The sequence below is a fragment of the Ranitomeya variabilis genome, chromosome 3 (genome assembly GCF_051348905.1).
Source record: "Ranitomeya variabilis isolate aRanVar5 chromosome 3, aRanVar5.hap1, whole genome shotgun sequence".
NCBI classification, from domain to species: domain Eukaryota; kingdom Metazoa; phylum Chordata; class Amphibia; order Anura; family Dendrobatidae; genus Ranitomeya; species Ranitomeya variabilis.
In genome coordinates, this window is record NC_135234.1 from 459,528,320 (window position 1) to 459,672,498 (window position 144,179).

Genomic DNA, 144,179 nt, shown 5'->3' on the forward strand with positions numbered 1-144,179 from the left:
TAGTTACTTGTGTCCAGTATTGTGGTTTATTACTAGCCAATGGCGTGGAGTCAATACCCTTCAGAGGTATAGGAACTTCCAGAGGCTCTAAATTAAACCCACAGCGTTTGGCAAAGGACCAATCCATAAGACTCAAAGCGGCGCCAGAGTCGACATAGGCGTCCGCGGTAATAGACGATAAAGAGCAAATCAGGGTCACAGATAGAATAAACTTGGACTGTAAAGTACCAATTGAAACAGACTTATCAACCTTCTTAGTACGTTTAGAGCATGCTGATATAACATGAGTTGAATCGCCACAATAGAAGCATAACCCATTTTTTCGCCTAAAATTCTGTCGTTCGCTTCTGGACAGAATTCTATCACATTGCATAATCTCTGGCGCCTTCTCAGTAGACACCGCCAAATGGTGCACAGGTTTGCGCTCCCGCAAACGCCGATCAATCTGAATAGCCATTGTCATGGACTCATTCAGACCTGCAGGCACAGGGAACCCCACCATAACATCTTTAATGGCATCAGAGAGACCCTCTCTGAAATTCGCCGCCAGGGCGCACTCATTCCACTGAGTAAGCACAGACCACTTACGAAATTTTTGGCAGTATATTTCAGCCTCATCTTGCCCTTGAGACAGGGCCATCAAGGCTTTTTCAGCCTGAATCTCTAAATGAGGTTCCTCATAAAGCAACCCCAAAGCCAGGAAAAACGCATCCACATTGAGCAACGCAGGATCCCCTGGTGCCAAAGCAAATGCCCAATCCTGAGGGTCGCCCCGGAGCAAGGATATTACAATCCTGACCTGCTGTGCAGGATCTCCAGCGGAGCGAGATCTCAGAGACAAAAATAATTTACAATTATGTTTGAAATTCTGGAAGCGAGATCTATCCCCGGAGAAAAATTCAGGCAAAGGTACTCTAGGTTCAGATATAGGTGCATGAATTACAAAATCCTGTAAACTTTGAACCTTCATAGCGAGATTGTTCAGACCTGTAGCTAAACCCTGAGGATCCATTTTCATCAGGTGAAGTCAGAACCATTCAAGGATTAGAAGGAGAGAGAGACGAAGGCTGCAGTAAGCAGAGAAGCTAGTGAATCAACTAATGAGCAAACTCAGAAAAAAAAAAAAAAAATTCTCTGCAGACTTCTTTTCTCTCCTTTCTTCTGCCAATAATTTTAACCCTTGGCCGGCCAAACTGTCATGGTTCTCAATGGCAAGAGAACGTAGTAAAGCATACAAAAAGGACTAGCTCTTGGAAGATGGGAACTCGAGCTGACTGTGAGCTAAACCTACCACACAAATAACAGTGGCCGGGTAGCGTGCCTACGTTTTATCCCTAGACGCCCAGCGCCAGCCGGAGAACTGACTGACCCTAGCAGAGGAAAATACAGACCTGGCTTACCTCTAGAGAAATTTTCCCCAAAAGGCAGACAGTAGCCCCCACTGTTATGGTTCTCAATGGCAAGAGAACATAGCCCAGCAAACATAAGAACTAGCTCTTGGAAGGATGGAAACTAAACTGACCATGAACTAAACCTGCCGCACAACTAACAGTAGCCGGGTAGCGTAGACTGCGTTTTATCCCTAGACGCCCAGCGCCGGCCGGAGGACTAACTAATCCTGGCAGAGGAAAATATAGTCCTGGCTCACCTCTAGAGAAATTTCCCCGAAAGGCAGACAGAGGCCCCCACAAATATTGGCGGTGATTTTAGATGAAATGACAAACGTAGTATGAAAATAGGTTTAGCAAAATTGAGGTCTGCTTACTGGATAGCAGGAAGACAGAAAGGGCACTTTCATGGTCAGCTGAAAACCCTATCAAAACACCATCCTGAAATTACTTTAAGACTCTAGTATTAACTCATAACATCAGAGTGGCAATTTCAGATCACAAGAGCTTTCCAGACACAGAAACGAAACTACAGCTGTGAACTGGAACAAAATGCAAAAACAAACAAGGACTAAAGTCCAACTTAGCTGGGAGTAGTCTAGCAGCAGGAACATGCACAGAAAGGCTTCTGATTACAATGTTGACCGGCATGGAAGTGACAGAGGAGCAAGGCTAAATAGCGACTCCCACATCCTGATGGAAACAGGTGAACAGAGAGGATGATGCACACCAGTTCAATTCCACCAGTGGCCACCGGGGGAGCCCAAAATCCAATTTCACAACAGTACCCCCCCCTCAAGGAGGGGGCACCGAACCCTCACCAGAACCACCAGGGCGATCAGGATGAGCCCTATGAAAGGCACGGACCAAATCGGAGGCATGAACATCAGAGGCAGTCACCCAAGAATTATCCTCCTGACCGTATCCCTTCCATTTGACCAGATACTGGAGTTTCCGTCTGGAAACACGGGAGTCCAAGATTTTTTCCACAACGTACTCCAACTCGCCCTCAACCAACACCGGAGCAGGAGGCTCAACGGAAGGCACAACCGGTACCTCATACCTGCGCAATAATGACCGATGAAAAACATTATGAATAGAAAAAGATGCAGGGAGGTCCAAACGGAAGGACACAGGGTTAAGAATCTCCAATATCTTGTACGGGCCGATGAACCGAGGCTTAAACTTGGGAGAAGAAACCCTCATAGGGACAAAACGAGAAGACAACCACACCAAGTCCCCAACACAAAGCCGAGGACCAACCCGACGCCGGCGGTTGGCAAAAAGCTGAGTCTTCTCCTGGGACAACTTCAAATTGTCCACTACCTGCCCCCAAATCTGATGCAACCTCTCCACCACAGCATCCACTCCAGGACAATCCGAAGATTCCACCTGACCAGAAGAAAATCGAGGATGAAACCCCGAATTACAGAAAAAGGGAGACACCAAGGTGGCAGAGCTGGCCCGATTATTGAGGGCAAACTCCGCTAAAGGCAAAAAAGCAACCCAATCATCCTGATCTGCAGACACAAAACACCTCAAATATGTCTCCAAGGTCTGATTCGTCCGCTCGGTCTGGCCATTAGTCTGAGGATGGAAAGCAGACGAGAAAGACAAATCTATGCCCATCCTAGCACAGAATGCTCGCCAAAATCTAGACATGAATTGGGTACCTCTGTCAGAAACGATATTCTCCGGAATACCATGCAAACGGGCCACATTTTGAAAAAACAGAGGAACCAACTCGGAAGAAGAAGGCAACTTAGGCAGGGGAACCAAATGGACCATCTTAGAGAAACGATCACACACCACCCAGATGACAGACATCTTCTGAGAAACAGGAAGATCCGAAATAAAATCCATCGAGATGTGCATCCAGGGTCTCTTCGGGATAGGCAAGGGCAACAACAATCCACTAGCCCGAGAACAACAAGGCTTGGCCCGAGCACAAACGTCACAAAACTGCACGAAGCCTCGCACATCTCGAGAGAGGGAAGGCCACCAGAAGGACCTTGCCACCAAATCCCTGGTACCAAAGATTCCAGGATGACCTGCCAACGCAGAAGAATGAACCTCAGAAATGACTTTACTGGTCCAATCATCAGGAACAAACAGTCTACCAGGTGGGCAACGATCAGGTCTATCCGCCTGAAACTCCTGCAAGGCCCGCCGCAGGTCTGGAGAAACGGCAGACAATATCACTCCATCCTTAAGGATACCTGTAGGTTCAGAATTACCAGGGGAGTCAGGCTCAAAACTCCTAGAAAGGGCATCCGCCTTAACATTCTTAGAACCCGGCAGGTAGGACACCACAAAATTAAACCGAGAGAAAAACAACGACCAGCGCGCCTGTCTAGGATTCAGGCGTCTGGCGGACTCAAGATAAATTAGATTTTTGTGGTCAGTCAATACCACCACCTGATGTCTAGCCCCCTCAAGCCAATGACGCCACTCCTCAAAAGCCCACTTCATGGCCAAAAGCTCCCGATTCCCAACATCATAATTCCGCTCGGCGGGCGAAAATTTACGCGAGAAAAAAGCACAAGGTCTCATCACGGAGCAATCGGAACTTCTCTGCGACAAAACCGCCCCAGCTCCGATTTCAGAAGCGTTGACCTCAACCTGAAAAGGAAGAGCAACATCAGGCTGACGCAACACAGGGGCGGAAGAAAAGCGGCGCTTAAGCTCCCGAAAGGCCTCCACAGCAGCAGGGGACCAATCAGCAACATCAGCACCCTTCTTAGTCAAATCAGTCAATGGTTTAACAACATCAGAAAAACCAGCAATAAATCGACGATAAAAGTTAGTAAAGCCCAAAAATTTCTGAAGACTCTTAAGAGAAGAGGGTTGCGTCCAATCACAAATAGCCTGAACCTTGACAGGATCCATCTCGATGGAAGAGGGGGAAAAAATATATCCCAAAAAGGAAATCTTTTGAACCCCAAAAACGCACTTAGAACCCTTCACACACAAGGAATTAGACCGCAAAACCTGAAAAACCCTCCTGACCTGCTGGACATGAGAGTCCCAGTCATCCGAAAAAATCAAAATATCATCCAGATACACAATCATAAATTTATCCAAATAATCACGGAAAATGTCATGCATAAAGGACTGAAAGACTGAAGGGGCATTTGAAAGACCAAAAGGCATCACCAAATACTCAAAGTGGCCCTCGGGCGTATTAAATGCGGTTTTCCACTCATCCCCCTGCTTAATTCGCACCAAATTATACGCCCCACGGAGATCTATCTTAGAGAACCACTTGGCCCCCTTTATGCGAGCAAACAAATCAGTCAGCAGTGGCAACGGATATTGATATTTAACCGTGATTTTATTCAAAAGCCGATAATCAATGCACGGCCTCAAAGAGCCATCTTTCTTAGCCACAAAGAAAAAACCGGCTCCTAAGGGAGATGACGAAGGACGAGTATGTCCCTTTTCCAAGGACTCCTTTATATATTCTCGCATAGCAGCATGTTCAGGCACAGACAGATTAAATAAACGACCCTTAGGGTATTTACTACCCGGAATCAAATCTATGGCACAATCGCACTCCCGGTGCGGAGGTAATGAACCAAGCTTAGGTTCTTCAAAAACGTCACGATATTCAGTCAAGAATTCAGGAATCTCAGAGGGAATAGATGATGAAATGGAAACCACAGGTACGTCCCCATGCGTCCCCTTACATCCCCAGCTTAACACAGACATAGCTTTCCAGTCAAGGACTGGGTTATGAGATTGCAGCCATGGCAATCCAAGCACCAACACATCATGTAGGTTATACAGCACAAGAAAGCGAATAATCTCCTGGTGATCCGGATTAATCCGCATAGTTACTTGTGTCCAGTATTGTGGTTTATTGCTAGCCAATGGGGTGGAGTCAATCCCCTTCAGGGGTATAGGAGTTTCAAGAGGCTCCAAATCATACCCACAGCGTTTGGCAAAGGACCAATCCATAAGACTCAAAGCGGCGCCAGAGTCGACATAGGCATCCGCGGTAATAGATGATAAAGAACAAATCAGGGTCACAGATAGAATAAACTTAGACTGTAAAATGCCAATTGAAACAGACTTATCAAGCTTCTTAGTACGCTTAGAGCATGCTGATATAACATGAGTTGAATCACCGCAATAGAAGCACAACCCATTTTTTCGTCTAAAATTCTGCCGTTCACTTCTGAACAGAATTCTATCACATTGCATATTCTCTGGCGTCTTCTCAGTAGACACTGCCAAATGGTGCACAGGTTTGCGCTCCCGCAGACGCCTATCGATCTGGATAGCCATTGTCATGGACTCATTCAGACCTGCAGGCACAGGGAACCCCACCATAACATCCTTAATGGCATCAGAGAGACCCTCTCTGAAATTCGCCGCCAGGGCGCACTCATTCCACTGAGTAAGCACAGCCCATTTACGGAATTTCTGGCAGTATATTTCAGCTTCGTCTTGCCCCTGAGATAGGGACATCAAGGCCTTTTCCGCCTGAAGTTCTAACTGAGGTTCCTCATAAAGCAACCCCAAGGCCAGAAAAAACGCATCCACATTGAGCAACGCAGGATCCCCTGGAGCCAATGCAAAAGCCCAATCCTGAGGGTCGCCCCGGAGCAAGGAAATCACAATCCTGACCTGCTGAGCAGGATCTCCAGCAGAGCGAGATTTCAGGGACAAAAACAACTTGCAATTATTTTTGAAATTTTGAAAGCAAGATCTATTCCCCGAGAAAAATTCAGGCAAAGGAATTCTAGGTTCAGATATAGGAACATGAACAACAAAATCTTGTAAATTTTGAACTTTCGTGGTGAGATTATTCAAACCTGCAGCTAAACTCTGAATATCCATTTTAAACAGGTGAACACAGAGCCATTCCAGGATTAGAAGGAGAGAGAGATAGAAAGGCTGCAATATAGGCAGACTTGCAAGAGATTCAATTACAAGCACACTCAGAACTGAAAAAAAAAAAAAAAATCTTCAGCAGACTTCTCTTTTCTCTCCTTTCTCTGTCAATTAATTTAACCCTTTTTAGGCCGGTCAAACTGTTATGGTTCTCAATGGCAAGAGAACATAGCCCAGCAAACATAAGAACTAGCTCTTGGAAGGATGGAAACTAAACTGACCATGAACTAAACCTGCCGCACAACTAACAGTAGCCGGGTAGCGTAGACTGCGTTTTATCCCTAGACGCCCAGCGCCGGCCGGAGGACTAACTAATCCTGGCAGAGGAAAATATAGTCCTGGCTCACCTCTAGAGAAATTTCCCCGAAAGGCAGACAGAGGCCCCCACAAATATTGGCGGTGATTTTAGATGAAATGACAAACGTAGTATGAAAATAGGTTTAGCAAAATTGAGGTCCGCTTACTGGATAGCAGGAAGACAGAAAGGGCACTTTCATGGTCAGCTGAAAACCCTATCAAAACACCATCCTGAAATTACTTTAAGACTCTAGTATTAACTCATAACATCAGAGTGGCAATTTCAGATCACAAGAGCTTTCCAGACACAGAAACGAAACTACAGCTGTGAACTGGAACAAAATGCAAAAACAAACAAGGACTAAAGTCCAACTTAGCTGGGAGTAGTCTAGCAGCAGGAACATGCACAGAAATGCTTCTGATTACAATGTTGACCGGCATGGAAGTGACAGAGGAGCAAGGCTAAATAGCGACTCCCACATCCTGATGGAAACAGGTGAACAGAGAGGATGATGCACACCAGTTCAATTCCACCAGTGGCCACCGGGGGAGCCCAAAATCCAATTTCACAACACCCCACATATATTGTCGGTGATTTCAGAGGAAATTGACATACGAAGTATGAAGATAGGTTTAGCAAATTGAGGTCCGCTTACTAGATAGTAGGAAGACAGAAAAGGGAACTTCACAGTCAGCTGAAAACCCTTTCAAAACACCATCCTGGAATTACTTTAAGACTCTAATATCAACTCATGACACCAGAGTGGCAATTCCAGCTCACAAGAGCTTCCAGCCTCAGAAATAAACAATCACAGAGAACTGGAACAAAAATGCAAAACAAACTTAGGACTACAAGTCCAACTTAGCTGATAGTAGTCTAGGAGCAGGAACATGCAACAGAAAGGCTTCTGGTAACATTGTTGGCCGGCATAGAAATGACTGAGGAGCAAGGCTAAATAGACAACTCCCACATCCTGATGGAAACAGGTGAACAGAGGCGATGAAGCACACAAGTTCAGTACCACCAGTGACCACCGGGGGAGCCCAGAAGCCAAATTCACAACACATATCTCCCGTCGACTACACACCCTTTAGCCATGCTACACTGAGTACTGCAGAACTTCTATGCAAAAAGGAATTATTATCTTGGCTCTGCTGATGATATTATGCTGGGCACTGTAAGGCTCTATAGAAGAGAAAGTCTTTAAGAATTTTAACTTGCTAGCTTTACAAAATTTTCCCAAGAAATAAATTTGGCCGCAAATCAAGAGTACTCCAAAGCCCGCTCTAAGGTCTTCTAGGACTGTTTCCATCCTCTTTCAAGATCTTTAATGCATTTACAACCTTATTAATGTCAAAGTGGCCTCTAGAAATATGGCTTGGGGTAAACAAATGGTTACTAGTAACACAGTGCCTTTTTCCCTTTCACTATCAATTAAATTTGTATTTCTATCTTAAATCTTTATAGTTTCTTCAGTTTTTCCTGGCTTTCACTTCCTAAGTTTATGGCTCATGTGTGACATCGTATCAATATCCAGATTCACCTCAAAATGGCTGCAGTATTCATAATTTCTGCTTTTAGGGTGGCAAAGATAGTCCTTTTAGACTGCTGTGCTACATATATGATGTGATAGCTACTTATGGTAAAGCAACGCCCGAGGTCATGTGGTCCTTCTCTGGCTGTATTCATTACATTTCTAAAAATTCAACATAAATTTATTTCACATTAAATCATTCTGCACATCTCCACATGGCATTATTTGGATGTTGCATGAAGATGATTTATCCCGGGTTTTAATGCTCTATTTATCTGGGTACTTTCAGCTATTTACCAAAACCCTTTCCTGAATGAGAACAAAATTAAGTACATAGTTATGTAGTTACATAGGTTGAAAAAAAGATCAAGGTTCATCAAATTCAACCTTTCCCCAATTAGTGTACATGTTTTCACTAATTTAACTATAACCCACTAAGTTATGTGTAATGAGGAAATCATCCAGCCCTTTTTTTCACCCCTTCCTGACATCCGACGTACTATCCCGTCGAGGTGGGGTGGGCCCGTATGACCGCCGACGGGATAGTACGTCCAGCGCGATCGGCGGCGCTCACAGGGGGAGCGCGGCCGATCGCGGCCGGGTGTCAGCTGCCTATCGCAGCTGACATCCGGCACTATGTGCCAGGAGCGGTCACGGACCGCTCCCGGCACATTAACCCCCGGCACACCGCGATCAAACATGATCGCGATGTGCCGGCGGTGCAGGGAAGCATCACGCAGGGAGGGGGCTCCCTGCGGGCTTCCCTGAGCCCCCCGCAGCAACGCGATGTGATCGCGTTGCTGCGAGGGTCTTACCTCCCTCCCTGCCTGCTCCAGACCCGGATCCAAGATGGCCGCGGATCCGGGTCCTGCAGGGAGGGAGGTGGCTTCACAGAAGCCTGCTCAGAGGCACTGTGAAGCAGCCTGCACTTCTCGCAGATCGGTGATCTGTCAGAGTGCTATGCAAACTGGCAGATCACCGATCTGTATTGTCCCCCCCTGGGGCAAAGTAAAAAAGTAAAAAAAAAAAATTTCCAAATGTGTAAAGAAAAATAAAAAAAAATATTCCAAAATAATGAAAAAAAAAATTATATATATAAATATAAAAAAAAAATAAAATATAAAATAAAATAAAAAATATTCCCATAAATACATTTCTTTATCTAAATAAAAAAAACCAAACAATAAAAGTACACATATTTAGTATCGCCGCGTCTGTAACGACCCGACCTATAAAACTGGCCCTCTAGTTAACCCCTTCAGTAAACATCGTAAGAAAAAAAAAAAAAAACGAGGCAAAAAACAACGCTTTATTTATTACTGCCGAACAAAAAGTGGAATAACACGCGATCAAAAAGACAGATATAAATAACCATGGTACCGCTAAAAGTATCATCTTGTCCCGCAAATAACGAGCCGCCATACAGCATGATCAGCAAAAAAATAAAAAAGTTATAGTCCTGAGAATAAAGCGATGCAAAAATAATTATTTTTTCCATAAAATAGTTTTTATTGTATAAAAGCGCCAAAACATAAAAAAATAATATAAATGAGGTATCGCTGTAATCGTACTGACCCGACGAATAAAACTGCTTTATCAATTTTACCAAACGCGGAACAGTATAAACGCCTCTCCCAAAAGAAATTCATGAATAGCTGGTTTTTGGTCATTCTGCCTCACAAAAATCGGAATAAAAAGCGATAAAAAAATGTGACGTGCCCAAAAAGTTACCAATAAAAACGTCAACTCGTCCCGCAAAAAACAAGACCTCACGTGACTCTGTGGACCAAAATATGGAAAATTTATAGCTCTCAAAATGTGGTAACGCAAAAAATATTTTTTGCAATAAAAAGCGTCTTTCAGTGTGTGACGGCTGCCAATCATAAAAATCTGCTAAAAAACTCGCTATAAAAGTAAATCAAACCCCCCTTCATCACCCCCTTAGTTAGGGAAAAATAAAAAAAATGTATTTATTTCCATTTTCCCATTAGGGTTAGGGTTAGGGCTAGGGTTGGGGCTAGGGTTAAGGCTACAGTTAGGGTTGGGGCTAAAGTTAGGGTTAGGGTTGGGGCTAAAGTTACGGTTAGGGTTTAGATTACATTTACGGTTGGGAATAGGGTTGGGATTAGGGTTAGGGGTGTGTCAGGGTTAGAGGTGTGGTTAGGGTTACTGTTGGGATTAGGGTTAGGGGTGTGTTTGGATTAGGGTTTCAGTTATAATTGGGGGGTTTCCACTGTTTCGGCACATCAGGGGCTCTCCAAACGCGACATGGCGTCCGATCTCAATTCCAGCCAATTCTGCGTTGAAAAAGTAAAACAGTGCTCCTTCCCTTCCGAGCTCTCCCGTGTGCCCAAACAGGGGTTTACCCCAACATATGGGGTATCAGCGTACTCAGGACAAATAGGACAACAACCTTTGGGGTCCAATTTCTCCTGTTACCCCTGGGAAAATACAAAACTGGGGGCTAAAAAATAATTTTTGTGGGAAAAAAAAAGATTTTTTATTTTCACGGCTCTGCGTTATAAACTGTAGTGAAACACTTGGGGGTTCAAAGTTATTACAACACATCTAGATAAGTTCCTTGGGGGGTCTAGTTTCCAAAATGGGGTCACTTGTGAGGGGCTTCTACTGTTTAGGTACATTAAGGGCTCTGCAAACGCAATGTGACGCCTGCAGACCATTCCATCTAAGTCTGCATTCCAAATGGCGCTCCTTCCCTTCCGAGCCCTCCCATGCATCCAAACGGTGGTTCCCCCCACATATGGGGTATCAGCGCACTCAGGACAAATTGGACAACAACTTTTGGGGTCCAATTTCTCCTGTTACCCTCAGGAAAATACAAAACTGGGGGCTGAAAAATAATTTTTGTGGGAAAAAATTTTTGTTTTATTTTTACGGCTCTGCATTATTAACTTCTGTGAAGCCCTTGGTGGGTCAAAGCACTCACCACACATCTAGATAAGTTCCTTAGGGGGTCTACTTTCCAACATGGTGTCAATTGTGGGGGGTTTCTACTGTTTAGGTACATTAGGGGCTCTGCAAACGCAATGTGACGCCTGCAGACCATTCCATCTAAGTCTGCATTCCAAATGGCGCTCCTTCACTTCCGAGCCCTTCCATGCGTCCAAACGGTGGTTCCCCCCCCACATATGGGGTATCAGCGCACTCAGGACAAATTGGACAACAACTTTTGGGGTCCAATTTCTCCTGTTACCCTCGGGAAAATACAAAACTGGGGGCTGAAAAATAATTTTTTGTGGGAAAAAATTTTTGTTTTATTTTTACGGCTCTGCATTATAAACTTCTGTGAAGCCCTTGGTGGGTCAAAGCACTCACCACACATCTAGATAAGTTCTTTAGGGGGTCTACTTTCCAACATGGTGTCACTTGTGGGGGGTTTCTACTGTTTAGGTACATTAGGGGCTCTGCAAACGCAATGTGACGCCTGCAGACCATTCCATCTAAGTCTGCATTCCAAATGGCGCTCCTTCACTTCCGAGCCCTTCCATGCGTCCAAACGGTGGTTCCCCCCCGCATATGGGGTATCAGCGCACTCAGGACAAATTGGACAACAAATTTTGGGGTCCAATTTCTCCTGTTACCCTCGGGAAAATACAAAACTGGGGGCTGAAAAATAATTTTTGTGGGAAAAAATTTTTGTTTTATTTTTACGGCTCTGCATTATAAACTTCTGTGAAGCCCTTGGTGGGTCAAAGCACTCACCACACATCTAGATAAGTTCCTTAGGGGGTCTACTTTCCAACATGGTGTCACTTGTGGGGGGTTTCTACTGTTTAGGTACATTAGGGGCTCTGCAAACGCAATGTGACGCCTGCAGACCATTCCATCTAAGTCTGCATTCCAAATGGCGCTCCTTCACTTCCGAGCCCTTCCATGCGTCCAAACGGTGGTTCCCCCCACATATGGGGTATCAGCGCACTCAGGACAAATTGGACAACAAATTTTGGGGTCCAATTTCTCCTGTTACCCTCGGGAAAATACAAAACTGGGGGCTGAAAAATAATTTTTGTGGGAAAAAATTTTTGTTTTATTTTTACGGCTCTGCATTATTAACTTCTGTGAAGCCCTTGGTGGGTCAAAGCGCTCAAAACACATCTAGATAAGTTCCTTAGGGGGTCTACTTTCCAAAATGGTGTCACTTGTGGGGGGTTTCAATGTTTAGGCACATCAGTGGCTCTCCAAACGCAACATGGCGTCCCATCTCAATTCCTGTCAATTTTGCATTGAAAAGTCAAACGGTGCTACTTCCCTTCCGAGCTCTCCCATGCGCCCAAACAGTGGTTTACCCCCACATATGGGGTATCAGCGTACTCAGGACAAATTGTACAACAACTTTTGGGGTCCAATTTCTTCTCTTACCCTTGGGAAAATATAAAATTGGGGGTGAAAAGATAATTTTTGTGAAAAAATATGATTTTTTATTTTTACGGTTCTGCATTATAAACTTCTGTCAAGCACTTGGTGGGTCAAAGTGCTCACCACACCTCTAGATAAGTTCCTTAGGGGGTCTACTTTGCAAAATGGTGTCACTTGTGGGGGGTTTCAATGTCTACGCACATCAGGGGCTCTCCAAACGCAACATGACGTCCCATCTCAATTCCTGTCAATTTTGCATTGAAAAGTCAAACGGCGCTCCTTCCGTTCCGAGGTCTCCCATGCGCCCAAACAGTGGTTTATCCCCACATATGGGGTATCAGCGTACTCAGGACAAATTGTACAACAACTTTTGGGGTCCAATTTCTTCTCTTACCCTTGGTAAAATAAAAAATTGGGGGCGAAAAATAATTTTTGTGAAAAAATATGATTTTTTATTTTTACGGTTCTGCATTATAAACTTCTGTGAAGCACTTGGTGGGTCAAAGTGCTCACCACACCTCTAGATAAGTTCCTTAGGGGGTCTACTTTCCAAAATGGTGTCACTTGTGGGGGGTTTCAATGTTTACGCACATCAGGGGCTCTCCAAACGCAACATGACGTCCCATCTCAATTCCTGTCAATTTTGCATTGAAAAGTCAAACGGCGCTCCTTCCCTTCCGAGGTCTCCCATGCGCCCAAACAGTGGTTTATCCCCACATATGGGGTATCGGCGTACTCAGGACAAATTGTACAACAACTTTTGGGGTCCATTTTCTCCTGTTACCCTTGGTAAAATAAAACAAATTGGAGCTGAAGTAAATTTTTTGTGAAAAAAAGTTAAATGTTCATTTTCATTTAAACATTCCAAAAATTCCTGTGAAGCACCAGAAGGGTTAATAAACTTCTTGAATGTGGTTTTGAGCACCTTGAGGGGTGCAGTTTTTAGAATGGTGTCACACTTGGGTATTTTCTATCATATAGACCCCTCAAAATGACTTCAAATGAGATGTGGTCCCTAAAAAAAAATGGTGTTGTAAAAATGAGAAATTGCTGGTCAAATTTAACCCTTATAACTCCCTAACAAAAAAAAATGTGGGTTCCAAAATTGTGCTGATGTAAAGTAGACATGTGGGAAATGTTACTTATTAAGTATTTTGTGTGATATATCTCTGTGATTTAAGGGCATAAAAATTCAAAGTTGGAAAATTGCAAAATTTTCAAAATTTTCACCAAATTTCCATTTTTTTTGCAAATAAACGCAGGTAATATCAAAGAAATTTTACCACTATCATGAAGTACAATATGTCACGAGAAAACATTGTGTCAGAATCGCCAAGATCCGTTGAAGCGTTCCAGAGTTATAACCTCATAAAGGGACAGTGGTCAGAATTGTAAAAATTGGCCCGGTCATTAACGTGCAAACCACCCTTGGGGGTGAAGGGGTTAAAGGTGTTGTAGTGTCTGCCAATACTACCACTTGTGTTACGGCTTTCCGAAGTCTGACTGCACTAACTGTAAAGATACAACCCTTTCCTATATAGCTGTTGGATTCACCTTTCATCTCTTCTTAATGAGTGCTCCCTGGTCCTTTGTATGGTCTATGGAAGGAATAAGTCATTACAGTGAATATGTGTGACAGGTTTCTTATATGCTAATTTCCTGATGTATTTTCAACCCTAGGGATGGTCCTAGGGTCACGTGTAGGGGACAAGTTATCCCTTGTGTTCTGCTAGATGATGATGAACAAAGATGCTTTACAGAACGCCCTGGTCACAAAGAAAATATCCAAGGAATTGATGATGCCAGTTAGCAGCGTTCAAACTGTGATTCACAAATGGAAAATCGTGGGCTCTGTAAAAACAAAACCACAGTCAGGTAGACTAACGAAAATGTGGTGTCAGGAAAATTTTTCGGGATACAAAAAAAACCCCACAAATAACATCAGCTGAAATACAGGACTCTCTGAAAACTCATGGTGTGGCTATTTCAAGATGCACAATAAGGAGGCACTTGAAGAAAAATGGTTTGCATGGTCGGCTGCTCGTGTTTGCTTCCATCTGCATTTGCTGGACATGTAAGCTGTTTCTGCTCTGCAAGAACCTGAGACTATTACCCAGACCTCCCTGGTTGAGCTAAGATATTATTTGAACTGCCTTATAAGCATATCTATCTGTGTTGTGGACTAAGCAAGGACTTATTCGTGTCAAGTATCCTCAAGAATGATTGTGCTTCATAGACTTTCTGCGTGATTGCATTTTCCTCTGAAGTTTCCTATAGACTGCTGAGCTGCATTTGATATTTGCACCAAGTGTTGTGGACTTGAACTTCTCTCTGCACCTGTTTGAATCACCGTGTGATAATATAGACTTTACCACTTATAAAACTGTGTCCTGTAGTTGTCTTGTTCCACGCAAAGAGTCTCCTGAGTTATCCCCTATAATTATTACAGGATACTATAGCCTAAAAAAAAAAAGGAGACTGCTGGAACAATGACTGCAGAAAGCAGACTAGAGCAGGTGTTTTCCATAATTAGATCACTGCAGAAAGATATGGAAGGTCTGCAAAAGAAGTTTGGAAGCTTTGAACTCAATCAACAAGTGTTTGGACAGACTTTGCAGGACTTAAGCACCCGCATGGCAGCCCAGGAAAACAAACTTGCTGGCATAGAGTCCCAGTATGGACGGGCTTTTCAGGACATAAGCACGCAAATAGCTGCACAAGCGACTTTTTCCTCTGGGCAACCGCCACCAGCTAGCATACCTAAGATGCCCCCATTCAGATTTAATGGTGATCGCGACAAATTTCATGGCTTTGTGAATCAATGTATGCTATACTTTGATGTGCATGCTGACTGTTTTCCTAATGATAGATCCAAAGTATTGTGTGTAATAATGCTGCTGACCGCACGAGCGCTCGCCTGGGCGAATCCGAAGATTGAGTCTCGTGACCCACAGTAAAATAACTTGGATGATTTCTTGGCATTGATGTTTGATGATCCTAATCGCCGTGCAACCGCTGAATCTGCTTTATTGTCTTTACACCAGGCAAAACATTCTGTTATTGAGTATGCTACTGAATTCAGGAGATTAGCGGTAGATACCAATTGGGACAGTTATGCACAATTGCCTATTTTTAAAAGGGGTCTGTCTAGTATTGTAAAAGATGAACTAGCTCACTCTGAGTCACCACAAGAGCTAGAGACATTTATACAGCATTGTGTGCGCATTGACATTCGCTTTACTGAGCGTAGGCAGGAGAAGTTTGCTGCGTATAACTGTATTTCTAACTTTTCCCTTCCTTCCAAAGAGCCTGCAGGTAAAACATCTCGGGAGGAGGGAGAAATGCAAATTGATTCCGTTCAGAGGCGCGAGATCAATGAGCGCCTGGAGCATCGCCTTCGTGAAAGTCTTTGTTTCTACTGCGGCCAGTCTGACCACTTCTTGATCAATTGTCCTAAGTGTCCTAGATGGCCTAACAAGGTGCTAGCAGCAGTAGGGGAGTATGACAACTGTGATGATGAATCTGACATCTCTGAATGTAGCCTGTTATTAAATGCTGTATTCCATTCACTTTTTATGACTTCACCCCCCAAGGAGCTTAAGGAAAAGAACTCTCACTGTTCTCTCCCTATTAAGATCCTGTGTTTAGGACAGTGGATTTCCAGTGCAGCTATGATTGACTCTGGTGCAGGTGGCAATTTCATGGATATCGCATTTGCCAAGGAACATGGTATTGAAATTCAGCAAAGAGCCTCTCCAATTACCATGGAAACAGTGGATGGGTCACCTTTAATCTCTGGACCTGTGGATCAGGAGACCATACCCCTTGAAATTTTGTTGGGGCCTAATCATCAGGAGCAACTTTCTTTCTTGCTAATTTCTTCTCATTTTCCTGTGATTTTAGGCATTCCTTGGTTGCGTTCTCAGAACCCAATTATCAACTGGGATCGGTTGATCGGCCGATAGATTCCGTAAACCTTCACCCATGTTCAAGGTAGGAGATTCCGTGTGGTTAGCAACTAAGAATCTGAAGTTAAACATTCCTTCACAAAAACTTGGACAGAAATTCATTGGCCCTTTAAAGATCAACGGTATTGTGAGCTCTGTGGCCTGCCGGCTGAAGCTGCCTAGGACTATGAAGGTACACCCAGTTTTTCATGTATCTTTACTAAAGCCTGTATCTCCTAATACCTTCCAGGGATGTGTTGTGCCACCTCTGCAGCCTGTGGTGATTGATGGGCAAGAACAATTTGTGGTGGTGGAAATTATTAATTCCAGGATTCGTAGGAATCGGCTCCAATATCTGATAAGATGGCAGGGATATCCCCCTGAAGGAGACTCTTGGGAACCTGTGGAAAACATCAATGACCAACAGAAGATTTCTCGTTTTCATCAGAGATTCCCTGAGAAACCAGGTCCAGGATCGTCCTGAGGCCACTTCTAAGGAGGGAGTAATGTCAGGACTCTGAACATTTTTTATTACCTTTTTGTGCATTACTGCCCTTTTCCAAGATGGCCTCTTTGGTCTCATGTGTACTGTGTCTTCCTGCTATAAAACTCCACCCCAGCCTTCAGTCTGTGCTAGAGTATTCTGCCTTGCATCCAGCTCCTGACCTTTGGTGACTCCCTGGCTATATACCTGCTCCTGTAAACCTGTGGGGTTATCCTGCTACTCTGCTCTGAGTTCCTGCTGCATACACCAGTTCCAGTAATCTCCTTTATCGGCTGCTCGTGTTTGCTTCCATCTGCATTTGCTGGACATGTAAGCTGTTTCTGCTCAGCAAGAACCTGAGACTATTACCCAGACCTCCCTGGTTGAGCTAAGATATTATTTGAACTGCCTTATAAGCATATCTCTCTGTGTTGTGGACTAAGCAAGGACTTATTCGTGTCAAGTATCCTCAAGAATAATTGTGCTTCATAGACTTTCTGCGTGATTGCATTTTCCTCTGAAGTTTCCTATAGACTGCTGAGCTGCAGTTGATATTTGCACCAAGTGTTGTGGACTTGAGTTTCTCTCTGCACCTGTTTGAATCACCGTGTGATAATATAGACTTTACCACTTATAAAACTGTGTCCTGTAGTTGTCTTGTTCCACGCAAAGAGTCTCCTGAGTTATCCCCTATAATTATTACACACTGCTCCAAGTGCTCCTATCACCACTGGAATCACTGTTGCCTTCACCTTCCAGATCTTCTTCAATTCTACTTTGAGGCCCTTGTATTTCTCCAGCTTCTCATATTTCTTCTTTCTGATCTTGCTGTCACAGGGCACTGCCACATCATTGCTGTCTTCTGATCTTTGTCTACTATCACAATGTCTGGTTGGTTAGCCAACACCTGCTTATCCATCTGAATCTTAAAGTCCCACAGGATTTTAACCCTTTCATTCTGCACCACTTTTTCTGGGGTCTCACACCTGGACTTAGGGGGACTTAGCCCATATGATGTGCAGATGTTCCTATATACAATTCATGTTACTTGGTTGTGACGTTTGTTATATGCTGTTCTTTGCATTTTGCATCCTGCCACTATGTGTTGGACTGTTTCTGAGGTTTCTTTGCATAGTCTACAGCTTGGGTCTTGTCTTGTGTGGTAGATTCCTGCTTCTATGGATCTGGTACTGAGTGCTTGCTCTTGTGCCGCTATGATTAGTGCCATTGGAGTCCAGCTTTCTCCAGCCATTGGTGGGATTTCTCCATGTCAGCCACCTCCATTAGCTGTCGATGGTACATCCCATGCAGCGGCTTCATGTTCCTGTTCTTCCTTCCAAATCTGTTGTTGTTGCTGCCTTAGACTTTCAGCATCTCATCTTTTGGTGCCATTTTTCTGATGTACTCCTTGTTTCATCCGTGATGGTGGCTTGGATGCTTATCAAGACCTGACCACCCTCCTTTCTGTTGGTACACAATGTTTGGGTGTTAGACATAGGGTGGAGACCTCCATGCATTGTGAGGAGCTTTCATGTCTTCACATCTGCAGCTTCTATCCCTTATTTTGGCCAGCACACTATGCCAGCAGGGTATCTGATAACTGGCAGGGTATATGTATTGATGGCATGGATTTTATTCTTCTCATTGAGCTGGTTCTTCAGGACCTGTCTTATCCTTTGTTGATATTTGGATGTTGCTGCTTTCCTTGCCTCCTCATCATGGTTACCGTATCCCTGTGGGATGCCGAGGTACTTGTAGAATGTCTGTATATCTGCTATGTGCACTGCTGGTAATTCCACTCCATCAGTCTTGACTACCTTGTCTCTTTATTACCAACCGGCCACACTTCTCAAGTCCAAGGGACATACCAATGTCTTTGCTGTAGATCCTTGTCAGGTGAATCAGTGAATTGATGTCTTGTTCGTTTCTCGCATACAGTTTGATGTCATCCATATAGAGGAGGTGGCTGATAGAGCTTAAACTCTTGAATTTGTATCCATAGCCAGACTCTGTAATTATCTGACTGAGGGGGTTCAAGCCTATGCAGAGCAGCAATAGGGACAGTGCATCACCTTGGTATATGCCACATTTGATGGTAACTTGTGCTAGTTGTCTTGAATTGTTCTCCATAGCCCCATTGAGTTTCTGAAGAAGGTTCTTAAATTCCTGTTGACATTGTAGAGAGCCAAGCATTCTCAGATCCATGTGTGTGGCATTGAATCTTAGGCTATCCTGTAGTCAATCCAGGCTGTGCTGAGATTGGTCTGTCGGGATCTTGAGCCTTGAGCGACTGCTCTATCTTCTAGGAGCTGGTGCATAGAGCCTCTGGTGTTGGTCCTTTCTGAGCTGGATTCATGCACTGGTTCATATGGTTCTGTAGCTTGGTGGCTATGATGCCTGACAGAGGATTCCATGTTGTTGTTGTAAGGCAGGTTATTGGGGGGTAGTTGGATGAACTGTTCCTTTGTGAGGATCCTTCATGATCAGCAATGTTCGTCCTTGTGTTAGCCAAGCTGGGTAGAGGCCTGGTTCATCTGCTTTGCCATGCATTCATGTACTGCTGTTAATTTGGATCATGTCTTGGCCAGGTGCTCTTCAGCTCTTCATGTTCTTGACTCGCTGTTGGATGTCTGCTTCTGTAGTGGTGACTAGTTCTTGCTCTAGGTGGTTGCTGTGTTTCATTCTGAGATCTTGCAGCCACATTGCACTGGTGTTGTGTGTTTTTTTTCCTTCTCCTACATGTTCCTCCAGTATTTTTCAGTCTCTGCTATTGGTGTTGTTGCTGCCTTTGCTCTGTTACTCTGTAATTGGAAGTACACCTTGGATGGTTCTTTGGAGAACATGGCATTTATCTTCTTGGCCTTAGCTTCTCTAGTGTATCTCCCTAGTCTTGCAGCAAGTGCTGCGAGCCTTTGTATAGCAGTTTCAAGGGCTTCAGTTTGGGTCAGGCCTTTTTATTTGTCCAGATTGATCTTATTCTTGATCTCTACACCCTTCTATATTTCTGTTAGTTGGCTGACTTCCCTTTGTGTTACCTTGATCTTTGTCTCCAGTTTTCAGTTGCACATATTCTTCTTACAGATCTTCATGTGTGGCGGAGCTGCAGTGCAGTTGATCCATCTCAAGTTGTGATAATACTGTAGCTTTCTCTTTGACATTGAAACGGGTGACTAGTTGTTTCTCAGTCAGTGGACATGCAGGTGTTGTATCCATCCAGAGTTTCCTCATCTGCTTCATATATCCTCTCTCATTTGGTCTGTTGTAATAGTAGCATTTCATCAGATCAGGGTTCTCTTGCCTTGTCCATGTATGTTGGGACTTGAACCCCGTCAACCACGTTGGTGGTTGTGCACTTTAACAACTACACTATAACAGCCACCTAAGGAAGGCATTATAGTGTTAGGAGCCTTGGTATATAATTAATTTATTTTTTGCAAAGGGAAGAACCCTTGATTTGAACACCAGTCCCCCATGTCGTATGATGTGCACTTAACCATTACACTATGCCTTCATTAGATGTGTAATTTTCCAACAAGACATTGATTCAAAATATACATCTGTTGGATTTCTGAAGAACAGGGTAAGAGTGATTTAATGGCCAAGTATGTACCCTGATCTGAATCCAACCAAAACAACTATAGGGAATTCTGAAGTTAAGCATCACTCTCCATCCAGCACCCAGGCCCTAAAAAAGGTAATTCTTGAAGAATGGAAAAAGAGAGATGTTGCAATATAATAATTTTTCAGAATAATTGTATTTATATACAGTAGTGTTGACATGTTACACAGCACTTTACAATTACATATGCAGACAGTAAAGCCATTAAAAAGTAACAAATAGTCCAACAGTCAGGAGAAAAGTGCCTATCATGTATGATCCAGTCATCATTATAATAAATATTGTCTTTCAAATAAGCTGCATGATACAGCCATAATAATGAATAATGAAGTCATGAGTAAGAGCGACAGTAAGAGATTTTGCAGTGATGAGAAAAGGTTGGATTTAGTACAGGTTTTTAAGATTCAGGAGACTTGAGTGAGTGACCAAATGAATATAGGGAATGCCGTCTTGCTTGGGCATTATGGTGGAACCGCCCAAGCAAAACTTCAATATCAAGAATAGACAGATTAGTAGACAGAGGAAACACAAGAAATTCAGTTTTGCAGTGATTCAATTTCAGATAGAGGGAGAGCATTGTGATAGAGACAGCAGTCAGACAGTCCCTGGTATTATATATTCAGTTTGCGGTGATGTCAGGAAAAGATGTGTTGGGTTTTGTTGGCACATAGATTTCTGTGTGTGTGGTAAGTAGTGTTGAGCATTCCGATACGGCAGGTATCGGGTATCGACCGATATTTGCGGTATCGGAATTCCGATACCGAGTTCCGATATTTTTGTGATATCGGAAATCGGAATCGGAAGCTCCCAGTGTATGGTTCCCAGAGTCTGGAGGAGAGGAGACTCTCCTTCAGGCCCTGGGATCCATATTCATGTAAAAAATAAAGAATCAAAATAAAAAATATGGATATACTCACCCCTCCGACGGACCCTGGACCTTAGCGGTGCAACCGGCAGCCTCCGTTCCTAAGAATGCAGTGAGTGTACAGGACCTGCGATGATGTCGCGGTCTTGTGATTGGTCGAGTGACCGCTCATGTGATCGCTCACATGACCGCGATGTCATCAAAGGTCCTTCACTCACTGCATTCTTAGGAACGGAGGCTGCCGGTTGCACCGCTAAGGTCCAGGGTCCGTCGGAGGGGTGAGTATTTCCATATTTTTTATTTTTCTTCTTTATTTTTTACATGAATATGGATCCCAGGGCCTGAAGGAGAGTTTCCTCTCCTTCAGACCCTGGGAACCATCCAGGATACCTTCCGATATTTGTGTCCCATTGACTTGTATTGGTATCGGGTATCGGTATCGGCGATATCCGATATTTTTTGGATATCGGCCAATTCAATCCGATACCGATACTTTTGAATATCGGAAGGTATCGCTCAACACTAGTGGTAAGTGCTGAGTCGGGTAACAGTATCTGACAAAGAAAAAAGGTTGTGGTCAGAGAGCAATAGAGTGAACTGACCTAAGTCATACTCTAAGTAGAACAGGAAAAGAACAGGTCCGTATATTCCTGTGTTCATATGTAGGAAAGGTAGTAACCTCAACCTGGTGGTGCAGCAATTTCTATGCCACTATCCCAGCATGGATGCACTGCTGCAGAAATAACAGTCATTGTATGCTCATTTCTGGTGTCCCCCACGTGTAATCGACTGGCATCGCTACAGAGGTCTTTCGGGATACCATGTAACCGGTTGATATGCGCTGTGCCGATATAGTGGAATTCCACTCTGCACACATTGCAGCGACTATGGCAGCAGCGACAACCACTCGTAAAGTATGACATTTTGCATAGTCTACCCCAACGCAATACGAACATGTAGCAAATCATACTTGCAGAGTGGGCACAGATGAAGGACCTCTGGACCCTTCTGCACAGTTTCTAAATGGCCACTAAGATGGTTAGCCCTGACGTTGCCTTCATCAGCATCACTATTCTGGTCATTTACATGCTGGAGCACACTTTGAGTAGCCTGCGGAAGGAGGTGGTGGTCCCAGATGAAATGGGGGAAGCAGAGAAGGATGCTGAAGTGATAACAATATCTCTAAGTTTTGGATTGTCGTCGCCCAGGCGGGTGCCATGGAAAGATGGATTACAGCAATCGAGGAGGGTTTATGGTTGGTACCAAACTGTTAGTAAAGGTGCAGGAGCCACAGAATAAATGGAGGAGACCGAGGAGGAAGAGGTGATGGGCACACAACATTAAGGAGATAAAGAGGATAATGACCCCCTCTCTGTTACCTATGGTTGGAGGAAGAGGATGGAGGAAGCAAGCTTGACTCTTACCCCGCAACCAACACACCATGAACTTGGACCTCATGGAAGCACCCAACACATGAGTACCTTCTTACTGCACTATCTTCAACATGATTGTTGGCCATATTGTTAGGATTAGAAATAGTTTTGTCTACGGGGTTGCCACTTTGTTAGATCCATGGTACAAGAAGAAATTTTGCCAGATGCTTCACCCTCTTGAAAGGGAAAAGTGCATGCTGGAGTATCAAAATATCAAATACGCTTGTAGACAATCTTAAGTGTGGTTTTTCCATAGGCTAGGGTCACATTGCGTTATGTGACCGCGTTTAATGGACTACGTTACACCGCGGCATAACGCGGTGTAAAGTAGTCCGTTAACGCCGCCATTGCCTGTAATGGCGAACACATCACTAGCGCCCACCCACATTGAGTGAGCGCTAGCGATGTGCCGTCATTTGAGTGCAAGCAGCGTTCGCGGTCCGTTCCTCGCTAGCACAGATCGGGGATCTGCGCTAGCGGGGATTAGGCTAACGTGATCCCTTTTGGAACATTGCGTTAGCGCAGTGCGTAGCGCTATGCGCTAAATGGACTGCCCTAACGCAATGTGACCCTAGCCTTAGACAGCATTGTAGCACACAGTGTACATCACAGTTATAGACTTCCAGCCCTTCCACAAAACATTAGCAGCAGCAGTGTAAGTAGCAGAGGCTGCACAGTCGCTTAGTGCTTGTAGCACTGGGGCCCTGGGTTCAAACCCCACCAAGGACAACATATGCAAGGAGTTTGTATGTTCTCTCCTTGTTAGCATGGGTTTCCTCCCACCCTCCAAAAACATACTGCTTTGATTTCTGATCTACTGCTGACTGACCTTTGCACCATGTTCTGACCCGTTTGTTTTTGCCCCTATGCTTAGATTCACTATTTTTCGGGTATTTTGACCGCAGACTGTGACCTGACTTTCACCTTCATTTTTTACCTTAGTTTACTGTGTACTTTCTTGGTGCTGACCCCGGAGCGTCTGACTTCTTGGCCTTACTGCTTGTCCGTGAGTAGTGACTAGCATCTAGTGTTGAGCATTCCGATGCCGCAAGTATCGGGTATCGGCCAATACTTGCGGTATCGGAATTCCGATACTGAGATCCGATACTTTTGTGGTATCGGGAATCGGTATCGGATCCATATTACTGTGTAAAATAAAGAATTAAAATAAAAAATATTGATATACTCACCTCTCCGGAGGCCCCTGGACATCACCGCTGGTAACTGGCAGCCTTCTTTGCTTAAAATGAGCGCGTTTAGGGCCTTCCATGACGTCACGGCTTCTGATTGGTCGCGTGCCGCTCATGTGACCGCCACGCGACCAATCACAAGCCGTGACATCATTCTCAGGCCCTAAACTCCTCATTCTAGGAATTTAGGACTTGAGAATGACGTCGCGGCTTGTGATTGGTCGCGTGGCGGTCACATGAGTGGCACGCGACCAATCAGAAGCCGTGATGTCATGGAAGGCCCTAAACGCGCTCATTTTAAGCAAAGAAGGCTGCCGGTTACCAGCGGTGATGTCCAGGGGCCTCCGGAGAGGAGAGTATATCAATATTTTTTATTTTAATTCTTTATTTTACACAGTAATATGGATCCCAGGGCCTGAAGGAGAGTTTCCTCTCCTTCAGACCCTGGGAACCATCAGGATACCTTCCGATACTTGGTGTCCCATTGACTGGAATTGGTATCGGGTATCGGTATCGGCAATATCCGATACTTTTCGGGTATCGGCCGATAGTATCCGATACCGATACTTTCAAGTATCGGACGGTATCGCTCAACACTACTAGCATCACAACGTTGTGAATGTTCCCCCAATTTATTTTCCATCTACATTATATACTCTATATTGTATGCAGTAGTAGGAGTATTAGTATAATCATTGTTATTAACTGATGTGTTTAAAAAAAACAATAAACAGTATCTGTTAGAAATGGATGATTTTATTTGAGTAGAATTCAATTGTCAAATTTTACAAAAATTTGCATTCTGTTGAATATGCATTTATTTGTAATTCACTGTGTGTAAATTCAGCAAAATGACGTCCAGTTGCCACCCAATCTTACTAAGTAGTAGAGAGCCAGAAAAAAAATACTTCAACGCCTACCCCCAATGCTCCCCGACCACTTATTTATCCGTCGCTCCTCAACATGTCTCCGGCCCATTGTTCACTCTAGCCCTCAGCTTCTGGCTGTGAGCAGGCTCTAGATTTCACTGCACATGCTCAAGAACCAAGTCGCGACATAGAATGAACACTGGCTGCGAATTCCTTCCTCAAGCCCAGTGTTATTATGCATGTGTAGTTAACTCTGGCACCAGCTTGAAACCCCTGACCAAGAGTAAAAATCATGCCAAAGATGGGATACAATGAAGGCTCAGTGATCCAGATAGCAAGCAAAGAGCAGGGGGCAGGGAGAAGCAAGAGAAGTCAGCATCGTGTGTGTATAAGTATTTTCTGTCATTTTCACATCTTCTATTTTTTATACTCAGACCAGAGCATAATAAGAGACATTAAATTCACAGAGAATAACTTCTCTGCAAATCAAATATCCTAGAAAAATTCCAGTATTGTCTGATCTGCTCATCTTTAGTGTCTGTTGCTGCAAAGATATACCATAATCTCTAGAGAATGGAAAGTGACACATTCACCACCGTGCTCATAGCAATCCAGCATCGACAACTAAAGAGGTCTGCAGGAGACCTCTGGTTGTCATGCCAACCCATTGGTGACCCGTGATCACGTGACGGGGGTCAACGATGATTTCCATTGTGATTGCCGGAAACACATGTTAAATGCTGCTGTCAGAGTTTGATCAAAAATCGGACAGCACACAGTCGATTTATACACTCCTCTGCAAAATCTTTTCTTATTCTGTATGTCTTGTGGGGTTGGAGATTTATCAGGGCTTGTGATCATTGTTAAGGGATCTGACAGAAGGGACAAAGGAAAAGGGACACAGTAGTACAAAAAGCAGTGGATATAGAGGAATGCCTTGCCACCTGTGGGCAATAGTAATTTACATGCTCTCTATCTCTGGATCCTTAGACAGCTCAATGATTCTTTCCTTTCATACACTGGCACAAGTGGATTTTTGCAATTTTTTTTAATTTAAGGACATTCCACACAAACCCATTCATAGCCTCATGATGGGTACATTACCCTAAACGCTGGTATAATTCACTTTGCGTGCTATAACTAGTGTTGAGCATTCCAATACCGCAAGTATCGGGTATCGGACGATATTTGCGGTAACGGAATTCCGATACCGAGTTCCTATATTTACCTCATATCGGATACCGGAATCGGAAGTTCCCAGAATTCAAACTGCACGAATGCAGCCAATGAGGAATGATTACAAGTGTGGGCACATCCTGTTCTGCATGGTGGGCATGTAACTACTGGCAAGGCTGTGATTGGCTGCTGAAATGATGTCATGATGCACTATAAAAAACGCTGCTGCCATTTTGGGCTCACTCTGCTGTGAATTCAGTTAGGCATAGGACGCTGTGTTCTGACTGAGGGCCAGTTGAGATAGCGATTTGCTTCATTGTGCTTTTCCCAGGCTAGTTTAGCAATCGCTGCGTGAGAACCTTGCTTTTGCCTTGCAGCGCTGTTTTCACAGCGATCTGCAAGGTCTCTGTGTGTGTGTGTGTGTGTGTGTGAGTGCAGCTTACTCTGTAGTCTGTGTGCAGCCACAGCCGGTTGTATTCAGCTCAGGGTGGTTCACTGCCTCATACTGTTCTATCCATTGTCCTTTTTTGCTGTTAGTGCAGCCTGCTGCACTTTTTTTTCAAATATTTCCTATTAGTGGCTTTCCACCCGTATCCAGCTAAATTGTGGAAAAACACTACATAGGATAACATAGAGGAGGTTTTTTGGGCCTTGCAGCGCCGTTTACGGCTGTCTGCACGGTCTACGTGTGAGTGCAGCTCATCCTGTAGTCTGTGTGCAGCCACAGCCAGTTGTATTCAGGTCAGGGTGCGTCACTGCCTCATACCGTAAAATACATTGTCCTTTTTTTCAAATAGTGCAGCCTGCTGCACATTTTTTCAAATATGTCCTATTAGTGGCTTTTCACCCGTATCCAGCTAAATTGTGGAAAAACACTACATAGGATAACGTAGAGGAGGTTTTTTGGGCCTTGCAGCGCCATTTACGGCTGTCTGCACGGTCTCCGTGTGAGTGCAGCTCGCCCTGTAGTCTGTGTGCAGCCACAGCCGGTTGTATTCAGGTCAGGGTGCGTCACTGCCTCATACCGTAAAATACATTGTCCTTTTTTTCAAATAGTGCAGCCTGCTGCACATTTTTTCATATATTTCCTATTAGTGGCTTTCCACCCGTATCCAGCTAAATTGTGGAAAAACACTACATAGGATAAAGTAGAGGAGGTTTTTTGGGCCTTGCAGCGCCGTTTACGGCTGTCTGCACGGTTTCCATGTGAGTGCAGCTCGCTCTGTAGTCAGTTCTGCCAAACAACAAAAAAAAAATAATAAAGTTCACCAAACACACCACTTTACAGTTGTGTAGGCCACATTAGCTCATATTAAAGTCTAGTCCACATTTTAGAAAATTAGTGTTTCTTATACCTGTTAGGAGCTGTTCAGGAATAAGCACACTAAGCCCTTAGTACTTTTCTGCTTATCTTTATCAGTCAACCAAGATGAAGAAGGCAGGGAGTAAGGAGCGTGGGCGCGGAGCAGGGAGAGGACATGGGGATTCTGTGCCTGCTGCGGGCACCGGTGACTCATCATCACCCAGTTTCAGAAGGGAACAGTCCTTCATGCGCAGATTTGTCGGAGAGCGCCGTACACCGCTGCTGCGTGAAGACCAAATTGAAGCCGTTGTTGGATGGATGGCAGCTAACGCATCGACTTCAATTAGTGCCACATCCTCTCAGGCACAGAGCACTGGAGAGCACCCATCTGTCTCTTCACCACCTGCCAAATTTCCCAGGCAGTCAGAGAGGCCAGGACAGGAGCCGTCTCTACTTCAGTTCTCTGAATCTCTTGGCTTGGAAACAGGGGGCCAGCCAAGCAGCATTGGAGAAATGGAAGAAGAGGCAGTGTGCATTGATGCCCAATAGCTTTGTCTCTCTGACTCTGAATAGGCGGGTGGGCCAGTGCCTCCGGTCACCACACCGCAGTACGCATCCGATGATGACACTCAGGTGCCACTTTCTGGTGCGTGCTGTGCTGCTTAGACTACCCAGGAGGAGCAGTTGGTGGCAGAGGGTAGTGCAGATGATGAGGTCCTTGACCCATCGTGGCGTGAGGGACAGGAAGGTGGTGGGAGCAGCTCTGAGGAAGAGATTCCCCGAACGGGCCAAAGAGGGAGAGGGAGGGGGAAGACTGCAGAGCCTGTAGCCTCCACTTCGGCACCCGTTAGGAGCATGCCTCTTCCAAAAGCTAAAAAGGGCGCTCCCAAGACTTGCAGTGCCTGGTCCTTTTTTGACACAGTTGCAGATGACATTTGCTTTGTCAAATGCAAGGTGTGTCATCAGAAAATCAAAAGAGGGAGAAATGTCAGCAACCTCAATATCTCAAATATGTAGAAACATGTGCGGACCAGGCACGCGGTGGAGTTACAACAACACACTGAAGACCTAGGCCAACCAACAGCGGCAGCTACCAACTCTTCAGCTCGTGTTGCCTCTTCCTCCAGCTCACACACAGCTGGTTTGGCTTCCTCCCAGGATAGCCATGGAAGAATCTCTGGCACTGTTGTCCAGAGACCCACTGTAATTCCACCCACAGCACCACGTTCCCAGTCATCCTCACACTCCCAGCCCAGTCTACAGCCATCAGTAGTACAGGCATGGGAGAAAAGGCGGCCATTCTCGGCAAACCACCCCCGAGCACAGGCTCTGAATGCTGGCATTGCAAAACTACTGTCCCTTGAAATGCTCTCATTCAGGCTGGTGGAGACTGACAGCTTCCGTGACTTGATGGCATTGGCAGTCCCACAGTACAATGTGCCCAGCCGCTTTTATTTCAGCAGGCAAGCCGTCCCTGCCCTGCACAAGCATGTGGAGGGACACATAAAACATGCGCTACTGAACGCCGTCAGTAGCAATGTCCACCTCACCACCGATGCGTGGACCAGTCACCATGGACAGGGGCGATACCTTTCCCTCACTCCCCATTGGGTTAATGTTGTTGAGCCGGGTACAGATCGTGCGAGTGGCGCAGGACGTGTCCTGCCCACTCCAAGGATTGCAGGAATCCAGTCTGTACGCATTGATTCCTCCTCATACACAAGTTCCTCAGAATCATCGCTGCAGGAGCCGTCACAGTCCACCTGTACCTCCACATGGACCCATGAACGTTTACCTGTTACGACCGACATGAGCACAGCTGTGGCCAAACGTCAACAGGCCGTCTTGAAATTAATTTCTTTGGGGAATCGAAGCCACACAGCGCAGGAGCTCTGGAATGCCATCAAGCAGGAGAGCGATGTGTGGTTTGTGCCAGCGAATCTCCAGCCAGGCATGGTAGTGTGTGACAATGGCCGAAATCTGGTGGCAGCTCTGGGCCTCGGCAACCTCACTCACATCCCATGTCTGGCACATGTGCTCAACTTGGTCGTGCAGAGCTTTTTGAGGGACTATCCTGATCTTGATGCACTGCTGCACAAGGTCCGCCTAGAGTGTGCTCACTTGCGGCGTTCCAGCACGGCAAGATCGCGCATTGCAGCTCTGCAGCGCCAATTCCGCCTTCCGGAACATCGGATCATATGTGACCTACCTACCAGGTGGAATTCCACGTTACATATGTTGGAGCGGTTGTGTGAGCAGCAGCAAGCAGTAATGGAGTACCAGCTGCATCAGGTGCAAAGAAGTCGCACTCCGCGCCGTTCAGACTTCACAACCACAGAGTGGGCCACTATGAAGGACGTCTGCCAGGTTTTGCGTCCCTTCGATTATTCCACGCGGATGGCGAGTGCAGATGATGCACTAGTCAGCATGACTGTCCCCCTTATCTGCCTGCTTCATCAAACACTGCAAGTGCTAAGGGATGATGTTGTGGAAGAGGTGGAGGATGAGGAGTCACCATTTCCATCAGCTTCTGGACAGTCAGCGCCACGTGGTTCCTCACAAAGGCATAGGCAGGGGACACTTTGTGAGGAGGATGAGGAGGAGTCAATGGAGGAGGAAGACATCCATCCAGAGGAGGGAGTTACATAATTGTCCAGTAGTCAGTGTGTACAGCGAGGGTGGGGTGATGAAGATCGGGCAGAGATCACGCCTCAAGCAGGGGACAGCGTTTCTTGGGCAGTTGGCAGTCTGCAGCACATGGTTGATTACATGCTGCAGTGCCTGAGAAACGACCGCCGCATCGCCCACATTCTCAACATGGCTGATTATTGGGTGTACACCCTCCTCGATCCTCGCTACTGGGACAATGTATAAAGCCTCATCACACCATTGAACCGGGAGCATAAAATGCGGGAGTACCAAGACACACTGGTGAATTCCATCATCTTCTCCAGTCCAACTGAGAGCAGTACTGCTAGTGCTTTACAAAGCAGCTCAGTGCATTGAGGCAGTGGTGGAGGCTCTGCACAAAGAGGGAGCAGAAGAAGTGCCTCTGCCCAAGGCAAGACCAGTATGGCCAAACTGTGGCACAGTTTTGTGTGCCCGCCACAAATGTCTACACCATCACAGGAGGCTCCAGTCAGCAGGAGGCAACGGTTCCGTCAGATGGTGACAGACTACATGTCTTGCCCTCTTATTGTACTCCCAGACAGCTCTTCCCCTTTCAAGTTTTGGGTCTCTAAGCTGGATACATGGCCAGAGCTAAGCCAGTATGCATTGGAGGTGCTGGCTTGCCCTGTGACTAGTGTATTATCGGAACGCGTCTTTAGTGCTGCAGGTAGTGTACTAACAGACCGTCGCATGCGACTATCCTCCGATAACGTTGACCGGCTTACTTTTCTGAATATGAACCAGGCCTGGATCTCGCAGGAATTTGCCACTCCTCTACCTGATTAAATAATTGGGTGTCTACAGTATCCAGGTCTCCTATTGTGTTCATCTTTCTACTACCTGAACTGTAATTCCTGGGCTCCAACATCGCCAGTTGAGGCTCAGAAGTGCCGTCTGCACAATCAAAACATACGACCCAGTGTTATTGGGTTTCAGTAACGTCAGCTGATCCCCAGCTGTGTAGCCGGCAATGTGTCCTGCGACCACCACGCTGACACAACAACTGAAATTTAAGGGAACCTGTACTTCCCCAGGCGTTTGTTACTGAAAGAGCCACCTTGTGCAGCAGTAATGCTGCACAAGGAAAAGGTAGCTCTTTTAGGTTAGCTCCTTGCACACGCAGAACTTAACACTTATAAAATGTGTCCACTGATACCGTAAAACCATCCCAGAGGTGGGACTTTCCTTCGTAATGGGACGCAGCACAGCCGTCATTCCTACCCCCTTGGCGCCGTGCGCCGCCTCCTCAGCGTTGTTTGAATCTGTCATGGAGCCTGCGCTGTTATGTTATCCCTTGGCCATGCACACTTAGCGCTGCCCGTCTTCTAACATCATTTGGTGTCAGGCTGGCTGCGCCTGTGCGGCCGTGCTGCCCGAGATCCCGCCTCGCAGTGCCTTCTGATTTAATCACACTGCGGGCCTGGGATCCATGGGCATGCACAGTGCATATCTTCACCTCAGGCTGTCACTCATCTCCCTCCACCTTCTTCAGACTGTGCGCCATCAGCTGATCCCTAATAGCATGCCACGGCCGTGACGCCGCACAGTCTGAAGAAGCCGGAGGGAGGGGAGTGAGAGGCGAGGATATGCACTGCGCATGTCCATGGATCCCAGGCCCGCAGTGGGATTACATTAGATGACACTGGGAGGCGGGATCTCGGGCAGCGTGGCCGCACAGGCGCAGCCAGCCTGACACCAAATGATGTCAGGAGACGGGTAGCACTAACTGCGCCTGGCCAAGGGATAACATAACAGCGCAGGCTCCGGGACAGATTCAAACAACTCTGAGGAGGCGGCGCACGGCGCCAAGGGGGTAGGAATCATGGCTGTGCTGCTTCCCATTACAAAGGAAAGTCCCACCTCTGGGACGGTCTCACGGTATCAGGGGACACATTTTATAAGTGTTTAGTTCTGTGTTTGCAAGGAGCATAATTAAAAGAGCCACCTTTTCCTTTTGCATCCTTAGTGCTTCACAAGATGGCTCTTTCAGCTACAAACGCCTTGGGGGGGTTAAAGGTTCCCTTTCAACTTGCTCCAATCAGGCTTCGGCCTACACTCTGTTCCTCTGCTCCTCCTGCTGTCCCTGGACTCTAACACCGCCAGTTCGTGCCTGGAAGTGCTGTCCGCACAGTCAACAGTCGCTCCTCTGTTATTGGGGTTCAATAACGTCAGCTGTTGTGAATTTGGATTCTGGGCTCCCCCGGTGGCCGCTTGTGGAATTGGACTTGTCATCCTCTTTCCTGTTTCACCTGGTTCCATCAGTAGTGGGTGTCGCTATTTAAGCTCATTTCTCTGGTGGTTTCTTGCCGGTCAACAATGTTATCTGATGCCTCTCAGTGCTTGTTCCTGCTTCTAGACAACTACTAGATAAGTTGGACTTTTGTCCATGTTTTGTTTTGCCTATTTGTTCCAGTTCACAGCTGAAGTTTTGTTACTGTGTCTGGAAAGCTCTCGTTGATCAGGGATTGCTACTCTGGCGTTATGAGTTAATGCCAGAGTTTAAGGTAATCTCTGGATGGTGTTTTGTTAGTGTTTTTCTGCTGACCATGAAAGTATACTATCTGTCTTCTGCTATCTAGTAAGCGGACCTCAAATTTGCTAAGACTATTTTCCTGCTGCGTTTGTAGTTTCATCTGAACTCACCGTCATTATATGTGGGGGGCTACTGTCTTCTTTGGAATATTTCTCTAGAGGTGAGCCAGGTCTTATATTTCCCTCTGCTAGCTATTTAGGTCTTAGGCCAGAGCTGGGCATCTAGCGATAAATAGGAAATGCTACCTGGCTATTTCTAGTTGCGCGGCAGGCTTAGTTCATGGTCAGTATAGTTCCATCTTCCGAGAGCTTGTCCCTCTATAGGCTTGCTATGATCTCTGCCTGCAGAGATCATGACAGTTTGACCGGCCAATAAAGTGTTAAAGACCCAGGTTGAGAAAGGAGAGTTATAAGAAGTCTGCTGGAATTTTTTTTTTTTTTTCCTCCAGTCTGCCTTGCTGCAGTCTTTTTTCTCTCTCTCCTCCTAATCTCTGTATGCTCTGTGTGCACCTGACAATAATGGATCTCCAGAGTGTAACTGCGGGTTTGAATAATCTCATCACGAAAGTACAAAATTTACAAGATTTTGTGGTACATGCTCCGGTATCTGAGCCGAGAATTCCTTTGCCGGAGTTCTTCACAGGGAATAGAGCTAGCTTCCAGAATTTCCGAAATAATTGTAAGCTTTATTTGTCCCTGAGGTCTCGTTCAGCTGGAGACCCTGCTCAGCAGGTTAGGATTGTGATTTCCTTGCTCAGGGGTGACCCTCAAGATTGGGCCTTCTCATTGCCAGCAGGGGATCCTGCGTTACGCGATGTGGATGCGTTTTTTCTGGCCTTGGGCTTGCTTTATGAGGAACCTCATTTGGAACTTCAGGCAGAAAAAACTTTGATGGCACTATCTCAGGGGCAAGACGAAGTTGAAGTTTTCTGCCAAAAATTCCGTAAATGGTCTGTGCTTACTCAGTGGAATGAGTGCGCCTTGGCGGCAACTTTCAGAGAAGGTCTCTCTGATGCCGTTAAGGATGTTATGGTGGGGTTCCCTTTGCCTGCAGGTCTGAATGAGTCCATGACAATGGCTATTCAGATTGATAGGCGTCTGCGGGAGCGCAAACCGGTGCACCATCTGGCGGTGTCTATGGAAAAGACGCCAGAGAGTATGCAGTGTGATAGAATTCTGTCCAGGAGCGAGCGACAGAATTTTAGACGGAAGAATGGATTGTGTTTCTATTGTGGGGATTCTACTCATGTTATATCAGCATGCTCTAGGCGTACAAAGAAGCTTGATAAGTCTGTTTCCATTGGCACCATTCAGTCTAAGTTTATTTTGTCTGTAACCCTGATTTGCTCTTTGTCATCCATTGCCACGGACGCCTATGTTGACTCTGGCGCCGCTCTGAGTCTTATGGATTGGTCCTTTGCCAATCGTTGTGGTTTTAATTTAGAGCCTTTGGAGACTCTTATTCCTCTGAAGGGGATTGACTCCACCCCATTGGCTAATAATAAACCACAATACTGGACACAAGTAACCATGCGTATCAATCCGGATCACCAGGAGATTATTCGTTTCCTGGTGCTGTATAATTTACATGACGATTTGGTACTGGGATTGCCATGGTTGCAGTCTCACAACCCAGTCTTGGACTGGAGAGCAATGTCTGTGTTGAGCTGGGGATGTAAGGGTATTCATGGGGACGTACCTTTGGTTTCTATTTCGTCGTCCATTCCCTCTGAAGTCCCTGAGTTCCTCTCTGATTATCAAGACGTCTTTGACGAACCCAAGCTTGGGTCGTTACCTCCGCACCGTGAGTGCGATTGTGCCATAGATTTGATACCGGGTTGTAAATATCCAAAGGGTCGTTTGTTTAATTTGTCTGTGCCGGAACATGCTGCTATGCGGGAATATATAAAGGAGTCTTTGGAAAAGGGACATATTCGTCCATCTTCTTCTCCCTTGGGAGCTGGGTTTTTCTTTGTCTCAAAAAAAGACGGCTCTTTGAGACCATGTATTGATTATCGGCTTCTGAATAAGATCACTGTTAAGTATCAATACCCATTGCCATTGCTTACTGATTTGTTTGCTCGTATAGAGGGTGCTAAGTGGTTCTCTAAAATTGATCTTCGTGGGGCGTATAATTTGGTGCGGATCAGGCAGGGGGATGAGTGGAAGACCGCATTTAATACGCCCGAGGGCCACTTTGAGTATTTGGTCATGCCTTTTGGTCTTTCTAATGCCCCTTCAGTTTTCCAGTCTTTTATGCATGATATTTTCCGCGATTTTCTGGATAAATTTATGATAATATATCTGGATGATATTCTGATTTTTTCTGATGACTGGGACTCTCATGTCCAGCAGGTCAGGAGAGTTTTTCAGGTTCTGCGGTCTAATTCTTTATGTGTGAAGGGGTCTAAGTGCGTTTTTGGGGTCCAGAAAATTTCCTTTTTGGGGTATATTTTTTCTCCCTCTTCCATTGAGATGGATCCCGTCAAGGTGCAAGCTATTTGTGACTGGACTCAGCCCTCCTCTCTTAAGGGTCTTCAGAGATTTTTGGGCTTTGCCAACTTTTACCGCCGATTTATTGCTGGTTTTTCGGATGTCGTTAAACCACTGACTGATTTGACCAGACAAGGCGCTGATGTTGCTAATTGGTCCCCTCATGCTGTAGAGGCCTTTCAGGAGCTTAAGCGCCGTTTTGCCTCTGCCCCTGTGTTGCGTCAGCCTGATGTGAATCTGCCTTTTCAGGTTGAGGTTGACGCTTCGGAGATCGGAGCTGGGGCAGTGTTGTCGCAGAAAGGTTCCGACTGCTCCGTCATTAGGCCTTGTGCCTTCTTTTCTCGCAAATTTTCGCCCGCAGAGCGGAATTATGATGTTGGGAATCGGGAGCTTTTGGCCATGAAGTGGGCGTTTGAGGAGTGGCGCCATTGGCTCGAGGGGGCTAGGCATCAGGTGGTGGTATTGACTGACCACAAAAATTTGATTTATCTTGAGACTGCCAGACGCCTGAATCCTAGACAGGCGCGCTGGTCTTTATTTTTTTCTCGCTTTAATTTTGTGGTGTCATACCTACCGGGTTCTAAGAATGTTAAGGCAGATGCCCTTTCTAGGAGTTTTGACCCGGACTCTCCTGGTAATTCTGAACCCACAGGTATCCTTAGGGAGGGAGTAATTTTGTCGGCCGTTTCTCCTGATCTGCGGCGGTCCTTGCAAGAGTTTCAGGCGGATAGACCGGATCGTTGTCCGCCTGATAGACTGTTTGTTCCGGATGATTGGACCAGCAGAGTCATCTCTGAGGTACATTCTTCTGCATTGGCAGGTCATCCCGGAATTTTTGGTACCAGGGATTTGGTGGCAAGATCCTTCTGGTGGCCTTCCCTGTCACGAGATGTGCGAGTCTTTGTGCAGTCATGTGACGTTTGTGCTCGGGCCAAGTCTTGTAGTTCTCGGGCTAGCGGACTGCTGTTGCCCTTGCCTATTCCTAAGAGGCCTTGGACACACATCTCGATGGATTTTATTTCAGATCTGCCTGTTTCCCAGAAGATGTCTGTCATCTGGGTGGTCTGTGACCGTTTCTCTAAAATGGTCCATTTGGTTCCTCTGCCCAAGTTGCCTTCTTCTTCTGAGTTGGTTCCTCTGTTTTTTCAGAATGTTGTCCGATTGCACGGTATTCCTGAGAATATTGTTTCTGACAGAGGTACCCAATTTGTGTCTAGATTTTGGCGGGCATTCTGTGCTAGGATGGGCATAGATTTGTCTTTTTCATCTGCTTTTCACCCTCAGACTAATGGCCAGACCGAGCGGACTAATCAGACCCTTGAGACATATCTGAGGTGTTTTGTCTCTGCTGACCAGGATGATTGGGTTGCTTTTTTGCCATTGGCAGAGTTCGCCCTCAATAATCGGGCCAGTTCTTCCACCTTGGTGTCCCCGTTTTTCTGTAATTCGGGGTTTCACCCTCGATTTTCCTCCGGTCAGGTGGAATCCTCGGATTGTCCTGGAGTGGATGCGGTGGTGGAGAGATTGCATCACATCTGGGGGCAGGTTATGGACAATTTGAAGTTGTCCCAGGAGAAGACTCAGCGTTTTGCCAACCGTCATCGTCGTGTTGGTTCTCGGCTTTGTGTTGGAGATTTAGTGTGGTTGTCTTCTCGTTTTGTCCCTATGAGGGTCTCTTCTCCTAAGTTTAAACCTCGGTTCATCGGCCCTTATAGAATATTGGAGATTCTTAATCCTGTTTCTTTCCGTTTGGACCTCCCTGCGTCCTTTTCCATTCATAACGTTTTTCATCGGTCGTTATTGCGCAGGTATGAGGTACCTGTTGTACCTTCAGTTGAGCCTCCTGCTCCGGTGTTGGTTGAGGGTGAGTTGGAGTACGTTGTGGAGAAAATTTTGGACTCTCGTGTTTCCAGACGGAAACTCCAGTATCTGGTCAACTGGAAGGGTTACGGCCAGGAGGATAATTCTTGGGTCAATGCATCTGATGTTCATGCTTCTGATCTTGTTCGTGCCTTCCATAGGGCTCATCCTGGTCGCCCTGGTGGATCTGGTGAGGGTTCGGTGCCCCCTCCTTGAGGGGGGGGTACTGTTGTGAATTTGGATTCTGGGCTCCCCCGGTGGCCGCTTGTGGAATTGGACTTGTCATCCTCTTTCCTGTTTCACCTGGTTCCATCAGTAGTGGGTGTCGCTATTTAAGCTCATTTCTCTGGTGGTTTCTTGCCGGTCAACAATGTTATCTGATGCCTCTCAGTGCTTGTTCCTGCTTCTAGACAACTACTAGATAAGTTGGACTTTTGTCCATGTTTTGTTTTGCCTATTTGTTCCAGTTCACAGCTGAAGTTTTGTTACTGTGTCTGGAAAGCTCTCGTTGATCAGGGATTGCTACTCTGGCGTTATGAGTTAATGCCAGAGTTTAAGGTAATCTCTGGATGGTGTTTTGTTAGTGTTTTTCTGCTGACCATGAAAGTATACTATCTGTCTTCTGCTATCTAGTAAGCGGACCTCAAATTTGCTAAGACTATTTTCCTGCTGCGTTTGTAGTTTCATCTGAACTCACCGTCATTATATGTGGGGGGCTACTGTCTTCTTTGGAATATTTCTCTAGAGGTGAGCCAGGTCTTATATTTCCCTCTGCTAGCTATTTAGGTCTTAGGCCAGAGCTGGGCATCTAGCGATAAATAGGAAATGCTACCTGGCTATTTCTAGTTGCGCGGCAGGCTTAGTTCATGGTCAGTATAGTTCCATCTTCCGAGAGCTTGTCCCTCTATAGGCTTGCTATGATCTCTGCCTGCAGAGATCATGACAGTCAGCTGTTCCCCAGCTGTGTGTGCGCCAATACCTCCAATCTGCTCCTCCTGCTGTCCCTGGGCTCTAACACTGCCAGTTGGTGCCTGGAAGTGCTGGCTGCACAGTTAACACTTGCTGCCGTGTTATTGGGGTTCAGTAACGTCAGCTGTTCCCCAGCTGTGTGTGCGGCAATACCTCCAATCTGCTCCTCCTGCTGTCCCTGGGCTCTAACACTGCCAGTTGGTGCTTGGAAGTGCTGTCCGCACAGTCAACAGTCGCTCCTCTGTTATTGGGGTTCAGTAACGTCAGCTGTTCCCCAGATGTGTGTGCGGCAATACTTCCAATCTGCTCCTCCTGCTGTCCCTGGGCTCTAACACCGCCAGTTGGTGCCTGGAAGTGCTGGCTGCACAGTTAACACTTGCTGCCATGTTATTGGGGTTCAGTAACGTCAGCTTCTCCCCTGCTGTGTATCCGGCAATGTGTCATGCGACCACCACCCTGGCACAACTAAAATTTAAGGGAACCTGTTCCCCCCCCAGGCGTTTGTTACTGAAAGAGCCACCTTGTGCAGCAGTAATGCTGCACAAGGAAAAGGTGCCTATTTTCGTTGTGCTCCTTGCACACGCTGAACCTAACACTTATGAAATGTGTCTCCTCACACCGTTGAACCGTCCCGGAGGTGGGACTTTCCTTTGTAATGTGACGCAGCACAGCCATCATTCCTACCCCCTTGGCACCGTGCGCCGCTTCCTCAGCGTTGTTTGATTCTGTCACGGAGCCTGCGCTGTTATGTTATCCCTTGGCCATGCACACTTAGTGCTGCCCATCATCTGACATCATTTGGTGTCAGGCTGGCTGCGCCTGTGCAGCCGCGCTGCCCGAGATCCCGCCTCGCAGTGTCTTCTGATTTAATCACACTGCGGGCCTGGGATCCATGGGCATGCGCAGTGCATATCTTCACCTCAGGCTCTCACTCATCTCCCTCCGCCTTCTTCAGACTGTGCGACGTCAGCTGATCCCTAATAGCATGCCATGGCCGTGACGCCACACAGTCTGAAGAAGCCGGAGGGAGGGGAGTGAGAGGCGAGGATATGCACTGCGCATGCCCATGGATCCTAGGCCCGCAGTGGGATTACATTAGACGACACTGCGAGGCGGGATCTCGGGCAGCGCGGCCGCACAGGTGCAACCAGCCTGACACCAAATGATGTCCGAAGACGGGGAGCGCTAAGTGCGCCTGGCCAAGGGATAACATAACAGTGCAGGCTCCATGACAGAATCAAACAACGCTGAGGAGGCGGCGCACGGTGCCAAGGGGGTAGGAATGACGGCTGTGCTGCGTCACATTACAAAGGAAAGTCCCACCTCCGGGATGGTTTTACGGTGTGAGTGGACACATTTCATAAGTGTCTAGTTCAGCATTTGCAAGGAGCATAATTAAAAGAGCCACCTTTTCCTTTTGCAGCATTAGTGCTGTACAAGATGGCTCTTTCAGCAACAAACACCTGGAGGGGGGGGTTAAAGGTTCCCTTTCAATTTGATCCAGTGCAGGCTTCGGCCTACACTCTGCTCCTCCTGCTGTCCCTGGGCTCTAACACCACTAGTTGGTGCCTGGAAGTGCTGGCTGCACAGAGAAAAACACCCGTCACTGTGTCAGAGGTGTTCTGCAACGCCAGCTGTTCCCCTGCTGTGTAGCCAGCATCGTGTCCTACAAACGCCACGCAGACACAAAGCTGCCGCCAGTGCAGGCTTCAGCCTACACTCTGCTCCCTCTCCTCCTCCTGCTGTCCCTGGGCTCTAACACTGCCAGTTGGTGCCCGGAAGTGCTGGCTGCAGAGAGAAAAACACCCGCCAATGTGTCAGTGGGGTTCAGCAACGCCAGCTGTTCCCCTGCTGTGTAGCCGGCATCGTGTCCTGCAAACGCCACGCAGACACAACAACTGAAATTGAAGGGAACCTGTCCCCCCCCAGGCGTTTGTATGTATAACAGCCACCTTGTACAGCAGTAATGCTGCATTTATACAAGGTGGCTCATTAAGTTATTCTCCTTGCACACGTCGAACTCAACATGTTTAAAATGTGTCCCCTGATACCATTAAACCGTCCCTGAGGTGTGACTTTCCTTTGTAATGACACGCAGCAACCCCCTTGGTAGCGCTGCCCATCTTCTGACATCATTGGTTGGCTGGCTGCGCCTGTGCGGCCGCCCTGCCCGACACAACGCCCCTCAGTGTCTTACTTATTTTGACTGCGAGGGTGTGATTGATGGGCATGAGCAGTGCATATCTTCGTCTGTCACTCATCTCCTTCCGCCTTCTTCAGACTGTGCGGCTTCATGGCCGTGGCATGCGATAAGGGATCAGCTGACGCCACACAGTCTGAAGCAGGTGTAAGGACATGAGTGAGAGGCGAACATATTTACTGCGCAAGGCCATGAATCCCAGCCCCGCAGTGTGAATTAATGAAAAGACACTGCGGGGCTGGTATTCATGGGCATCGCAAACCGCACCGGCCGACATGAAATGATGTCAGAAGACGGGCAGCTCTAACAGCGCATGGCCAAGGGATAACACAACAGCGCAGACTCCTGTACAGCAAAAAGCGACGCTCAGGAGGCTGCGCCCAGCACCAAGGGGGTAGTTTTGACAGCTGTGCTGCGTCTCATTAAGAAGGAAAGTCACGCCTCCAAGACAGTTTGACTGTATAAGGGGCTAAATTTTAAACGTGTTTCATTCAGCGTGTGCAAGGAACAAAATTGAAAGAGCAACACTCTGCTCCCCCTGCTAACCCTTTGCTCCAACACCGCTAGTTAGGGCTTTAGGAAGACAATCTTGAATAGGTCCCCATCCTGGTTCCAGTAACGTCAGCTGGTTCTGGGTAGAGCCTTTGGCTTAGGTGCCTCCTTCCGGGTATCCGAGTTCCACCAACGTCAGGGGGTCCTTGGTAGTGCTTTCAGGCACGGGTACCTCCTGCTTAGTAACCAGGTTCCAGTAACGTCACCTGGTCCTCGGTAATTCCATTGGCTCTTGGACCTTCGGCTACCCATCCGGGTTCCAGTACCGTCAGCTGGTTCTCGGCAGTGTCTTTTGCTCTTGTACCTTCTGCTCCCCATCCTGGTTCCAGTACCATCAGCTGGTTCCGGGCAGAGCCTTTGGCTTAGGTGCCTCCTTCTGGGTAACCGAGTTCCACCAAAGTCAGGTGGTCCTTGGTAGTGCTTTCAGGCATGGGTACCTCCTGCTTAGTAACCGGGTTCCAGTAACATCAGCTGGTCCTCGGTAGTTCCATTGTCTCTTGGACCTTCGGCTACCCATCCGGGTTCCAGTACCATCAGCTGGTTCTCGGCAGTGTCTTTTGTTCTTGTACCTTCTGCTCCCCATCCTGGTTCCAGTACCGGCAGCTGGTTCTGGGCAGAGCCTTTGGCTTAGGTGCCTCCTTCTGGGTATCCGAATTCCACCAACGTCAGGTGGTCCTTAGTAGTGCATTCTGGCATGGGTACCTCCTGCTTAGTAACCGGTTCCAGTAACGTCAGCTGGTCCTCGGTAGTTCCATTGGCTCTTGGACCTTCGGGTAGCCATCCGAGTTCCAATTCCATCAGCTGTTTCTCGGCATTTTCTCAGCCTTCTTGTACCTTCTGCTACATTTCCAAGTTCAAGACCCTAAAGACGAAGACCCGGAAGACCACCCCTAAGATAACGACGACACCAGAGACGACAACCACTGAGATGACGACGACCCTGGAGACGATGACCCTGAAGACCACCCCGATGATGACGACGACGATGACCCCAGAGACGACGAACCTGGAGACGACGACATGGAAGACCAAGAAGCAGAAGAACAAGAGGCTGCAGAACAAAGAGCAGAAGAACATTAAGCATAACAATAAACATCAGAGCAAAAGATATTATCTGAATTATAAGCAGAAGAAGACTAAGCAGTGTATGGGGGTGAGTCCGTTCCTCCTCGTGGTGCCCCTGGATAAAGCCTGCTGCTGCAGGCCAAACTGAACGCGGACAAATCCTGTTGTAACTCTTTTGTGACAGGCAGAACAGAAGGTGTAATCTTCAAACTTTTAGAGATAACAACTACAGGAATGCCTGTCACAAATAACAATATGATGAAGAAGTAGAATATGAAGAAGAATAATAGTTAAATAAAAAGAATATGAACAATGTAACAAAAAAAATAATAGGTAGAAGATGAAGAAGAAGATGAATAAGGTGAAGAAGAAGTTGATGTCAAAGATGCTGCTGCTGAGGATGATGAAGAAGAAAGTGTGGGAGAAGTAAAAAAGAAGGTGAAGGGTGCGGAAGTAGTGAAACATCAATATCTGACAAAATAAAAAAAATCTTAATATAGACAATATCTTTGTAACTCCGAACGTCTTAAAAAAAATTAAAATTCCTGCTATTCTATTTGATTGGGCTAAACTTCTATGCCTTTAATGTCTCCGCCACCTACCCCAATACATCCTACATTATTCTTATTTGTTTTCCTTCATGTAGAATTAACCTACAAGGAAAGAAAGGGTTTATTTTAATTCCGATATTTTCGTCCCATTGACTTGCATTGGTATCGGGTATCGGTATCGGCGAGATCCGATATTTTGCCGATATCGGCCGATCCAATCCGATACCGATACTTTCCGATATCGGAAGGTATCGCTCAACACTAGTTATAACTTTTTTGGATATGAGGATATAAAAATAAAAACCATTAAAAAAAAAAATTGTGTGCCTGTTCTCGGTGAGCTATTCATTTATATATTATTAACTTTTTGTCATAGCTACAGTTTTTCCTGCAAAAAAACTAGCTCTCATACGTCTATGTTAATGGAAAGAAAAATTTATGGCTCTTGGAAGAAGGTGAGGATAAAAACAAATGGAATCGTAATGAAATAGTTAATGAAACCTGAGATCTGTATTAGGGTTGAGCGAAACGGATCGTTCATTTTCATAAGTCACCGACTTTTGGCAAAGTCGGCGTCTCATGAAACCCGACCCGATCCCTGTGTGGGGTCGGCCATGCGGTACGCGACTTTCGCGCCAAAGTCGCGTTTCAATGACGCTAAAAGCGCCATTTCTCAGCCAATGAAGGTGGACGCAGAGTGTGCGCAGCGTGATGACATAGATCTCAGTCCCCACCATCTTAGAGAAGGGCATTGCAGTGATTGGCTTGCTTTCTGCAGCGTCACAGGGGCTATAAAGGGGCGTTCCCGCCGACCACCATCTTAGTGCTGGTGATCTGAGCGTAGGGAGAGGTGCCGCTTCATCAGAAGCAGGGATAGTGTTTTGCAGGGTACATTCACCCCCAAACCGCTTGTGCTGTAGCGATTTCCACTGTCCAACACCACCTTTTGTTTGCAGGGACAGTGGAAGCTACATTTTTTTTCCCTCAGCGCTGTAGCTCATTGGGCTGCCCTAGAAGGCTCCCTGATAGCTGCCTTGCTGTGTGTGTACGCCGCTGTGCAAACCAACTGCTTTTTTCAAAGCACAAATCCTGTTGTTCCTTCCTTTCTGCACAGCTATCTTGTTTGTTTGTCCATACTTTTGTGTGCAGCAGTCCTTTTTATAGCTGCCTGCCATACTTTTCTGAGATTACTGCAGGGAGATAAAGATTGGCAAGTCTGCCTCTGTGCCAGTGCTGTGTGTGGCATCTGTCTCTCATTGTGTGCCACAGAAAACCTAGTGTGTAATACTGGGCCTTTTTTTTTTTTTTTTTTTTTAATTCTCCTTGAAAAAAAATAAAAATAAATAGTGGGAGATAAAGATTGGCAAGTCTGCCTCTGTGCCATTGCTGTGTGTGGCATCTGTCTCTCATTGTGTGCCACTGAAAACCAGTGTGTAATACTGGGCCTTTTTTTTTTGTAAATTCTCCCTGTAAAAAAATAAATAAATAGTGGGAGATAAAGATTGGCAAGTCTGCCTCTGTGCCATTGCTGTGTGTGGCATCTGTCTCTCATTGTGTGCCACCAAAAGCCAGTGTGTAATACTGGGCCATTTTTTTTTTTTTGTAAATTCTCCCTGTAAAAAAATAAATAAATAGTGGGAGATAAAGATTAGCAAGTCTGCCTCTGTGCCATTTCTGTGTGGGGCATCTGTCTCTCATTGTGTGCCACCGAAAACCAGTGTGTAATACTGGGCCTTTTTTTTTTTGTAAATTCTCCCTGTAAAAATAAAATAAATAGTGGGAGATAAAGATTGGAAAGTCTGCCTCTGTGCCAGTGCTGTGTGTGGCATCTGTCTCTCATTGTGTGCCACCGAAAACCAGTGTGTAATACTGGGCCTTTTTTTTTTTTTTTGTAAATTCTCCCTGTAAAAAAATAAATAAATAGTGGGAGGTAAAGATTGGCAAGTCTGCCTCTGTGCCATTGCTGTGTGTGGCATCTGTCTCTCATTGTGTGCCACCGAAAACCAGTGTGTAATACTGGGCCTTTTTTTTTTGTAAATTCTCCCTGTAAAAAAATAAATAAATAGTGGGAGATAAAGATTGGCAAGTCTGCCTCTGTGCCATTGCTGTGTGTGGCATCTGTCTCTCATTGTGTGCCACCGAAAACCAGTGTGTAATACTGGGCCTTTTTTTTTTTTGTAAATTCTCCCTGTAAAAAAATAAATAAATAGTGGGAGATAAAGATTGGCAAGTCTGCCTCTGTGCCATTGCTGTGTGTGGCATCTGTCTCTCATTGTGTGCCACCGAAAACCAGTATGTAATACTGGGCCTTTTTTTTTTTTGTAAATTCTCCCTGTAAAAAAATAAATAAATAGTGGGAGACAAAGATTGGCAAGTCTGCCTCTGTGCCATTGCTGTGTGTGGCATCTGTCCCTCATTGTATGCCACCGAAAACCAGTGTGTAATACTGGGCCATTTTTTTTTTGTAAATTCTCCCTGTAAAAAAATAAATAAATAGTAGGAGATAAAGATTGGCAAGTCTGCCTCTGTGCCATTGCTGTGTGTGGCATCTGTCTCTCATTGTGTGCCACCGAAAACCAGTGTGTAATACTGGGCCATTTTTTTTGCAAATTCTCCCTGTAAAAAAATAAATAAATAGTGGGACATAAAGATTGGCAAGTCTGCCTCTGTGCCAGTGCTGTGTGTGGCATCTGTCTCTCATTGCGTGCCACCTAAAACCAGTGTGTAATACTGGGCCTTTTTTTTTTTTGTAAATTCTCCCTGTAAAAAAATAAATAAATAGTGGGACATAAAGATTGGCAAGTCTGCCTCTGTGCCAGTGCTGTGTTTGGCATCTGTCTCTCATTGTGTGCCACCAAAAACCAGTGTGTAATACTGTGCCATTTTTTTTTTTTTTGTAAATTCTCCCTGTAAAAAAAAAAATAATAGTGGGAGATAAAGATTGGCAAGTCTGCCTCTGTGCCAGTGCTGTGTGTGGCATCTGTCTCTCATTGTGTGCCACCAAAAACCAGTGTGTAATACTGGGCCATTTTTTTTTTTTGGTAAATTCTCCCTGTAAAAAATTAAATAGTGGGACATAAAGATTGGCAAGTCTGCCTCTGTGCCAGTTCTGTGTGTGGCATCTGTTTCTCATTGTGTGCCACCGAAAACCAGTGTGTAATACTGGGCCTTTTTTTTTGTAAATTCTCCCTGTAAAAAAAAAAAAAGTAGTGGGAGATAAAGATTGGCAAGTCTGCCTCTGTGCCAATGCTGTGTGTGGCATCTGTCTCTCATTGTGTGCCACCGAAAACCAGTGTGTAATACTGGGCCTTTTTTTTTTTTTTTGTAAATTCTCCCTGTAAAAAAATAAATAAATAGTGGGAGGTAAAGATTGGCAAGTCTGCCTCTGTGCCATTGCTGTGTGTGGCATCTGTCTCTCATTGTGTGCCACCGAAAACCAGTGTGTAATACTGGGCCTTTTTTTTTTTTTTTGTAAATTCTCCCTGTAAAAAAATAAATAAATAGTGGGAGGTAAAGATTGGCAAGTCTGCCTCTGTGCCATTGCTGTGTGTGGCATCTGTCTCTCATTGTGTGCCACCGAAAATCAGTGTGTAATACTGGGCCTTTTTTTTTTTGTAAATTCTCCCTGTAAAAAAATAAATAAATAGTGGGAGATAAAGATTGGCAAGTCTGCCTCTGTGCCATTGCTGTGTGTGGCATCTGTCTCTCATTGTGTGCCACCGAAAACCAGTATGTAATACTGGGCCTTTTTTTTTTGTAAATTCTCCCTGTAAAAAAATAAATAAATAGTGGGAGACAAAGATTGGCAAGTCTGCCTCTGTGCCATTGCTGTGTGTGGCATCTGTCCCTCATTGTGTGCCACCGAAAACCAGTGTGTAATACTGGGCCATTTTTTTTTTTGTAAATTCTCCCTGTAAAAAAATAAATAAATAGTAGGAGATAAAGATTGGCAAGTCTGCCTCTGTACCATTGCTGTGTGTGGCATCTGTCTCTCATTGTGTGCCACCGAAAACCAGTGTGTAATACTGGGCCATTTTTTTTTGCAAATTCTCCCTGTAAAAAATAAATAAATAGTGGGACATAAAGATTGGCAAGTCTGCCTCTGTGCCAGTGCTGTGTTTGGCATCTGTCTCTCATTGTGTGCCACCGAAAACCAGTGTGTAATACTGTGCCATTTTTTTTTTTTTTGTAAATTCTCCCTGTAAAAAAATAAATAAATAGTGGGACATAAAGATTGGCAAGTCTGCCTCTGTGCCAGTGCTGTGTTTGGCATCTGTCTCTCATTGTGTGCCACCAAAAACCAGTGTGTATTACTGTGCCATTTTTTTTTTGTAAATTCTCCCTGTAAAAAAAAAAATAATAGTGGGAGATAAAGATTGGCAAGTCTGCCTCTGTGCCAGTGCTGTGTGTGGCATCTGTCTCTCATTGTGTGCCACCGAAAACCAGTGTGTAATACTGGGCCATTTTTTTTTTTTTGGTAAATTCTCCCTGTAAAAAAATAAATAGTGGGACATAAAGATTGGCAAGTCTGCCTCTGTGCCAGTGCTGTGTGTGGCATCTGTTTCTCATTGTGTGCCACCGAAAACCAGTGTGTAATACTGGGCCTTTTTTTTGTAAATTCTCCCTGTAAAAAAAAAAAAAAGTAGTGGGAGATAAAGATTGGCAAGTCTGCCTCTGTGCCAGTGCTGTGTGTGGCATCTGTCTCTCATTGTGTGCCACCGAAAACCAGTGTGTAATACTGGGCCATTTTTTTTTTTTTGTAAATTCTCCCTGTAAAAAAAAAAATAAATAGTGGGAGATAAAGATTGGCAAGTCTGCCTCTGTGCCAGTGCTGTGTGTGGCATCTGTCTCTCATTGTGTGCCACAGAAAACCTAGTGTGTAATACTGGGCTTTTTTTTTTTTTTTTTTTTTTAATTCTCCTTGAAAAAAAATAAAAATAAATAGTGGGAGATAAAGATTGGCAAGTCTGCCTCTGTGCCATTGCTGTGTGTGGCATCTGTCTCTCATTGTGTGCCACCGAAAACCAGTGTGTAATACTGGGCCTTTTTTTTTTGTAAATTCTCCCTGTAAAAAAATAAATAAATAGTGGGAGATAAAGATTGGCAAGTCTGCCTCTGTGCCATTGCTGTGTGTGGCATCTGTCTCTCATTGTGTGCCACCAAAAGCCAGTGTGTAATACTGGGCCATTTTTTTTTTTTTGTAAATTCTCCCTGTAAAAAAATAAATAAATAGTGGGAGATAAAGATTAGCAAGTCTGCCTCTGTGCCATTTCTGTGTGGGGCATCTGTCTCTCATTGTGTGCCACCGAAAACCAGTGTGTAATACTGGGCCTTTTTTTTTTTTGTAAATTCTCCCTGTAAAAATAAAATAAATAGTGGGAGATAAAGATTGGAAAGTCTGCCTCTGTGCCAGTGCTGTGTGTGGCATCTGTCTCTCATTGTGTGCCACCGAAAACCAGTGTGTAATACTGGGCCTTTTTTTTTTTTTTTGTAAATTCTCCCTGTAAAAAAATAAATAAATAGTGGGAGGTAAAGATTGGCAAGTCTGCCTCTGTGCCAGTGCTGTGTGTGGCATCTGTTTCTCATTGTGTGCCACCGAAAACCAGTGTGTAATACTGGGCCTTTTTTTTGTAAATTCTCCCTGTAAAAAAAAAAAAAAGTAGTGGGAGATAAAGATTGGCAAGTCTGCCTCTGTGCCAATGCTGTGTGTGGCATCTGTCTCTCATTGTGTGCCACCGAAAACCAGTGTGTAATACTGGGCCTTTTTTTTTTTTTTTGTAAATTCTCCCTGTAAAAAAATAAATAAATAGTGGGAGGTAAAGATTGGCAAGTCTGCCTCTGTGCCATTGCTGTGTGTGGCATCTGTCTCTCATTGTGTGCCACCGAAAACCAGTGTGTAATACTGGGCCTTTTTTTTTTTTTTTTGTAAATTCTCCCTGTAAAAAAATAAATAAATAGTGGGAGGTAAAGATTGGCAAGTCTGCCTCTGTGCCATTGCTGTGTGTGGCATCTGTCTCTCATTGTGTGCCACCGAAAATCAGTGTGTAATACTGGGCCTTTTTTTTTTTGTAAATTCTCCCTGTAAAAAAATAAATAAATAGTGGGAGATAAAGATTGGCAAGTCTGCCTCTGTGCCATTGCTGTGTGTGGCATCTGTCTCTCATTGTGTGCCACCGAAAACCAGTATGTAATACTGGGCCTTTTTTTTTTGTAAATTCTCCCTGTAAAAAAATAAATAAATAGTGGGAGACAAAGATTGGCAAGTCTGCCTCTGTGCCATTGCTGTGTGTGGCATCTGTCCCTCATTGTGTGCCACCGAAAACCAGTGTGTAATACTGGGCCATTTTTTTTTTTGTAAATTCTCCCTGTAAAAAAATAAATAAATAGTAGGAGATAAAGATTGGCAAGTCTGCCTCTGTACCATTGCTGTGTGTGGCATCTGTCTCTCATTGTGTGCCACCGAAAACCAGTGTGTAATACTGGGCCATTTTTTTTTGCAAATTCTCCCTGTAAAAAATAAATAAATAGTGGGACATAAAGATTGGCAAGTCTGCCTCTGTGCCAGTGCTGTGTTTGGCATCTGTCTCTCATTGTGTGCCACCGAAAACCAGTGTGTAATACTGTGCCATTTTTTTTTTTTTTGTAAATTCTCCCTGTAAAAAAATAAATAAATAGTGGGACATAAAGATTGGCAAGTCTGCCTCTGTGCCAGTGCTGTGTTTGGCATCTGTCTCTCATTGTGTGCCACCAAAAACCAGTGTGTATTACTGTGCCATTTTTTTTTTTGTAAATTCTCCCTGTAAAAAAAAAAATAATAGTGGGAGATAAAGATTGGCAAGTCTGCCTCTGTGCCAGTGCTGTGTGTGGCATCTGTCTCTCATTGTGTGCCACCGAAAACCAGTGTGTAATACTGGGCCATTTTTTTTTTTTTGGTAAATTCTCCCTGTAAAAAAATAAATAGTGGGACATAAAGATTGGCAAGTCTGCCTCTGTGCCAGTGCTGTGTGTGGCATCTGTTTCTCATTGTGTGCCACCGAAAACCAGTGTGTAATACTGGGCCTTTTTTTTTGTAAATTCTCCCTGTAAAAAAAAAAAAAAGTAGTGGGAGATAAAGATTGGCAAGTCTGCCTCTGTGCCAGTGCTGTGTGTGGCATCTGTCTCTCATTGTGTGCCACCGAAAACCAGTGTGTAATACTGGGCCATTTTTTTTTTTTTTGTAAATTCTCCCTGTAAAAAAAAAAATAAATAGTGGGAGATAAAGATTGGCAAGTCTGCCTCTGTGCCAGTGCTGTGTGTGGCATCTGTTTCTCATTGTGTGCCACCGAAAACCAGTGTGTAATACTGGGCCTTTTTTTTGTAAATTCTCCCTGTAAAAAAAAAAAAAAGTAGTGGGAGATAAAGATTGGCAAGTCTGCCTCTGTGCCAGTGCTGTGTGTGGCATCTGTCTCTCATTGTGTGCCACCGAAAACCAGTGTGTAATACTGGGCCTTTTTTTTTTTTTTGTAAATTCTCCCTGTAAAAAAATAAATAAATAGTAGGAGATAAAGATTGGCAAGTCTACCTCTGTGCCATTGCTGTGTGTGGCATCTGTCTCTCATTGTGTGCCACCGAAAACCAGTGTGTAATACTGGGCCATTTTTTTTTGCAAATTCTCCCTGTAAAAAAATAAATAAATAGTGGGACATAAAGATTGGCAAGTCTGCCTCTGTGCCAGTGCTGTGTTTGGCATCTGTCTCTCATTGTGTGCCACCAAAAACCAGTGTGTAATACTGTGCCATTTTTTTTTTTTTGTAAATTCTCCCTGTAAAAAAAAAAATAATAGTGGGAGATAAACATTGGCAAGTCTGCCTCTGTGCCACTGCTGTGTGTGGCATCTGTATCTCATTGTGTGCCACCGAAAACCAGTGTGTAACACTGGGCCTTTTTTTTTGTAAATTCTCCCTGTAAAAAAAAAAAAAGTAGTGGGAGATAAAGATTGGCAAGTCTGCCTCTGTGCCAGTGCTGTGTGTGGCATCTGTCTCTCATTGTGTGCCACCGAAAACCTGTGTGTAATACTGGGCCTTTTTTTTTTGTAAATTCTCCCTGTAAAAAAATAAATAAATAGTGGGAGATAAAGATTGGCAAGTCTGCCTCTGTGCCATTGCTGTGTGTTTCATCTGTCTCTCATTGTGTGCCACCGAAAACCAGTGTATAATACTGGGCCTTTTTTTTTTTTTTGTAAATTCTCCCTGTAAAAAATAAATAAATAGTGGGAGGTAAAGATTGGCAAGTCTGCCTCTGTGCCATTGCTGTGTGTGGCATCTGTCTCTCATTGTGTGCCACCGAAAACCAGTGTGTAATACTGGGCCTTTTTTTTTTGTAAATTCTCCCTGTAAAAAAATAAATAAATAGTGGGAGATAAAGATTGGCAAGTCTGCCTCTGTGCCATTGCTGTGTGTGGCATCTGTCTCTCATTGTGTGCCACCGAAAACCAGTGTGTAATACTGGGCCTTTTTTTTTTTTTTTGTAAATTCTCCCTGTAAAAAAATAAATAAATAGTGGGAGATAAAGATTGGCAAGTCTGCCTCTGTGCCATTGCTGTGTGTGGCATCTGTCTCTCATTGTGTGCCACCGAAAACCAGTATGTAATACTGGGCCTTTTTTTTTTTTGTAAATTCTCCCTGTAAAAAAATAAATAAATAGTGGGAGACCAAGATTGGCAAGTCTGCCTCTGTGCCATTGCTGTGTGTGGCATCTGTCCCTCATTGTGTGCCACCGAAAACCAGTGTGTAATACTGGGCCATTTTTTTTTTTGTAAATTCTCCCTGTAAAAAAATAAATAAATAGTAGGAGATAAAGATTGGCAAGTCTGCCTCTGTGCCATTGCTGTGTGTGGCATCTGTGTTGTGATTTTGCTTTTTGCTCCCTCTAGTGGTCATTAGTGATTTGACTCTGGAGCGTCTGTCTTTTCCTATATCCTCACCTGGGCCGTTAGTTCAGGGGCATTGCTATATAAGCTCCCTGGACCTTCAGTTCAATGCCTGGCATCGTTGAAATCAGAGCTAATCTGTTGTGCTCTTGTCCTATGATCCTGGTTCCTGTATTTCAAGCTAAGTCTGCTTCTTTGCTTTTTGCTTTTGTTTTGTTTGGTATTTTTGTCCAGCTTGTTCCTATCTGTATCCTGACCTTTGCTGGAAGCTCTAGGGGGCTGGTGTTCTTCCCCCGGACCGTTAGACGGTTCGGGGGTTCTTGAATCTCCAGCGTGGATTTTTATAGGGTTTTTGTTGACCAGATAAGTTATCTTGCTATATTCTGCTATTAGTAAGCTGGCCTCTCTTTGCTGAACCTGGTTCATTTCTGTGTCATTTCCTCTTACCTCACCGTTATTATTTGTGGGGGGCTTGTATCTTGCTTTGGGGTCCCTTTCTCTGGAGGCAAGAGACGTCTTTGTTTTCTTCTCCTAGGGGTAGTTAGATTCTCCGGCTGGCGCGAGTCATCTAGCGATCACCGTAGGCATGATCCCCGGCTACTTCTAGTGTTGGTGTTAGGAGTAGCTATTTGGTCAACCCAGTTACCACAGCCCTATGAGCTGGATTTTTGTATCTTTCAGACTTACACGTTCCTCTGAGACCCTGTCCACTGGGGTCATAACAGTAAGCCAGGCCAGTATTAAATGTTTAATGCATTGCAGAAGTGTGATTATAAGAAAGAAAATTTTGAGTTTTTTTTTTCCCTCTCTCATTTTTTTTTTTTTTTTCTTTTCCCCTTTACCTCAGAGTGGCTTAAGCTTGCTGCAGACATGAATGTCCAGACCTTGATTACAAGTGTGGACCAGCTTGCCTCTCGTGTGCAGGGTATACAAGATTATGTTACCAGAAATCCTAGGTCTGAACCCAAGATTCCGATTCCTGAACTGTTTTCAGGAGACCGATTTAAGTTTAGGAATTTCAGGAATAATTGTAAATTCTTTTTGTCCCTGAAACCTTGTTCGTCTGGAGACTCTGCTCAACAAGTAAAAATTGTTATTTCATTCTTACGGGGTGACCCTCAGGATTGGGCTTTTTCGTTGGCGCCAGGAGATCCGGCATTGGCTGATATTGATGCGTTTTTTCTGGCGCTCGGTTTACTTTATGAGGAACCTAATCTTGAGATTCAGGCAGAGAAAGCCTTGCTGGCTATGTCTCAGGGCCAGGACGAGGCTGAGGTGTATTGCCAAAAATTTCGGAAATGGTCCGTGCTGACACATTGGAACGAGTGTGCACTGGCCGCTAATTTTAGAAATGGCCTTTCTGAGGCCATTAAGAATGTTATGGTGGGTTTTCCCATTCCCACAGGTCTGAATGATACCATGTCCCTGGCTATTCAAATTGACCGGCGGTTGCGGGAGCGCAAAACCGCAAATTCCCTCATGTTGTTGTCTGAACAGACACCTGATGTGATGCAATGTGATAGAAAAACCGCAAATTCCCTCATGGTGTTGTCTGAACGGACACCTGATTTGATGCAATGTGATAGAATCCTGACTAGAAATGAGAGGAAAATTCATAGACGCCGGAATGGCTTGTGCTACTACTGTGGTGATTCTACACATGTTATCTCAGCATGCTCTAAACGTATATCTAAGGTTGTTAGTCCTGTCACCATTGGTAATTTGCATCCTAAGTTTATTCTGTCTGTAACTTTGATTTGCTCACTGTCATCTTATCCTGTCATGGCGTTTGTAGATTCAGGTGCTGCCCTGAGTCTTATGGATCTCTCATTTGCTAAGCGCTGTGGTTTTATTCTTGAACCATTAGAAAATCCTATCCCTCTTAGGGGTATTGATGCTACGCCATTGGCAGAAAATAAGCCGCAGTATTGGACACAGGTTACCATGTGCATGACTCCTGAACACCGCGAGGTGATACGTTTTCTCGTTCTACATAAAATGCATGATTTGGTTGTTTTGGGGCTGCCATGGTTACAGACCCATAATCCAGTCCTTGACTGGAAGGCTATGTCAGTGTCTAGTTGGGGCTGTCGTGGTATTCATGAGGATTCCCTGCCTGTGTCTATTGCTTCTTCTACGCCTTCGGAAGTTCCGGAGTACTTGTCTGATTATCAGGATGTCTTTAGCGAGTCCAGGTCCAGTGCATTGCCTCCTCATAGGGAATGTGACTGTGCAATAGATTTGATTCCAGGCAGTAAATTTCCTAAGGGAAGACTGTTTAATCTGTCGATACCTGAACATACCGCTATGCGTTCATATATCAAGGAGTCTCTGGAGAAAGGACACATCCGTCCGTCTTCTTCCCCTCTTGGTGCGGGATTCTTTTTTGTGGCTAAAAAGGACGGATCTTTGAGGCCTTGTATTGACTATCGGCTTTTAAATAAGATCACTGTCAAATTTCAGTATCCTTTGCCGCTGTTGTCTGACTTGTTTGCCCGGATTAAAGGTGCCAAGTGGTTTACCAAGATAGACCTTCGTGGTGCGTACAACCTTGTGCGCATTAAGCAAGGGGATGAATGGAAAACCGCATTCAATACGCCCGAAGGTCATTTTGAGTACTTGGTGATGCCTTTTGGGCTCTCTAATGCCCCTTCAGTTTTTCAGTCCTTTATGCATGACATTTTACGGAACTATCTGGATAAATTTCTGATCGTTTATCTGGATGATATTCTGGTTTTTTCTGATAATTGGGACTCGCATGTGGAGCAGGTCAGGATGGTCTTTAAAATTTTGCGTGAAAATTCTTTGTTTGTCAAGGGCTCAAAGTGTCTTTTTGGTGTACAGAAGGTTCCCTTTTTGGGGTTCATTTTTTCCCCTTCTGCTGTGGAGATGGACCCAGTCAAGGTCCGAGCTATTCTTGATTGGACTCAGCCCTCGTCAGTTAAGAGTCTTCAGAAGTTCTTGGGTTTCGCTAACTTCTACCGTCGTTTTATCGCTAACTTTTCTAGCATTGTGAAACCTTTGACGGATATGACCAAGAAGGGCTCCGATGTGGTTAATTGGGCTCCTGCTGCCGTGGAGGCTTTCCAGGAGTTGAAACGTCGGTTTACTTCGGCGCCTGTTTTGTGCCAGCCTGATGTCTCGCTTCCCTTTCAAGTTGAGGTGGATGCTTCAGAGATTGGAGCAGGGGCCGTTTTGTCGCAGAGAGGCCCTGGTTGCTCTGTTATGAGACCTTGCGCCTTTTTCTCTAGGAAGTTTTCGCCTGCGGAGCGAAATTATGATGTGGGCAATCGGGAGTTGTTGGCCATGAAATGGGCATTTGAGGAGTGGCGTCATTGGCTCGAGGGTGCTAAGCATCGTGTGGTGGTCTTGACTGATCACAAAAATCTGATGTATCTCGAGTCTGCTAAATGCCTGAATCCTAGACAGGCCCACTGGTCATTGTTTTTCTCCCGTTTTGACTTTGTTGTCTCGTATTTACCAGGTTCAAAGAATGTGAAGGCCGATGCTCTTTCCAGGAGCTTTGTGCCTGATGCTCCTGGAGTCGCTGAACCTGTTGGTATTCTTAAGGATGGTATTATCTTGTCAGCTATTTCTCCTGATCTGCGACGTGTGTTGCAGAGATTTCAGGCTGATAGGCCTGATTCTTGTCCACCTGACAGACTGTTTGTGCCTGATAAGTGGACCAGCAGAGTCATTTCCGAGGTTCATTCCTCGGTGTTGGCAGGTCACCCAGGAATTTTTGGCACCAGAGATCTGGTGGCCAGATCCTTTTGGTGGCCTTCCTTGTCTAGGGATGTGCGGTCATTTGTACAGTCCTGTGGGACTTGTGCTCGAGCTAAGTCTTGCTGTTCTCGTGCCAGCGGGTTGCTCTTGCCCTTGCCTGTCCCTAAGAGACCTTGGACACATATCTCCATGGATTTCATTTCTGATCTTCCGGTGTCTCAGGGCATGTCTGTTATCTGGGTGATATGTGATCGCTTCTCCAAGATGGTCCATTTGGTTCCTTTGCCTAAACTGCCTTCCTCTTCCGATCTGGTTCCTGTGTTTTTCCAGAACGTGGCTCGTTTGCACGGCATCCCTGAGAATATTGTGTCAGACAGAGGATCCCAGTTCGTTTCCAGATTCTGGCGATCCTTTTGTAGTAGGATGGGCATTGACTTGTCGTTTTCGTCTGCTTTCCATCCTCAGACTAATGGACAGACGGAGCGAACTAATCAGACTTTGGAGGCTTATTTGAGGTGTTTTGTCTCTGCTGATCAGGACGATTGGGTGACCTTCTTGCCGTTAGCTGAGTTTGCCCTTAATAATCGGGCTAGTTCCGCCACCTTGGTTTCGCCGTTTTTCTGCAACTCTGGTTTCCACCCTCGTTTTTCTTCGGGTCATGTGGAACCTTCTGACTGCCCTGGGGTGGATTCTGTGGTGGATAGGTTGCAGCGGATCTGGAATCTTGTGGTGGACAACTTGAAGTTGTCACAGGAGAGGGCTCAGCGCTTTGCCAACCGCCGCCGCGGTGTGGGTCCCCGACTACGTGTTGGGGATTTGGTGTGGCTTTCTTCCCGCTTTGTTCCGAAGAAGGTTTCCTCTCCCAAATTTAAACCTCGTTTTATTGGTCCTTACAAGATATTGGAAATTCTTAATCCTGTATCCTTTCGCCTGGATCTACCTGTGTCGTTTGCTATCCACAACGTGTTTCATAGGTCCTTGTTGCGGCGGTACGTTGTGCCTGTGGTTCCTTCTGCTGAGCCTCCTGCTCCGGTGTTGGTTGAGGGCGAGTTGGAGTACGTGGTGGAGAAGATCTTGGATTCTCGTCTCTCCAGGCGGAGGCTTCAGTACCTGGTCAAGTGGAAGGGCTATGGTCAGGAAGATAATTCCTGGGTGGTCGCCTCTGATGTTCATGCGGCCGATTTAGTTCGTGCCTTTCATGCCGCTCATCCTGATCGCCCTGGTGGTCGTGGTGAGGGTTCGGTGACCCCTCACTAAGGGGGGGTACTGTTGTGATTTTGCTTTTTGCTCCCTCTAGTGGTCATTAGTGATTTGACTCTGGAGCGTCTGTCTTTTCCTATATCCTCACCTGGGCCGTTAGTTCAGGGGCGTTGCTATATAAGCTCCCTGGACCTTCAGTTCAATGCCTGGCATCGTTGAAATCAGAGCTAATCTGTTGTGCTCTTGTCCTATGATCCTGGTTCCTGTATTTCAAGCTAAGTCTGCTTCTTTGCTTTTTGCTTTTGTTTTGTTTGGTATTTTTGTCTAGCTTGTTCCTATCTGTATCCTGACCTTTGCTGGAAGCTCTAGGGGGCTGGTGTTCTTCCCCCGGACCGTTAGACGGTTCGGGGGTTATTGAATCTCCAGCGTGGATTTTTATAGGGTTTTTGTTGACCAGATAAGTTATCTTGCTATATTCTGCTATTAGTAAGCTGGCCTCTCTTTGCTGAACCTGGTTCATTTCTGTGTTTGTCATTTCCTCTTACCTCACCGTTATTATTTGTGGGGGGCTTGTATCTTGCTTTGGGGTCCCTTTCTCTGGAAGCAAGAGAGGTCTTTGTTTTCTTCTCCTAGGGGTAGTTAGATTCTCCGGCTGGCGCGAGTCATCTAGCGATCACCGTAGGCATGATCCCCGGCTACTTCTAGTGTTGGTGTTAGGAGTAGCTATTTGGTCAACCCAGTTACCACAGCCCTATGAGCTGGATTTTTGTATCTTGCAGACTTACACGTTCCTCTGAGACCCTGTCCACTGGGGTCATAACACATCTGTCTCTCATTGTGTGCCACCGAAAACCAGTGTGTAATACTGGGCCTTTTTTTTTTTTTTGTAAATTCTCCCTGTAAAAAAATAAATAAATAGTGGGACATAAAGATTGGCAAGTCTGCCTCTGTGCCAGTGCTGTGTTTGGCATCTGTCTCTCATTGTGTGCCACCAAAAACCAGTGTGTAATACTGTGCCATTTTTTTTTTTGTAAATTCTCCCTGTAAAAAAAAAATAATAGTGGGAGATAAAGATTGGCAAGTCTGCCTCTGTGCCAGTGCTGTGTGTGGCATCTGTCTCTCATTGTGTGCCACCGAAAACCAGTGTGTAATACTGGGCCATTTTTTTTTTTTTGGTAAATTCTCCCTGTAAAAAAATAAATAGTGGGACATAAAGATTGGCAAGTCTGCCTCTGTGCCAGTGCTGTGTGTGGCATCTGTTTCTCATTGTGTGCCACCGAAAACCAGTGTGTAATACTGGGCCTTTTTTTTTGTAAATTCTCCCTGTAAAAAAAAAAAAAAGTAGTGGGAGATAAAGATTGGCAAGTCTGCCTCTGTGCCAGTGCTGTGTGTGGCATCTGTCTCTCATTGTGTGCCACCGAAAACCAGTGTGTAATACTGGGCCATTTTTTTTTTTTTGTAAATTCTCCCTGTAAAAAAATAAAATAAATAGTGGGAGATAAATATTGGCAAGTCTGCCTCTGTGCCAGTGCTGTGTGTGGCATCTGTTCCTCATTGTGTGCCACCGAAAACCAGTGTGTAATAATGGGCCTTTTTTTTTGTAAATTCTCCCTGTAAAAAAAAAAAAAAGTAGTGGGAGATAAAGATTGGCAAGTCTGCCTCTGTGCCAGTGCTGTGTGTGGCATCTGTCTCTCATTGTGTGCCACCGAAAACCAGTGTGTAATACTGGGCCTTTTTTTTTTTTTGTAAATTCTCCCTGTAAAAAAATAAAAAAATAGTGGGAGGTAAAGATTGGCAAGTCTGCCTCTGTGCCATTGCTGTGTCTGGCATCTGTCTCTCATTGTGTGCCACCGAAAACCAGTGTGTAATACTGGGCCTTTTTTTGTGTGTAAATTCTCCCTGTAAAAAAATAAATAAATAGTGGGAGATAAAGATTGGCAAGTCTGCCTCTGTGCCATTGCTGTGTGTGGCATCTGTTTCTCATTGTGTGCCACCGAAAACCAGTATGTAATACTGGGCCTTTTTTTTTTTTATAAATTCTCCCTGTAAAAAAATAAATAAATAGTGGGAAACAAAGATTGGCAAGTCTGCCTCTGTGCCATTGCTGTGTGTGGCATCTGTCCCTCATTGTGTGCCACCGAAAACCAGTGTGTAATACTGGGCCATTTTTTTTTTTGTAAATTCTCCCTGTAAAAAAATAAATAAATAGTAGGAGATAAAGATTGGCAAGTCTGCCTCTGTGCCATTGCTGTGTGTGGCATCTGTCTCTCACTGTGTGCCACCGAAAACCAGTGTGTAATACTGGGCCATTTTTTTTTGCAAATTCTCCCTGTAAAAAAATAAATAAATAGTGGGACATAAAGATTGGCAAGTCTGCCTCTGTGCCAGTGCTGTGTGTGGCATCTGTCTCTCATTGTGTGCCACAGAAAACCAGTGTGTAATACTGGGCCATTTTTTTTTGGGGGGGGGGGTAAATTCTCCTTGAAAAAAAAAAATAGTGGAAGATTAAGATTGGCATTTCTGCTTGAGTGCCGGTCGTGTTTGTGCCATCTGTCTCAAATTATTGGGGCACAGAAAACCTAGTGTGTAACATTGGGCCTGGTTTTCCTTTCAGTGTCACCTGTTGTGAAATTGGATTTTGGGCTCCCCCGGTGGCCACTGGTGGAATTGAACTTGTGTGCATCATCCCCTCTGTTCACCTGTTCCCATCAGGATGTGGGAGTCGCTATTTAACCTTGCTCCTCTGTCACTTCCATGCCGGTCAACATTGTAATCAGAAGCCTTTCTGTGCATGTTCCTGCTACCAGACAACTTCCAGCTAAGTCGGACTTTTGTCCTTGTTTGTTTTTTGCATTTTGTTCCAGTTCACAGCTGCAGTTTCGTTTCTGTGTCTGGAAAGCTCTTGTGATCTGAAATTGCCACTCTGATGTTATGAGTTAATACTAGAGTCTTAAAGTAATTTCAGGATGGTGTATTGATAGGGTTTTCAGCTGACCATGAAAGTACCCTTTCTGTCTTCCTGCTATCTAGTAAGCGGACCTCGATTTTGCTAAACCTATTTTCATACTACGTTTGTCATTTTCATCTTAAATCACCGCCAATATATGTGGGGGCCTCTGTCTGCCTTTCGGGGAAATTTCTCTAGAGGTGAGCCAGGACTATATTTTCCTCTGCCAGGATTAGTTAGTCCTCCGGCCGGCGCTGGGCGTCTAGGGATAAAACGCAGGCTACGCTACCCGGCTACTGTTAGTTGTGCGGCAGGTTTAGTTCATGGTCAGTTTAAGTTTCCATCCTTCCAAGAGCTAGTTCCTATGTATGCTGGGCTATGTTCTCTTGCCATTGAGAACCATAACAGTTTGACCGGCCCACAAAGGGTTAAATTAATTGGCAGAGAAAGGAGAGAAAAAAGAAGTCTGCTGAAAAATTTTTTTTTTTTTTTTTTCCTTCAGTTCTGAGTGTGCTTTCAATTGAATCACTTGCAAGTCTGCCTATATTGCAGCCTTCCTCTCTCTCTCTCCTTCTAATCCTGGAATGGCTCTGTGTTCACCTGTTTAAAATGGATATTCAGAGTTTAGCTGCAGGTTTGAATAATCTCACCACGAAAGTTCAAAATTTACAAGATTTTGTTGTTCATGTTCCTATATCTGAACCTAGAATTCCTTTGCCTGAATTTTTCTCGGGGAATAGATCTTGCTTTCAAAATTTCAAAAATAATTGCAAGTTGTTTTTGTCCCTGAAATCTCGCTCTGCTGGAGATCCTGCTCAGCAGGTCAGGATTGTGATTTCCTTGCTCCGGGGCGACCCTCAAGATTGGGCTTTTGCATTGGCTCCAGGGAATCCTACGTTGCTCAATGTGGATGCGTTTTTTCTGGCCTTGGGGTTGCTTTATGAGGAACCTCATTTAGAGCTTCAGGCAGAAAAAGCCTTGATGTCCCTATCTCAGGGGCAAGATGAAGTTGAAATATACTGCCAAAAATTCCGTAAATGGTCTGTGCTTACTCAGTGGAATGAGTGCGCCCTGGCGGCGAATTTCAGAGAGGGTCTCTCTGATGCCGTTAAGGATGTTATGGTGGGGTTCCCTGTGCCTGCGGGTCTGAATGAGTCCATGACAATGGCTATCCAGATCGATAGACGTCTGCGGGAGCGCAAACCTGTGCACCATTTGGCGGTGTCTACTGAGAAGACGCCAGAGAATATGCAATGTGATAGAATTCTGTCCAGAAGCGAACGGCAGAATTTTAGACGAAAAAATGGGTTGTGCTTTTATTGTGGTGATTCAACTCATGTTATATCAGCATGCTCTAAGCGTACTAAGAAGCTTGATAAGTCAGTTTCAATTGGCACTTTTCAGTCTAAGTTTATTCTATCTGTGACCCTGATTTGTTCTTTATCATCTATTACCGCGGATGCCTATGTCGACTCTGGCGCCGCTTTGAGTCTTATGGATTGGTCCTTTGCCAAACGCTGTGGGTATGATTTAGAGCCTCTTGAAACTCCTATACCTCTGAAGGGGATTGACTCCACCCCATTGGCTAGTAATAAACCACAATACTGGACACAAGTAACTATGCGAATTAATCCGGATCATCAGGAGATTATTCGCTTTCTTGTGCTGTATAATCTACATGATGTGTTGGTGCTTGGATTGCCATGGCTGCAATCTCATAACCCAGTCCTCGACTGGAACGCTATGTCTGTGTTAAGCTGGGGATGTAAGGGGATGCATGGGGACGTACCTTTGGTTTCCATTTCGTCATCTATTCCCTCTGAGATTCCTGAATTCTTGTCTGACTATCGTGACGTTTTTTAAGAACCTAAGCTTGGTTCATTACCTCCGCACCGGGAGTGCGATTGTGCCATAGATTTGATTCCGGGTAGTAAATACCCTAAGGGTCGTTTATTTAATCTGTCTGTGCCTGAACATGCTGCTATGCGAGAATATATAAAGGAGTCCTTGGAAAAGGGACATATTCGTCCTTCGTCATCTCCCTTAGGAGCCGGTTTTTTCTTTGTGTCTAAGAAAGATGGCTCTTTGAGGCCGTGTATTGATTATCGGCTTTTGAATAAAATCACGGTTAAATATCAATATCCGTTGCCACTGCTGACTGATTTGTTTGCTCGCATAAAGGGGGCCAAGTGGTTCTCTAAGATAGATCTCCGTGGGGCGTATAATTTGGTGCGAATTAAGCAGGGGGATGAGTGGAAAACCGCATTTAATACGCCCGAGGGCCACTTTGAGTATTTGGTGATGCCTTTTGGCCTTTCAAATGCCCCTTCAGTCTTTCAGTCCTTTATGCATGACATTTTCCGTGATTATTTGGATAAATTTATGATCGTGTATCTGGATGATATTCTGATTTTTTCGGATGACTGGGACTCTCATGTCCAGCAGGTCAGGAGGGTTTTTCAGGTTTTGCGGTCTAATTCCTTGTGTGTGAAGGGTTCTAAGTGCGTTTTTGGGGTTCAAAAGATTTCCTTCTTGGGATACGTTTTTTCCCCCTCTTCCATCGAGATGGATCCTGTCAAGGTTCGGGCTATTTGTGATTGGACGCAACCCTCTTCTCTTAAGAGTCTTCAGAAATTTTTGGGCTTTGCTAACTTTTATCGTCGATTTATTGCTGGTTTTTCTGATGTTGTTAAACCATTGACTGATTTGACTAAGAAGGGTGCTGATGTTGCTGATTGGTCCCCTGCTGCTGTGGAGGCCTTTCGGGAGCTTAAGCGCCGCTTTTCTTCCGCCCCTGTGTTGCGTCAGCCTGATGTTGCTCTTCCTTTTCAGGTTGAGGTCGACGCTTCTGAAATCGGAGCTGGGGCGGTTTTGTCGCAAAGAAGTTCCGACTGCTCCGTGATGAAACCTTGTGCTTTTTTTTCTCGTAAATTTTCGCCCGCCGAGCGGAATTATGATATTGGGAATCGGGAGCTTTTGGCCATGAAGTGGGCTTTTGAGGAGTGGCGTCATTGGCTTGAGGGGGCTAGACATCAGGTGGTGGTATTGACCGACCACAAAAATTTAATTTATCTTGAGTCCGCCAGACGCCTGAATCCTAGACAGGCGCGCTGGTCGTTGTTTTTCTCTCGGTTTAATTTTGTGGTGTCATACCTACCGGGTTCTAAGAATGTTAAGGCGGATGCCCTTTCTAGGAGTTTTGAGCCTGACTCCCCTGGTAATTCTGAACCTACAGGTATCCTTAAGGATGGAGTGATATTGTCTGCCGTTTCTCCAGACCTGCGGCGGGCCTTGCAGGATTTTCAGGCGGATAGACCTGATCGTTGCCCACCTGGTAGACTGTTTGTTCCTGATGATTGGACCAGTAAAGTCATTTCTGAGGTTCATTCTTCTGCGTTGGCAGGTCATCCTGGAATCTTTGGTACCAGGGATTTGGTGGCAAGGTCCTTCTGGTGGCCTTCCCTGTCACGAGATGTACGAGGCTTTGTGCAGTCTTGTGACGTTTGTGCTCGGGCCAAGCCTTGTTGTTCTCGGGCTAGTGGATTGTTGTTGCCCTTGCCTATCCCGAAGAGGCCTTGGACGCACATCTCGATGGATTTTATTTCGGATCTTCCTGTTTCTCAGAAGATGTCTGTCATCTGGGTGGTGTGTGACCGTTTCTCTAAGATGGTCCATTTGGTTCCCCTGCCTAAGTTGCCTTCTTCTTCCGAGTTGGTTCCTCTGTTTTTTCAAAATGTGGTTCGTTTGCATCGTATTCCGGAGAATATCGTTTCTGACAGAGGAACCCAATTCGTGTCTAGATTTTGGCGGGCATTCTGTGCTAGGATGGGCATAGATTTGTCTTTCTCGTCTGCTTTCCATCCTCAGACTAATGGCCAGACCGAGCGGACGAATCAGACTTTGGAGACATATTTGAGGTGTTTTGTGTCTGCAGATCAGGATGATTGGGTTGCTTTTTTGCCTTTAGCGGAGTTTGCCCTCAATAATCGGGCCAGCTCTGCCACCTTGGTGTCTCCTTTTTTCTGTAATTCGGGGTTTCATCCTCGATTTTCCTCCGGTCAGGTGGAATCTTCGGATTGTCCTGGAGTGGATGCTGTGGTGGAGAGGTTGCATCAGATTTGGGGGCAGGTGGTGGACAATTTGAAGTTGTCCCAGGAGAAGACTCAGCTTTTTGCCAACCGCCGGCGTCGGGTTGGTCCTCGGCTTTGTGTCGGGGACTTGGTGTGGTTGTCTTCTCGTTTTGTCCCTATGAGGGTTTCTTCTCCTAAGTTTAAGCCTCGGTTCATCAGCCCGTACAAGATATTGGAGATTCTTAACCCTGTGTCCTTCCGTTTGGACCTCCCTGCATCTTTTTCTATTCATAATGTTTTTCATCGGTCATTGTTGCGCAGGTATGAGGTACCGGTTGTGCCTTCCGTTGAGCCTCCTGCTCCGGTGTTGGTTGAGGGCGAGTTGGAGTACGTTGTGGAAAAAATCTTGGACTCCCGTGTTTCCAGACGGAAACTCCAGTATCTGGTCAAATGGAAGGGATACGGTCAGGAGGATAATTCTTGGGTGACTGCCTCTGATGTTCATGCCTCCGATCTGGTCCGTGCCTTTCATAGGGCTCATCCTGATCGCCCTGGTGGTTCTGGTGAGGGTTCGGTGCCCCCTCCTTGAGGGGGGGGTACTGTTGTGAAATTGGATTTTGGGCTCCCCCGGTGGCCACTGGTGGAATTGAACTTGTGTGCATCATCCCCTCTGTTCACCTGTTCCCATCAGGATGTGGGAGTCGCTATTTAACCTTGCTCCTCTGTCACTTCCATGCCGGTCAACATTGTAATCAGAAGCCTTTCTGTGCATGTTCCTGCTACCAGACAACTTCCAGCTAAGTCGGACTTTTGTCCTTGTTTGTTTTTTGCATTTTGTTCCAGTTCACAGCTGCAGTTTCGTTTCTGTGTCTGGAAAGCTCTTGTGATCTGAAATTGCCACTCTGATGTTATGAGTTAATACTAGAGTCTTAAAGTAATTTCAGGATGGTGTATTGATAGGGTTTTCAGCTGACCATGAAAGTACCCTTTCTGTCTTCCTGCTATCTAGTAAGCGGACCTCGATTTTGCTAAACCTATTTTCATACTACGTTTGTCATTTTCATCTTAAATCACCGCCAATATATGTGGGGGCCTCTGTCTGCCTTTCGGGGAAATTTCTCTAGAGGTGAGCCAGGACTATATTTTCCTCTGCCAGGATTAGTTAGTCCTCCGGCCGGCGCTGGGCGTCTAGGGATAAAACGCAGACTACGCTACCCGGCTACTGTTAGTTGTGCGGCAGGTTTAGTTCATGGTCAGTTTAAGTTTCCATCCTTCCAAGAGCTAGTTCCTATGTATGCTGGGCTATGTTCTCTTGCCATTGAGAACCATAACAGTCACCCACCTATAAAGGTGTATATAAATCCTACAGAAGTTAGAGTTCACCTTATAAGTTGTTTTACAGTAACAAATACCGTTACTTTGGTTACGTTTTGCAAACAATGAGGAAGTCTGGTTGAAGAGGTCGTGGCCGTGGGCGGTCATTGTCAGCTGGTAATGATGGTAGTGGTGGTGGAGCATCAGGTGGTCGTGGTAAAAGTAGTACAGCACCTAAGTCTCGAGTTGTTGAGCCAGGTTCGTCGTCTGGCTACACAAGGCCTCGAACGCTCCCTTTTCTGGGAGTAGGAAAACCGCTTTTAAAGCCGGAGCAGCAAGAACAATTTTTGGCTTTCCTTGCTGACTCAGCCTCTAGCTCTTTTGCCTCCTCTTCTGAAAGTGCAAAATGTAAAAGCAGCGCGTCGTTAGTGGATGTTCACGGTTAGGGACAAGTCGCTTCCTTGTCTTCTTCACCCAGAACAAGAGAGAAGGATGCGTCAGGAGACACAATGGGTTACTCCATGGAGCTCTTTACACATACTGTTCCGTGGTTTAGACAGTGAAACAGTTAACAGGCCATGCCCATTAGAATTTGAATCGGACATGGAGTGCACTGATGCACAGCCACAGCCAGATTACTATGCTGTTCCTTTGACTCAGACCAGAACATTGCCCTCGCAGTGTACTGAGCCAGAATCAAACCCAGCTGAGACTATGGTGCCCCGTCACGAACGCTCTACCACCGGCTTACACGGTGACACAGACGAAGTTGCACACGAGATAGAAGAGGAGGTCATAGATGACCCAGTTGTTGACCCCGATTGGCAGCCATTGGGGGAACAGGGTGCAGGTGGCAGTAGTTCTGAAGTGGAGGAGGAGGAGGAGCCACAGCAGGTATCAACATCACAACAGGTTCCATCTGCCAGGCCCGTATCTGGCCAAAAACGTGTGGCAAAACCAAAACCAGTTGGAGGATAGCGTGGCCATCCGGTTAAAGAAGCTCAGTCTGCAATGCCTGAAAAGGTATCCGATAGTAGAAAGAGTGCAGTCTGGCATTTTTTTAAACAACATTCAAATGATCAGCGCAAAGTCATCTGTCAAAAATGTTCAACTACCTTAAGCAGAGGTCAGAATCTTAAAAGTCTAAATACAAGTTGCATGCATAGACATTTATCCACCATGCATTTGCAAGCCTGGGCTAACTACCAAACGTACCTAAAGGTTGCAGCACCCTCGGCCAATGAAGCTAGTCAGCAACGCTACATCCCTTCCCTCACTGTAAGCCCACCATTTACCGCAACATCTGCAGTATCTGTGCAGCTTTTGTCTCCAGGCCAAAGCAGTCAGGGAATCACCAGGTTCGTAGTAGGAAACACTGCATGTAGGGCACCGGCAAGAATACCATCTCCAACCCTCTCTCAGTCTGCCATGTCCACCGGCAACACCGCTAGTTCCACGATCTCCAGCTCTCCAGTCCAGCTCACCCTACATGAGACTCTTGTTACGAAAAGGAAGTACTCATCCTCGCATCCGCGTACACAGGGTTTGAACGCCCACATTGCTAGACTAATCTCATTAGAGATGATGCCCTACCGGTTAGTTGAAAGCGAAGCTTTCAAAGCGCTGATGGACTACGCTGTACCACGCTACGAGCTACCCAGTCGACACTTCTTTTCTAGAAAAGCCATCCCAGCCCTCCAACAGCATGTTAAAGACCGCATCGTCCATGCACTCAGGCAGTCTGTGACTACAAAGGTGCACCTGACAACAGATGCATGGACCAGTAGGCATGGCCAGGGACGTTACGTGTCCATCACGGCACACTGTGTGAATGTGGTGGATGCAGGGTCCACAGGGGACAGCAATATAGGGACAGTTCTGCCTAGCCCATGGTCAAGGAAAGAGTTGGCTGTAGGCGTTCACCCCCCCTCCTCCTCTTCCTCGTCCTCCTGCAGAAGCGAGAGCTCGTCCACAGACTGCAGTCGCACATCCACTCCATCCGCAGCTGCCACTGTTGCACACCAGGTGTGCCATTATGGGACAGCTAGTGGCAAGCGTCAGCAGGCTGTATTGGCAATGAAGTGTTTGGGCGACAACAGACACACCGCGGAAGTTCTGTCCGAGTTCTTGCAGAAAGAAACTCAGTCATGGCTGGGCACTGTACATCTTGAGGCAGGCAAGGTTGTGAGTGATAACGGAAGGAATTTCATGGCTGCCATAGCCCTTTCCCAACTGAAACACATTCCTTGCCTGGCTCACACCTTAAACCTGGTGGTGCAGTGCTTCCTGAAAAGTTATCCGGGGTTACCCGACCTGCTCCTCAAAGTGCGCAGACTTTGCTCGCATATCCGCCATTCGCCCGTACACTCCAGCCGTATGCAGAACTATCAGCGGTCTTTGAACCTTCCCCAGCATCGCCTAATCATCAACGTTGCAACAAGGTGGAACTCCACACTGCACATGCTTCAGAGACTGTGCGAACAGAGGCGTGCTGTTATGTATTTGTGGGAGGATACACGGGCAGGCAGTTGGATGGCAGACATGGAGTTGTCAGGTGTGCAGTGGTCGAAGCTACAAGACCTGTGTCAAGTCCTTCAGTGTTTTGAGGAATGCACACGGCTGGTTAGTGCAGACAACGCCATAATAAGCATGAGCATCCCCCTAATGCGTCTGCTGATGCAAAGTTTGACGCACATAAAGGAGCAGGCGTCTGCAGCCGAGGAAGAGGAAAGCCTTGATGACAGTCAGCCATTGTCTGGTCAGGTCCGTGTAGAGGACGTGGTAGCGGGTGAAGAGGAGGAGGAGGATGAGGAGGATGATGGGGATGAGTACTTTTTTAATGAGGAAGCTTCTCCTGGGCCAACAGAAATTAGTGGCATTGCAAGGCCGGGTTCTGTTTTTTTAAGGGAGACAAGTGACGTAGATTTGCCAGTAACTGCCCCTCAAACCAGCACAACCGCAGATTTGACAACTGGAACTTTGGCCCACATGGCGGATTATGCCTTACGTATCCTCAAAAGGGACCCACACATTATTAAAATGATGAGCGATGACGATTACTGGTTGGCCTGCATCCTTGACCCTTGCTATAAAGGCAAATTGCAAAATATTATGCCACATAAGAACCTCGAACAAATATTAGCAACCAAACAAGCTACTCTTGTAGACCGTTTGATTCAGGCATTCCCAGCACACAGCGCCGGTGATGGTTCTCACACGAGCTGCAGGGGGCTACAGGGCAGAGGTTTTAGAGGTGCACAAATCAGAAGTGGCGTTGGACAGAGGGGTTTTCTGACCAGGTTGTGGAGTGATTTCGCAATGACCGCAGACAGGACAGGTACTGCAGCATCTATTCAAAGTGACAGGAGACAACATTTGTCCAGTATGGTTACTAACTATTTTTCATCCCTTATCGATGTTCTCCCTCAACCGTCATTCCCATTCTATTACTGGGCATCCAAATTAGACACCTGGCCTGAATTGGCAGAATATGCATTGCAGGAGCTTGCTTGCCCAGCAGCTAGTGTGCTATCAGAAAGAGTATTCAGTGCTGCTGGTTCAATATTAACCGAAAAAAGAACTTGTCTGGCTACCCAAAATGTGGATGATCTAACCTTCATTAAAATGAACCACTCCTGGATTTCAAATTATTTTGCCCCACCTTTCCCGGCTGACACCTAGCTTTCCTATAAAAAGGTCTTGCTTGTGGACTGGTCTTACTGAGTGTTCCAATCTCTTAATTTGCAGCAGCTGTTTGTCCAGCATACGACACGTTTACACCTCCCTCAATGGGAAAACTCCCCCCACGGGGCCGTGGTCTCGCCACTTGGTGCAAGCACCCGTTAGAGTGCCGTTTGTCTGAAGAGGTGGGTGTGCCCGCTTTTGGTCGACGGCACTGCCACTGGGTCCCTCATAGTACAATAAAGTGTCTCTGGCGGTGGTGGCGCGCACCCAACGTCAGACACACCATTGTAACATGAGGGGCCCTGGGACGGTACCGCCGGCCACAAGAGAGTTCACCCCCCCAGCTCAAACTGTGCTCTACCACGTGCAAAATTATCTCTCACAGCTCCACCAATGTTTAGTCTATGCACTGACATCATTCAATGCCTGGCACTGACAATACCAATTTGTTGACATCTATGATGCTAGTTAAAGTAGTCTGGGTCAGTGTCCTATATTGGCACCAGTAAATACTTACTGCCAAATTACTATGTCAGAAACTCAGCAGATGAGCCCACCCCTGTACCTAAGTATGCCAAATTTTTTTTGTTGTTGTTGTTGTTTTGCGAGACATTAACATCTATTTATTTTTTGTGAGTACTAACTGTGTCAGACACTCCTTGCAATCGTCCTCCGCTGACCACACCAATGCTGCCTGTGTACCCCTGTGAGATAACTCTAAGTGCCTTGAGCCTATTTTTAGTTATTTTAGGCCTAGTAAGCCTGTCTGCGGTCCCTCCTTGCAATCCTCCTCCACTGACCGCAATGCTGCCTGTGTATCCATGTAACCTATTTAAAACTGCATTGAGCCTATTTTTAGTTATTTTAGGCCTAGTAAGCCTGTCTGCGGTCCCTCCTTGCAATCCTCCTCCACTGACCACAATGCTGCCTGTGTATCCATGTAACCTATTTAAAACTGCATTGAGCCTATTTTTATTTATTTTAGGCCTAGTAAGCCTGTCTGTGGTCCCTCCTTGCAATCCTCCTCCGCTGACCACACCAATGCTGCCCGTGTACCCCTGGAACCTATTTAAAAGTTCATAGAGCCTATTTATATATTTTATTTAATATTAATAAGGCCATGATGGACTACGCTGTACCACGCTACAAGCTAACCAGTCAACACTTCTTTTGCGAGAAAAGCCATCCCAACCCTCCACCAGCATGTAAAAGACCGCATTGTCCATGCACTCTGGCAATCTGTGAGTACAAAGGTGCACCTGACAACAGACGCATGGACCTGTAGGTATGGCCACGGAAGGTTACGTGTCCATTACGGCACAATGGGTTAATGTGGTGGATGCATGGTCCACAGGGGACAGCCTACTAAGTCTGTCTGCAGTCCCTAATTCAAATTGTCCTCCACTGTATAAATCTGAGCTTCAACCTTCTGGCTCTCATTAAGTGCTTTTTTTAAAAAAAATTGGTGGTTGGGGCCTACTAACGGTGTCTGCCGCTCCTGGGTGTTGTCCTCCTCCTGAGTGTTCTCCTCCTCCTTGGTGTTCTCCTCCAGGTTGCCTTGTCTGAGCTTCAACCTTCTGGCTCTCATTAAGTGCTTTTTTAACAAAAAATTGGTGGTTACGGCCTACTAACGGTGTCTGCCGCTCCCTGGTCTTGTCCTCCACTGTATAAGTCTGAGCTTCAACCTTCTGGATCTCATTAAGTGCTTTCTTTAAATAAATTGGTGGTTAGGGCCTACTAACGGTGTCTGCCGCTCCTGGGTGTTGTCCTCCTCCTGAGTGTTCTCCTCCTCATTGGTGTTCTCCTCCAGGTTGCCTTGTCTGAGCTTCAACCTTCTGGCTCTCATTAAGTGCTTTTTTAACAAAAAAATTGGTGGTTACGGCCTACTAACGGTGTCTGCCGCTCCCTGGTGTTGTCCTCCACTGTATAAATCTGAGCTTCAACCTTCTGGCTCTCATTAAGTGCTGTTTTTTAAAAAATTGGTGGTTAGGGCCTACTAACGGTGTCTGCCGCTCCCTGGTGTTGTCCTCCAATGTCTAAATCTGAGCTTCAACCTTCTGGCTCTCATTAAGTGCTTTCTTTAAATAAATTGGTGGTTAGGGCCTACTAACGGTGTCTGCCGCTCCCTGGTGTTGTCCTCCAATGTCTAAATCTGAGCTTCAACCTTCTGGCTCTCATTAAGTGCTTTCTTTAAATAAATTGGTGGTTAGGGCCTACTAACGGTGTCTGCCGCTCCCTGGTGTTGTCCTCCACTGTCTAAATCTGAGCTTCAACCTTCTGGCTCTCATTAAGTGCTTTTTTTAAAAAAAATTGGTGGTTGGGGCCTACTAACGGTGTCTGCCGCTCCTGGGTGTTGTCCTCCTCCTGAGTGTTCTCTGTTATGGTTCTCAATGGCAAGAGAACATAGCCCAGCAAACATAAGTACTAGCTCTTGGAAGGATGGAAACTAAACTGACCATGAACTAAACCTGCCGCACAACTAACAGTAGCCGGGTAGCGTTGCCTACGTTTTTTATCCCTAGACGCCCAGCGCCGGCCGGAGGACTAACTAATCCTGGCAGAGGAAAATATAGTCCTGGCTCACCTCTAGAGAAATTTCCCCGATAGGCAGACAGAGGCCCCCACATATATTGGCGGTGATTTTAGATGAAATGACAAACGTAGTATGAAAATAGGTTTAGCAAAATTGAGGTCCGCTTACTAGATAGCAGGAAGACAGAAAGGGCACTTTCATGGTCAGCTGAAAACCCTATCAAAATACCATCCTGAAATTACTTTAAGACTCTAGTATTAACTCATAACATCAGAGTGGCAATTTCAGATCACAAGAGCTTTCCAGACACAGAAACGAAACTACAGCTGTGAACTGGAACAAAATGCAAAAACAAACGAGGACTAAAGTCCAACTTAGCTGGGAGTTGTCTAGCAGCAGGAACATGCACAGAAAGGCTTCTGATTACAATGTTGACCGGCATGGAAGTGACAGAGGAGCAAGGTTAAATAGCGACTCCCACATCCTGATGGAAACAGGTGAACAGAGGGGATGATGCACACCAGTTCAATTCCACCAGTGGCCACCGGGGGAGCCCAAAATCCAATTTCACAACAGTACCCCCCCTCAAGGAGGGGGCACCGAACCCTCACCAGAACCACCAGGGCGATCAGGATGAGCCCTATGAAAGGCACGGACCAGATCGGAGGCATGAACATCAGAGGCAGTCACCCAAGAATTATCCTCCTGACCGTATCCCTTCCATTTGACCAGATACTGGAGTTTCCGTCTGGAAACACGGGAGTCCAAGATTTTTTCCACAACGTACTCCAACTCGCCCTCAACCAACACCGGAGCAGGAGGCTCAACGGAAGGCACAACCGGTACCTCATACCTGCGCAACAATGACCGATGAAAAACATTATGAATAGAAAAAGATGCAGGGAGGTCCAAACGGAAGGACACAGGGTTAAGAATCTCCAATATCTTGTACGGGCCGATGAACCGAGGCTTAAACTTAGGAGAAGAAACCCTCATAGGGACAAAACGAGAAGACAACCACACCAAGTCCCCAACACAAAGCCGAGGACCAACCCGACGCCGGCGGTTGGCAAAAAGCTGAGTCTTCTCCTGGGACAACTTCAAATTGTCCACTACCTGCCCCCAAATCTGATGCAACCTCTCCACCACAGCATCCACTCCAGGACAATCCGAAGATTCCACCTGACCAGAAGAAAATCGAGGATGAAACCCCGAATTACAGAAAAAAGGAGACACCAAGGTGGCAGAGCTGGCCCGATTATTGAGGGCAAACTCCGCTAAAGGCAAAAAAGCAACCCAATCATCCTGATCTGCAGACACAAAACACCTCAAATATGTCTCCAAGGTCTGATTCGTCCGCTCGGTCTGGCCATTAGTCTGAGGATGGAAAGCAGACGAGAAAGACAAATCTATGCCCATCCTAGCACAGTATGCTCGCCAAAATCTAGACACGAACTGGGTTCCTCTGTCAGAAACGATATTCTCCGGAATACCATGCAAACGGACCACATTTTGAAAAAACAGAGGAACCAACTCAGAAGAAGAAGGCAACTTAGGCAGGGGAACCAAATGGACCATCTTAGAGAAACGGTCACACACCACCCAGATGACAGACATCTTCTGAGAAACAGGAAGATCCGAAATAAAATCCATCGAGATGTGCGTCCAGGGCCTCTTCGGGATAGGCAAGGGCAACAACAATCCACTAGCCCGAGAACAACAAGGCTTGGCCCGAGCACAAACGTCACAAGACTGCACAAAGCCTCGCACATCTCGAGACAGGGAAGGCCACCAGAAGGACCTTGCCACCAAATCCCTGGTACCAAAGATTCCAGGATGACCTGTCAACGCAGAAGAATGAACCTCAGAAATGACTTTACTGGTCCAATCATCAGGAACAAACAGTCTACCAGGTGGGCAACGATCAGGTCTATCCGCCTGAAACTCCTGCAAGGCCCGCCGCAGGTCTGGAGAAACGGCAGACAATATCACTCCATCCTTAAGGATACCTGTAGGTTCAGAGTTACCAGGGGAGTCAGGCTCAAAACTCCTAGAAAGGGCATCCGCCTTAACATTCTTAGAACCCGGCAGGTAGGACACCACAAAATTAAACCGAGAGAAAAACAACGACCAGCGCGCCTGTCTAGGATTCAGGCGTCTGGCGGACTCAAGATAAATTAGATTTTTGTGGTCAGTCAATACCACCACCTGATGTCTAGCCCCCTCAAGCCAATGACGCCACTCCTCAAAAGCCCACTTCATGGCCAAAAGCTCCCGATTCCCAACATCATAATTCCGCTCGGCGGGCGAAAATTTACGCGAGAAAAAGGCACAAGGTCTCATCACGGAACAATCGGAACTTCTCTGCGACAAAACTGCCCCAGCTCCGATTTCAGAAGCGTCGACCTCAACCTGAAAAGGAAGAGCAACATCAGGCTGACGCAACACAGGGGCGGAAGAAAAGCGGCGCTTAAGCTCCCGAAAGGCCTCCACAGCAGCAGGGGACCAATCAGCAACATCAGCACCCTTCTTAGTCAAATCAGTCAATGGTTTAACAACATCAGAAAAACCAGCAATAAATCGACGATAAAAGTTAGCAAAGCCCAAAAATTTCTGTAGACTCTTAAGAGAAGAGGGTTGCGTCCAATCACAAATAGCCTGAACCTTGACAGGATCCATCTCGATGGAAGAGGGGGAAAAAATATATCCCAAAAAGGAAATCTTTTGAACCCCAAAAACGCACTTAGAACCCTTCACACACAAGGAATTAGACCGCAAAACCTGAAAAACCCTCCTGACCTGCTGGACATGAGAGTCCCAGTCATCCGAAAAAATCAAAATATCATCCAGATACACAATCATAAATTTATCCAAATAATCACGGAAAATGTCATGCATAAAGGACTGAAAGACTGAAGGGGCACCTGAAAGACCAAAAGGCATCACCAAATACTCAAAGTGGCCCTCGGGCGTATTAAATGCGGTCTTCCACTCATCCCCCTGCTTAATTCGCACCAAATTATACGCCCCACGGAGATCTATCTTAGAGAACCACTTGGCCCCCTTTATGCGAGCAAACAAATCAGTCAGCAGTGGCAACGGATATTGATATTTAACCGTGATTTTATTCAAAAGCCGATAATTAATACACGGTCTCAAAGAGCCATCTTTCTTAGCCACAAAGAAAAAACCGGCTCCTAAGGGAGATGACGAAGGACGAATATGTCCCTTTTCCAAGGACTCCTTTATATATTCTCGCATAGCAGCATGTTCAGGCACAGACAGATTAAATAAACGACCCTTAGGGTATTTACTACCCGGAATCAAATCTATGGCACAATCGCACTCCCGGTGCGGAGGTAATGAACCAAGTTTAGGTTCTTCAAAAACGTCACGAAATTCAGTCAAGAATTCAGGAATCTCAGAGGGAATAGATGATGAAATGGAAACCACAGGTACGTCCCCATGCGTCCCCTTACATCCCCAGCTTAACACAGACATAGCTTTCCAGTCAAGGACTGGGTTATGAGATTGCAGCCATGGCAATCCAAGCACCAACACATCATGTAGGTTATACAGCACAAGAAAGCGAATAATCTCCTGATGATCCGGATTAATCCGCATAGTTACTTGTGTCCAGTATTGTGGTTTATTACTAGCCAATGGGGTGGAGTCAATCCCCTTCAGGGGTATAGGAGTTTCAAGAGGCTCCAAATCATACCCACAGCGTTTGGCAAAGGACCAATCCATAAGACTCAAAGCGGCGCCAGAGTCGACATAGGCATCCGCGGTAATAGATGATAAAGAACAAATCAGGGTCACAGATAGAATAAACTTAGACTGTAAAGTGCCAATTGAAACAGACTTATCAAGCTTCTTAGTACGCTTAGAGCATGCTGATATAACATGAGTTGAATCACCGCAATAGAAGCACAACCCATTTTTTCGTCTTAAATTCTGCCGTTCACTTCTGGACAGAATTCTATCACATTGCATATTCTCTGGCGTCTTCTCAGTAGACACCGCCAAATGGTGCACAGGTTTGCGCTCCCGCAGACGCCTATCGATCTGGATAGCCATTGTCATGGACTCATTCAGACCCGCAGGCACAGGGAACCCCACCATAACATCCTTAATGGCATCAGAGAGACCCTCTCTGAAATTCGCCGCCAGGGCGCACTCATTCCACTGAGTAAGCACAGCCCATTTACGGAATTTCTGGCAGTATATTTCAGCTTCGTCTTGCCCCTGAGATAGGGACATCAAGGCCTTTTCCGCCTGAAGCTCTAACTGAGGTTCCTCATAAAGCAACCCCAAGGCCAGAAAAAACGCATCCACATTGAGCAACGCAGGATCCCCTGGAGCCAATGCAAAAGCCCAATCCTGAGGGTCGCCCCGGAGCAAGGAAATCACAATCCTGACCTGCTGAGCAGGATCTCCAGCAGAGCGAGATTTCAGGGACAAAAACAACTTGCAATTATTTTTAAAATTTTGAAAGCAAGATCTATTCCCCGAGAAAAATTCAGGCAAAGGAATTCTAGGTTCAGATATAGGAACATGAACAACAAAATCTTGTAAATTTTGAACTTTCGTGGTGAGATTATTCAAACCTGCAGCTAAACTCTGAATATCCATTTTAAACAGGTGAACACAGAGCCATTCCAGGATTAGAAGGAGAGAGAGAGAGAGAGAAAGGCTGCAATATAGGCAGACTTGCAAGAGATTCAATTACAAGCACACTCAGAACTGAAGGGAAGGGAAAAAAAAAAAAAAAAAAATCTTCAGCAGACTTCTCTTTTCTCTCCTTTCTCTGTCAATTAATTTAACCCTTTTAGGCCGGTCAAACTGTTATGGTTCTCAATGGCAAGAGAACATAGCCCAGCAAACATAAGTACTAGCTCTTGGAAGGATGGAAACTAAACTGACCATGAACTAAACCTGCCGCACAACTAACAGTAGCCGGGTAGCGTTGCCTACGTTTTTTATCCCTAGACGCCCAGCGCCGGCCGGAGGACTAACTAATCCTGGCAGAGGAAAATATAGTCCTGGCTCACCTCTAGAGAAATTTCCCCGATAGGCAGACAGAGGCCCCCACATATATTGGCGGTGATTTTAGATGAAATGACAAACGTAGTATGAAAATAGGTTTAGCAAAATTGAGGTCCGCTTACTAGATAGCAGGAAGACAGAAAGGGCACTTTCATGGTCAGCTGAAAACCCTATCAAAATACCATCCTGAAATTACTTTAAGACTCTAGTATTAACTCATAACATCAGAGTGGCAATTTCAGATCACAAGAGCTTTCCAGACACAGAAACGAAACTACAGCTGTGAACTGGAACAAAATGCAAAAACAAACGAGGACTAAAGTCCAACTTAGCTGGGAGTTGTCTAGCAGCAGGAACATGCACAGAAAGGCTTCTGATTACAATGTTGACCGGCATGGAAGTGACAGAGGAGCAAGGTTAAATAGCGACTCCCACATCCTGATGGAAACAGGTGAACAGAGGGGATGATGCACACCAGTTCAATTCCACCAGTGGCCACCGGGGGAGCCCAAAATCCAATTTCACAACAGTTCTCCTCCTCCTTGGTGTTCTCCTCCAGGTTGCCTTGTCTGAGCTTCAACCTTCTGGCTCTCATTAAGTGCTTTTTTAACAAAAAATTGGTGGTTACGGCCTACTAACGGTGTCTGCCGCTCCCTGGTGTTGTCCTCCACTGTATAAATCTGAGCTACAACCTTCTGGCTCTCATTAAGTGCTGTTTTTTTAAAAATTGGTGGTTAGGGCCTACTAACGGTGTCTGCCGCTCCCTGGTGTTGTCCTCCACTGTCTAAATCTGAGCTTCAACCTTCTGGCTCTCATTAAGTGCTTTCTTTAAATAAATTGGTGGCTAGGGCCTACTAACGGTGTCTGCCGCTCCTGGGTGTTGTCCTCCTCCTGAGTGTTCTCCTCCTCCTTGGTGTTCTCCTCCAGGTTGCCTTGTCTGAGCTTCAACCTTCTGGCTCTCATTAAGTGCTTTTTTACCAAAAAATTGGTGGTTAGGGCCTACTAACGGTGTCTGCCGCTCCCTGGTGTTGTCCTCCACTGTCTAAATCTGAGCTTCAACCTTCTGGCTCTCATTAAGTGCTTTCTTTAAATAAATTGGTGGTTAGGGCCTACTAACGGTGTCTGCCGTTCCCTGGTGTTGTCCTCCACTGTCTAAATCTGAGCTTCAACCTTCTGGCTCTCATTAAGTGCTGTTTTTTTAAAAATTGGTGGTTAGGGCCTACTAACGGTGTCTGCCGCTCCCTGGTGTTGTCCTCCACTGTCTAAATCTGAGCTTCAAACTTCTGGCTCTCATTAAGTGCTTTTTTTAAAAAAAATTGGTGGTTGGGGCCTACTAACGGTGTCTGCCGCTCCTGGGTGTTGTCCTCCTCCTGAGTGTTCTCCTCCTCCTTGGTGTTCTCCTCCAGGTTGCCTTGTCTGAGCTTCAACCTTCTGGCTCTCATTAAGTGCTTTTTTAACAAAAAATTGGTGGTTACGGCCTACTAACGGTGTCTGCCGCTCCCTGGTGTTGTCCTCCACTGTATAAATCTGAGCTTCAACCTTCTGGCTCTCATTAAGTGCTTTCTTTAAATAAATTGGTGGTTAGGGCCTACTAACGGTGTCTGCCGCTCCTGGGTGTTGTCCTCCTCCTGAGTGTTCTCCTCCTCCTTGGTGTTCTCCTTCAGGTTGCCTTGTCTGAGCTTCAACCTTCTGGCTCTCATTAAGTGCTGTTTTTTAAAAAATTGGTGGTTGGGCCTACTAACGGTGTCTGCCGCTCCCTGGTGTTGTCCTCCAATGTCTAAATCTGAGCTTCAACCTTCTGGCTCTCATTAAGTGCTTTCTTTAAATAAATTGGTGGTTAGGGCCTACTAACGGTGTCTGCCGCTCCTGGGTGTTGTCCTCCTCCTGAGTGTTCTCCTCCTCCTTGGTGTTCTCCTCCAGGTTTCCTTGTCTGAGCTTCAACCTTCTGGCTCTCATTAAGTGCTTTTTTACCAAAAAATTGGTGGTTAGGGCCTACTAACGGTGTCTGCTGCTCCCTGGTGTTGTCCTCCACTGTCTAAATCTGAGCTTCAACCTTCTGGCTCTCATTAAGTGCTTTCTTTAAATAAATTGGTGGTTAGGGCCTACTAACGGTGTCTGCCGCTCCCTGGTGTTGTCCTCCACTGTCTAAATCTGAGCTTCAACCTTCTGGCTCTCATTAAGTGCTTTCTTTAAATAAATTGGTGGTTAGGGCCTACTAACGGTGTCTGCCGCTCCCTGGTGTTGTCCTCCACTGTCTAAATCTGAGCTTCAACCTTCTGGCTCTCATTAAGTGCTTTCTTTAAATAAATTGGTGGTTAGGGCCCACTAACGGTGTCTGCCGCTCCCTGGTGTTGTCCTCCACTGTCTAAATCTGAGCTTCAACCTTCTGGCTCTCATTAAGTGCTTTCTTTAAATAAATTGGTGGTTAGGGCCTACTAACGGTGTCTGCCGCTCCTGGGTGTTGTCCTCCTCCTGAGTGTTCTCCTCCTCATTGGTGTTCTCCTCCAGGTTGCCTTGTCTGAGCTTCAACCTTCTGGCTCTCATTAAGTGCTTTTTTAACAAAAAAATTGGTGGTTACGGCCTACTAACGGTGTCTGCCGCTCCCTGGTGTTGTCCTCCACTGTATAAATCTGAGCTTCAACCTTCTGGCTCTCATTAAGTGCTGTTTTTTAAAAAATTGGTGGTTAGGGCCTACTAACGGTGTCTGCCGCTCCCTGGTGTTGTCCTCCAATGTCTAAATCTGAGCTTCAACCTTCTGGCTCTCATTAAGTGCTTTCTTTAAATAAATTGGTGGTTAGGGCCTACTAACGGTGTCTGCCGCTCCCTGGTGTTGTCCTCCAATGTCTAAATCTGAGCTTCAACCTTCTGGCTCTCATTAAGTGCTTTCTTTAAATAAATTGGTGGTTAGGGCCTACTAACGGTGTCTGCCGCTCCCTGGTGTTGTCCTCCACTGTCTAAATCTGAGCTTCAACCTTCTGGCTCTCATTAAGTGCTTTTTTTAAAAAAAATTGGTGGTTGGGGCCTACTAACGGTGTCTGCCGCTCCTGGGTGTTGTCCTCCTCCTGAGTGTTCTCTGTTATGGTTCTCAATGGCAAGAGAACATAGCCCAGCAAACATAAGTACTAGCTCTTGGAAGGATGGAAACTAAACTGACCATGAACTAAACCTGCCGCACAACTAACAGTAGCCGGGTAGCGTTGCCTACGTTTTTTATCCCTAGACGCCCAGCGCCGGCCGGAGGACTAACTAATCCTGGCAGAGGAAAATATAGTCCTGGCTCACCTCTAGAGAAATTTCCCCGATAGGCAGACAGAGGCCCCCACATATATTGGCGGTGATTTTAGATGAAATGACAAACGTAGTATGAAAATAGGTTTAGCAAAATTGAGGTCCGCTTACTAGATAGCAGGAAGACAGAAAGGGCACTTTCATGGTCAGCTGAAAACCCTATCAAAATACCATCCTGAAATTACTTTAAGACTCTAGTATTAACTCATAACATCAGAGTGGCAATTTCAGATCACAAGAGCTTTCCAGACACAGAAACGAAACTACAGCTGTGAACTGGAACAAAATGCAAAAACAAACGAGGACTAAAGTCCAACTTAGCTGGGAGTTGTCTAGCAGCAGGAACATGCACAGAAAGGCTTCTGATTACAATGTTGACCGGCATGGAAGTGACAGAGGAGCAAGGTTAAATAGCGACTCCCACATCCTGATGGAAACAGGTGAACAGAGGGGATGATGCACACCAGTTCAATTCCACCAGTGGCCACCGGGGGAGCCCAAAATCCAATTTCACAACAGTTCTCCTCCTCCTTGGTGTTCTCCTCCAGGTTGCCTTGTCTGAGCTTCAACCTTCTGGCTCTCATTAAGTGCTTTTTTAACAAAAAATTGGTGGTTACGGCCTACTAACGGTGTCTGCCGCTCCCTGGTGTTGTCCTCCACTGTATAAATCTGAGCTACAACCTTCTGGCTCTCATTAAGTGCTGTTTTTTTAAAAATTGGTGGTTAGGGCCTACTAACGGTGTCTGCCGCTCCCTGGTGTTGTCCTCCACTGTCTAAATCTGAGCTTCAACCTTCTGGCTCTCATTAAGTGCTTTCTTTAAATAAATTGGTGGCTAGGGCCTACTAACGGTGTCTGCCGCTCCTGGGTGTTGTCCTCCTCCTGAGTGTTCTCCTCCTCCTTGGTGTTCTCCTCCAGGTTGCCTTGTCTGAGCTTCAACCTTCTGGCTCTCATTAAGTGCTTTTTTACCAAAAAATTGGTGGTTAGGGCCTACTAACGGTGTCTGCCGCTCCCTGGTGTTGTCCTCCACTGTCTAAATCTGAGCTTCAACCTTCTGGCTCTCATTAAGTGCTTTCTTTAAATAAATTGGTGGTTAGGGCCTACTAACGGTGTCTGCCGTTCCCTGGTGTTGTCCTCCACTGTCTAAATCTGAGCTTCAACCTTCTGGCTCTCATTAAGTGCTGTTTTTTTAAAAATTGGTGGTTAGGGCCTACTAACGGTGTCTGCCGCTCCCTGGTGTTGTCCTCCACTGTCTAAATCTGAGCTTCAAACTTCTGGCTCTCATTAAGTGCTTTTTTTAAAAAAAATTGGTGGTTGGGGCCTACTAACGGTGTCTGCCGCTCCTGGGTGTTGTCCTCCTCCTGAGTGTTCTCCTCCTCCTTGGTGTTCTCCTCCAGGTTGCCTTGTCTGAGCTTCAACCTTCTGGCTCTCATTAAGTGCTTTTTTAACAAAAAATTGGTGGTTACGGCCTACTAACGGTGTCTGCCGCTCCCTGGTGTTGTCCTCCACTGTATAAATCTGAGCTTCAACCTTCTGGCTCTCATTAAGTGCTTTCTTTAAATAAATTGGTGGTTAGGGCCTACTAACGGTGTCTGCCGCTCCTGGGTGTTGTCCTCCTCCTGAGTGTTCTCCTCCTCCTTGGTGTTCTCCTTCAGGTTGCCTTGTCTGAGCTTCAACCTTCTGGCTCTCATTAAGTGCTGTTTTTTAAAAAATTGGTGGTTGGGCCTACTAACGGTGTCTGCCGCTCCCTGGTGTTGTCCTCCAATGTCTAAATCTGAGCTTCAACCTTCTGGCTCTCATTAAGTGCTTTCTTTAAATAAATTGGTGGTTAGGGCCTACTAACGGTGTCTGCCGCTCCTGGGTGTTGTCCTCCTCCTGAGTGTTCTCCTCCTCCTTGGTGTTCTCCTCCAGGTTTCCTTGTCTGAGCTTCAACCTTCTGGCTCTCATTAAGTGCTTTTTTACCAAAAAATTGGTGGTTAGGGCCTACTAACGGTGTCTGCTGCTCCCTGGTGTTGTCCTCCACTGTCTAAATCTGAGCTTCAACCTTCTGGCTCTCATTAAGTGCTTTCTTTAAATAAATTGGTGGTTAGGGCCTACTAACGGTGTCTGCCGCTCCCTGGTGTTGTCCTCCACTGTCTAAATCTGAGCTTCAACCTTCTGGCTCTCATTAAGTGCTTTCTTTAAATAAATTGGTGGTTAGGGCCTACTAACGGTGTCTGCCGCTCCCTGGTGTTGTCCTCCACTGTCTAAATCTGAGCTTCAACCTTCTGGCTCTCATTAAGTGCTTTCTTTAAATAAATTGGTGGTTAGGGCCCACTAACGGTGTCTGCCGCTCCCTGGTGTTGTCCTCCACTGTCTAAATCTGAGCTTCAACCTTCTGGCTCTCATTAAGTGCTTTCTTTAAATAAATTGGTGGTTAGGGCCTACTAACGGTGTCTGCCGCTCCTGGGTGTTGTCCTCCTCCTGAGTGTTCTCCTCCTCATTGGTGTTCTCCTCCAGGTTGCCTTGTCTGAGCTTCAACCTTCTGGCTCTCATTAAGTGCTTTTTTAACAAAAAAATTGGTGGTTACGGCCTACTAACGGTGTCTGCCGCTCCCTGGTGTTGTCCTCCACTGTATAAATCTGAGCTTCAACCTTCTGGCTCTCATTAAGTGCTGTTTTTTAAAAAATTGGTGGTTAGGGCCTACTAACGGTGTCTGCCGCTCCCTGGTGTTGTCCTCCAATGTCTAAATCTGAGCTTCAACCTTCTGGCTCTCATTAAGTGCTTTCTTTAAATAAATTGGTGGTTAGGGCCTACTAACGGTGTCTGCCGCTCCCTGGTGTTGTCCTCCAATGTCTAAATCTGAGCTTCAACCTTCTGGCTCTCATTAAGTGCTTTCTTTAAATAAATTGGTGGTTAGGGCCTACTAACGGTGTCTGCCGCTCCCTGGTGTTGTCCTCCACTGTCTAAATCTGAGCTTCAACCTTCTGGCTCTCATTAAGTGCTTTTTTTTAAAAAAATTGGTGGTTGGGGCCTACTAACGGTGTCTGCCGCTCCTGGGTGTTGTCCTCCTCCTGAGTGTTCTCTGTTATGGTTCTCAATGGCAAGAGAACATAGCCCAGCAAACATAAGTACTAGCTCTTGGAAGGATGGAAACTAAACTGACCATGAACTAAACCTGCCGCACAACTAACAGTAGCCGGGTAGCGTTGCCTACGTTTTTTATCCCTAGACGCCCAGCGCCGGCCGGAGGACTAACTAATCCTGGCAGAGGAAAATATAGTCCTGGCTCACCTCTAGAGAAATTTCCCCGATAGGCAGACAGAGGCCCCCACATATATTGGCGGTGATTTTAGATGAAATGACAAACGTAGTATGAAAATAGGTTTAGCAAAATTGAGGTCCGCTTACTAGATAGCAGGAAGACAGAAAGGGCACTTTCATGGTCAGCTGAAAACCCTATCAAAATACCATCCTGAAATTACTTTAAGACTCTAGTATTAACTCATAACATCAGAGTGGCAATTTCAGATCACAAGAGCTTTCCAGACACAGAAACGAAACTACAGCTGTGAACTGGAACAAAATGCAAAAACAAACGAGGACTAAAGTCCAACTTAGCTGGGAGTTGTCTAGCAGCAGGAACATGCACAGAAAGGCTTCTGATTACAATGTTGACCGGCATGGAAGTGACAGAGGAGCAAGGTTAAATAGCGACTCCCACATCCTGATGGAAACAGGTGAACAGAGGGGATGATGCACACCAGTTCAATTCCACCAGTGGCCACCGGGGGAGCCCAAAATCCAATTTCACAACAGTTCTCCTCCTCCTTGGTGTTCTCCTCCAGGTTGCCTTGTCTGAGCTTCAACCTTCTGGCTCTCATTAAGTGCTTTTTTAACAAAAAATTGGTGGTTACGGCCTACTAACGGTGTCTGCCGCTCCCTGGTGTTGTCCTCCACTGTATAAATCTGAGCTACAACCTTCTGGCTCTCATTAAGTGCTGTTTTTTTAAAAATTGGTGGTTAGGGCCTACTAACGGTGTCTGCCGCTCCCTGGTGTTGTCCTCCACTGTCTAAATCTGAGCTTCAACCTTCTGGCTCTCATTAAGTGCTTTCTTTAAATAAATTGGTGGCTAGGGCCTACTAACGGTGTCTGCCGCTCCTGGGTGTTGTCCTCCTCCTGAGTGTTCTCCTCCTCCTTGGTGTTCTCCTCCAGGTTGCCTTGTCTGAGCTTCAACCTTCTGGCTCTCATTAAGTGCTTTTTTACCAAAAAATTGGTGGTTAGGGCCTACTAACGGTGTCTGCCGCTCCCTGGTGTTGTCCTCCACTGTCTAAATCTGAGCTTCAACCTTCTGGCTCTCATTAAGTGCTTTCTTTAAATAAATTGGTGGTTAGGGCCTACTAACGGTGTCTGCCGTTCCCTGGTGTTGTCCTCCACTGTCTAAATCTGAGCTTCAACCTTCTGGCTCTCATTAAGTGCTGTTTTTTTAAAAATTGGTGGTTAGGGCCTACTAACGGTGTCTGCCGCTCCCTGGTGTTGTCCTCCACTGTCTAAATCTGAGCTTCAAACTTCTGGCTCTCATTAAGTGCTTTTTTTAAAAAAAATTGGTGGTTGGGGCCTACTAACGGTGTCTGCCGCTCCTGGGTGTTGTCCTCCTCCTGAGTGTTCTCCTCCTCCTTGGTGTTCTCCTCCAGGTTGCCTTGTCTGAGCTTCAACCTTCTGGCTCTCATTAAGTGCTTTTTTAACAAAAAATTGGTGGTTACGGCCTACTAACGGTGTCTGCCGCTCCCTGGTGTTGTCCTCCACTGTATAAATCTGAGCTTCAACCTTCTGGCTCTCATTAAGTGCTTTCTTTAAATAAATTGGTGGTTAGGGCCTACTAACGGTGTCTGCCGCTCCTGGGTGTTGTCCTCCTCCTGAGTGTTCTCCTCCTCCTTGGTGTTCTCCTTCAGGTTGCCTTGTCTGAGCTTCAACCTTCTGGCTCTCATTAAGTGCTGTTTTTTAAAAAATTGGTGGTTGGGCCTACTAACGGTGTCTGCCGCTCCCTGGTGTTGTCCTCCAATGTCTAAATCTGAGCTTCAACCTTCTGGCTCTCATTAAGTGCTTTCTTTAAATAAATTGGTGGTTAGGGCCTACTAACGGTGTCTGCCGCTCCTGGGTGTTGTCCTCCTCCTGAGTGTTCTCCTCCTCCTTGGTGTTCTCCTCCAGGTTTCCTTGTCTGAGCTTCAACCTTCTGGCTCTCATTAAGTGCTTTTTTACCAAAAAATTGGTGGTTAGGGCCTACTAACGGTGTCTGCTGCTCCCTGGTGTTGTCCTCCACTGTCTAAATCTGAGCTTCAACCTTCTGGCTCTCATTAAGTGCTTTCTTTAAATAAATTGGTGGTTAGGGCCTACTAACGGTGTCTGCCGCTCCCTGGTGTTGTCCTCCACTGTCTAAATCTGAGCTTCAACCTTCTGGCTCTCATTAAGTGCTTTCTTTAAATAAATTGGTGGTTAGGGCCTACTAACGGTGTCTGCCGCTCCCTGGTGTTGTCCTCCACTGTCTAAATCTGAGCTTCAACCTTCTGGCTCTCATTAAGTGCTTTCTTTAAATAAATTGGTGGTTAGGGCCCACTAACGGTGTCTGCCGCTCCCTGGTGTTGTCCTCCACTGTCTAAATCTGAGCTTCAACCTTCTGGCTCTCATTAAGTGCTTTCTTTAAATAAATTGGTGGTTAGGGCCTACTAACGGTGTCTGCCGCTCCTGGGTGTTGTCCTCCTCCTGAGTGTTCTCCTCCTCATTGGTGTTCTCCTCCAGGTTGCCTTGTCTGAGCTTCAACCTTCTGGCTCTCATTAAGTGCTTTTTTAACAAAAAAATTGGTGGTTACGGCCTACTAACGGTGTCTGCCGCTCCCTGGTGTTGTCCTCCACTGTATAAATCTGAGCTTCAACCTTCTGGCTCTCATTAAGTGCTGTTTTTTAAAAAATTGGTGGTTAGGGCCTACTAACGGTGTCTGCCGCTCCCTGGTGTTGTCCTCCAATGTCTAAATCTGAGCTTCAACCTTCTGGCTCTCATTAAGTGCTTTCTTTAAATAAATTGGTGGTTAGGGCCTACTAACGGTGTCTGCCGCTCCCTGGTGTTGTCCTCCAATGTCTAAATCTGAGCTTCAACCTTCTGGCTCTCATTAAGTGCTTTCTTTAAATAAATTGGTGGTTAGGGCCTACTAACGGTGTCTGCCGCTCCCTGGTGTTGTCCTCCACTGTCTAAATCTGAGCTTCAACCTTCTGGCTCTCATTAAGTGCTTTTTTTTAAAAAAATTGGTGGTTGGGGCCTACTAACGGTGTCTGCCGCTCCTGGGTGTTGTCCTCCTCCTGAGTGTTCTCTGTTATGGTTCTCAATGGCAAGAGAACATAGCCCAGCAAACATAAGTACTAGCTCTTGGAAGGATGGAAACTAAACTGACCATGAACTAAACCTGCCGCACAACTAACAGTAGCCGGGTAGCGTTGCCTACGTTTTTTATCCCTAGACGCCCAGCGCCGGCCGGAGGACTAACTAATCCTGGCAGAGGAAAATATAGTCCTGGCTCACCTCTAGAGAAATTTCCCCGATAGGCAGACAGAGGCCCCCACATATATTGGCGGTGATTTTAGATGAAATGACAAACGTAGTATGAAAATAGGTTTAGCAAAATTGAGGTCCGCTTACTAGATAGCAGGAAGACAGAAAGGGCACTTTCATGGTCAGCTGAAAACCCTATCAAAATACCATCCTGAAATTACTTTAAGACTCTAGTATTAACTCATAACATCAGAGTGGCAATTTCAGATCACAAGAGCTTTCCAGACACAGAAACGAAACTACAGCTGTGAACTGGAACAAAATGCAAAAACAAACGAGGACTAAAGTCCAACTTAGCTGGGAGTTGTCTAGCAGCAGGAACATGCACAGAAAGGCTTCTGATTACAATGTTGACCGGCATGGAAGTGACAGAGGAGCAAGGTTAAATAGCGACTCCCACATCCTGATGGAAACAGGTGAACAGAGGGGATGATGCACACCAGTTCAATTCCACCAGTGGCCACCGGGGGAGCCCAAAATCCAATTTCACAACAGTTCTCCTCCTCCTTGGTGTTCTCCTCCAGGTTGCCTTGTCTGAGCTTCAACCTTCTGGCTCTCATTAAGTGCTTTTTTAACAAAAAATTGGTGGTTACGGCCTACTAACGGTGTCTGCCGCTCCCTGGTGTTGTCCTCCACTGTATAAATCTGAGCTACAACCTTCTGGCTCTCATTAAGTGCTGTTTTTTTAAAAATTGGTGGTTAGGGCCTACTAACGGTGTCTGCCGCTCCCTGGTGTTGTCCTCCACTGTCTAAATCTGAGCTTCAACCTTCTGGCTCTCATTAAGTGCTTTCTTTAAATAAATTGGTGGCTAGGGCCTACTAACGGTGTCTGCCGCTCCTGGGTGTTGTCCTCCTCCTGAGTGTTCTCCTCCTCCTTGGTGTTCTCCTCCAGGTTGCCTTGTCTGAGCTTCAACCTTCTGGCTCTCATTAAGTGCTTTTTTACCAAAAAATTGGTGGTTAGGGCCTACTAACGGTGTCTGCCGCTCCCTGGTGTTGTCCTCCACTGTCTAAATCTGAGCTTCAACCTTCTGGCTCTCATTAAGTGCTTTCTTTAAATAAATTGGTGGTTAGGGCCTACTAACGGTGTCTGCCGTTCCCTGGTGTTGTCCTCCACTGTCTAAATCTGAGCTTCAACCTTCTGGCTCTCATTAAGTGCTGTTTTTTTAAAAATTGGTGGTTAGGGCCTACTAACGGTGTCTGCCGCTCCCTGGTGTTGTCCTCCACTGTCTAAATCTGAGCTTCAAACTTCTGGCTCTCATTAAGTGCTTTTTTTTAAAAAAATTGGTGGTTGGGGCCTACTAACGGTGTCTGCCGCTCCTGGGTGTTGTCCTCCTCCTGAGTGTTCTCCTCCTCCTTGGTGTTCTCCTCCAGGTTGCCTTGTCTGAGCTTCAACCTTCTGGCTCTCATTAAGTGCTTTTTTAACAAAAAATTGGTGGTTACGGCCTACTAACGGTGTCTGCCGCTCCCTGGTGTTGTCCTCCACTGTATAAATCTGAGCTTCAACCTTCTGGCTCTCATTAAGTGCTTTCTTTAAATAAATTGGTGGTTAGGGCCTACTAACGGTGTCTGCCGCTCCTGGGTGTTGTCCTCCTCCTGAGTGTTCTCCTCCTCCTTGGTGTTCTCCTTCAGGTTGCCTTGTCTGAGCTTCAACCTTCTGGCTCTCATTAAGTGCTGTTTTTTAAAAAATTGGTGGTTGGGCCTACTAACGGTGTCTGCCGCTCCCTGGTGTTGTCCTCCAATGTCTAAATCTGAGCTTCAACCTTCTGGCTCTCATTAAGTGCTTTCTTTAAATAAATTGGTGGTTAGGGCCTACTAACGGTGTCTGCCGCTCCTGGGTGTTGTCCTCCTCCTGAGTGTTCTCCTCCTCCTTGGTGTTCTCCTCCAGGTTTCCTTGTCTGAGCTTCAACCTTCTGGCTCTCATTAAGTGCTTTTTTACCAAAAAATTGGTGGTTAGGGCCTACTAACGGTGTCTGCTGCTCCCTGGTGTTGTCCTCCACTGTCTAAATCTGAGCTTCAACCTTCTGGCTCTCATTAAGTGCTTTCTTTAAATAAATTGGTGGTTAGGGCCTACTAACGGTGTCTGCCGCTCCCTGGTGTTGTCCTCCACTGTCTAAATCTGAGCTTCAACCTTCTGGCTCTCATTAAGTGCTTTCTTTAAATAAATTGGTGGTTAGGGCCTACTAACGGTGTCTGCCGCTCCCTGGTGTTGTCCTCCACTGTCTAAATCTGAGCTTCAACCTTCTGGCTCTCATTAAGTGCTTTCTTTAAATAAATTGGTGGTTAGGGCCCACTAACGGTGTCTGCCGCTCCCTGGTGTTGTCCTCCACTGTCTAAATCTGAGCTTCAACCTTCTGGCTCTCATTAAGTGCTTTCTTTAAATAAATTGGTGGTTAGGGCCTACTAACGGTGTCTGCCGCTCCTGGGTGTTGTCCTCCTCCTGAGTGTTCTCCTCCTCCTTGGTGTTCTCCTCCAGGTTGCCTTGTCTGAGCTTCAACCTTCTGGCTCTCATTAAGTGCTTTTTTAACAAAAAATTGGTGGTTAGGGCCTACTAACGGTGTCAGCCGCTCCCTGGTGTTGTCCTCCACTGTCTAAATCTGAGCTTCAACCTTCTGGCTCTCATTAAGTGCTTTCTTTAAATAAATTGGTGGTTGGGGCCTACTAACGGTGTCTGCCGCTCCCTGGTGTTGTCCTCCACTGTCTAAATCTGAGCTTCAACCTTCTGGCTCTCATTAAGTGCTTTCTTTAAATAAATTGGTGGTTAGGGCCTACTAAAGGTGTCTGCCGCTCCCTGGTGTTGTCCTCCAATGTCTAAATCTGAGCTTCAACCTTCTGGCTCTCATTAAGTGCTTTCTTTAAATAAATTGGTGGTTAGGGCCTACTAACGGTGTCTGCCACTCCCTGGTGTTGTCCTCCACTGTCTAAATCTGAGCTTCAACCTTCTGGCTCTCATTAAGTGCTTTCTTTAAATAAATTGGTGGTTAGGGCCTACTAACGGTGTCTGACGCTCCCTGGTGTTGTCCTCCACTGTCTAAATCTGAGCTTCAACCTTCTGGCTCTCAATAAGTGCTGTTTTTTAAAAAATTGGTGGTTACGGCCTACTAACGGTGTCTGCCGCTCCCTGGTGTTGTCCTCCACTGTCTAAATCTGAGCTTCAACCTTCTGGCTCTCATTAAGTGCTTTCTTTAAATAAATTGGTGGTTAGGGCCTACTAACGGTGTCTGCCGCTCCTGGGTGTTGTCCTCCTCCTGAGTGTTCTCCTCCTCCTTGGTGTTCTCCTCCAGGTTGCCTTGTCTGAGCTTCAACCTTCTGGCTCTCATTAAGTGCTTTTTTAACAAAAAATTGGTGGTTGGGCCTACTAACGGTGTCTGCCGCTCCCTGGTGTTGTCCTCCACTGTATAAAGCTGAGCTTCAGTCTTTAGGCTTTCAGCCTATAGTATCAGATATTAAACTGCATTTGGCCTTCAACTTTGGTTGGGGCCTACTAACGGTGTGTGCCGCTCCCTGGTGTTGTCCTCCACTGTATAAAGCTGAGCTTCAGTCTTTAGGCTTTCGGCCTATAGTATCAGATATTAAACTGCATTTGGCCTACTAGTGTGGTTGGGCCCTTAAAATAGTGTCTGCTGCTCCTGGGTTTGCTACTCCACTGAACAAAGCAATGCCGCCTGTTTAGTCCTGTTACCAATTTTGAACTGCATTTAGCCTACTTTATTCTTTCGCCCTATATCTGTGTTTCCTCCTCTGTTATGACCCCAATGGCAGAGGGTCTCAGGAATAATGCTAAGTCTGTAAATACAGAAAACCAGCTCATAGGGCAGTGGTAACTGGGCTGACCATATAACTAATCCTAGCACCACAAATACCAGCAGCCGGGGAACGTTCCTACGTTGATCCTAGACGTCTCGCGCCAGCCGGAGAGCTAACTACCCCTAGAAGGGAAAAGAAAGACCTTTCTTGCCTCCAGAGGAAATACCCCGAAAGTTGGATAGAAGCCCCCCACAAATAATAACGGTGAGGTAAGAGGAAAAGACAAACATAAGAATGAGCTAGGTATTTAGCAAAGAGAGGCCCACTAGCTAATAGCAGAATATAGAAAGATAACTTATGTGGTCAGCAAAAAATCCTATCAAAAATATCCACACTGGAAATTCAAGAACCCCCGAACCGTCTAACGGTCCGGGGGGAGAATACCAGCCCCCTAGAGCTTCCAGCAAGGTCAGGAATCACATTTAGTACAAGCTGGACAAAAATGATAGCAAACAAATAACCCAAAAAACAAAGAAGCAAGACTTAGCTTAATATTGCACGAACCAGGACCAGCAAACAGGAGCAAACAGAATGTGTCTGATAACACCGATGCCAGGCACTGGACTAAGGTTCCAGGAGGTTTATATAGCAACACCCCTGAAGTAACGACCCAGCTGGGTGCAAACTGAGGGAAGGAAATCCCAGAGTCATATCACTAGTAACCACAAGAGGGAGCCAAAAAAGTCTAATTCACAACAGTACCCCCCCCTTAAGGAGGGGTCACCGAACCCTCACCAAGACCACCAGGGCGATCAGGATGAGCAGCGTGAAAGGCACGAACTAAATCGGCCGCATGCACATCAGAGGCAACCACCCAGGAATTATCCTCCTGACCATAACCCTTCCACTTGACCAAATACTGAAGCCTCCGCCTGGAGAGACGAGAATCCAAGATCTTCTCCACCACGTACTCCAACTCGCCCTCAACCAACACCGGAGCAGGAGGCTCAGCAGAAGGAACCACAGGCACAACGTAGCGTCTTAACAAAGACCTATGGAACACGTTGTGAATGGCAAACGAAGCCGGCAGATCCAAGCGAAAGGACACTGGATTAAGGATTTCCAATATCTTGTAAGGACCGATGAAGCGAGGCTTAAATTTAGGAGAGGAGACCTTCATAGGAACAAATCGAGAAGACAGCCACACCAAATCCCCAACACGAAGTCGGGGACCCACACCGCGGCGGCGGTTGGCAAAACGCTGAGCCTTCTCCTGTGACAATTTTAAATTGTCCACCACATGATTCCAGATCTGCTGCAACCTATCCACCACAGAATCTACCCCAGGACAGTCAGAAGGCTCCACATGTCCCGAGGAAAAACGAGGATGGAAACCAGAGTTGCAAAAAAATGGCGAAACCAAAGTAGCGGAACTAGCCCGATTATTAAGGGCAAACTCAGCCAACGGCAAGAAGGTCACCCAATCATCCTGATCTGCCGAAACAAAACACCTCAAGTAAGCCTCCAGAGTCTGATTAGTTCGCTCAGTTTGTCCATTAGTCTGAGGATGAAAGGCAGACGAGAACGACAAATCAATGCCCATCCTAGCACAAAAGGATCGCCAGAACCTGGAAACAAACTGGGATCCTCTGTCAGACACAATATTCTCAGGAATGCCGTGTAAACGAACCACATTCTGAAGGAACACAGGAACCAGATTGGAAGAGGAAGGCAGCTTAGGCAAAGGCACCAAATGGACCATTTTTGAAAAGCGATCACATACCACCCAGATGACAGACATACCCCAAGACACCGGGAGATCAGAAATGAAATCCATGGAAATATGTGTCCAAGGCCTCTTCTTGACAGGCAAGGGCAAGAGCAACCCGCTGGCACGGGAACAGCAAGGCTTAGCTCGAGCACAAGTCCCACAGGACTGTACAAATGACCGTACATCCCGTGACAAGGAAGGCCACCAAAATGACCTAGCCACCAGATCTCTGGTGCCAAAAATTCCCGGATGACCTGCCAACACCGAGGAATGAACCTCGGAAATGACTCTGCTGGTCCACTTATCAGGAACAAACAGTCTGTCAGGTGGACAAGAGTCAGGTCTACCAGCTTGAAGTCTCTGCAACACACGTCGCAAATCAGGAGAAATGGCTGACAAAATAACTCCTTCTTTAAGAATACCAACAGGTTCTGTGACTCCAGGAGAGTCAGGCACAAAGCTCCTTGAAAGAGCATCAGCTTTCACATTCTTTGAACCTGGTAAATACGAGACCGCAAAGTCAAAACGGGAGAAAAACAATGACCAGCGGGCCTGTCTAGGATTCAAGCGTTTAGCAGACTCGAGATACATCAAATTTTTGTGATCAGTCAAGACCACCACACGATGCTTAGTACCCTCGAGCCAATGACGCCACTCCACAAATGCCCACTTCATGGCCAGTAATTCCCGATTGCCAACATCATAATTTCGCTCAGCAGGCGAAAACTTCCTAGAGAAGAAAGCACATGGTCTCATTACCGAGCAACCAGGGCCTCTCTGTGACAACACGGCCCCTGCCCCAATCTCAGAAGCATCCACCTCGACCTGAAAGGGAAGTGAGACATCAGGCTGGCACAAAACAGGCGCCGAAGTAAACCGGCGCTTCAACTCCTGGAACGCCTCCACGGCTGCAGGAGCCCAGTTAGCAACATCAGAACCTTTTTTGGTCATATCCGTCAAAGGTTTAACAACGCTAGAGAAATTAGCTATAAAACGACGGTAGAAGTTGGCAAAACCCAAGAACTTCTGAAGACTCTTCACTGACGTGGGTTGAGTCCACTCATGAATAGCTCGGACCTTGACTGGGTCCATCTCCACAGCAGAAGGGGAAAAAATAAACCCCAAAAAGGGAACTTTCTGTACTCCAAAGAGACACTTTGAGCCTTTAACAAACAAGGCATTCTCACGCAAAACCTGAAACACCATCCTGACCTGCTCCACATGTGAGTCCCAATCTTCAGAGAAAACCAGAATATCATCCAGATAAACAATCATAAATTTATCCAGATACTTCCGGAAAATATCATGCATAAAGGACTGAAATACTGAGGGAGAATTAGAAAGCCCAAAAGGCATCACCAAGCACTCAAAATGACCTTCGGGCGTATTAAATGCAGTCTTCCATTCATCACCTTGCTTAATGTGCACAAGGTTGTACGCACCACGAAGATCTATCTTGGTGAACCACTTGGCACCCTTAATCCGGGCAAACAAGTCCGACAAGAGAGGCAAAGGATACTGAAATTTTACAGTGATTTTATTCAGAAGCCGATAGTCAATACAAGGTCTCAAAGATCCGTCCTTCTTGGCCACAAAAAAGAATCCCGCACCAAGAGGGGAAGAGGATGGACGGATATGCCCCTTCTCCAGAGACTCCTTGATATATGAACGCATTGCGGCATGCTCAGGTACTGACAGATTAAATAATCTTCCCTTAGGAAATTTACTACCTGGAATCAAATCTATGGCGCAGTCACAGTCCCTATGAGGAGGCAGAGCACTGGATCTGGACTCACTGAATACATCCTGATAATCAGACAAATACTCAGGAACTTCCGAAGGAGTAGAGGAAGCAATAGACACCGGCGGGGAATCAGCATGAATTCCCTGACAGCCCCAACTTGACACAGACATAGCCTTCCAATCCAAGACTAGATTGTGGGTCTGTAACCATGGCAGACCCAAAACGACCAAATCATGCATTTTATGCAGAACAAGAAAACGAATCACCTCCCGATGTTCAGGAGTCATGCACATGGTCACCTGTGTCCAAAACTGCGGTTTATTTTCCGCCAATGGCGTAGCATCAATACCTCTAAGAGGAATAGGATTTACTAACGGTTCAAGAACAAAACCACAGCGCTTGGCAAATGACAGATCCATAAGACTCAGGGCAGCACCTGAATCCACAAACGCCATAACAGGGTAAGAAGACAAAGAGCAAATTAAAGTCACAGACAAAATAAATTTAGGTTGCAAATTACCAATGGCGACAGGACTAACAACCCTTGTTAGGCGTTTAGAGCATGCTGATATAACATGTGTAGAATCACCACAGTAAAAACACAACCCATTCTGGCGTCTATGATTTTTCCGTTCATTTCTAGTCTGAATTCTATCACATTGCATTAAATCAGGTGTTTGTTCAGACAACACCACCAGAGGATTAGCGGTTTTGCGCTCCCGCAAACGCCATAGAATCATTCAGACTTGTAGGAATTGGGAAACCCACCATCACATTCTTAATGGCTTCAGAAAGGCCATTTCTGAAATTTGCGGCCAGAGCACACTCATTCCACTGAGTAAGCACGGACCATTTCCGAAATTTTTGGCAATACACTTCAGCTTCATCCTGACCCTGAGAAATAGCCAGCAAGGCTTTTTCTGCCTGAATTTCAAGATTGGGTTCCTCGTAAAGCAATCCGAGCGCCAGAAAAAATGCATCAATATTCGCCAATGCCGGATCTCCTGGCGCTAGCGAGAAAGCCCAATCCTGAGGGTCGCCCCGCAAAAAAGAAATAACAATTTTAACTTGCTGAGCTGAATCTCCAGACGAACGGGGTCTCAGAGAAAGAAACAATTTACAATTATTCTTGAAATTCCTAAACCTAAATCGGTCTCCAGAAAACATTTCCGGAATAGGTATTTTAGGTTCAGACATAGGACTACTGGTAACAAAATCTTGTATACCCTGCACACGAGCTGCCAGCTGGTCTACACTTGTAATCAAGGTCTGGACATTCATGTCTGCAGCAAGCACAAGCCACTCAAAGGTAAAGGGGAGGAAGAGAAGGAAAAAAAAAAAAAACTCAGAATTTCCTTTCTTATTATCCCACTTCTGCAATGCTTTAAACATTCAATGTTGGCCTGGCATACTGTTATGACCCCAATGGCAGAGGGTCTCAGGAATAATGCTAAGTCTGTAAATACAGAAAACCAGCTCATAGGGCAGTGGTAACTGGGCTGACCATATAACTAATCCTAGCACCACAAATACCAGCAGCCGGGGAACGTTCCTACGTTGATCCTAGACGTCTCGCGCCAGCCGGAGAGCTAACTACCCCTAGAAGGGAAAAGAAAGACCTTTCTTGCCTCCAGAGGAAATACCCCAAAAGTTGGATAGAAGCCCCCCACAAATAATAACGGTGAGGTAAGAGGAAAAGACAAACATAAGAATGAGCTAGGTATTTAGCAAAGAGAGGCCCACTAGCTAATAGCAGAATATAGAAAGATAACTTATATGGTCAGCAAAAAATCCTATCAAAAATATCCACACTGGAAATTCAAGAACCCCCGAACCGTCTAACGGTCCGGGGGGAGAACACCAGCCCCCTAGAGCTTCCAGCAAGGTCAGGAATCACATTTAGTACAAGCTGGACAAAAATGATAGCAAACAAATAACCCAAAAAACAAAGAAGCAAGACTTAGCTTAATATTGCACGAACCAGGACCAGCAAACAGGAGCAAACAGAATGTGTCTGATAACACCGATGCCAGGCACTGGACTAAGGTTCCAGGAGGTTTATATAGCAACACCCCTGAAGTAACGACCCAGCTGGGTGCAAACTGAGGGAAGGAAATCCCAGAGTCATATCACTAGTAACCACAAGAGGGAGCCAAAAAAGTCTAATTCACAACACTCCTCATCCTGCCCATTGCCCAGCCACTGATAGATGAGTCTGCTGGTACATTGACCTAGACCACTACATTCCCCTTGCACTCTACATAGCCAGAATCTGACCCTGCTGAAAGTAAGGTTCCCCTTCCTGCATGTTATACCACCTTACACAGGGACAAAAAGAAAGGTGCAGATGAAAGTGCAGGTTCCTTCATCAGGTGGGGGGGCATACTCGTTGGCGACATCACTGGCACAGGGCCCCTCAGAGTACGCAAAAGTGTCGCTGCTGGTGGAAGGCGCCCCCACCGTGCAAACACACCGCTGTACTTTGAGGGGCCCTGTGCCAGTGCCAATGCCAACGAGTGGGCCCCCCCTGCTTGCTTAGGATCACAGCACTTGCAAACTTGACATACTTACCTCTCACTGCTCCACCGCCGTGATGTAGTCCACGTTTCCTGGGCCCACTAAAACCTTGAACCAGCCCTACCCCCCACAACTTTAGCCAAATGACCCCCAATTTCCAATGCCCAACTATTATTATAAAGTTAATTAAGATTGACAAGCTTCAGAAACAAGAATGGATGTTTTTGGCATTAAAATGGGCACTGTAGGTGTTTTCCTGGTCTCCACTCACTGCCGACTATGCTTCCCCATTGACTTGCATTGGGTTTCGTGTTTCGGTCGATCCCCGACTTTTCGCGATAATCGGCCGACTGCACTCGACTCGACTTTGGACAAAGTCGGGTTTCGCAAAACCCGACTCGATCTTAAAAAAATGAAAGTCGCTCAACCCTAATATGTATGCTTTGAATATTCATCTTAGAAACGGCAGGTTGTTCCTTAATCATCACATTGTTGAAATGGTCATTCATATAAAAAAGGGTTGTACAAACAGAAATCAGAACATACCACTAATTTTCTAAATCCTCTTTAGACCTCATTCTGTATTGCAGCCAGATTCTAAGTTTGAGATAGGGTTTCAGCTTGGGGGGGGGGGGGGAATCTGAGAGGGCCCCTAATCAGGTAATCCTGAATACAGCTATGTGGTGCACCCTAAGTTTAAGTATAGGGGAACATCAGCATATGACCGCACTGTGACTGAAAACGCATCTATATACAAAAACGAACACTGATATTACTATATGAGGACCATATATTGGTAGATACCAATCCTGTAGACCATATAAGAGATCTCAGTACAGTTACTGTATAGATGGTGACTTACAGCTGATGTTCCTTCTTATGGAGTCGTTCACTTTTCCGATCTGGCCCAGACCAACATGTTGACTTCTCCAGCCAGGAATCGTCTGCAGAGATTATGACAAATTGCTAGTATAGAAAAAGGTACCGTATTTTTCGGCATATTAGACGCACTTTTTCCCCAAAAAAATTGTGAGGAAAATGGGGGGTGCGTCTTATATGCGGAACGCAGGCTTACCGGCATTGTGGCGGCGACAGAGGTGCGGGCATGATGTGGCACGGTGAGCTGTATGGCGTGAGCAGGTCCCATCCATATTTGAGGTGAATCCGCGGCCCGGTATTGATGGAGAGCAGCAGCGCTGGTGAGTTACGGTATTTTCCGGTGGCGGCGGCCATCTTGCTGAGGCCGCGCGTGCGCAGATTCACTACTCTGTGTCCCAGGGCTTCAGGAAAATGGCCGCGGGAGGCTGCGCGTGCGCAGATGGAGATCGCGGCGGCCATTTTCCTGAAGCCCTGGGACGCAGAGTAGTGAATCTGCGCACGCGCGGCCTCAGCAAGATGGCCGCCGCCACCGGAAAATACCGTAACTCACCAGCGCTGCTGGCCGGTGCAGGTACAGAACGCCGGGCGGGGTGAAGGTGGCCCATTATTGTCCCATTGTTCCCCCGTGGCTACTTTGTGTAGGGTAGGACGGCGCACAGACATGGCCGGGACCGGGGACCTGGCAGGACGCCCCAGCAGCTGGCACAGCACGGTGTGCCTGAGAATGGAGGCATGTGCATTGCTGAGGCCGGCTCTGCTCCTCCGTGGCCTGTGTACACTGTGTGCTGCACATGGCTGCCCCCGAGCAGGTGGCATTCTCGGGCCAGCACCACGCTGCAGCATTGTACGTCATGCGGAGGCATCTGCGTGACATGGTGGCACTGCCATAGGGCACAGGCCGAGGGTCCATGCAGGACTAGGGGGCATAGCTGCCAGTTACAGCTGGGTGGCAGACAAAACCCTCTTTCATGAGAGCCACCCATGCCCGGTGGGAATGACACAAGGATGTGTTGTCTGGGCTCATTCCCTGTCATTGCCCATCTGCAGTCTGTGTGCTGAGGGGGCTTCATCTCCCCCCTGGTGGGTGCGGGAGAATGTGCTGTCTCCACACCAGCCCCACCATCAACAGTAAGGAGCAGGCTGACAACCGCGCCAGCCAGGCACAAGGGTTGTCAGCGGTGGAGTACCCAACATTGGCATATCACTGCAGAACTGGACGTGGCATTCTGGAGCCGTGGAAAGCTGGCGAATGTTTTCTGATTTTTTTAAATGCTTTTTAAACTTTAATTTCTGATCAGTGCATCTCTATAAAATCAAGACGTTGGCTGCACTCAAGTGGTGTTATGTGTGATCCATAGTGGCAATATGTGTGATCGATAGTGACATTATGTGTGATGGATATTGGTGTTATGTGTGATCAATAGTGGCATTATGTTTGATCCATAGTGGCATTATGTGTGATCCATAGGGGCGTTATGTGTGATGGATAGTGGCGTTATGTGTGATCCATAGGGGCATTATGTGTGATCATCCCACCGCACCTCAGCATCACCTCACCTCTGCCACCACCATGCCTCCTGTGACCCTGCTCTGCCACTGCCTGCCCTCAGGTAAGAGATCTTAAATTCGGACAATAAGACGGACCCCATCTTATAAAAAAAAAAAATTTTCTGCATTTTTCACCCCAAATTTGGGGTGCGTCTTATAGGACGGTGCGTCTTATATGCCGAAAAATATGGTAGGAGACAAAAAAAGCGCAAATAGGGTCTTATCCCAAGAATTGTTTCCAATCAATTATGAGAGAACTGCTCACCTGGTGGTACACAGTAAAAGTGTGTAGTTGTCAGCTGCTGCAGATTTACAGGTGGGCGCTGCAACCTCTCAGAACCGTTATAATAGATGAATGTGGATAAAATCAGATCTTTCTGTGGAAACTTCCTGAAGAAGAAGCCATGAGCTTCGAAACACGTTGAATAAACCACCCGAACATCTTATAACCTTATAACTATATCTGGATCCATCATTTGTTGCAGCAGCGCGGATTTTATCCACATTCCTCTATTATAGAGATTACAACAAAGACACATCTGACGTCTCACATTTCCTGCACCGTCCATATCTATGCCCAACCTGTGCAAACTACTCATCCTGCTGATACCAAAATACTTAGCCGCTGCTGCCGTATGTGTCCAACATCACCTGATACCCCAATACTGAGCCACTGCTGCAGTAAATGTCCTACAGCACCTGATACCCCAATACTGAGCCGCTGCTGCAATGTGTCCTACAGCACCTGATACACCAATACTGAGCCGCTGCTGTCATATTGTGTCCTACAACACCTGATACCCCAATAATGAGCCACTGCTGCCATATGTGTCCTACAGCACCTGATACCCCAACACTGAGCCGCTGCTGCCGTATGTGTCCTACAGCACTTGATACCCCAACACTTAGCCGCTGCTGCCATATGTGTCTGGCAGTACCTGATACCCCAATACTGAACCACTGCTGCCTTATGTGTCCTCCAACACCTGATACCCCAATAATGAGCCGTTGCTACCATATGTGTCCTGCAGCACCTGATACCCCAACACTGAGCCGCTGCTGCCATATGTGTCCTATAGCACCTGCTGTGTGGTACAATAACGGCTCCTCTTACCGCCCCACATAATACTGCCACCACTGTGCCCCTTACATAGTAATAATGCCACCTTTGTGCTCTCTTGACAGTAAAATTTCACCCTAGTAAATATTAATGCCTTGTGTTAGAGCCCTCCACATTTTGTCCCTAAAAAGTAATAATACCCTATACGCACCTTTGATGGTGACAATACTCTGTGTCCCTATAACAATAATGCTTAAGTGCCCACTTAACATTTAATAATACAGTACATGTACAGTAACAATGGCCCCAGCATCGCTGAAGTCCGCAGTTCATCATGTGATGACTCCTTAGGCACCAAACCTTTCTAGCGGACACTAGGGTTGAGCGACTTTCATTTTTTTAAGATTGAGTCGGGTTTTGTGAAACCCGACTTTGTCCAGAGTCGAGTCGAGTGCAGTCGGCCGATTATCGCTAAAAGTCGGGGATCGACCGAAACACGAAACCCAATGCAAGTCAATGGGGAAGCATAGTCGGCAGTGAGTGGAGGCCAGGAAAACACCTACAGTGCCCATTTTAATGCCAAAAACATCCATTCTTGTTTCTGAAGCTTGTCAATCTTAATTAACTTTATAATAATAGTTGTTCAATGGAACTTGGGGGTCATTTGGCAAATTTGTGGGGGGTAGGGCTGGTTCAAGGTTTTAGTGGGCCCAGGAATAGTGGACTACGTCACGGCGGTGGAGCAGGGAGAGGAAAGTATTTCAACGTTGCAAGTACTGTGATCTTGAGCAAGCAGGGGGGCACACTTGTTCGCATTGACACTGGCACAGGGCCCCTCAAAGTACAGTGGTGTGTTTGCACGGCGGGGGCGCCTCCCACCAGCAGCAACACTTTTGCGTACTCTGAGGGGCCCTGTGCCAGTGACGTCGCCAACGAGTATGCCCCCCCACCTGATGAAGGAACCTGCACTTTCATCTGCACCTTCCTCTTTGTCCCTGTGTAAGGTGGTATAACATGCGGGAAGGGGAACCTTACTTTCAGCAGGGTCAGATTCTGGCTGTGTAGAGTACAAGGGGAATGTAGTGGTCTAGGTCAATGTACCAGCAGACTCATCTAGCAGTGGCTGGGCAATGGGCAGGATGAGGAGGAAACAGATATAGGGCCAAAGAATAAAGTAGGCTAAATGCAGTTCAAAATTGGTAACAGGACTAAACAGGCGGCATTGCTTTGTTCAGTGGAGTAGCAAACCCAGGAGCAGCAGACACTGTTTTAAGGGCCCAAACACACTAATAGGCCAAATGCAGTTTAATATCTGATACTTTAGGCCAAAAGCCAGAAGGTTGAAGCTCAGCTTTATTCAGTTGAGGAAAAACACCAGGGAGGGGCAGACACCGTTAGTAGGCCCTAACCACCAATTTTTAAAAACACAGCACTTAATGAGAGCCAGAAGGTTGAAGCTCAGCTTTATTCAGTTGAGGAAAAACACCAGGCAGGGGCAGACACCGTTAGTAGGCCGTAACCAAAGTTGAAGGCCAAATGCAGTTTAATATCTGATACTATAGGCCCAAAGCCAGAAGGTTGAAGCTCAGCTTTATTCAGTTGAGGGCAAACACCAGTGAGGGGCAGACACCGTTAGTAGGCCCTAACCACCAATTTTTAAAAACACATCACTTAATGAGAGCCAGAAGGATGAAGCTCAGCTTTATTCAGTTGAGGACAAACACCAGGGAGGGGCAGACACCGTTAGTAGGCCGTAACCAAAGTTGAAGGCCAAATGCAGTTTAATTTCTGATACTATAGGCCGAAAGCCAGAAGGATGAAGCTCAGCTTTATTCAGTTGAGGGCAAACACCAGGGAGGGGCAGACGCCGTTAGTAGGCCGTAACCAAAGTTGAAGGCCAAATGCAGTTTAATTTCTGATACTATAGGCCGAAAGCCAGAAGGTTGAAGCTCAGCTTTATTCAGTTGAGGAAAAACACCAGGGAGGGGCAGACACCGTTAGTAGGCCCTAACCACCAATTTTTAAAAACACAGCACTTAATGAGAGCCAGAAGGTTGAAGCTCAGCTTTATTCAGTTGAGGAAAAACACCAGGCAGGGGCAGACACCGTTAGTAGGCCGTAACCAAAGTTGAAGGCCAAATGTAGTTTAATATCTGATACTATAGGCCCAAAGCCAGAAGGTTGAAGCTCAGCTTTATTCAGTTGAGGGCAAACACCAGGGAGGTGCAGACACCGTTAGTAGGCCCTAACCACCAATTTTTAAAAACACAGCACTTAATGAGAGCCAGAAGGTTGAAGCTCAGCTTTATTCAGTTGAGGAAAAACACCAGGCAGGGGCAGACACCGTTAGTAGGCCATAACCAAAGTTGAAGGCCAAATGCAGTTTAATATCTGATACTATAGGCCCAAAGCCAGAAGGTTGAAGCTCAGCTTTATTCAGTTGAGGGCAAACACCAGGCAGGGGCAGACACCGTTAGTAGGCCGTAACCCAAGTTGAAGGCCAAATGCAGTTTAATTTCTGATACTATAGGCCGAAAACCAGAAGGTGGAAGCTCCGATTTAGACAGTGGAGGACAATTTGAATTAGGGACTGCAGACAGACTTAGTAGGCTGTCCCCTGTGGACCATGCATCCAACACATTAACCCATTGCGTCGTAATGGACACGTAATCTTCCGTGGCCATGCCTACAGGTCCATGCGTCTGTTGTCAGGTGCACCTTTGTACTCACAGATTGCCAGAGTGCATGGACAATGTGGTCTTTTACATGCTGGTGGAGGGTTGGGATGGCTTTTCTCGCAAAAGAAGTGTTGACTGGTTAGCTTGTAGCGTGGTACAGCGTAGTCCATCATGGCCTTATTAATAGTAAATAAAATATATAACTAGGCTCTATGAACTTTTAAATAGGTTCCAGGGGTACACGGGCAGCATTGGTGTGGTCAGTGGAGGAGTATTGCAAGTAGGGGCCGCAGACAGGCTCACAAAGGCCTAAAATAACAGACAGTAGGCAGTCATGGCAGTTTGAAATCGGTTACATGGATACACAGGCAGGCACTCCAGGCAGCATTGTGGTCAGTGGAGGAGTATTGCAAGTAGGGGCCGCAGACAGGCTCACAAAGGCCTAAGATAACAAACAGTAGGCAGTCATGGCAGTTTGAAATCGGTTACATGGATACACAGGCAGGCAGTATTGTGTTCAGTGGAGGAGTATTGCAGGTAGGGGCCGCAGACAGGCTCACAAAGGCCTAAAATAACAAACAGTAGGCAGTCATGGCAGTTTGAAATCGGTTACATGGATACACAGGCAGGCAGCATTGTGGTCAGTGGAGGAGTATTGCAAGTAGGGGCCGCAGACAGGCTCACAAAGGCCTAAAATAACAAACAGTAGGCAGTCATGGCAGTTTGAAATCGGTTACATGGACACACAGGCAGGCACTCCAGGCAGCATTGTGGTCAGTGGAGGAGTATTGCAAGTAGGGGCCGCAGACAGGCTATCAAAGGCCTAAAATAACAAACAATAGGCAGGCATGGCAGTTTTAAATCGGTTACATGGATACACAGGCAGGCAGCATTGTGGTCAGTGGAGGAGTATTGCAAGTAGGGGCCGCAGACAGGCTGTCAAAGGCCTAAAATAACAAACAATAGGCAGGCATGGCAGTTTAAAATCGGTTACATGGATACACAGGCAGGCACCCCAGGCAGCATTGTGGTCAGTGGAGGAGTATTGCAAGTAGGGGCCGCAGACAGGCTCACAAAGGCCTAAAATAACAAACAGTAGGCAGTCATGGCAGTTTGAAATCGGTTACATGGATACACAGGCAGGCACTCCAGGTAGCATTGTGGTCAGTGGAGGAGTATTGCAAGTAGGGGCCGCAGACAGGCTATCAAAGGCCTAAAATAACAAACAATAGGCAGGCATGGCAGTTTTAAATCGGTTACATGGATACACAGGCAGGCAGCATTGTGGTCAGTGGAGGAGTATTGCAGGTAGGGGCCGCAGACAGGCTCACAAAGGCCTAAAATAACAAACAGTAGGCAGTCATGGCAGTTTGAAATCGGTTACATGGATACACAGGCAGGCAGCATTGTGGTCAGTGGAGGAGTATTGCAAGTAGGGGCCGCAGACAGGCTCACAAAGGCCTAAAATAACAAACAGTAGACAGTCATGGCAGTTTGAAATCGGTTACATGGATACACAGGCAGGCACTCCAGGCAGCATTGTGGTCAGTGGAGGAGTATTGCAAGTAGGGGCCGCAGACAGGCTATCAAAGGCCTAAAATAACAAACAATAGGCAGGCATGGCAGTTTTAAATCGTGACCCTGGTATCGTCGACGGGGTAGTCTTCTTAGGAAAAAGACCCACCCCCACCCACCTCTTCTCCCACCGTGGCCCCCATTTATCATTCCTATAGCAATAAAGACACGACATCATTAATTCTTTGGAATGATATAGGCCACAGTAGCCTTTTTATTAAACATGAACAATAAATACATAAATACAAAGCAATCATAACATTTTTAAAGGCTAGAAGGAGTCCTCGGAGCCCCAAGAATCTGGTGATTGACAACCCATACCGTGAACGTACATAACACCAACTTTACTCCCAGCCGTTCAAAACCCTGGCTCGGGAGCACCAAAAACCCACCCAAGGGTTCCCTGTTCACGGTAAAAAATCCCAGGAGATCCGGCCACCCCTACCGGAACTCCCCAACCACCATTCACCAGATTCAAAAGACACCAACACCAAAACAGAGGAGCCATAAGCCAAAATGGATCCCCAAACCAATTTATTACCAACTCCCAGGACTCCCCCCAGCTGCCACGGCCACAATGACCCAAAGTAAAACAACCTTGCCATAAATGGTCAAAAACATGACACAACCATCTCTCATTTTTTTTTTTTTTATTAAAAATAGAAAAAACAAAATAGGGCGGGAGGGCGGGACTGATCTCGATCCAAAAGTGCGGGAAGTGATTAGACCCACCCCCCAAACTCCCATAAATCCTCAGCCACCAACCCTTCCCTCCCCTCTTGTTAACCCCTTACCTACCCCACTCCCCCCCATTGTCATGCAGGCCTTCGCCTACGCCGTGGGGGGAGGGGGTACGGCTTGCTCCGGCCTTTACTTGACCCTGGTATCGTCGACGGGGTAGTCTTCTTAGGAAAAAGACCCACCCCCACCCACCTCTTCTCCCACCGTGGCCCCCATTTATCATTCCTATAGCAATAAAGACACGACATCATTAATTCTTTGGAATGATATAGGCCACAGTAGCCTTTTTATTAAACATGAACAATAAATACATAAATACAAAGCAATCATAACATTTTTAAAGGCTAGAAGGAGTCCTCGGAGCCCCAAGAATCTGGTGATTGACAACCCATACCGTGAACGTACATAACACCAACTTTACTCCCAGCCGTTCAAAACCCTGGCTCGGGAGCACCAAAAACCCACCCAAGGGTTCCCTGTTCACGGTAAAAAATCCCAGGAGATCCGGCCACCCCTACCGGAACTCCCCAACCACCATTCACCAGATTCAAAAGACACCAACACCAAAACAGAGGAGCCATAAGCCAAAATGGATCCCCAAACCAATTTATTACCAACTCCCAGGACTCCCCCCAGCCGCCACAACGAGAGGCCCTTTGAACACCTCAAAGGCCCGAGACCCCACCACTCCGAAAAAATATAGCCCGTTCAATGCCCTCCTGAATAGCGAGGGCCCAAAAATCCATACCCACCGCATTCAAATGGACCCCATCAGCCAACCAAAAGGCCCCTTCCCCTTTCTCCAGTTCGAAATGCCGAACCGCCACACCTCCATTCCTGACCACAAAACCCGATACCGCTCGATTGACCTTTATCCGGGCTTTATTCAACCTGTCCAAAGACCTCATGTTCCTCCATCGCTTGCGCGGCACGATATCTGACCAAATAACGGTCAACCCGGGGTACAATACCCACAAACGCAGACAATCCTGCTTGATATCCTTTATCAAGTCCCTAAATGGTCGGGCACCCAAGTCATTACCCCCGACGTGCAATACTAAAACATCCGGAGCCCTGTCCAGCCGAACACTATCGTTAATCTCTTTTAAAACTCTACGCCAAATCAATCCCCTAAAACCCAACCAACGGATTACCGCCACCTCGCGACCGAAACCCAGTTGCCGCCCGTCGTTACGCAAGTCAGCCCGCTGCGCTCCCCAATGGACGTATGAATGGCCGAAAATCCACACCAACAACGGCGAGGAACCTGAAAAACACAAAAACAAAAATCAAAACAACACGACCAAAACAACAGGTATCCAGCCACCCACCTTCCAAAAAAGCACCTCCGTTTACGGGCGCACGTAACTCCGATATCTATCAGAGCGCCACCTGCCAATGCGCTGAATTATCGGAACCCCAAGGCCCCCCAACGCCGCTTCCGTCGCCGCCCCAATCCTGAAAGAGTGAGGAGCGAACCCGCCTACCTCCAGACCCAGCAACCCAATTGTCTTTCTAAAAATCGCCGTAAATTGATACCGGGACAACGAGGAACCGTCCATGTGGCATAACAACGACCGATCACGACTAGGCAGCAATTCCCAAAAATTTGCTAAACAGGCAACAGGGCACATAACCGAGCCTGGAACAGCACCTAACACAATCCTGCTACCCCTACCTTCCTGATCGGACTTAGACCGCCGCAACCACAACTCGACCGACCCTGCCGATAAAAACACATCACGAGCCAACAAACCTCCCATAACCTTCTTACTAGGTGAAACCAACTCACCAACCCGAAAAGCCCCAAAAAAGGCTAAAGAAAAAGCTAGCCGAAATAAACGCAATTCAAAACCCGACACACAAACCGAAGGCAAAACCCCGCCCAACCTTTCCAACAAGCTGAAAGACACGGGACGTCTGGCATCAATGCGCCGCGGCCGCCGCCGAAAACCCTTCACTGCTTGTTTCACCAGAAAAACCTTAGTTAAATCCAATTGACCACATAATTTAAAACCGAATGCCAAACCCGACATAACACGAGACACCTTAGAAGGGGACCAGCCCTCTGCAGCTCCACGACTCAACCAAGACAACAACACCCCAGTCTGCTCCTGCTCGCTTGGCCCACAACCGACAGCCCTCAACAACTCAACCCACTCCAGCCAAATAGCCTTGTAAGCCTCCCATGTTCTGGGAGCCAACGACGACTTGATCAATGCCTCCGCGTCTCGAACACCACAAGCCAAAGTTCTGCAGGGCATTCCAACCCCACGGCCTCCGCATCTGGAACCAGTGACCGAAAACGTTCGAACTGTGAACGAGAGAGAGAGTCGGCAATGGAATTATGAGCCCCAGGAACATGTGTCGCTGTTACATGCGCGTTCAATCTCAAACACGATAAAACCAGCTGTCTCAACACACGCACCACGGGGGGCGACGAAGCCGACAAATTATTTATCGCACAAACCACCCCCATGTTGTCACAGTAAAAACGAACACGTCTGTTTCGAAAAACCTGTTGCCACAAATGCACCGCCACCAAAATAGGAAAAATTTCCAAAAGTGCGATATTCCGAACCAAACCAGCAGAAATCCATGAAGTCGGCCACTGTGCTGCGCACCATTGCCCCTGAAAATACGCACCGAAACCTGACCCCCCGGCCGCATCAGTAAACAATTCCAACGACTCATTGTCAACCACCCCCTCCTGAAACAACGACCGGCCATTGTAGTTCTGCAAAAAACAACTCCACACAGTCAGATCATCCTTATGGTCAGCCGACAACCGCACAAAATGATGAGGAGCACGAACTCCAGCCGTAGCCATAGCCAACCGCCTAGAAAAGACTCTGCCCATAGGCATAACTCGACAAGCGAAATTCAGCTTACCAAGAAGCGACTGCAACTCCCTCAATGACAACTTCCGCAAACGACAAGCCCGCAGCACCTCCTCCCGCAAAGCCACCACTTTGTCAATGGGCAACCTGAACTCCCACTGAATGGTATCAATTACGATACCAAGAAAAGACAAGCACGTACTCGGGCCCTCCGTTTTACCAGGAGCCAACGGCACTCCAAAACGATGCGCCACGAGTTCTATTGCTCTCAAAATCTTCCTGCAACAATCAGACCCAGCCGGGCCGACGCACAAAAAATCATCCAAATAATGAATGACAGAATCACAACCCGAAACGTCACGAACCACCCACTCCAAAAATGAGCTAAACGCCTCAAACAACGCACAAGAAAGCGAACACCCCATGGGTAAACACCTATCAACAAAAAAACGATCCTCCCAAAAACAACCAAGCAGCCTAACGCTATCTGGATGAACCGGCAATAAACGAAATGCGGATTCAATATCTGTCTTAGCTAGCAGAGCCCCTCTTCCGGCTTTCTGAACCCATTCTACCGCCAAATCAAAAGACGCGTAAACCACCGAGCAAAGCCCGGGGTCAATGCCGTCATTAACCGACATACCTCTAGGATACGACAGATGCTGAATCAAACGAAATTTCCCTACTTCTTTTTTAGGCACAACTCCTAAAGGGGAAACCACCAAATCCCCAAAAGGCGGTAACTCAAACGGGCCCGCCATCCACCCCAAAGCAACCTCCTTTCGCAACTTTTCAGAAACCACATCAGCATGCAACAAAGCCGACCGCAAATTCTTCCTAACACAAGGGACCTCAAACGAAGGGGCCGGAATAACAAAACCTTCTTGAAAACCTGATAACAGTAACACCGCTTTTTCCCTATCTGGATATCTATTTAGATAAGGGACCATCTTTTCCCACATCACCGGTGTCACCCCCATGGGTATTACCGGCTCCTGCCTTTCCTCTACCCTTCTTGAAACATTTTGCCGCCCCGTGTGAGGAGCCGCTACAGTGGGAACACAAGTGTTTAAACTTACAGTTGACCCCGAATCTACACTGGCCTTCATTAAACTGCCAGCAAACACCCAACTTTTGAGCCCCTGCCTGGCTAGAGGAACCAGAGGACCCTGAGGCACCGGACTGAAAACCCTGGCCGGACCCACCGGCCCCTCCTTGAAAGGGATGGCCAAGCTTGTACTGCGCCATCACCCGCAACCAAAGCCCGATATCTTTCTGATCCCAGCGAATTGCCGGCCGAACCGCTTTTCTCTGTCTGAACTGCTCGTCGTACCTGAGCCACGCCTGACCGCCATACACCCTATAAGCTTCATGGATAGAATCCAAGTAACAGAACAGACCTGACCGATTCTCAGGTGCCTTCTCCTCAATCACACTAGCCAAAATGGCGAAGGCCTGCAGCCAGTTAGCAAACGTCTGAGGAATCAAGCGCCACCGCCGCTTTTCCTCATCTTCCTTCTTACCCTCATCCTTCTTTTTCTTATCTAGGTTAAATTTCTCTAACGGAAGTAACGAAAATATTTCAACATATTCGTCCTTCGCAATCTTTTCCTTAACTTCCTTCTTAAGATGCGCCCCTAGGGGGCCCTCAAAACACACATAAACTTCGCCGTGAGCCCTGTCATCTAAATGCACCCTACACTCTTTTTCCTTCTCCGTCTGCACTGAAACCGATATCGGCGCAGGTGCCACCACTGGAGCCCCAACTGCCCCAAAAGCCCCCACCAACGGGCTCGACCAAGCCCCTAAATGTCTCTGAGCGGACATACTCTGCTCTAATCTAGATAACAAACCCTGCACGCTACCCAACAGCTCACGAACCCCCGCCGAACCGGCATCGCCTGCCACCCTCTCCACACTACCAAGCCCCTGACTACCCGTAAAAGCTGGCGATGCCAAAGTAGGAGTACACAAACCCGACACAAACATATACTCACCTGGCTGCGAGGGATCTGTAGGCCCCCCAGCCGAAGTGCTGGCATCCAAACGTCCCCGGCTCGCCGCGTCCACAAACGATCCGCCCGAATCCGACCGTTGATGAGATCCCAGGAGGTCTTCAGAGGTGCCCTGTCCAGATACAGGCACCGTGGATAAAGGTGCCAGACTCTGTCTGCCCGAGGAGACTGGTGCCTGCGTGGATGAGCTAGCAGCACACCAGCTCAGATCTGCTCCAGCGCCTGCCGCCAACGCCAGCACGCCGTCCCGCCGACCTGACGCAGGAGAGGTCCCCGCCGCTGAAGCTGGAGCCGGCCCGAATCCGTCCTGCTGTGGGCCGCCCGCCCTGGTGTCACCGACCGAAGCCCCCACACTCCCAGATGAGGCCGAGGCAGGCCGCGCGGCTGGAGCCTCACCGCTGCGGCCTCCCGTTCCAACAAGCCCAGCACGCTGACCGGCGCGCCGAAGCCCCGCCCCCGCTGCACTGCGGGGTGCAGGCCTGCCAACCGCCGCTGAGCCCCGACCGGCAGTTGGATTCCTCCCAGGCCGGGACCGGGCCACCGCTGAACTTACCGGCGCCCGGCCTGGAGGGTCCCGCGAGGGGCTCCTGCGCCTTCTGGGGGCTCGGGGACCGGAGTCTGGTGAAAGGCGCTCGGGGGGCCGCGTCCTCCGAGAGCGCCGCTCCAGCGGCGCTGCAGCGCCGGACGGCCCCGCACCGTCCGACATGATGCGGGCCACCTGCGCCTGCAACCACCCGGGGGGATGTGACGCTGCAGCCGCCCTAAGGGACTCCAGGATCGAATCCACGCCAGACATCGCAGGTATGACTGATCTCGATCCAAAAGTGCGGGAAGTGATTAGACCCACCCCCCAAACTCCCATAAATCCTCAGCCACCAACCCTTCCCTCCCCTCTTGTTAACCCCTTACCTACCCCACTCCCCCCCATTGTCATGCAGGCCTTCGCCTACGCCGTGGGGGGAGGGGGTACGGCTTGCTCCGGCCTTTACTGTTACATGGATACACAGGCAGGCAGCATTGTGGTCAGTGGAGGAGTATTGCAGGTAGGGGCCGCAGACAGGCTCACAAAGGCCTAAAATAACAAACAGTAGGCAGTCATGGCAGTTTGAAATCGGTTACATGGATACACAGGCAGGCAGCATTGTGGTCAGTGGAGGAGTATTGCAAGTAGGGGCCGCAGACAGGCTCACAAAGGCCTAAAATAACAAACAGTAGGCAGTCATGGCAGTTTGAAATTGGTTACATGGATACACAGGCAGGCACTCCAGGCAGCATTGTGGTCAGTGGAGGAGTATTGCAAGTAGGGGCCGCAGACAGGCTATCAAAGGCCTAAAATAACAAACAATAGGCAGGCATGGCAGTTTTAAATCGGTTACATGGATACACAGGCAGGCAGCATTGTGGTCAGTGGAGGAGTATTGCAGGTAGGGGCCGCAGACAGGCTCACAAAGGCCTAAAATAACAAACAGTAGGCAGTCATGGCAGTTTGAAATCGGTTACATGGATACACAGGCAGGCAGCATTGTGGTCAGTGGAGGAGTATTGCAAGTAGGGGCCGCAGACAGGCTCACAAAGGCCTACAATAACAAACAATAGGCAGTCATGGCAGTTTGAAATCGGTTACATGGATACACAGGCAGGCACTCCAGGCAGCATTGTGGTCAGTGGAGGAGTATTGCAAGTAGGGGCCGCAGACAGGCTATCAAAGGCCTAAAATAACAAACAATAGGCAGGCATGGCAGTTTTAAATCGGTTACATGGATACACAGGCAGGCAGCATTGTGGTCAGTGGAGGAGTATTGCAGGTAGCGGCCGCAGACAGGCTGTCAAAGGCCTAAAATAACAAACAATAGGCAGGCATGGCAGTTTAAAATCGGTTACATGGATACACAGGCAGGCAGCATTGTGGTCAGTGGAGGAGTATTGCAGGTAGGGGCCGCAGACAGGCTATCAAAGGCCTAAAATAACAAACAATAGGCAGGCATGGCAGTTTAAAATCGGTTACATGGATACACAGGCAGGCACTCCAGGCAGCATTGTGGTCAGTGGAGGAGTATTGCAAGAAGTGTCTGACACAGTTAGTACTCCCAAAAAATAAATAGATGTTAATGTCTCGCAAAACAACTATAAATAAAAAAAGGGTGGCATGCTTAGGTACAGGGGTGGGCTCATCTGCAGAGTTTATGACAAAGTAATTTGGCAGTAAATTAGTATTTACTGGTGTCAATATAGGACACTGACCCAGACTACTGTAACTATCATCATAGATGTCAACAAATTGGTATTGATTGTCAGTGCCAGGCATTGAATGATGTCAGCGCATAGACTAAACATTGGTGGAGCTGTGCGAGATAATTTGGCACGTGGTAGAGCACAGTTTGAGCTGGGGGGGGAACTCTTTTGTGGCCGGCGGTACCGCCCCAGGGCCCCTCATGTTACAACGGTGTGTCTGACGTTGGGTGCGCACCACCACCGCCAGAGACACTACATTGTACTATGAGGGACCCAGTGGCAGTGCCGTCGACCAAAAGCGAGCACACCCACCTCTTCTGACAAACAGCACTGTAACTAACGGGTGCTTGCGCCAAGTGTCGAGAGTGAGACAACGGCCCCGTGGGGGGAGTTTTCCCATTGGGGGATGTGTAAACATGTCGTATGCTGGTCAAACAGCTGCTGCAAATTAAGAGATTTTAACACTCAGTAAGACCAGTCCACAAGCAAGACCTTTTTATAGGAAAGCTAGGTGTCAGCCGGGAAAGGTGGGGCAAAATAATTTGAAATCCAGGAGTGGTTCATTTTAATGAAGGTGAGATCATCCACATTTTGGGTAGCCAGACGAGTCCTTTTTTCGGTTAATATTGAACCAGCAGCACTGAATACTCTTTCTGATAGCACACTAGCTGCTGGGCAAGCAAGCTCCTGCAACGCATATTCTGCCAATTCAGGCCAGGTGTCAAATTTTGATGCCCAGTAATCAAATGGGAATGACGGTTGAGGGAGAACATCGATAAGGGCTGAAAAATAGTTAGTAACCATACTGGACAAATGTTGTCTCCTGTCACTTTGAACAGATGCTGCAGTACCTGTCCTGTCTGTGGTCATTGCGAAATCACTCCACAACCTGGTCAGAAAACCCCTCTGTCCAATGCCACTTCTGATCTGTGCACCTCTAACACCTCTGCCATGTAGCCCCCTGCAGCTTGTGTGAGAACCATCACCGGCGCTGTGTGCTGGCAATGCCTGAATCAAACGGTCTACAAGAGTAGCTTGTTTGAGTGCTAAAATTTGTTCGAGGTTCTCATGTGGCATAATATTTTGCAATTTGCCTTTATAGCGAGGGTCAAGGATGCAGGCCAACCAGTAATCGTCATCGCTCATCATTTTAGTAATGCGTGGGTCCTTTTTGAGGATACGTAAGGCATAATCCGCCATGTGGGCCAAAGTTCCTGTTGGCAAATCTGCGGTTGTGCTGGTTTGAGGGGCAGTTACAGGCAAATCTACGTCACTTGTCTCCCTTAAAAAAACAGAACCCGGCCTTGCAACGCCACTAATTTCTGTTGGCCCAGGAGAAGCTTCCTCATTAAAAAAGTACTCATCCCCATCATCCTCCTCGTCCTCCTCCTCTTCGCCCGCTACCGCGTCCTCTACACGGCCCTGACCAGACAATGGCTGACTGTCATCAAGGCTTTCCTCTTCCTCGGCTGCAGACGCCTGCTCCTTTATGTGCGTCAAACTTTGCATCAGCAGACACATTAGGGGGATGCTCATACTTATTATGGCGTTGTCTGCACTAACCAGCCGTGTGCATTCCTCAAAACACTGAAGGACTTGACACAGGTCTTGTAGCTTCGACCACTGCACACCTGACAACTCCATGTCTGCCATCCAACTGCCTGCCCGTGTATGTGTATCCTCCCACAAAAACATAACAGCACGCCTCTGTTCGCACAGTCTCTGAAGTATGTGCAGTGTGGAGTTCCACCTTGTTGAAATGTCAATGATTAGGCGATGCTGGGGAAGGTTCAAAGACCGCTGATAGTTCTGCATACGGCTGGAGTGTACGGGCGAACGGCGGATATGCGAGCAAAGTCTGCGCACTTTGAGGAGCAGGTCGGGTAACCCCGGGTAACTTTTCAGGAAGCACTGCACCACCAGGTTTAAGGTGTGAGCCAGGCAAGGAATGTGTTTCAGTTGGGAAAGGGCTATGGCAGCCATAAAATTCCTTCCGTTATCACTCACAACCTTGCCTGCCTGAAGATATACAGTGCCCAGCCATGACTGAGTTTCATTCTGCAAGAACTCGGACAGAACTTCCGCGGTGTGTCTGTTGTCGCCCAAACACTTCATTGCCAATACAGCCTGCTGACGCTTGCCACTAGCTGTCCCATAATGGCACACCTGGTGTGCAACAGTGGCAGCTGCGGATGGAGTGGATGTGCGACTGCGGCGTGTGGACGAGCTCTCGCTTCTGCATGAGGAGGAGGAAGAGGAGGAGGGGGGGCGAACACCTACAGCCAACTCTTTCCTTGACCGTGGACTAGGCAAAACTGTCCCAATATTGCTGTCCCCTGTGGACCCTGCATCCACCACATTCACCCAGTGTGCCGTGATGGACACGTAACGTCCCTGGCCATGCCTACTGGTCCAGGCATCTGTTGTCAGGTGCACCTTTGTAGTCACAGACTGCCTGAGTGCATGGACGATGCGGTCTTTAACATGCTGTTGGAGGGCTGGGATGGCTTTTCTAGAAAAGAAGTGCCGACTGGGTAGTTCGTAGCGTGGTACAGCGTAGTCCATCAGCGCTTTGAAAGCTTCGCTTTCAACTAACCGGTAGGGCATCATCTCTAATGAGATTAGTCTAGCAATGTGGGCGTTCAAACCCTGTGTACGCGGATGCGAGGATGAGTACTTCCTTTTCCTAACAAGAGTCTCATGTAGGGTGAGCTGGACTGGAGAGCTGGAGATCGTGGAACTAGCGGTGGTGCCGGTGGACATGGGTGACTGAGAGAGGGTTGGAGATGGTATTCTTGCCGGTGCCCTACATGCAGTGTTTCCTACTACTAACCTGGTGATTCCCTGACTGCTTTGGCCTGGCAACGAAAGCTGCACAGATACTGCAGGTGGTGTGGGAAATGGTCGGCTTACAGGGAGGGAAGGGATGTAGCGTTGCTGACTAGCTTCATTGGCCGAGGGTGCTGCAACCTTTAGGGACATTTGGTAGTTAGTCCAGGCTTGCAAATGCATGGTGGATAAATGTCTATGCATGCAACTTGTATTTAGACTTTTAAGATTCTGACCTCTGCTTAAGGTTGTTGAACCTTTTTGACAGATGACTTTGCGCTGATCATTTGGATGTTGTTTAAAAAAATGCCAGACTGCACTCTTTCTACTATCGGATACCTTTTCAGGCATTGCAGACTGAGCTTCTTTAACCGGATGGCCACGCTGTCCTCCAACTGGTTTTGGTTTTGCCACGCGTTTTTGGCCAGATACGGGCCCGGTAGATGGAACCTGTTGTGATGTTGATGCCTGCTGCGGCTCCTCCTCCTCCGCTTCAGAACTACTGCGGCCTGCACCCTGTTCCCCCAATGGCTGCCAATCGGGGTCCACAACTGGGTCATCTATGACCTCCTCTTCTATGTCGTGTGCGATTTCGTCTGTGTCACCGTGTAAGCCGGTGGTATAGCGTCCGTGACGGGGCACCATAGTCTCCGCTGGGTTTGATTCTGCCTCAGTACACTGCGAGGGCAATGTTCTGGTCTGAGTCAAAGGAACAGCATAGAAATCTGGCTGTGGCTGTGCATCTGTGCACTCCATGTCCGATTCAACTTCTAATGGACATGGCCTGTTAACTGTTTCACTGTCTAACCCAGGAACGGTATGTGTAAAGAGCTCCATGGAGTAACCCGTTGTGTCTCCTGACGCATCCTTCTCTCTTGTTCTGGGTGAAGAAGACAAGGAAGCGACTTGTCCCTGACCGGGAGCATCCACTGACGATGCACTGCTCTGACATTTGGCACTTTCCGAGGAGGAGGCGAAAGAGCTAGAGGCAGAGTCAGCAATGAAAGCCAATACTTGTTCCTGCTGCTCCGGCTTCAAAAGTGGTTTTCCTACTCCCAGAAAAGAGAGCGTTCGAGGCCTTGTGTAGCCAGACAAGGAACCTGGCTCAACAACTCGAGACTTAGGTGCTGTACTGCTTTTACCACGACCACCTGATGCTCCACCACCACTACCATCATTACCAGCTGACAATGACCGCCCACGGCCACGACCTCTTCCACTAGACTTCCTCATTTCTTGCAAAACGTAACCAAAGTAACACTATTTGTTACTGTAAAACAACTTATAAGGTGAACTCAAACTTCTGTAGGATTTATATATACCTTTATAGGTGCCTGACACTGAAAGGAAAATCAGGCCCAATGTTACACACTAGGTTTTCTGTGGCCCAATAATTTGAGACAGATGGCACACACAGGCCCAGCACTCAAGCAGAAATGCCAATCTTAATCTCCCACTATTTTTTTTTTTTTTCTGGGAGAATTTACCCTAAAAAAAAAAAAAAGGCCCAGTATTACACAGTGTTTTCAGTGGCACACAATGAGAGAGAGATGCCACACACAGCAATGGCACGGAGGCAGACTTGACAATATTTATCTCCCACTAATTTTTTTTTTGGAAAAGGGAGAATTTAGAAAAAAAAAAAAAAAAGGCCAAGTATTACACAGTGTTTTCGGTGCCACACAATGAGAGAGAGATGCCACACACAGCAATGGCACGGAGGCAGACTTGACAATATTTATCTCCCAATATTTTTTTTTTTTTTGAAAAGGGAGAATGTACCCCCCCAAAAAAATGGCCAAGTATTACACAGTGTTTTCAGTGGCACACAATGAGAGAGAGATGCCACACACAGCAATGGCACGGAGGCAGACTTGCCAATATTTATCTCCCAATAATTTTTTTTTTTTTTTGAAAAGGGAGAATGTACCCCCCCAAAAAAAAAATGGCCAAGTATTACACAGTGTTTTCAGTGGCACACAATGAGAGAGAGATGCCACACACAGCAATGGCACGGAGGCAGACTTGACAATATTTATCTCCCACTAATTTTTTTTTTGGAAAAGGGAGAATTTAGAAAAAAAAAAAAAGGCCAAGTATTGCACAGTGTTTTCGGTGCCACACAATGAGAGAGAGATGCCACACACAGCAATGGCACGGAGGCAGACTTGCCAATATTTATCTCCCTGCAGTTATCTCAGAAAAGTATGGCAGGCAGCTGTAAAAAGGACTGCTGCACACAAAAGTGTGGACAAACACACAAGATAGCTGTGCAGAAGGAAAAACAGGATTTGTGCTTTGAAAAAAGCAGTTGGTTTACGCAGCGGCGTACACACAAAGCAACGCAGCTATCAGGGAGCCTTCTAGGGCAGCCCAATGAGCTACAGCGCTGAGGAAAAAAAAATGTAGCTTCCACTGTCCTGCAAACAAAAGGTGGTATTGGACAGTGGAAATCGCTACAGCACAAGCGGTTTGTGGCTTTATGTACCCTGCCTATCACTATCCCTGCTTCTGAAGAAGCTGCAGCAACTTCTCCCTACGCTCAGATCAGCAGCAGTAAGATGGCGGTCGGCGGGAACGCCCCTTTATAGCCCCTGTGATGCCGCAGAAAGCAAGCCAATCACTGCAATGCCCTTCTCTAAGATGGTGGGGACTGAGATCTATGTCATCACGCTGCCCACACTCTGCGTCCACCTTCATTGGCTGAGAAATGGCACTTTTAGCGTCATTGAAACGCGACTTTGGCGCGAAAGTCGCGTACCGCATGGCCGACCCCACACAGGGATAGGCTCGGTTTCATGAGACGCCGACTTTGCCAAAAGTCGTCGACTTATGAAAATGAACGATCCGTTTCGCTCAACCCTAGCGGACACATGCACGTAGCAAACATGGGGTCCATGACCGCCTGATAACACCAGTGATATTGGGGGCTCGTGCAGCAGGCGCTCCTTGTCATGATTTTGGCAGTCTGCAGTCACATAAAGTGCAGACATTTATTCGAAGCCTTTATTAACTTTATAATAATAAATTCCTTATTATTAAAGCACTACTCCAGCAGGTTTTTTTTCTCACAGCTGGAGTGGTGCGCAAGTCCCCTACTCCCGGTCATATACTCATCCTCCAGTGTACTCACTGTTTTTTGGCACCGCTCCAGTCCCACAGCTAAACTTTGTGAGCGCAGCTTCCAGAGTGTGCGGTGCTGTAAGAAATCCCTGCCTTTTGTTCTCATTGTAATACTACCCCCCTCCTATGTGCAGGGCCGCCATCAGGGCATTACAGCCGTGACTGGCGTATGGGGCCCGGTGGGCAGAGGGGGCCCACATCGGGCCCCGTCTCATCTGCTCACCGGGCCCCTACCGGCAGACGCAGGCTGAACCGGGCCCTTAGCGGCGGCCGGCGCTGCAGCTGTTTAACGCTATTGACGTGCGGGCCCGCGCCTGCACGTCAGTAGTTAACAACCGCCAGCCAATCTGAGGCTGGCAGCTGACGTCAGCCGCAGCATGCATGTCGCCGGTGTCTGACGTCATTGTCAGTCGCCGGCGAGTGCACGCTTCAGCTGCGTGGAGAGAGCAGGAACGCGGCAGGTAAGCAGAACTTGTTTTTTTTATTTTATTGAGAGCGGCGATCTGGGGGGCCCAGGGCAGAAAGCTGGACACAGGGGCAGAAAGCTAGAAACAGTGGCAGAAAGCTGGACACAGGGGCAGAAAGCTGGACATTGGGGCAGAATGCTGGACACAGGGGCAGAAAGCTGGACACAGGGGCAGAACGCTGGACACAGGGGCAGAACGCTGGACACAGGGGCAGAACGCTGGACACAGGGGCAGAAAGCTGGACACAGGGGCAGAATGCTGGACACAGGGGCAGAAAGCTGGACACAGGGGCAGAAAGCTGGACACAGGGGTAGAACGCTGGACACAGGGGCAAAACGCTGGACACATGTGCAGAACGCTGGACACAGGGGCAGAAAGCTGGACACAGGGGCAGAATGCTGGACACAGGGGCAGAATGCTGGACACGGGCAGAATGCTGGACACAGGGGCAAAAAGCTGGACATTGGGGCAGAATGCTGGACTCAGGGGCAGAATGCTGGACTCAGGGGCAGAAAGCTGGACACTGGGGCAGAATGCTGGACACAGGGGCAGAAAGCTGGACACAGGGGCAGAAAGCTGGACACAGGGGTAGAATGCTGGACACAGGGGCAGAAAGCTGGACACAGGGGTAGAATGCTGGACACAGGGGCAGAAAGCTGGACACAGGGGCAGAAAGCTGGACACAGGGGCAGAATGCTGGACACAGGGGCAGAAAGCTGGACACGGGCAGAAAGCTGGACACAGGGGCAGAAAGCTGGACACAGGGGTAGAACACTGGACACAGGGGCAGAACGCTGGACACAGGGGCAGAAAGCTGGACACAGGGGCAGAATGCTGGACACAGGGGCAGAATTCTGGACACAGGGGCAGAAAGCTGGACACAGGGGCAGAAAGCTGGACATTGGGGCAGAATGCTGGACTCAGGGGCAGAAAGCTGGACACAGGGGTAGAATGCTGGACACAGGGGCAGAAAGCTGGACACAGGGGCAGAAAGCTGGACACAGAGGTAGAATGCTGGACACAGGGGCAGAAAGCTGGACACAGGGGCAGAAAGCTGGACATAGGGGCAGAAAGCTGGACACAGGGGCAGAATGCTGGACACAGGGGCAGAAAGCCGGACACAGGGGCAGAAAGCTGGACACAGGGGTAGAACGCTGGACACAGGGGCAGAACGCTGGACACACGTGCAGAACGCTGGACACAGGGGCAGAAAGCTGGACACAGGGGCAGAATGCTGGACACAGGGGCAGAATGCTGGACACAGGGGCAGAAAGCTGGACATTGGGGCAGAATGCTGGACTCAGGGGCAGAAAGCTGGACATTGGGGCAGAATGCTGGACACAGGGGCAGAAAGCTGGACACAGGGGCAGAAAGCTGGACACAGGGGTAGAATGCTGGACACAGGGGCAGAAAGCTGGACACAGGGGCAGAAAGCTGGACACAGGGGCAGAATGCTGGACACAGGGGCAGAAAGCTGGACACAGGGGCAGAACGCTGGACACACGGGCAGAACACTGGACACAGGGGAAGAAAGCTGGACACAGGGGCAGAAAGCTGGACACGGGCAGATTGCTGGACACTGGAGCAGAATGCTGGACACTGGGGCAGAATGGAGAAACGGGGCATGTTTGGCGACACAGGGGGCAGGATGACAGACATGGCGGCATGACTGGAGACACTGGGGCATTACTGGAGACAGATGGGGCAGGATTGGAAACAGATGGGGCAGAATTGAGACACAGAGGGCATGATTGCAGAAATGGGGACATGATTGGAGACGGGGCAGAATGGTGATACGGGCATGATTGGAGGCACTGGAGGCAGGATTGGAGACAGATGGGGCAGGATCATGGGGCAGGATGGATACGATGGAGACAGATGGGGCAGGATGGGGAGATCATATGGGGCAGGATGGATACTCATTAGGGCAGGATGGGAGAACATATGGCTGACGCCAGGAATGAGACACATGGGGGCTAGGATGGCGAATATTATTACCATAGGGGCTAATTAAGGTATATTATTACTGCAGTGATGTATTTATTTTATTTTTTGAGTACACTGTTTTAAATGGAGGGGCGTGTTATGAACTGGTGGTTTAGGAGCAACATGGGACGTGCTCTGGAGGAGGTGGTACCTGTACTGACCGCAGTTCCTGAGCTTAACACAACACTAGAAATAGCCGTGGGGTGTTCCTGTCACTCCCTAGACACCTCGTCACAGCCGGAGGACTAACTACCCCTAAAGATAGAAACAGGAAAGCTATCTTGCCTCAGAGAAAATTCCCAAAGGATAGACAGCCCCCCACAAATAATGACTGTGAGTGGAGAGGGAAATGACATACGCAGAATGAAACCAGGATGTAGCAAAGGAGGCCACTCTAGCTATATAGATAGAACAGGACAGAATACTGTGCGGTCAGTATTAAAAACTAGAAAAATCCACCACAGAGTTTACAAAAATCTCCAAACCTGACTAAAGGTGTGTAGGGTAAATCTGCTTCCCAGAGCTTCCAGCTTAACTGAATAAATTCATACTGACAAGCTGGACTAGAAAAAACATAGAATGTGCTGAACGATTAAGTCCACAACAAGTGGACTGCAAAAGAACAAGTGGAGCGCCCCCACACCGCCGCAGGGCCGAGGGGTACCCGGAGCCGGGCCTCTGGGTCTCAGTCTCGGGGTTGTCACGGTGGCTAGACCCGGTCCGTGGCCCTGTCCGTCAGTGGGGGACGTCCGGTGAAATAGGTGGTAGTAATGATAGAGGTGGAACGGTGCAGTTGTGGGGTGTAAGTCGCGGTAAATAACGAGGACACCAGGTTGCAGTCTCTTTACCTCTTTACTGGAGATCTCTGAGTCCTCAGTCCGGAACACGGTTCACCAGGCTACGCAAGTCCGGCCGGTCCAATGGCACCTCCAGAGTTCTCCTCTCAGGTGGAAATCTGTGCCTTCCTTCTAGCGCTATGTGTTGTAGTCCTTCCCTGCTGTGCTTACGGAAAGTAACCCCACAACGGTTGTGTCTGTTTCTTAAGTTCCCTCACAACTCGATTTGATGTTCCTCTGCAATCCACCCCTTCCCTGTATTCAGGTTGGAATGGCACCCATTTGTCAGGTAGGCCTGGAGTTCTTCCGGGACCCTAGAGTCGCCCCTCTCCCGCAATTGCCCCCCAAGACTTCATAGGTGATATGTGGTAGACAGCCCGCCTGAGACCGACTGTCCTGCCGCTGTTTGGAGTATGGCTTGAAGCTGTATTCTAATCCACTCCCTCGGCGTTCCGGCCACCGGTATTGCGCCTCAGCAGGGTGCTGCCTCTTTCAACAAAACCCCTGCTGGTATTCTCCTTCTGCTTGATCTCGTTTCTCACTCAGCACAATCTATCTCGCTTCTAGTCCTTTCCTGAGTCCCGCCGCTTCCAGGAGCTTGCGCGGACCCGTTACGTTCTTTCAATGCCAAGCCTCTGCCAGGATCCCACCCCTGGCAGAGACCCTACAGTCTCTCCCTTCACAACACCCCCTGCCACAGGGTGTTGCTCCGTTCAATCCCGTCAGCGTTCTCTCTAACTTTCTGCCTGACCCCCAGTTTACCCACTATGGTGGGGAGTGGCCTAATGAATAGCACCCTTAGCTCCCCCCGGAGGCCCAGCTGTGAAATATATTGGTGTCTGTGATACCTGATTGGAGGAACTCCTTCGGTGCCATCGAACGTACCATGGCTCCCCTTAGCGGCGAAGCCACAGTACTGCAACGACCAGAACTCTGGGGCGCTGCACTCCCCCCTGGTTAAACACAGTAGTCCGGGACTGGGAAGAAAAACAACAATACAGATTAGTAAACAGACATACAATTTTGTTGAGTGCAAAACAATAAGTATACTTGAACAGGCTTCCCTTTATGGGAGGTGAGGACACTTTTAACGTTACAAACATGGTCAACATTATAAATTACAGGCTATGCATAACTCCTGTTACCCAACCGGGTATTCTACTTAGTGCAAATTCTGGAACAATAAATTAACATTGCCTTTAAGAAACATACACTCTTAGTTTACCAAAGGCCTTCCTATAATCACATTACAGGGTAAGGTAACTTCACATTCTCCTACTTTGAACCTGCAGGACCGCCTGTCCCTATGGCACCAGACCTACTGCCTCTCCTTTCTTTTACAGGACCGCCCTGTTCATCCAGGGCCTACTGCCTTTCTCTACTATACATGGTATAGACATAACATTCCTTTCGTTTAAAGAACTCTGAGCCAGCTCTACTCGGCTCCTTTAAGGACTCACTCTCTAACCCCTACGGGTTCACTCTCTGTCCTTAGTAACAAAGTAACTTTCAATGGGGACGCGGGGTTTACCTTCTATCCTCACCTTCATTATTACTTTGCTTACTTTCAACTATGCAGACCTCAATCTCTACCCCTACGGGCTCTCTGCATCTTTTCTTTCTGCAAACATTATTTAGACATTTCAACAAATTCAACACATATAACTTAGCATGTAAAACAGTTACATTTCTTTTCAAGGCATCATTATGGCATTACTGTTCTGCAACAGTATCTCTCTCAAGTTCAGTTTCTCACATCCCCTTTAAGAGGAGACCAAGTCTTTCTAAGGTAGCTCGTCTTCTCAGCCTACCGGCCCATGCAAAGGTTCCAGCATGGTATCTTCGCAAAGTGTCTTTAACTAGAACCGGTAGGAAAGGTATCTTCACAAAGTGTCTTTGGCTCAAACAAATAGGGCAAATATCTTCGCAAAGTGTCTTTGGCTAAAACCAGTAGGGAGCACCTTTAAGAAGGTGCAAACTATTTACAAGGGAAGTTCGAATCATGCACAGTCCATGATTTCTGCAGTTCTTTAAACTTGTGCAAAAATTTTAGAAAAACTCAGAACAAACACAGGGATCCCGGGTCAACAAAGGGATCCATTAACCCTGGGCGGGTTTAGCAGCAACAGGAACAAAAGAACAAACAGTAACTATTTACATTTTCATAAAGCAATCTTACTGAGGTTCTACGGGAGGTGACCTTCTTCCTGGCTTCACCAGACTCACAGATCGGCCAGGTGAGCCAGGACGCCGTTCTGGTCCCAGTAAGGATAGAATCCCTCTCCGGGAGGTCCTTCTCGTCGGTAGGCGTACCCGCCTCTCCTGGGCGCGGTGAGGTCGAACTTCCCCTGGTTCCGCGGGGTCAGGTCCCGCTGCCTTTCCTCCAGGACTATCCTCTTCTGGTGTCCCAGCAGCAGCCTGGAGGGCGACACATCGTTGGACCCCCCGGGCAAACCAGCCCGTCTCACTGGTGTTCTTTCTCCACCTCGTATAGGTGACGGCGTCCCCCGGCTCCAGATTGCAATCAGACCGCCTGCCAGAAGGTTCCACCTCTTCTCGGTCCACCCGGACCTGGATCGGCTCCCCGATCTCCTGTATGACCCCTCTCCCTTGCTGGGGATGGAAGGCCACCACAACACCCCAGTGTGAGGGCGAAATCTCGGGGACACTAACCAAGTCCACTTGTTCTGCAGGCTGGGGCCGGCTCCGCCACTCTGCCATAAGGCGCCGTAAGTGCTCCGCATCCGGCATGATCTTCAGACCCGGTGCAGGTAGGGCGCCTTCAGCCGGGTCCGGGTAAGGAGCAATGGGAGACAGCTTAATCTCGGTGGGTTGGCCCACCCGGGTGAGCACGCGGGCATCGGCCCTCAGTCGGCGGGTCAGTTGGCGGGCCTCGGCCGCAGCCACACGTTCCTCCGATAACGGCGTCGGAGGTCGGCCCATCAGGGACTCGGTAAGGGTCAGACCTCCCAGCAGCGGTGCCTCGGAGCCTATCTCGGACGCCGCGGCCTCAGACTGAGCCGACTCAGCTCCGCGTGGTGCTTCGGGTGCCGCCATCTTTTTCTCCTCTCCCGCGTCTTCTTCCCGCGGTCTCTTCCGTGGGCGGCCCCGTCCCCATGGTCTCCACCCTCCGACCAAGATCAGGAGGCGTACCTCAGCTGTTGACGGGCACGTCCTCAGGACACAGAAATACTTAGACTGGGCGGCCATTACTGTTCGCGCTCTCCAGCTTGTCTACGCCCACTCCACGCCCCTCTTCTCTTCCTGCGCTTTCCTCAGCGCTGCAATGGCGGCAGATTTTGGCGGCAAATGGCACAGCACACAGTCTTGCAATAAAGTACAGTCCAAGCACAGTAAATCACAGTCTCTAGGCACACATGACCTGATTCTTCAGGCTTAAGTAGATCCTGTTCGTGACGCCAAGTTGGAGCGCCCCCACACCGCCGCAGGGCCGAGGGGTACCCGGAGCCGGGCCTCTGGGTCTCAGTCTCGGGGTTGTCACGGTGGCTAGACCCGGTCCGTGGCCCTGTCCGTCAGTGGGGGACGTCCGGTGAAATAGGTGGTAGTAATGATAGAGGTGGAACGGTGCAGTTGTGGGGTGTAAGTCGCGGTAAATAACGAGGACACCAGGTTGCAGTCTCTTTACCTCTTTACTGGAGATCTCTGAGTCCTCAGTCCGGAACACGGTTCACCAGGCTACGCAAGTCCGGCCGGTCCAATGGCACCTCCAGAGTTCTCCTCTCAGGTGGAAATCTGTGCCTTCCTTCTAGCGCTATGTGTTGTAGTCCTTCCCTGCTGTGCTTACGGAAAGTAACCCCACAACGGTTGTGTCTGTTTCTTAAGTTCCCTCACAACTCGATTTGATGTTCCTCTGCAATCCACCCCTTCCCTGTATTCAGGTTGGAATGGCACCCGTTTGTCAGGTAGGCCTGGAGTTCTTCCGGGACCCTAGAGTCGCCCCTCTCCCGCAATTGCCCCCCAAGACTTCATAGGTGATATGTGGTAGACAGCCCGCCTGAGACCGACTGTCCTGCCGCTGTTTGGAGTATGGCTTGAAGCTGTATTCTAATCCACTCCCTCGGCGTTCCGGCCACCGGTATTGCGCCTCAGCAGGGTGCTGCCTCTTTCAACAAAACCCCTGCTGGTATTCTCCTTCTGCTTGATCTCGTTTCTCACTCAGCACAATCTATCTCGCTTCTAGTCCTTTCCTGAGTCCCGCCGCTTCCAGGAGCTTGCGCGGACCCGTTACGTTCTTTCAATGCCAAGCCTCTGCCAGGATCCCACCCCTGGCAGAGACCCTACAGTCTCTCCCTTCACAACACCCCCTGCCACAGGGTGTTGCTCCGTTCAATCCCGTCAGCGTTCTCTCTAACTTTCTGCCTGACCCCCAGTTTACCCACTATGGTGGGGAGTGGCCTAATGAATAGCACCCTTAGCTCCCCCCGGAGGCCCAGCTGTGAAATATATTGGTGTCTGTGATACCTGATTGGAGGAACTCCTTCGGTGCCATCGAACGTACCATGGCTCCCCTTAGCGGCGAAGCCACAGTACTGCAACGACCAGAACTCTGGGGCGCTGCACAAGCAAGGACTTATCTTTGCTGAACTGGTCAGAATATAAGGGAAATCCAAGAAGAGATGTGAATCCAACCAGGAACCATTGACAACTGGCACTGGCTGAAGGATAGAGCCAGGCTATATAGCCGAAACAGAATATACAATCAGGGGAAGCAGCTGCAGACTGCTAAATCCAAGGAGCAGCCGTTCCACTTAAAACCACCGGAGGGAGCCCAAGAGCAGAACTCACAAAAGTGCCACTTACAACCACCAGAGGGAGCCCATGAGCGGAATTCACAACAGGGGCGGTCCTATTATTGTGTAGAGTGATACTATGTCGCCTTCTTCATGTGGTGTAATGTAGAAGTTGGGAAAATTAAGTAATGTGTTCTGCAAGTGGAACTCGAGATAACTGTGTTACTTCCTGCAGAGATGAGTCCTGGCTGGATGAAGTGATGGCGGTCTGTGCGGGATGAAAGATGAAGTACTTCACCTAGAGACGTCACTGGTGAGTCAGTGTGTTACCTATACACTGACACTATACACTGTATACTATATACAGAGGTCCTGTGTATAATGTCACCAGTGATCACTGGATTACCTATACTCTATATACAGAGCTCCTGTGTATAATGTCACTGGTGATCACTGTATTACCTGTACACAGACACTGCATACTAAGTACAGATCTCCTGTGTATAATGGCACTTATGATGATAGTATTGTGTTTTTTTTAATTATTGATCAGTATTGTAGTATTCAGTCACTATGTGGTGGTAATATGTGGTCTGGTCATGATGTTGTGGTATTTGTTCCTTGTATTTGATATTATTCAATCACTGTGGTGGTAATATGTCATCTGGTCATGGTGCTGTGGTATTTGTTCCTTGTATGTGGTATTATAGGTCATTTTAAAAATTGAAAAATAAATAAAAATATACCTAAATTGTATTGCATATTTTAACAAATATTTAATAGGTTACAGTAGAGTAGGGCCTGGCCAGAAGTGTCTACCTTTTCATTTTGGTGGCTTAAAAAATCTTTTGGCCAAAACAAAAGCTGTCGGCTATATGTGTTATCTGGTGATGAGAACTGTCAATGTGTGATAGGTGAGAAGTGGAGTTTTTCCAAGAGAGAGCGGTGGGACTGTGGACAGTTTGAGGGGTGGAGCGTGGAGGCGGAGTTGGGGTGGAGCCTGGGCGGAGTCTCAAGGGGGCCCCAAAAATTTTGCCAGTATGGGGTCTCGAAATTTCTAGTGGCAGCCCTGCCTATGTGTGTCAGTTATGGTGCCGGAATCCTGTGCCCTGTGAGTCATCACAATCTGTACCTCTTCCTCCCTTCCTTCTATGGACTTCTTTCAGGGATCTTCTGTGCCGGTGAGTCACTGTGACTTCTGGTGTGAACGCCGATAACATGCTCTCCCCACTTCCTCCCTGCACAGTCATTGCTAGGATTCATGTGTACATGGTGATGACTGTGCAAGGAGGAAGTGGAGAAAGCACCTTATTGATGCACACACAGGAGGTCACTGGAGCAGAGGTTGCTGGCGCCTGAGCAGAAGATCCCTGAATGCAGTGCCCACAGAAGGGAGGATGAGGTATGTATTACTGAGGTAGTGCAGGGCGCAGGATTCCAGTGTCATAACTGATGTGCATGGGAGGGGGTAGTATTATGATGTAGGCAGGAGGCAGGGATTTCTTCCAGTGACCGCACGCTCGGAGCCTGGAAGAAATCATCAACATAAAGCCAGAATATAACATTTCTCAGCATCAAGACCATTAATACGAGGCAGACAGGAAGGACTAATGTAACATTTATTTTACCTGTATGCCCATATTAATAGGTCATATAAGTCCCGAGGGGGTGTCTGACGAATTTCATTTCAATGTGATGCAGCTCATGGGTTTCTATTTGGGGGCTTGTTATACTAATACATGTAAAAGCACACCCAAAAACAAATATGGATCACAGAGCAGTAAAAGTATAAAGTTTTTATTAATAATCACATCCAAAAGATTTTTTAATTTAATAAAAATACATAAATATACAAAGATAAAAAAAGAAGCGAAGGGAATATGTAACACATAAGTGCCACGTTCGCAAATAGTTGGTTAAATCAAAAAGGGAAAAATTACACAGCATGCATAAATAAACTCATATACCTATTTCAGATTGTGTAGAAAATATATATTTGGCAAATAGTATACACAATACAAGCCACTATAACAGCTAGTGCAAGAGGTTCAGAAGGGCCTTAAGGCCCCGTCTCACTAAGCGATTTACCAACGATCACGACCAGCGATACGACCTGGCCGTGATCGTTGGTAAGTCGCTGTGTGGTCGCTGGGGAGCTGTCACACAGACAGCTCTCTCCAGCGACCAACGATCAGGGGAACGACTTCGGCATCGTTGAAACTGTCTTCAACGATGCCGAAGTCCCCCTGCAGCACCCGGGTAACCAGGGTAAACATCGGGTTACTAAGCGCAGGGCCGCGCTTAGTAACCCGATGTTTACCCTGGTTACCAAAAAAAACAAACACTACATACTCGCCTTTCGGTGTCCCTTGCCGTCTGCTTCCTGCTCTGACTGAGATCCGGCCGTACAGCGAGAGCGCAGCGGTGACGTCACTGCTGTGCTCTCACTTCTCACTGTACGGCCGGGAGTCAGTGAGAGCAGGAAGCAGACGGCAAGGGACACCGAAAGGCGAGTATGTACTGTTTGTTTTTTTTGGTAACCAGGGTAAACATCGGGTTACTAAGCGCGGCCCTGCGCTTAGTAACCCGATGTTTACCCTGGTTACCAGTGAAGACATCGCTGGATCGGTGTCACACACACCGATTCAGCGATGTCAGCGGGGCCTCAACGACCAAAAAAAGGTCCAGGCCATTCTGACACGACCAGCGATCTCGCAGCAGGGGCCTGATCGCTGGTACGTGTCACACATAGCGAGATCGCTATGGAGGTCGCTGTTGCGTCACAAAACTTGTGACTCAGCAGCGATCTCGCTAGCGATCTCGCTATGTGAGACGGGGCCTTTAAGGTACCGTCACACTAGGCGATATCGCCAGCAATCCGTGACGTTGCAGCGACCTGGATGGCGATATCGCTGTATTTGACACGCAGCAGCGATCTGGATCCCGCTGTGAAATTGCTGGTCGCTGCTAGAAGGTCTGCACATTATTTGGTCGCTAGGTCGCCGTGTATCGCCGTGTTTGACAGCAAAAGCGACGATACCAGCGATATTTTACACTGGTAACCAGGGTAAACATCGGGTTACTAAGCGCAGGGTCGCGCTTAGTAACCCGATGTTTACCCTGGTTACCAGCGTAAAAGTTAAAAAAACAAACAGTACATACTCACCTGCGCGTCCCCCAGCCTCTGCTTCCTGACACTAAAGCGCCGGCCCTAAACTGAAAGTGAAAGCAACAGCGGTGACGTCACCGCTCTGCTGTTAGGGCCGGAGCTCAGTCAGCGTCAGGATGCAGAGGCTGGGGGACGCGCAGGTGAGCATGTACTGTTTGTTTTTTTAACTTTTACGCTGGTAACCAGGGTAAACATCGGGTTACTAAGCGCGGCCCTGCGCTAAGCAACCCGATGTTTACCCTGGTTACCCGGGGACCTCGGCATCGCTGGTCGCTGGAGAGCGGTCTGTGTGACAGCTCTCCAGCGACCACACAGCGACGCTGCAGCGATCGGCATTGCTGTCGCTATCGCTGCAGCGTCGCTTTTAGTGTGACGGTACCTTTACTTCAGGTGTAAAGTCGCAAGTGCATGATAAGGTGCAGATAATCCTATAGAAAAGAGGCCAACTCATTAATATCCTCCTAAGCAGAGCAGCTTGATGAAAAATAATGTAGACTAATAGAGAGCATGTGAATAATCAAAATAATGAAATGAAAGAATTCCCATATTAAACCAACCTTGAACAGGGACGTTTTCCACTCTTGGTGGGCCCCTGCGTGTGACAGGGGCCGGGGCGATGGCCCCCTTTACCCCTCAGTAGCTACGCTACTGCTTTGTTTCCTTAAATGTTTATACTAAAGATCAATTGATAAGTCTATTTGTTCTATTCTGCATAGAGGGTCAGAACATCCTTCCACTTCAAACATTTGCAAGAAGGTGAAGGAGTTGACCAGGTTCCCCCCTTGTAGACATGTATATTGTTGCAATGCATAATGATGTTTGAATGCTTATTAATCTGTATTGACAGTGATAGGTTGTGTTCTGCCCAGAACTGCAAATTGAGAAATAGGACTCTTGCTTACCGGTTAGTGGTACTGTTGTTGGAGACTAGGAAATTGTAAAGCGCTGCAGAAAATGTTGGCGCTACATAAATAAAGATTTATTATTATTATTATTTATTATTATAAAGATCCTGAAGTACCGCGCTGGGTGGTGGTGAAGCTGAAGAGAGGAAGAGAGAGAGGGTAACGGACAGAGAGTGAAATGAGCTGAAGAAGGAACGGCAATGGGTATGATGATATCATATGTTCTAAGAGAAACGTCCACAAAGTTTTGCACCCTCTATCTACTGTACATACTTTCCCATAAGTTACTGCTTCATAAAAGACAGTTTATTTTTAAGTGGTGGTCTCCCTTATTGAACTGTACACCATCTGGTCCTGGCCAACTGAATTAAAAGGGATCATGTGATCTGCAGGCAAAGCACCTCCACAGATAAAGTCCCCACACCAGCCAAGACCTCCATTTTCCTGTAGCGTACCGTGGCATGGAAGACGAGTACCTTGCCAACAGCTACCGCCCTGCGCCACGTTACACATCAAATAATTGTTATAGCGGAAGCAACGAAGTACAAAATTCCATATAAAATTATACCATTATCATGTAGGTGTATCCTGCAGCCATTCCCTCTTATACAGGTAGGTAATTGGTTCATGGATTTGTCAAACCTTTTTTTTTTTAAACCTTTCATTTACAGGAAACATTTTTGACAAAATATGGAAAAATCATCCTAATCGGTCAATTGATAAATGGAAAATGCTATGCTGTATAGAGATTATGTAATAATACTGAAGAGCGGTGGATATTGTTTTTCTTGGAAGGTCTTCTTTGAGAAACTATTGATTTGTAAAATAATTGTAAGTCTATTATGTGTAGGAATTCCCCAATGCTTTGCGAAGGATTACCTGAATTAATGAGGATAACAAATACTGAACCACTTAACACTAAATAATACATAAGGGCTACATGTTAGTATACAAATAATGGTAGTAATTATGTTTTGTGAAAATGCATGAATCATAACAACAGAAGTACACTATTCAATAAAATGAATCCTGACATTGTCAGAAATTCAGCTTACCTATAATATTAATTTTGTATCTTGTAAAACAACTTCTCTTGGCAGACAACACTGGCCCAGAAGCTCCTGGCATACAATAAGTCCATCTTGCAGAAGAATGATGGCATATTAATATTCCACTGATATTGCTGCCAAAGTAAAATTGGGGTTATATACGTATGCCATTCAAGTAAATTTAGGTCCATGATGTCCAGCAGACGGCTACAATAGATACAGTTTCACAAAGCATTTAGGATGTTTCCTATTCAGGCGCTTGTCCCAGAATTGAGTTAATGGACTGGCAGAGATTTACAAAGTTAAATAATGTGCATGAAATGAGCACGAATTGCTTTTTATGGTGGTAAGTTAGACTCCCTTCACACTATATTAGCAGGGTATATTTGCTGAAAATTCTCATTATATGGGTTACCCAAATCCATAGACCCCAATAGATAGATCAAGGTCAAAAGAGTGGCATCCGATTATCTAATATTAATCTGAGTTTTTATTTTTTTGCTTGCATATATTAGTACAGCAATATATTATTTTAACATGAGAGACTATGACTGGTGGATGCTACTCTAGGGCATTTATTTAACATATAGGAAAATAATTTGGCACTCCAAAATATGATGTAATTAAATTTATTTCACACAGTGTCTAATGTTGCAGAAAAATGTAATGTTTTTTTGGTCAAAATGAAAAGGGAGAGGCTGGTATGTTTTGCAACACCATATGCTGGACTTATGCTGGGAACTGCGGTGTCATATATGCTGGGTAGTATATTAAGTAGTAGTAAGTCCAGCATATGGTGTGGAAAAACATACCTGCCTCTCCCTTTTCATTTTGACCAAAAAAAACATTGTGTGTCACAGTTGAATTTTCACGTGTTGGAACATGTTCCTCTATCAAGGTGTGGGGGTAACATGATTAAGGCTAAGTGCACACATTGCAGAATTGCCGCATATTTCCGCTAAACACTAGTGTTTTGCAAGCATAATTAGCTTGCACAATGCTAGCGTTTTCCAAGCGATCTGTAGCATCGCTTGGAAAACTGATTGACAGGTTGGTCACACTTGTCAAACATAGTGTTTGAGAAGTGTGACCAACTTTTTACTATTGATGCTGCCTATGCAGCATCAATAGTAAAAAGATCTAATGTTAAAAATAATAAAAAATAAAAAAAAATGGTTATTCTCAACTTCCGATGGCCCCTGATCTCAACGGTGCACGCGGCGGCTTCCATTCCCAGGGATGCTGTGTGCCAAGGACCTGGGATGACGTCACGGTCACATGACCATGACGACATCCCAGGTCCTTCGCACACAGCATCCCTGGGAACGGAAGCCGCAGCGTGCACTGCTGAGAGGCGGGAGGACTCCGGGGGCCATCAGAAGGTGAGTAGATCACTATTTTTCATTTTAATTCTTTTTTTTTTAACAATTATATGGTGCCCAGTCCGTGGAGGAGAGTCTCTTCTCCTCCACCCTGGGTACCATCCACACATGATCCGCTTACTTCCCGCATGGTGGGTATAGCCCCATACGGGAAGTAAGTGGATCAGTGCATTCCTATGTGTGCGGAATCCCCGCGATTACGCAGAATAATGAACATGCTGTGTTTTTTTCTGGAATGCGTTTCAGCTCAGGAAAAAAATGCAGCATGTGCATACAAAAATGCGGATTGCTTTCTTTTAATAGGATGCTTAATGTGAGCATTTTTTTCACGGTTTTATCGCATTTTTATAGCGAAAAAACGCAAAAAAAAAATGCAAAAAAATACAAAAACTCTGGAACGTGTGCACACAGCCTAAATGTTGTGAATAATGTTGGATTCACAGACTGGACACTTTAGAACCAAGGCATTAAAAAGTGAATATGAAGTGTTAAGCTTTATTTAATATTTTGTTTTTGTATTTAATTACAGACTCGCACCTCTTGATTCCTTTTCCTGGACGGGTATGGTTTCACACTTTTATACTTTTTATTTTTCTTCACTCTTTTGGGTTTTATTTAATTTCCTTTTTATATATTCTCTCTGTAATTGGATTGTCTATATTTCTCATCTCTCTATTTGACCTCCTTTTTCTGCTATATTATACCACTAGTTGGCCCATGCGAAATGTTCGCACATTGGTTGTCGGGGGCGCAGGCAATTTCAGGAAAATCAAGCTGGTCAAATCCTTATACAGTGGGGCAAAAAAGTATTTAGTCAGTCAGCAATAGTGCAAGTTCCACCACTTAAAAAGATGAGAGGCGTCTGTAATTTACATCATAGGTAGACCTCAACTATGGGAGACAAACTGAGAAAAAAAAATCCAGAAAATCACATTGTCTGTTTTTTTATCATTTTATTTGCATATTATGGTGGAAAATAAGTATTTGGTCAGAAACAAAATTTCATCTCAATACTTTGTAATATATCCTTTGTTGGCAATGACAGAGGTCAAACATTTTCTGTAAGTCTTCACAAGGTTGCCACACACTGTTGTTGGTATGTTGGCCCATTCCTCCATGCAGATCTCCTCTAGAGCAGTGATGTTTTTGGCTTTTCGCTTGGCAACACGGACTTTCAACTCCCTCCAAAGGTTTTCTATAGGGTTGAGATCTGGAGACTGGCTAGGCCACTCCAGGACCTTGAAATGCTTCTTAAGAAGCCACTCCTTCGTTGCCCTGGCGGTGTGCTTTGGATCATTGTCATGTTGAAAGACCCAGCCACGTTTCATCTTCAATGCCCTTGCTGATGGAAGGAGGTTTGCACTCAAAATCTCACGATACATGGCCCCATTCATTCTTTCATGTACCTGGATCAGTCGTCCTGGCCCCTTTGCAGAGAAACAGCCCCAAAGCATGATGTTTCCACCACCATGCTTTACAGTAGGTATGGTGTTTGATGGATGCAACTCAGTATTCTTTTTCCTCCAAACACGACAAGTTGTGTTTCTACCAAACAGTTCCAGTTTGGTTTCATCAGACCATAGGACATTCTCCCAAAACTCCTCTGGATCATCCAAATGCTCTCTAGCAAACTTCAGACGGGCCCAGACATGTACTGGCTTAAGCAGTGGGACACGTCTGGCACTGCAGGATCTGAGTCCATGGTGGCGTAGTGTGTTACTTATGGTAGGCCTTGTTACATTGGTCCCAGCTCTCTGCAGTTCATTCACTAGGTCCTCCCACGTGGTTCTGGGATTTTTGCTCACCGTTCTTGTGATCATTCTGACCCCACGGGGTGGGATTTTGCGTGGAGCCCCAGATCGAGGGAGATTATCAGTGGTCTTGAATGTCTTCCATTTTCTAATTATTGCTCCCACTGTTGATTTCTTCACTCCAAGCTGGTTGGCTATTGCAGATTCAGTCTTACCAGCCTGGTGCAGGGCTACAATTTTGTTTCTGGTGTCCTTTGACAGCTCTTTGGTCTTCACCATAGTGGAGTTTGGAGTCAGACTGTTTGAGGGTGTGCACAGGTGTCTTTTTATACTGATAACAAGTTTAAACAGGTGCCATTACTACAGTTAATGAGTGGAGGAAAGAGGAGACTCTTAAAGAAGAAGTTACAGGTCTGTGAGAGCCAGAAATCTTGATTGATTGTTTCTGACCAAATACTTATTTTCCACCATAATATGCAAATAAAATGATAAAAAAACAGACAATGTGATTTTCTGGATTTTTTTTTCTCAGTTTGTCTCCCATAGTTGAGGTCTACCTATGATGTAAATTACAGACGCCTCTCATCTTTTTAAGTGGTGGAACTTGCACTATTGCTGACTGACTAAATACTTTTTTGCCCCACTGTATATTATTTCTAAATACTCTTTTTCGGTGATTACTTTTTATTTCCGTTCTTACTGCACCCACATACCCAAATGATACACCATTTGAAAGGTAAACTTGCCCCCTTCAGCAAGAAAAGAGCCAAACAAACCACATATCCACTATGTGATCACAAAATACAGTTTAAACATTAATTTCCATATACCTGCAGTAAGGAAAAATGACCTACAGGTAGCACCACACTACCCCAAAGCACACTATAGATTGAATTTGACCAGTGGTAGAATTCAACTATTATTATATATCAGTGTTTTGGATTAAAATTGAACCTTTAATGTAAATCTTTAAAAGGTATAACTCTCAAAGCAAACATAATAAAAAAAAGTGCAAGGTGTATAGGACAAGCAACACTAAAAACTTGTTGAGTGCACATCAAAGAGTAGGGTAGTTTTGTATGTTAAAAAAACCCTACTTGTATCTAACTAGATGGTGGCCCAATTCTAACGCATCGGGTATTCTAGAATATGCATGTCCACGTAGTATATTGCCCAGTGACGTAGTATATTGCCCAGTGACGTAGTATATTGCACAGCCATATAGTATATTGCCCAGTTACGTAGTATATTGCACAGCCATGTAGTATATTGCCCAGTTACGTAGTATATTGCCCAGTGACATAGTATATTGCCCAGTTACGTAGTATACAGCACAGAGCCACTTAGTATATTGCCCAGTTACGTAGTATACAGCACAGAGCCACGTAGTATATTGCACAGCGATGTAGTATACAACACAGAGCCACGTAGTATATTGCCCAGCCACGTAGTATATTGCCCAGCCACGTATGTCACAGGTTAAAAACTGCATAGGCAGCCTCAATAGTAAAAACTTGGTCACACAGGGTTAATAGCGGTGGTAATGGAGTGAGTTACCCGCGGCATAACGCGGTCCGTTACCGCTGGCATTAACCCTGTGTGAGCCGTGACTGCAGGGAGTATGGAGCGGGCACCGGGCACTGACTGCAGGGGAGTAGGGAGGGACTAATCAGACTGTACCTGTCACTGATTGGTTGCGGCAGCCATGACAGGCAGCTGGCGAGACCAATCAGTGAATGAATATCCGTGACAGAAGTTGCCTACAGAAAGACGGAAGTACCCCTTAGACAATTATATATATAGATAGTCTATTGTTTACATGTTATGATGCAGTGACCCCTGTTGCAGAATACGCACGGAGGCATATTGAGGCCATGGGAATGCTTGGCAGTTGCAAGCATGATTGTAAATGACCGGTATGTGTCGCAGAGGGAGTCTGCACTGTAAGCCTGAAGCAATGTTATTCTAGGACCTGTAGTTCCACAAGTGTTTGTTTACTTTAAAGGGAGGGTTATAGGGTTAGTTGAAGAGCTAGGGGGGTCGGACTAACCACAAACACCTCCCATCTATGGGAGTGGTTACAAGTATATAATGTGACCATGGTGGTCACATGGTTGGAGAATGTATGGACATGTTTGGTCCGTGTCTCAGGTCCTGTAAAGCCTCTTTGTTGGGAGGTCCTGGGAGCAGGACCGGATCCCTGAAGAGCACATGGGGAGGCCTTGGACCTGGAGGTCTGTGTGTTGGACTGTCCCAGGTGGGGACGGACGTCCTGAATAGCGCACGGAGAGGCTGTGTGTGCAGAGTCTGTGATGGCACTGCATTGGGGAAGCTATTATCCGTCAGAAGATCTGGACTGTTGGGAGTGCACTAGTCACAGGGACAGTGATCCCAGTTCGGCAGCATCCCCAGGAGAGAGTACTGACTGGAGTCAGCGTGTGGAGCAGGAGTTCCTAGAAGGTAACCCAGAGTATGGGGAACTGTGCAGTCTCCCATGGTAACTGGATGGCGTAAGGTGCAGCATGTTTAGAGACTGCAACCTAATGTCATGTGTTGATGCCTGTTGTGTTCCATGGACATTAATGAACTGTTCTGCGTGCGGTCACCCGCGATAACTGGACAAAGAGGTCTGTCATGTTTGGTGACTGCATTTCAAAGCCGTATACTATGAAGTGCTAAGGACTATGTGAGGTCTCTGATATGTAACATGGCCTACAATAGGTTTATTCTGAGTGTATAATAAACCACATGGACTGTTTATGTGAAAAATCGTGCCTGTCTACGCTTATCCTGTTGCCAAGCGAGTATTCCCCAACCCGCTAGTGATCGCATCATCACATATGTTGCTAGACTGCGGGCAACAGTCCAGGAAGCACATGTGGAGTTTATTGCTGTGGCTCGGTGGGGTCACAAAGATTTTTTTTCCCAAGACAGCTTGCAGTGGATCGGTGGGACCATGAAGGTTACAAGCGTCTAGCTGTAACTCGAAGGGGTTGAAAAAGTTGCTGTGGATCGGCGGGTCCATGAAGCCTGCGGTGCAGAGCCTTGTGGAGAGAAGCTGCAGTTGCAGCAAGAGGTTCTGCAGCAGCCAAAGCTGCAGTGGCAGCAGCGGCTTGTGGTCGACACCCAGAGGTGCCAGTGGGTTTGTAGCCGCAGCGGGAGCTGTGGTGGCGCAGCAGGAGCTGGTGAGGTGTCGGGAGGACATTGGTGGTCTAGATCGTGCAGACTCTTAAAGAGCCAGTGCCAGCCCAAAGAGACTTTCTGTTTACTGTGTGAACTGTTGCTTCAGAGTACCGTGGGAAGTCCACGGGGTGTACTCCAGCAAGTGGTGTCCCTACAAGAGGTGGTGTCCCTAAAAGGGGCGGTGACTCAAATGGGGATGGTTGCCAAAAAAGGTGTGGGGTCCCAGAAGGGGACAGTAACCCAAGCAGGTTTGAACAGAGGCGGGATATGTGATGCAGTGACCCCTTTTACAGCTAGGGGGCGCTGCCTGTTCTCCTCAGAATACACACGGAGGCATATTGAGGTCATGGGAATGCATGGAAGTTAGGGTTAGTTGAAGAGCTGGGCGGATCTGACTAACCACACACACCTCCCACCTATGAGAGTGGTTACAAGTATATAATGTGACCATGGTGGTGACATGGTTGGAGAATGTATGGACCTGTTTGGTCCGTGTCTCAGGTCCTGGAAGGCTTCTTTGTTGGGAGGTCCTGGGAGTAGGACCGGATTCCTGAAGAGCACATGGGGAGGCCTTGGACTTGGGAGACCTGTGTGTTGGATGGTCCCAGGTGGGGACAGACATCCTGAGTAGCGCACAGAGAGGCAGTGTGTGCAGAGTCTGTGATGGCACTGCGTTGGGGAAGCTATCATCTGTCTGAGGATCTGGACTGCCAGGAGTGCACTAGTCACAGGAACGGTGATCCCAGTTCAGCAGCATCCCCAAGAGAGAACTGACAGGAGTCAGCATGTGGAGCAGGAGTTCCTGGAAGTTAACCCAGAGTATGGGGAACTGTGCGGTCTCCCATGGTAACTGGACTGAGTAAGGTCCAGCATGTTTAGAGACTGCAACCTAATGTCGTGTGTTGGTGCCTGTTGTGTTCCATGGTCATTAATGAACTGTTAGGTATGCGGTCACCCACGATAACTGGACAAAGAGGTCTGGCGTGTTTAGTGACTGCATTTTTGAAGCCATATACTATGAAGTGCTAAGGACTATGTGAGGTCTGTGATATGTAACATAGCATACAATGGTTTATGCTGACTGTATAAAAAAACACATGGACTGTTCATGTGAAAAACCATGCTTGTCTACGTTTATTCTGTTGCCAAACAAGTATTCCCCAACCCGATAGTGATTGCAGCAGCACATAGTATAGTCAAATAACATTCAATACCTGCAGTCCCATTTGCATGGGATTACATACTCTATTCTGAACAAATCAGACTTAGATGGACAGTCCCACTAATACAGTCTTGCCCGTTTAGTGCATACTCCACAGTATATGAATAGTCAAGAAACTCATTTGACAGGCAATACAGTACATTAATATATAGGTATCGTTCACCTGGAAATACTGTACCAACATCAGTTAGTGTGACTAATATACACGATGGGTCCCTGTAAACAATATCAGGGCTGTCTACTTGCCACAAATAAGACTATAGTCACCCGTCCAAAGAAACCAATATGCAGCCGGTTATGAGGTCAACCATGACAGCAGCAACAATCCCAGTTTGGTGTCACCTATTGATGCAGCATCATACTCTGTCAGTGCATCCTCTCAGGGGTGAATCTCCCACCTCCCCCTTTTTTTCGGAGGATATTGATGCAACACAAAAGATTGGCATATTTTACAACTCAAAAAGATCTCACCTGCATGAATGTAGTCAGTATATACGACCCTTTGTCCAGGTTCAGCGGTGGATACTTTCCCCCTTTTTCCCTTCGTTGTGCTCATCAGGGGATACCATGGGGCCAGTGTGACCATGCCATCAGAAAAACACTGCCATAATAATAGTTGGATTCTACCACTCGCTAAATTCAATCTATAGTGTGCTTTGGGGTAGTGTGGTGCCACCTGCATTTTCCTTACTGCAGGTTTATGAAAATTAATGTTTAAACTGTATTTTGTGATCACATCATGGATGTGTGGTTTGTTTGGCTATTTTCTTGATGAAGGGGGCAAGTTTACCTTTCAAATGGTGTATCAATTGTGTGTGACTGCAGTATGAACGGAGATACAAAGTAATCACCATAAAAGAGTGTTTAGAAATAATGTATAAGGATTATACTTGGATATATTAACCATTTTCTTCAATGAGTCTCCTTGTTAGATCTTTAAATGCTCTGCTTTTGAATAAGCTCTTAGTCCTTAAACATGATTATGTACCAATGCTCACAATAAGCTTTCTATTTGTGATTCCAGGTTGCTATCATTATTTTCACCATAGGTAATAATTTCTGTCATCTCTATATTTCTTTATGGCACAGTTAGATTATTTATATAATATCAACATAGTGACCTCGATATCCTCAATTACATACATTGTGCCCCGGATCCCAAATATGGCGCCGTACAGCAACACATCCTGTCTGATTACCTCACTACTGGAAGTCATCATACCAGGAAGAGCAGCACATGGGAGCAGCCAACGTTTCTCCTGCTTTTTATAAACCCCACATGGCAACAGCTCTGATAGAGCTTTTTGTACTGCACATTCTCACAGGAATCTTTCTGATATTTTCATACTGGTAAGTCCTTATATTTTCTAGGATATTGCATGAAAGCTATTGTTGTTTGGCCGCTTACATCTTAGCAATTGTATACTGTTTCAGTCTTCACAGCCTGTCTCGGGTCAATCACATTGAATCAGTATCCTGGTAAACAACTACCGTATATGAGTATATTTATCTCTGGGGCCAATTTTTTGTATATACAGGAACTTCTCACAAATTTAGAACACCATGAAAAAGTTAATTTATTTCAGTTCTTCAATATGAAAAATGAATCTCATATATTATATAGAGTCATTACAGAGTGATCTATTTAAAGTGATTATTTCTGTTAATGTTGATGGTTATGGCTTACAGCCACTTAAAACCCGAAAGTCATTATCTCAGTAAATTAGAATACTTTATAACACCAGCTTGAGAAATTATTTTAATATCCGAAATGTTGGCCTACTGAAATGTATGTTCAGTAAATGCACTCAATACTTTGTCGGGCTCCATTTACATCAATTATTGTTTCAATGCGGCGTGGCATAAAGGCAATCAGCTTATGGCACTGCTAAGGTGTTATGTAAGCCCAGTTTACTTTGATAGCAGCCTTTAGCTCATCTGCATTGTTGGTGTCTCTCATCTTCCTTTTGACAATATTTGACAATACCCCATAGATTTTCTATGGGGTTAAGGTCAGAGGAGTTTGCTGGCAAATCAAGCACAGTGATACTGTTGTTTAAAACAGGTATTGGTACTTTTGGCAGTGTGGACAGGTGCCAAGTCCTGTTGTAGAATTACATTTCCATCTCCAAAAAGCTGGTCCACAGTGGGAAGCATGAAGTGCTCTAAAATTTCCTGGTAGACGGCAGCGCTGACTTTGTTATTGATAAAATACAGTGGCCCTACACCAGCAGATGAGACGGCTCCCCAAACCATCACTGATTGTGGAAACTTCACACTAGACCTCAAGCTTAGATTATGTGCCTCTCCACTCTTTCTCCAGACTCTGGGACCTTGATTTCCAAATGAAATGCAAAATTTAGTTTCATCTGAAAACACCTTTGGCCACTGAGAAACAGTCCATTTCTTTTTCTCCTTGGCCCAGGTAAGACCCTTCTGGTGTTGTCTATTGGTCATGAGTGGCTTGACACAAGGAATGCGACACTTGTAGCCCATGTCCTGGATACCTCTGTGTGTGGTGGCTCTTGAAGCAATGACTCCAGCAGCAGTCCACTCCTTGTGAATCTCCCACAAATTTTTGAATAGCCTTTTCTTAACAATCCTTTCAAGGCTGCAGTTATTCCAGTTGCTTGTGCACCTTTTTCTACCACACTTTTTCCTTCCACTTAACTTTATATTAATATGCTTGGATACAGCACTCTGTGAATAGCCAGCGTCTTTAGCAATGACCTTTTATGGCTTACCTTCCTTTAGAGGTGTGTCAATGACTGCCTTTTGGACATCTGTCAATTTAGCAGTCTTCCCCATGATTGTGAAGCCTACTGAAACAGACTAAGGGACTTTTTAAATGCTTTGAAAGCCTTTGCAGATTTGTTTTGCTAATTTTTCTAATTTACTGAGATAATGACTTTTGGGTTTTCACTGGCTGTAAGCCATAATCATCAACATAAACAGAAATAATCACTTTAAATAGATCACTGTTTGTAATTACTCTACATAATATATGAGTTTCACTTTTTGCATTGAAGAACTGAAATAAATTAATTTTTTGATGATATTCTAATTTTGTGAGAAGCACCTGTATCTAATTCTCTCCTTGCACCCTGGTCTATTAATATGTGTAGTCCCTTTCTCGGCATAATACTTCACATATGTTTATTCTTTTTTCTATTTTGCAGTATATTGACATGGTCAATTTACATTTTATTTTTTTTGTACACATTTATGGTTATGTTTGTAGTTCTGAGGAAGGCCTTTTGGGCCGAAACATTAACAATTTTTTGGCAACATTATGGACACTGTGTGAAATAGATTTAATTGCATCATATTTTAGAGTGCCAATTTGTTTTACTATATTTACTGGAGTGGATTCCTATTTGTACACCCTGAATACGTAGAGGGTTTCGCTTAGCACTCTTTATAATTTATTTAACATTTACATCTTGAGCTTTTCTTTACATGTTTAATAAAAAATTACATTGGAGCCTATTAGGTAATAGATGCCACTCAGCATACGCAATATGAAAGGATCCTAAACAGAATCTTAGGGGGCAGGTGGGATGCAGCTGAGGGGGGCCGTTCTCTGAGTCGGCTGCCAAGCTGACAGATAACTCAGAGAAGATGCAGCTTGCCAGCTCACAGTGATGAAGCACTGACTGCTGTCACTTCCTGGATCAGTGTGACGTCACTAGCGTTATAAAGTCATGTGATCACACTGATGACGCCACTCTTTAACGCCATATAGGTGATACATGGATATGTTAATAAAGTGTTATGCCATATGACAAGTTAAGAGTTACTGTTTTTATTTATGTAAGGAGCATTAAAAGGGTTGTCCAAGTTTGTAAGGAGTCTGCGGTCATTCTATATGACTTCAGACTTTTGAATTATCACAGCGCACACTGCGCGCTCTCAGGTTTCTCTGATGCCGGCGATTTGCATGCATGCAGTCACGTACCGACTAGACATGCATGGCTTCATTCAGTGAAAACGAATTGAGAGGGACCTGACACGTCGAGTCCGAATGTGGGCAGAATGATACAATCATACTTTTACATGACCGTCCACTCTTGCCACCTTCAAGGGAGAATATTGAAAGTGTAGCGTGCATGGGCTGTGAGAATTCAGAACCATGACGGGACCAACGAATGGGTAACAAAACACAATGTTAAAGCACTCTAAGTAAAAATGTAGTCTGACAAATAAAAGAGTTAATAAAAGATTTTTAATTTAAAAAAATAAGCACCATTTTTACATGAATTTACTGTAGGTTGAAGAGCTCTTTGTAGCTACCATCTGAATGTTGGGCACAAATTGTGCTGTAAAACTTAAAGTGTGGGTTTAATTATCATCAGCATCTTATGTTATTTTATCATAGAACACACTGCAGGAAGTCCAGGATGTCTGTGCAATAGGACAAGTTAAAATTAACTTTCTCAAGAATATTCTGTACATTTTGCAATAACTGTATCATAGATAGCAAGCAGGAAACTTGGCAGTGAACAGACTTCTCACAGATGACAACTTTGTCATCATATCTTCCATCACAAAACTGTATACTGCGTAGCAAAGAATTTACTTGTTAGTATGCAGAACACTTAACAATAGAAATATGAATTGTCTGATCTGATGTGCTTATTTTTTTATAGCTATGCCATGTGTAGATAATTTCACATACATATTTAATATTTTTAAAAAATAAAATTGATCCAAAAACTTTACTGTATTGTATTAAAGAAACACTAAAAAAACTAAAACCAAAACAAAAAAAATAATGTTTACATTAAACAAGAAATGTAGTTGTCATTATTCTTTCTTACTCTGCTGCATTTTCTATATGATTCTGACATAGCCAAAACTTACAGAGAACAAAAGATTTCAAGTTAATGAACAAGTCAGTATTTTCCACATACCAGAAAAAAGGACTGATTATTTTAATAAGGCTATGTGCACGCGCTGCAGATTACTCTGCAGATTTTTCTGGACTGATTTTGGTAAATCCGCAGGTAATCCGCACTGCAGATTTCCTGCGGAATTACCGAGGATTTACCACAGTTTTTTTGCGTTTTTTGTGCAGATTTCACCTGTGGTTTTACACCTGCGGATTCCTATTATGGAGCAGGTGTAAACCACACAAAGAATTGACATTCTGCAGAATAAACAACGCTATGTTTCCGTGCGTTTTTTTCCGCAGCATGTGCACTGCGGATTTTGCTTTCAATAGGTTTACATGGTACTGTAAACGCATGGAAAACTCCTGCGAATCTGCAGCGGCCAATCCGCTGCAGATCCGCAGCGTGTGCACATACCCTTAGACTTTGATAAGCTTTTGGTCCGAGTGACATTGATTTTCTTGTAAGTGGCAAGAAAAAAAGAAAAGTTTCTACATCTTCTCTGTTATGTCAGTCCATGAAAATGAGACGATACTCAAATGTCATATAAGGGCAGTCAGATTTTTTCAAGGACTCAGACTTGTATTGCCAATCAGATCAAAATTGGATATGTCCCCACGATTTTCTGACGACCGAACTGTCTGTGACATTACATTACAGACATGTGAATGTCCCTATAGACTATAATAGTTTCAAGTGCTATCTGTGAAAAACATGAATAGCACACGTACGAGAACAACGGTCGTGTGAAAGAGCCCTTATTCTTCTGCTGATCAGATGTATTTTCAGCAGGTGCCTGACTGAAGCACCACAACCTTGGCCCTTCTCAAGCAGAAATGACCACATCCCTGGAAAAGCCATAGTGGTGAATCTCAAGTTTTACATACTGTATTTTATGGATCTTTTGTAAGTACATTAAAATACGTTGTGGAAGAAAGCAATGCATCGCAGTACTTCACTGAAGCTGGGCTCTTTGTTGTTGTTTTAGGAACATACAAAGGCAAAGCTGAATAATTTTACCCACAGGAGCAGTAGACAAAAATATAACCTGTTTTGGTAGTCCACTAACACCTTGGCAGAGGACCCACTTGAATACTGAATCCGATTCGCTTCAACTAAGTCCTTAGTCTGTGCAAGAAGCTGCATTTTTTCTGCAGTTTATCTTTGTTAGTGTGGCCAGCTCCATTTGCGTTGTTTGCTGCAAGTTTAGAGAGTGGTGACTTGCATTGTTTTTTTGGATAGATCTGTCTGTCCAGGTTTTTATGAATTATTAAGGCTAGTTTCACACTAGCATTTTTGCAGAGCTGCGGACTTCCTCCGTGAAGCCCCTCCCACAGCCGCATCTCCGCCGCTCAGCTCCGCCTACATCTGCATGCAGCCTGCGTACCTATCTTTAACATTAGGTATGCAGGTCATGCGGATGTATGCGGATGCCTCCGCATGCGTCGTTTTGACGATGCAGAGAAAAAAAGAAATTACAACCAGCTGCGTTCGACACGGGTCGCCGCATCGTCAAAACGACGCATGCGGAGGCATTCGCATACATCAGAATGACCTACGTACCTAATGTTAAAGATATATATCTATTTATAGAAACATTTTTAACACTCTTTAGTCCTCTAGGGGACTTAAACTTGTGATCATCTGGTCACTAAATAGTTGAAGGACCTGTGGTGTTCAGCTTCCCAACTGTTTGCCTCTGGCTGAAACTGATATGCT